General features: G+C 45.4%; 1 protein-coding gene across 1 annotated transcript; it reads left to right on the top strand.

Moving 5' to 3' along the window:
* The first annotated feature begins 13,823 nt into the window (after positions 1–13,823).
* LOC142570545 (arylsulfatase B-like) lies at positions 13,824–103,804 on the top strand. The gene is made up of 11 exons (XM_075678920.1): positions 13,824–14,182; positions 28,299–28,575; positions 36,116–36,275; positions 77,834–77,946; positions 80,581–80,691; positions 81,818–81,949; positions 86,377–86,503; positions 89,676–89,975; positions 94,943–95,214; positions 96,215–96,397; positions 103,664–103,804. The coding sequence occupies exons 1-11, from the start codon at positions 14,172–14,174 to the stop codon at positions 103,802–103,804; spliced, it is 1,827 nt and encodes a 608-aa protein (XP_075535035.1). The 5' UTR covers positions 13,824–14,171.
* The last annotated feature ends 24,384 nt before the right edge of the window (positions 103,805–128,188 follow it).

Raw genomic sequence — 128,188 nt, 5'->3', positions numbered from 1 at the left:
GTAGAAGATATAGTAAAAATACCGGAAGTGTTCTACTGACATGTAGAGTACCCACAGTAGCCACGCTGCCTTCATAAAAAGTAGTAATAAACAAGAAACAGAAGCTCCTTCTGTAACAACAACGAGGTTAGAATGGTCTTGTGAGACCGGACGCGAGGAAAAGCGGCAGGAGAAGATGGATTAAGAGTAAGTCAAATCAAAGATGAGTGATATATGATGCTTAAAAAGTTTGCGGCCATTTATACGCAATATCTCACGACTTCAAGTATTCCAGAGAAGAGGAAGAATGCCAATATTATGCTAATACCCAAAAAGGAATACGTTAAAGAATTGAAAAATTATAGGTCCATTCGCTTACTTTCAGTATTGTCCAAAATATTCATCAAGCTAATTTCCAATAAAATAAGGGCAACACCAGACTTGAAACAGCCAATCGAACAAGCTAGCTTCAGAAATGGACACTCTGCAATGGATCACATCCATGTCATCAATCGGGTAATTGAGAAATCTGTGGACTTCAATAAACCTCTCGATATGCCTTTTATAGAATACGAAAAAGCCTTTGATTCAGTAGAGGAACCAGCAGTCATACAGGGATTACGTTACCAAGCAGAATAGGAGGCATACGTGACTATCTTGGTAAATATCGACAGAGATTCCACTGCTACTATGTTTCTCCATAAGAAAAGTGGAGATATACCTATAAAGTAAAGGGTCAGACAACGAGACACTCTCTCTAATGATATTCACTGCGTGCTTAGAAATACCATTCAAGCTAATAGACTGGGAAGGCATAGGGGTGAGGATCAACGGCGAATAGCTCAACAACCTTCGGTTTGCAGATGGTTCCGTCCTGTTCAACAACTCTGTTAACGAGCTACAAGAAATAATTGAAAATGTAAAAATTGGGTTGAAAATTATTATGGAGAGAGAAGGATAATGATCAGTAGTGTGGCAAGGAAACAAGAGCTCAGGATCGCCACTCAGCCCCTGGAGTCTGCGAAGGAGTACGTTTACCTTGGTCAGTTACTCACAGGGGACCCTGATCATGAGAAAGAAAATTACAGTAGAATAAAAATGGATTGAAATGCATGCCGCGGAAATTGTCAGACGCTGACTGGAAGCTGACCACTATAAATGGAAAGAAAGGTGCAAAATGAATGCATTCTACCCGTGCTATGTTATGGGGCATAAACATGGAGATTGAAAAAGAAGCTCGAGAGCAAGCTAAGGACTGCGCAAAAAGCGATGCAACGAAGTAAGTTAGGCGTAACGTTAAGAGACAGGGAGAGAGCGATGTCGATCAGAGAGCGAACGGGGATAGCCGATATTCTATTCTACGTAAAGAGAAAAAAATGATACTGAGCAGGCCATGTAAAGCTTAGGTTAGGTAAACAGTGGACCCCTAGGGTTTTAGAATGGGTGCCAAGACAAGAAAGGCGCAGTCGAGGACGGCAGATGACTAGGTGGGGTCATGAAATTAGGAGATTCCCAGGCGCTAGCTGGAATCGGTTGACGCACGACAGGGGTAATTGGAGATCGTAGGGGGAGGCCTTCGTCCTGCCGTGGAAGTAAATTAAGCTGATGACGATGATGGTGATGAAGACGACAACTCACTGCGGTGCAGGGGGCACCTTTTTATTCCATTGCTTCTTATGTGCACATAGTTTCCCTAGTCAGCGGTGGGCCTGTCTCAATGGGGCGCTCACTAACGCCGTAACAACGCATTATTAACCGTTCTGCGGCCAATGAAGCAGCAGCTACCAAAGGTTTCATCCACATCCACGTAGGCAATGTAATTGGCCACATCTCTCTGCTTGGCAAAAGCTCTCCTTGTCAGGCGCGGTGGTGAAGCATTGGACAAAAGAACAAGTGCGGCGCAAACTAAACGAGAGAAATAATTCCACACTAGAAAAAATAAGGACGACGCGACTCGAACCCAGGACAGCATATTCATTGGCTCGACGTTTTTCCACGCAGCCACGAAGCCTTCTTTCTTCTTTATTGCCTGACTTTGACAAAGAACAGCAATACGCAAAACTAATAATACAGGATACAATGACCACGCCGTATTAACATAATAAGCCTGGCCAAGGGCTGGCTTCGTCACATTAAAATTCATTTAGTGCCATCAATGGCTTGACCCTTGACAGCCACTCAGGAGTACCCCCCTCGGCCTTCGAAAATCTCCACAAACCGATGCACAGTCTCACGGAAATAAATTCGCGCGGGTCGGGCGTCGGTATCGCAGCAGTATCCTGCCATTTGAGAGGGCTAAATACTGTGGCGGCGCATTAACATTATTAAATCAAATGAAACTCCGTGCTCTTTAGCAATGGGTAGAGACCGTATTCCATGAGGGTCGAGGGGAAATTGTTTCTTTATCGTTGTTTGTAGTATATGTCCCCAAAAAATAACCCTCCCCAACAATGAATAAAAACATGATCTATCGTTTCTTGTTGTTTGCAGATAAGGCAGTGAGATCCCCATGGAAGAAATAAGCCCTTTTCCTGTAAAAGCATTTTTGCTGGCAACGTTCTAGTGTGTAACCTAAAATAAAAAGGTTTTAACCCCTCGCGCAACCTGCATTTGCTTTACTCTCTTTAACACGTCCCTTTCATGGCCTCCATATGGGCTCCGGCAGAACAACGTCACACAAATCCTTCCACAACTTTTTCTTTTTGACAGTAGATAAACATTCATTTGAAAACGTCGTTGCAAGGAATCCAGCACTTGCGACAGCTTCTGTGAAATATTCAAAAATACCTCCCGTGAGAGTCTCGGTTGAAACAACAAAGTCTGTTAACGTACGCTCGAGCCTTACTCATTGGCATGCGGTGCGCAAAAAAGTATCGCTAACGTCACGAAGGAAGAAACATCCGAAACGGAATTGAAAAAGTCCACACTCGGCGAATAACATATAAAACGTAGAATGCGGGGGTGTTTTATCGGATGATAACGAACACACAAAACATGCGTTTTTTCTTTACTATCAGGCGTTGTTCGCTTTAGAACTTGCCCACACGAACACGTTTAAGAAAAGGTGTTTTGGGGCACTGCCGCGACTCAACGATGAGCAGAAAGATAGGGTAGAGCTGCCAATAATCGAATCAGAGGTAGAAACGGCGATATATAATTTAAACCCTGTAGAATCACCAGGACCAGATGGGTTAAGCGCGCGTTTTACAAAGCTTTTAAGCGCAGAATCGCGCCAGCATTGACGGTCGTGTTTGTAGAAGCTTTCGAAGCAGCCACGAAACCCCACGGGATGGCCTGCTATCATGGTATGGTGAAAGCGAAGGGCACCCTCCCTAAAGTCGGTTCCCATGCAGTTATCGCGGCATGCCTTCCAATGAGTGAGCCATAATGCTGGGAAATCTCCGTTACTACTTTGGCCTCGTCTTCTGTTATGATGGCATAAAGCTGAGACGTCATAAAAATGAAAAGCCCGAATACTCTAAAAATGTCTTCGCTAACGCTTGATTCGAAGTCTGTCTCCTCAATGTCCATTTTTGAGATGTATACCAACATCCTCTACAAGCTCTCTATATCGAGCGCATGAATACTATATTTGTCGGTCGGTCTCTTCGTGATGCGGGGGACACGCGTCTCTATTTCAAGCTGAGCCGCCAGTGCGACGGCCTGCTCGTAGAGAGGCATAAATAACTCTTCGAAGTTTTTTTATGCGAAAGCGTCAAGTGGTCCCTTTGAGCGAGAAGCGGGTGGCGTCTCTAGCAGCGAACTTCCCATTGGCTGCAACGCCTTATAACGAGCGCGTGAGGCCCGCTAGTGATGTGGCTCGCACTTGGTGGCTAGGGCCTCGACGGAGTAGAGTAATCGATAGAGAATCCCTGCTGCCACGATATTGCCTGATGGGAGAAGAAATTCCCGCGACGCCACGTCACCCTTGCTCTCGAAAACCAGTGCTATGCGCGTGATCCCTGTCCGCGCAAGGTCTCGCCTGCGTTCTACGGGCGCCTCGGTATAAGGCCAAATCAAAACACGACAATAATCTCGAGACGTTCACTTACCCGCGAAGAGTTCATAACTAGAAGGAAAGCACAGTGACATTCAATTGGACAGTAATGCTTTCTCACTAACAACTCATCACAAGTGGTTAAGTGCTCTCAGATTTTCTTTTTCTGAGCTGTTAAAACAGCTGGGGTGTCTGTCAACGTGCTCTTTGCTGTGTACACATATCGTCGCACTTCTTCTTGAGGCGACTCAATGGGCGTATAGGTGCCCTTTGGTCCGAGAGGAAAACTGTCACCATTATAACATAGCCATTGCCAACAGCAATGCGGAGCGTCCTCGCTTTTGCTGCGCTTTGCAGTTTTCTCCAGTTGACGACGGCGTTGGCAGCTTATAGGGACACTAAAGCCAAATACTCAGTGCACGCGGACGTTTTAAGTATCATGGCAGCAGCTTCAAAGCGCTTCTGTTGTGCCGAGAGAGGACTTAGTTTACGAGAAAATTGCATCTGGAGGGTCTGAATAGCTTTATCGCAATTCAAATCTCCCGCCTTTCAAGAGGGGAGTGATGACGTTGCATACGCCATCACCACCCTTTACTGCGGTCGGCGAGTAAAACGGTGCCCGACAGACGGCGCTACGGTTTTTCGCATCAAACACAGACGCGCGCCCACGGAGAAACCAATCCAAGACAAAGCGGTGGGTTCTCCGCTGCAGCTGCTATTGGTAATGTGGCGTGGACCGTTCGGGCATCCCGTGGCCTCTCATGGACGTCCAATTCTCTGCTACTTGCAGTTTGCGCGAGTTTCGCGAGCCAGCACGGCGCGATAACGAAATTACTGAAACAGGATAGCGTGGGCGGTGCGAAGTCGAGCGAAAACGTAACCTTTCGAACACCAGCATTGTTGTAGAAATTAATGTCGATGAGTTCTTATTTCTAAAAATGAAATAGAACTGGACAAGTAGCATTTTCTTTCGTCTTATAATGCAACACAATGATGTTTTCACAACGAGTGGCTGAATACTAGTGGCGGAATTTAATTGAGCAATGCCTTCGTCATCGGGCAAGGACTTGAATGTCCCGAGGGAGTCTCTAATCGTATCCTACATTTACCTAAATTTCTCGATTAGTAAGGCTCTGTTCGCGATAATATAGATACCTTATGGATTCTCGAGCACTGGTCCATCACTCTAACTTAACATTTGCCTTTAGTGACCCTTTAAGTCAGGGAGCCAAGTGAGTCTTCAAATTGGATGACATTGTCGTGTCATTCGACCTATCTCGTCTCGCGAAGGCTTTAAGTTGGTGAGAAAGTGTGTTTTTTTTTTCAGTACAAAAGTTTGTTTTAGTGAGGAGACGAAAAGGGGAAATTCTCCCCTTCAGAATCCCTGCGACGATCTGGAATGCTTCAACGCGCGATGGCTTCGATGAAGACAAGTTGAATGTTTTGTTAAAGAACGGGGACCGAGCTGCGTTTGGCGCACAACGCTTAATTTCGGACACAGCACCACGTAGCTCTGAGACCATAAGGACGCAGCCATCTGTCGCTATGCCAACGCACCTGCTGAGGTCGAGTTCTACGCCGTTCATCACTTTTAGAACCCATTCGGCGAGTACATTTCCTGTCAGGACGGGCTCAGTTACGCTGGGGTCGACAAAGTTGTTTTTATTGTACGGGTCTGCTAATTGGACGAAGCCTCCTCGTACTATGTGTTCCTCTACAAACTGCCGGACACGACTTAGTTGCGATGTGTGAGATACATTGATTGTTTCAACGAACATGGCCGTGTAGACGCGTCACTCGTGCAACCGCTAAGTAGGACGCTTGTCTACGTAGCACTTGACCAGTTCGTTCTGTGTCGTCTTGCTGATGTACGTTGCTTGGGATGATGTGCTGACAAAGTGCTTCTGAAGTTCAGTTTCGCCACTTGATATTCAATAGCGCAGTATCGCGCAGAAACTGCCCTAATTAAAAGTCAGTGAGGCTTCATGTGACCACTCAAGAAGTGTTCCGTAGACTCGGTGTCTAGAAAAATGTATATTTCTGAAGCCTAAAAAGATAATCGACTTTATGATTGCAAATAGCTGGTTTCTGTGGTCATTCATTTGGTGTGAACGCCCATTGCAAATTTGGTTGGCAGCATCTTTTTCAGGTGCGCAGACACATGCGAGGAAGTAGTTCGCGGCCTGCATTGCTTCTATGTGATATTTGTTTCCTTCAAGTAGAGGAAGATCATCTTTCTCCAGCAGAGACGTAAAGGCCGTGAGTGCCTTGGTTACCTGTTTTTTAAGGGGCACGTTTTTGTGGAAGCCTCCCATTGTACCTCTTCTGAACAAAGCGTGGTAGTTGCAGTAGAGGCGCCTGCGAGAATCGGAGAATACAGGCCACTTGCAATTCTTTTAGGTCGTCTGACTTAGCTATCGCTGCTCACATTTTGAGTTTTTATTGTGAACATAGTGTCAAAAAGCGTAGTTACCCAGATGGCACCAGTGCGTTTCCACCAAATGCCGCGAGTGCAATCGTCGACTTTACCGCTAAAAACTTTCCTATGTACCATTCAGCTGGCACTAACAAATTGACAGACGTCCTGTAGCAGGCGCTCGAGGATATCATGTACAATTCTGCGATTTGATATTCGGCATTTTTCTTACATGCAGAAGCAGGGTGCGAATATTCACCTAGAAGAGGTAGCGATGTGATACATGATGCCTACCTGGGAGGAACACAGGAGTTTGTGGTTTTCTGTTCCAATGGCAGCGTTGGGAAGATTGGTGATGAGGTAACTAGCCGGGTGCCTTCGGCGGCATTTTTCAGCAAAGCGCATATAGATAGCCGATTCGGTCGTCCGTCTGTCATGTGCACGCCAAAAACTGCTCCGGCGAATCCCCATGCACATGCGCGAAAAAAAAAGAGAAAGAGTGGTGCGTGATTGGCTACGCCAGCAGTGACTTCGTTGCTCTCCGTCGCAGCTGAGCGCGCGTGCAGCAGTTTCTCTCCGGCTCCTAAATGGGTAGGCCATGCGTCATGCGTAGTCCTAAGGAGCAGGCAGCTCTCCATGAGCAACGCCGCAAGCAGAACCGGGAACGAGCTCGTCTACGCCGGCATGACGCTGCAGCCCGGGTAAAAGAATAGGTTCGTACAGCCTAGCGCGACCGCCAACTGCGTACTGAGGATCCGACAGCCTGCCAAGCCGTCTTAAATGAACCGTCGGGATTAACCCAGTGATATACACCGCGGCCGCACGTGTCAGCTTCGCTGGCTAACCATCTCCACCGAGTACTTGGGCGGTGATTTTTGTAAGAATTTCACGGAAACAGCAGCGATGAACATTTCAATCTTTTTCAAATGTGATCTCTTCATTCTTCAGAGCAAACTTGAGGGCTACAAATAAAGAAAAGTTTGGTTGTCGAATACTTTTGATGTATAATCACGAGGCATAATTGGGCGCTTCATCTTTCAGAATGCACGTCACTCGAACGCAGGAGTACTCGTGATGTGGTAGCACAAAAATACTGGATCACGTGCGCCTCAACTGAAGTACGCATTAAGTGCCATAAAACACCGTGTTTGTATTTCACGCCTTTAAACAAGCACACGTTACAAATGTGAAGCAAATACACACAACCCCAGCCTATCAGCAGTTACATTAGCTTTTTACAACTGCAAGCTGTGAAGCTGACTGTTTCTTTAAGCCGTCGATAGCGTTTCGTGAGTAATTAGGGCCAAATTTAGTGTTGACTACTTGGACTCACGCCCCTTTCAGGAAGAAAAGATTTTAGGCGTGTGGAGAAGAGCTGGCCATGCCGAATGTACCATACAATCATTCTTGAACCCTCTTGGTCAGATAGGCTCAGATACTCATCTCTAGGACCTGTTTCCACAGGTCCTAGAGTCCGAGATCCCTGACTTTCCGCCCAGAAATTTCAGGAGATGTTTACAACGAAGGCGCCAAACAAAACAACGGACGAAGGAAGGAGACACGTGACAACCACGTACCCACGTGTCCACCAGCACGTGCTCAGTGAGGAAATGTATTATTGTCACTAACCTCCTCTTTACGTATGAAACGTGCGGGCTCCGTGGTACGTCCCGGTCGATAATTACTCCGAAAAACGGGGTTTCCGTGCGTTTGCAATCGCCTTCTCGTTGACACTTCGAGTGAGGCTTCAATGCTTTCCGAGTGAATCTAACAAGGCGGTATTTCTGCGAAGACAGTTCTGTTTTCGCAAGTACAGTGATGTTAACGCAGCTGCCTTTTGCAGCTTTACTCGTACCTGCAGTCGTCTTGCAGCAGACGCCCAGATGCAGATGCCGTCAGGATAGATTGATACTAGAGCTGTGTTGGGCATGCACATGAATAGGTCAACGAGCACTAGGTTGAATAGCGTCGGTATCAACACCCCGCCTTGCGGTACTTGACGGAACGTTTTGTGCTGAGTCCTGCCGCCATCCTCGGTCATCACGTAGAAATGCCTGTCGGTCAAATAACTGCACAGCCACCGAAAAGTGCTGCCACCGATTCCGGCTACAATCAGAGCCTCTATAATGGCATATTGTGCTGCATCATCATAGGCACCTTTTATATCAAAGATTAATGCCGCAGTGAGTCGTTTCAGATGTTTTTGATGTTGAACAAACGTAACCAAATCGATGACATTACATGATGAACGAACATGCCCGAAGCCAGCCATAGAATGTGGGTACACGTTGCAATTTTCCAGGTGCCATTCCGGGCGCGTCAAAATTATTATTTCGATTATTTTTCCGATGCATCTGGCCAGAACGATGGGGCGGTACGATGACAAATCGAACGGTAATTTACCAGTTTGGAGAAGTACTTGCAACCAAGCCACTTGCATTTCCATTCCTGCGGAACCAAACCATTGCGCTAAGACTCGATGTATTGGTTCAGCAGCATGAGTCGTGCTTTCTGCCCAAGATTGCCGAGCGCCGCATAGGTAACGCCGTCCGGCCCAAGTGTCGAAGAGTGCCTGCAAGTCGCCAGTGGTGCTTCAAGCTCCTCCTTCGAAAACCTTACATCCATGCGGTAATTTGGAGACACAGGAGTGGCACATGGTGTAAGTGCCCGTTGGGGCTCTAAGCTGGCAAGTCTTGAACAAAATTTTTCAGCAATATCAGTTTTTCTTTGGACTTTGTCCAAAGCGAGAGATTTGAAAGGAACACGCTGTTGCGGTGATACGCGGAGTCCACGCACGGTTCTCCATACCTGAGATAAGCGCTGACGTCGATCCAACGACTCACAGAACCGTTTCCATTATTTAGATTGTAGTGCATCAATGCGACGTTGAATCTTCTTTTGCATCCACATTGCCTATCTGAGATTGTGCATGGATTTATTGTCCTATATCTTCTTTGAATGCGCTGGCGAATCGCTCGTAGCCATTGCAGTTCGGCTGCAAATTCTTCGAAGGACCTCTACGAGCGCATTCAAAGGGCTGAAGCCCGCATGACACGAAAATCAACATATTTCTGTAGCTACACGCGCTATTACTCTTCCAAAAATAGCGTAGATGTATTTGTTGTTGGCTAAAATTGCGATTTTGTCAAACGTGTTTATGACTGCATTGACCTTTAAAAAGACATCTTTTCACTCCTAAGCTTCAGCTGAATTCATAAGTCACTCTTACATACTATGGTATTAGGTTTTACGCGGAAAACACGAGGTCACTAGCCATGGCGGCCGCATTTCTATGGGCGCGAAATGCGAACGAATCCGTGTACTTAGAATTAGGTGCACGTTAAAGAACCCCAGGTGGTCAAAATTTGCCCGGTGTCTCCCACTACGACGCACTTCATAAAGAGATCGTGGTTTTGGACCATAAAACCACATAATTTCATTTTTACGCAGGGAACACAACATGTGTAATTTCCATACACCCTTCGGTAGGCTGCAGTGTCCGTCGCTGAAGGTATTAAACAAGTTGGTGTGTACTTTGACAAAGTGCTAAGCTTCTCTTCACAGGTTTAATATGCAAAACAACATGGCCTTCGCGCTCTTGGAATTGTTTGCTCTATATCGCATGACTTCCACTCCCCTGCTGCCTTTCTGAATTTGTATTCTACTGTGTGCCTTCCAATACTAGTCTATGCCTCTGTAGATTGGGTCGGAACGTTCAAATTTTATTCTGACCTCACTGAACGCATTCAGAATAAATATGTATATATATATATATATATATATATATATATATATATATATATATATATATATATATATATATATATATATATATATATAAATTTATATGCACCACTATTTCTGTTCTGGCCACCGTAAGTGCAGTCCTCTCGAATATGCATGAACTCACGCCTATAAAATCAAGACGTAGAACCCCAGGTGGTCGAAACTTCCGTAGTCCTCCACTACGGCGTGCCTCATAATCAGAAAGTGGTTTTGGCACATAAAACCCCTTAATTTAATAAAATCAAGACGTAATCAATCAGACCTTTGTCCCTCTAATAGGTGGTCCATGGCATTATATATTGCCCAAAGCTTCTTGATCACGTGCAATTTTCCGTGACCCGACAATATACAAGACAACAATCCGCATGTTCTACCCCATGTTGATGCACTGAGGACTATCCTATGGCTCGACTTCAAAATGCATGTAATAACTACTTTGCCTATACTAACATATTTCAGAGTTCATTTACCTTGTTTTGTATGCATGCGGATAATCATGAGGGTTGCAATGTGGGCTTGTCGGCAATGCACCTTCAAGGGGAGTACGGTAGCGCGATTCAAAGACGGGACAAAAGAAGACAAAGGGACACACACAGCGCTGTGTGTGTCCCTTTGTCTTCTTTTGTCCCGTCTTTGAATCGTGCTACCGTACTCCCCTTGAAGAATGATAATCATGTTACATTGTTAACTCCCGTTTACGCTGGCCTCTACGTGTTCGCTTTCCCTACTTGTTTCTCTACCATTACATTGTTTTGTCTGCCACATATGTGTTCTTTGTACATTTTCCCTCGCGTATTACTTTCTATGTTCAATGTTCCTCAATATAATGTTGATAGCCTGCCAAGGAAACAAGAGTTCAGGATCGCCAGTCAGCATCTAGAGTCTTTGAAGAAGAACGTTTACCTAGGTCGATTATTTCCAAGGAATCCTGATCATGAGAAGGAAATTTACAGAAGAATAAGAATGGGTTGAGTGCATACGACAGGCATTGCCAGATCATGCGTGGAAGCTTACCACTATCACTGAAAATAAAGGTGCACAATCACTGCATTCTACCTGTGCTAACGTTTGGGGCAGAAACTTTGAGGTTGACAAAGAAGCTCGAGACCAAATTAAGCACCGCGCAAAGACTGATGGAATGAAAAAAAAACACGTAAGGCGTAACGTTAAGAGACAGGAAGAGAGCGGTAGGGATCAGAGAGCAAATGGGGATAGCCGATATTCTCATTGACATTATCATAAAAAATGGAGCTGGGGAGGCCATGTTATGCGAAGGATGGATAACCGGTGGACCATTAGAGTTACACATTGGGTGCCAAGAGAATGGAAGCGCAGTCGAGGGCGGCAGAAAACTAGGTGGGGTGGTGAAATAACGAAATTTGTAGCCGCAAGTTGGAACTGGTTGGCCCAGTACAACGTCAATCGGAGATTGCAGGGAGAGGCCGTCGTCCTGCAGTGGACATAAATAGGCGCTGCTGCTGATGATGATGATTACTTTTTAAGTGCACCAGTACGAGGGCTACGTAGCGTTCCTGAGCACTATCCTGTAAATATACGTCTGACTGTTTTTAACCCCATAACAATATTAAACATTTCATTGGTCCATTCATTCATGGAGTAGTTGATTGATTGACTGATTACATATACAACGACCACAGAGAGTATAAACGGTAGTTCTGCTGGCCAATGCCACAAAAAAGTCGTGCACACCTCCATGCTTTGCCAAGAACATGAAATACAGCAAATAGACGAGAAGAAAGTAAAAACTAACAATGCAATTTTCCCCAAGGGTGAAATAACGCAGGTTTCTTTCTGCAGCTGTAGTTCTTATCAGCTTGCACGCGGCCTTCACAACGCTGTTAAACGGGTCGTTGCACTATCTGGTCGAGCCGGCAAAAACTCGTCCACGATATGATGCCTGCAGCCTCCTTCTTCTTATGCGCACGTCCAAATGCCACCTTAACGCCTGGGCGAGAAACACCTCTTCATCATGTATGTATCAAAAAATTTCATGGGATCAAGAAATGCCACTTTAGTTTTGTTAAGTTTTCTAGTACCTTTACGACCAGAAGCTGCACATTAAGAAGCAATTCAATTCGTATTTTTTGGCAATGGGTTGGTGTTTAATATTCAGGGTACAACGCAGCTCAATAACGATTTTCTTTATAATTCAGCACAGCGAGAGCACTATCACATTTCGTCATTTTGTCCACAATCTAGTCACTGGATAAACACATGAGCATTGAAGCACTCATATGAGAAATGCTCTGTCAATAGACTAATCAGACCTTAAGTGCCGAAACCGGTACATACCACTGTCCTAGGTCATGTCGTCGACCAAGGGGCGATCGTCCAATTTTCAAGTGTTTTCCGAAATGTATTTGCAAGCGCCATATTGGAATTCCTCGTTGTACCCGATTGTACCGCCACTTCTATGCTTGATTTTGTTTTTCGACTTATCAGGAATATTACTGCATGACATGATTTAAATAGTATGCCAATCCGTTTCGCGAAAACTGTACCAAATGTTGGTCCGGTATATAGTAAGGCCTCGAAAACCAATGGCGTTCACATAAAAAAACGCGATGGGACCGAAATACAAAACCAACTCTGCACTTAAGATTTCGGTGCACGTTAAAGAGCCCCACATGGTTAAAATTAAGCCGTAGACCCCAAGTATGGCGTGCCTCATAATCAGGTCATCGTTTTACCACGTAGAGCCCCATAATTTAAATCAAAAAGCGTTCGTCCTGGATGTGCAAAAACTCAGAAACAATACACGTTTGGAAAATAAATGATGTCGTTTTTATGAGAGTTTTGATGGCCGAAGACGGCTTTCCAAGAAGAGCAGCGCTGCGATAATTCAACAGTTCCATTTAATTTTTATTTTTCGTTGTGGCTCTGCATAAATGGCGTGAGCTGCGACCTCCCAGTAGCTACGCCACTGGCTACATTATATTGGCCCGTATCACTGTTCATTGAATGTTGGCTTGACTAAGTGAAGTTTCTGTGTGACTGTATGCATTCATTCCAAGTTTACTGACACGCATTTGGGTTTGAGCAGGGCCTCTGCTCCATGTTGATCCTCAAGTGGTCATCCTCGAGGCTGTGCGCAGCCAGACGCGAATTCAACCTTGCGGGCACGCAGACAAAGGGCCCTTTATCGCCGCTTCGTTGCTTCCCAAGACTCCTGCAAAGATAAGAGGGTGACCCAGCCACAGAAGCTGTGGTGTTTGTCCGTGGAAAGCAGCTAATGTAGTCGCCTTTCGACAACAGATAAAGGAGCCGCTAAGATGTAGCGCCCGTATATTACAGTTTGGTCAAGATACGTAAACTCCCTATACGTCCCTTGGGACGATCGGTCGCACGCCGACAGGCGGCGACAGCGTTGCTTCCACCCCTAGCGGCTGCCGGGAATTCAATAGGAAATAACTCACAAACAAAACAACTCCTTCATGTCGTTACTGTTGATGTGAGAAGAGAGAGAGAGAGAGGGAGCGCATCCGCGATTACGAGATTTGCCGCGGAAGCCCTTCTTTTCCACTTCACATGCAAGTGGGATCTGTTTGTTAAGTCGGCGAGGAGGAATGAAGCCTCAAACCAGCGCGCCACGCCGCACTCCTCCTCGCAGTTGCACGTGCGGATTCCATTTTGTCCCAGCGGCAGCTTGCAAAGATGGCGGTTTAATTGCGAATTAGTGCGATTCTAACATGTTCTGTCTGGATTTTCTGCGATGTCAGATGACTCAACGTCGACGGGCTACCACTCTGCAGTATTCGGCTGCAAAAATAACGTGGGAAGCAAAGGTCAAGTGATCTTCAGCCGTGGCGACTTCGTGGGCACCGGCGCTGCGATAGCAGAGAAGCGTCCGCTTTGTATTGCCAGCATAAACAGAAAGGACTTGATGCCATCGCGTGTATGCTCGGCAGGTGTTATTCCCAGTAAGCGCTCGGCGACGAACTCGGAATTCGGCACCCATTATCAAACTGGGATATGAAAGAACGGTACGTATTCGAGTCCGTCAACTATTGCGAATGGATGAAGTTAACTATTTTCTAGTGTACTTATTCTGTTAAAACATGTTCTGAGATTCACATGCTTGGTAACCAACGTTCTGGTGGAGGGTGACCGAGGACGTATTATGAAAGCAGTACGTGCCAACTAAGAAATGAAGGTGTGTTCTTTTACATTCTGTGACCAAAAACATGCCTACCGTGTGCCGGCCGGCGCTAGTTCGCACATGCTCTGCCGTGCTTCCGAATGTCACCGGCAAGCTGCCAATGCCGCTCATTACACCCTGTATTACTGCAGAAAATAAAGTTTATGTTGGAAAGAGTAGTTCGTTTTTCAGCTCTCTCGAGTAGGCGACGTGCCCTTGCACGCACAAGCACCATTCGAGACCTAAGAGTGTGCATAATTTCTCAACGCGTCGCGTGCGTCTTGTTGATCGTGGCATATTCGCGGCCTTTATAGTAAGCTTTATTCATGTTAGCAGTCCTTACGATTGAGTGATCTTACAGTTCTTTATTTTGTAAGGCGTGATGCCTGAGTACCAGACAAACAATGTTTATAAAATCGTACCGCAAAAATGTTAGGAGCACGAAAGCTAGCAAAACGTGTTTCCTCGGAGCTTCGCAGTTACCTGGATTGGGATGTACGCTAGTGCGGCACACCGCATGACACGTCGAGACACCTGTGATCGTTGTCACCGGATCGAGCGAAACCTTAATAAAGTTACACGCTAGGAAATATTTATAGAGCAAACCGTCGTTAACTACCAATATACGATGTTAAAATCTTATGTTTCGTCATTTCACGACATCAGTCGCTTTGAAATTGCAAACTTGCGGTTAAGTTTAGTGCTACAGTTCAACTAGTCTACAGATATAGTGGGGGCTAGCATAAAGAAAACAACTTCCTGGCACCATAATTATTTAATTTTGTTCGTATGCTGAGAAGTGGATCGACTAAAGCTTGCCGATTTCTCAGTAAGCCAAAAACTCAACACAAGCAAAAGTTGAACGTCTCTGTTTTTATTCGCACATCTTGAAGCGGAAGAAGATTGACCTCCACGCAGTACGAAAGTGTCAATGTGCAGAAAAATTTAAAGAAAACAGACAGCTTGTAAGTTCTGTATTACGATCAGGGGTGCATGAAACCGCAACTAGGAATTAGGTGCGCGCATCATTTCGGCGTCGTTGCTCTTGAAGTTTGATAAAACATCAGGGGTTTTTCTTGTTAAAGTTAATCTGTGTATGGCTAGCCTATTTCTCCGTACGTCTGTCTCCTGTACGCCGAAAACTCATCCGGCGCAACCTACTGGCTGTGCCAGTAAGTTGCGACGTCAGTAGTGACGTCGTTGCTGTCCGTCGCAGCTGAGGGCTCGGGCAACAATTTGTCTCCGGCTCCGAAATCGGTAGGCCACGCGTCATGCGTACTCCACATAGTCCTCATACGTACTCCGGACTCCTCATAAGTAAGTACTTCGGCCGCAGTGCTCACTGAGCGGCGTATAACTGCCCGAAGAGTGCCTTGTCAGACGACCCCTAGACGGCGGATACCCCACATTACGTACGCACTACCCGATGCTTAGTTGAACGCTGCTAACCGCTGCAGGCGCTCCCTTGGTTATGGTTGCTCCACTCCAGTACTCCGCCGAGCGCTTCTGCCTAGTGTCACCGAGAGCCATAATTTGCTTCATTTCCTTTTCTGTTTTGTTTTAGTAGCATTCGCTGCGCCCAGTGGCATATCTTGCCTATAACAAGAACACGGTGGCGTTTGAGTCAATTTCGAATTGAAGGAAGACTGGCAATATGAAATGCATGGTACAAACCACTGCTTCTGCGATTTCTGAGCAATTGCTTCAGTACGGTGCGACGCAAAGGGCCTGGAATAGCGAGTGCATAGGTCTGGTGAAAACAAAAGCTGAGTATATGCAACTGATGGTCACAATAGCAAATGCGATATTGACGAAAGTTTCAGACTGTGATAAATTGCAGAGATGAGTATTCATTCGAACGACACGTGCATACATGAATATCCATCCGTCAAATGGCTAGATCATACTACCGACGTCTTGTTTATTCACTACTGGTTGAACGGGATCATTCCTGGAATGCTGGATAATTGGCCACACCGCTTTCCTAACTGATCGACAGTGGGTCTTCCGCACCGGAGTAGGCTTTTGTTCCACCGTAGTTTGTTGTGTGGGCCGATTTTAACTGAAAGACAGTGCGTTCCCTTCTTCAGTCCTCACACTCGTTGCAAAGTTTCTCCGGCAAAGCTCATTAATCTTTTCTTTCACCATCCAATCATTTTCATATCCATCATTAGCACATTCAGCCAAGATATTCCCCTCGTCGGCATTATTTTCACTGCAAATGTATCTGAAGAGTAGAATGGAGGAGATGGCAACGTACCCACTGCAACAAGGTTACGAGGCTGCATCTTAGCCGGTTCAGGGTTACGTGTACCCGGAACGCAAATGTTCTCAGAGGATAGAATTCTCGAAATAAATGTTTAATTTTATTGCAGGAGATTCATCCGCACTATAATGGAGCTATGAAATCCGCACTTGTCGGAGGAGGTGCCACATAGAAACTATAGAATCTATTATTGTACGTGTACAATGGGAGGGTATCTCATTGAAGGTTTCTCTACTTGTGGCACTTAGGCGCAATAACATACGTAACTAGTGGACGCACAGAAGACGCGTGGGAAGCAAACGGTCTGCAGACTGCCCTTCGCTTCGGCGTTGCCTTGCTCACTGGCGAAATAACACCTCTAGTGACCTTTTGTTATACTTAGCTGGGAAGTAATTCCCGCATCTGTACAACGCTACACTTGTTCAAGCTTCGCATTCTGTAAACGAGGGACATTGTAGTGAGAAAAATACTTCACCCTTAGTAGTTCAAAGTTTCAGTATGAAGAGTTCATCCTAGCATTCCATTGTGAGCAACATGCTCGAGGAAAATGCCATTATTGCTTTTTTAACTGCAATGGCAGCTCCAACTTCATTTACGCGCCCTTTACGCGCCCATTCTTGAAAATGCAGATGCATTTTCAAGAATGGGCGCGTAAGCTCGGGATGAGGGCAAGTATTAGTCTACAGCACGATACAGTTCTCTGTATGTGCTCATATATATTTACATAAGGCAAAGCGTTATAATCATCAATTTTTAACACTGTTGTCAATTTATCTGGCATTACGCCTCCACGATCAAAATTCCCGTTGCATAAAAAGAAACTATACACAACACCATTGCTTTAGTTTAAGCCGCGTAATAGCGTTCTCCATAGTTTAATGTATTCAATACAGAGCGCAAAAAAATGTGTTCATTTGTTGCTTTACTAGAGCACGGATTTCTTTGGCCATTGCAATTGTGAAGGAAAAACATAAGCATGTGGATTTATGACCCATATGTCACTTTGTAAAAGTAGTCTTTCCCTACAATATGTATTGCGAAGCCAGGCTAAATGCATCCCAAGTAATACGTTGAACTTCTGCATCTTATTTTTGTCTATTTCCAACCAAAGTAGCGTAGCTTCTGCGGGTACTCTACGGCTCAATAAAGCAGTCTCCTGCAGTCTTCACTATATGATCGGAATTGGTGATGACAGTGGCATGCTTATAATTGAGTGTCTACATCTTGCGCTTTCCTATGCAAAGCTTATTTTTCATACATTTCATGCTCCCCTAGCGAACTTGTAAATTAATGTCTATCATGAATCAATAATTCGAAACGCAGATGATCTCGGCCTACCACTTTAGGTTAAATAGAGTGAGTGAGTGAGTGAGTGAGTGAGTGAGTGAGTGAGTGAGTGAGTGAGTGAGTGAGTGAGTGAGTGAGTGAGTGAGTGAGTGAGTGAGTGAGTGAGTGAGTGAGTGAGTAAACTTTTATTTGGTCCAGCAAAGCGCGATGAAACGCGCACCCGGCTAATCCCACGACGGGACTGACAGATCTAGTCTGCCGGCCCGATCGCGGGCGCGCTGGACGGCCAAGATTTGGTCCTCAGAGACGGGACTTCGCAGGAGCGCGTCCCACTCTTCCTTGGTGAACATCGGGCCGAGCGACCCGCACTTCCAGAGCATATGAGGCAACGTAGCTACCTCACCACAGGCCACGCAAGAACAATTCGGATAAATCTCGGGATATATGCTATTAAGGGACGCCGGATTTGGGTAGGAGTTCGTTCACAGAAGTCTTAGTGTGACCGCCTGCGGCCTGCTTAGCTTGGAGGGAGGCGGGGGGAAAACCTTTTTTTCTAAGTAAAAGAATTTGGTGATTTCGTTGTGTGTGAGAGGAGCGTCTCTGTGTCCGGGTGGCGCACTCCATTTTCAGCTTAAAGACGTCTGCAGTATGTGTGATAAACCCTCGTGTTGGGCCCTTCCCGCCACGCCGCCGATTTGGAAAAGGCTCTAAGCTTGCGCAACTGCTGTTTGATATTCTCCTGATATCAGTTGCATGACCACTGGAAGAGATACAAATAATCTAATTTCTTCAATATGCACACCATGTGGTACTTTGACCCGCACGCAGGGACTTTAGTACTTAGTACACACCTTTCCAAATTTGTTGAGCACAGTGCAGCGCCTGAAGGAAACTTCTAATGCTTCACAAATTTACGAATATGTACGCTGGCCGCACAACATTTCTCAAGTAATTGCCAAAGTGCCCTAGACAAGACGGAATGGACCGAATGAGGTCAGCGATCTGGCGGACAGAAAAGCTCACTCTCGGGCAAGACAGCAAGTCCTCACGCCCTTTCCTCCAATATTCTAATATCGCAAAATAACGCATGCACTTTGCTCTATTCGTTCGCCTGCGCCCTTTCTAATAATCATGGTCAGGTGGAGAAAGTTTCCTTCAAGGAGCTCTCTGGAACGAAGCTCTCTGGAGCCTCTCGTGAGATGTTGGAACCGGCCTTGCTGCGTCCGTTCCGGCATTCAGAACGTGCTGTGTTCTGCAGTCTTTCAGGTGCGCCTAGCCAAGCAGGAAAGCCAGAACTTGCAAAACACCCCTTAAACGCTTTGGCTGTTATCGCCGAGTCCTTTACATACACTTTGAAAACCAAGAATCTAGGAGCCATTGAATCTTAATCACTCTCTGCAACATGTTGCAATAATTCTGTGCACTAGGCAGAACACTGTCGCGCTATCATTATCATGTTATCCTATCACAACACAAGCTATCACTCTGTCTAAATAAGGTCCCTAATAATAAATAATAAGCTTAGTTGATGCTGTTGTTCACAGCCTCAACTAAGCTTGGTAGCTTATGCCAAATTCAATCGAGAGACAGGTGCGAAAGGAATTTGCAAAGAAAAAGTGTTCAGTTTGTTCAGTACCGATGTAAATAGTAATGAATAGCTGTGAAGAGCAATGTGAATGGCTGGATTTCTTATTTTTATGCGTGCTTCTATGTCTGAAAAATGAGGCACTGTGTGAATGATAAGACTGAAATAAAGTCAGCAAGCAAGAGGCAGCTACCTGGCACTGCGTTGTGTCGAACGTTGCTCTGAACGACTAAAGATTGTAAGAGTGCATCAATTTACGATAGGAGTGTGCACGACTGATGTCGTAAGCCTTCGGAATCAAGGAAAGCCGCAAGCAACCGTAAGCTGCCCGTTCACTTCACTCCTTGCTCAAGAAATAATATTGCTATCGAATTGATTTCGGCACACCTATTTCCCTCATAATCCTCTTATGTTGTCTCTGTGCCCTTCAGACGCGGCATACACACATTGGGGCGCGAGTTGTTTTTTCTAGTTCTGGTCAGTGGCGGCAAAAAAGAAAACTAACATTCATTTTCAAGTGAAATAATGCTCTTGTCGTTATTGGGCTCTCATTTAGCTTCTATATGCTGCGTATATCTGCAGACGATCGCTCTGCTGAAGGTACTACAGTGTTCGACAACAGATAGTTTTAGTACTGCGTACATTTCGTATACGCAACGGCGTTGCATACATAAGATCGCTGCGTTCCGCAAAGCGCGCACGTGCAGAACGCAACACCAACGGTGCGTGATGCGTATACGCGGCCGCTACGTACGCACGCATCCGACTGTTGCCCGCGTACGTGTGGAACCTTGCGTGCTGCTCCCATGGTTCTCGCTTGTTCGGGAGAGCGCGAGACAAAAGAGTTTCTGACGAAAGATCGTCAGAGGCGACCAGTGGAAGGCTGTACTTTTCAATGGCCTGCGATTTGGCTTTGCTACCTCAAGTGAACTCGCAGAAGCCATTCCCGGATCCTGAACGGTGGGAATGCACAGCCAAAAATAGGAACCTTGTTTTTGAGAAAGTGCTCAGTGTGCGCTGTTTGTGCGAAACGCTCGACCTCCCGTTGGGGCAGTTCGTCTTAAATGACCATGCCAACCTCAGAAAGCGAGTGCTAAGCTTTTATTTTTATCGATGTGATTCCTGTATTGCATCTGTATTGAATGTAGAGTATCTTAAAGGCCTAAATATAGTTCGCCGTAGTGTGAACGCGCGCACGCGTTACATCACGTCGGCGAGATCAGTATTTGAGCGCGTAGTTCAAAGGTAATGCGTTGGTTGATTAATTGGACACTAGTGCACAGGGGATCGCATTTCAAATGTAAATATTGCAATGTGCTGAATAGTGGTGTTTTATAGATCCACGATAACTACAAGAATATTATACGACAAATATTGCAATTGTTTTGAGTACCTTTTTCCCTGATTCATGTGAAAAAAAAAAGTGTCTTGTGTTGCATACCAGTGCTGTTGCATGGCAGTTTTCTTTTGCTTTATATATTATTTGTTTTTCTTTCTTCCTGTTTTTCCCATGCTCGTGTGTATATTTTACAATCCACTTCCTGTTTGGGCCTGTGCAAAGGCCTACAGTATTGTTAAACAAAAAAAAAATAAACAGGGTCTGTAGTTCGACCGATGGTTCGATGCACTCGCGTACGCAGCCAACGCGCTCCGACGCGACCGGCGCCTGACAACGTTCGCCCGGTTACGTACGTAGGCATTTCCCAGTAATAAAAGCACTGATGTGACACGCGCTCCTACCATAGAGAAAGCTCCTACGTTCCGCAAAGCGGTTGCCTACTCTGTGCGTATCGTCATGCCGCAGTACTAAAACTGTCTAATGATTCCTACGTGTCGCGTTCGGGCAGAAAATGTAAGAAAATACTTGTTAATTTATTTCCTCGCAATGCGTGAAGTGAATATTTAAGTTATTTATTGATATTGAGCCTGAGATTTAATTGTTTTCGAGCGGAAACGCAGCAAATAGCAGAAAATCTCCCTGCACAGTCAATAGACAATTACTTTCATGAAGACTCACTAGAATATGCAAAAAGCAGCATTCTGCGATATTGTTTTCTTGCAATGCAGCATCGATTACCTTGCTATAAAGGTTTGTAAATTTGGTACAGTTATTGACATTCCATCGTTATTCCCGCCTGAAAGGGTTATTTTTGTTCTTCAGTGGAGCTACCACATAATGGTTCCCAAAAGAATAAACATTTCCTAGTTACAGAAACAGTCTGTGCCTGCTTAACGTGCGCTGCTTATAATGCTCAATTATTTAGCTAGTCGCGCGTTATGTAATCAAACGGCTGCCTTGAACTCTAGATGCCCTGTTAAAAGGGATATTCCAGCGCTTCTTAAGCGATACTAAGGCGAAAGAGCTTTCAACGGCTCATGGGACGAAAAACGTAATCTCCGGCGTTACGCCGCTAGACGTCCTCGCACTGAAATTTATATGGAGTCGAACCCGCTACCTGTGGTGTTGGTTAAGACGAATTTAAATAATAATTATTATTAGTAATATTTAAATTCGTCTTAAGTTGGAGATATGGGCGAACCGGCCATATCTCCAACTTAAATTTTAATTGACATCTTGCGATAAATGTAACGACACCATAGATCTTAGTCATATGCTCTTGCGTTTCTCCGTGTTACGCAGCGACAAACACAACACTGAAGAACGGTGGGGCGCAGCTCTGCGCAGTCTCACATTAGAAAACAGCTATGGGCAGTCCAACGGGCCCGCGAAGCGGCCGAATAGCTAGACCTTTCAGTCGCAACATGGGAGTGGACCGCTGGGCTAGGAAACTACCTCGACTTAATAGACCTCACTAAAGTTTTCCTGTCCATCCATCCATGGTGAAAGTCGAGAGTCGAACCCACTACCACCTATGGTGTTAATTATGGCGCAGTGAATTAATGCACAGTTAAATAGGATAGACTTAATACACTCTAACCCGCTACCTGTGGTGGAGTCGAACTTACCTGGAGCTTACTTGGAGATATGGGCGTACCGGCCAGATCTCCAAGCTGAATTCTAATTGACACTGTGAAAGTGGACAGCCGAACCACCTACCTGCGGTGTCAATTAAGGCAAAGTGAAATAATGCACACGTAAATAAGATACCGTGAAGAGACTCTAGCCCAGGACCTGTGGTAGGACTCGAAGCCACTTGGAGATATGGGCGAACCGGCCATACCGTTAAGTTAGATTCCAATTGACATCGGGAAGGTCGGGAGTTGAACCCACTACCATTGGTATTAATTAAGACCTAGTGAATTATTGCACAGTTAAATGGGATAGAGTTAAGGCACTTTAACCCACGACCTGTGGTGGGAGTCGAACCCCCTTGGTGATATGGGTGTACCGGCCATATCTCCAAATTGGATTCGAGTTCACACCGTGAAAGTGCATAGGCGAACCCCCTACTCATAGTGTTAAGGCGAAGTGAATTAATGCGCAGGTAAATAGGATAGCGTTAAAAGACTGTAACCTATGACCTGTGGTGGGAGTGGAATTCATTTGCCGCCCATATCTCCACGTGCCACTCTCGACCATCAAAGGCCGAGAATGGCACCCATGATATTTGATGGCAGTCGAACCCAGAACCTTTGGTGTTAATTAAGCGAATTGAGGTACATTTAATTATGATTGAGTTAATTAAGGCAGCCTAACCCGCGACCTATGGTTTTAAATAGGGTCATCTTAATTAATGCGTGATTAATTCAGGCATGGCTGTTTAAGATTTAGTTACGACACTCGAACCTACGACTTTGCTGTTAGATAAAGCGAAAACAATAAAGACAGCTAATTATGATCGAGTTAGGACACTCCAATCCAGAACATTCGGCGTTAATAAGGTCAACTTAATTAAGGCAAACGTAATTAGTGCACGGTTGATTTAGACTGAGTGAGAACAGTTGAACATATGGCCTTGTGTTAATTAGTACGAGCCTAATTAGGTAGATTAAATTAAGGCACTCGAACCTACGGCCTTTGGTCGCAGAAAAGTATTAGGGAGTAACAACGCTTTAGTATGAAAATGTCAAGTGATGCAATGAATGTCTCATGAGCGGGCAGGCTTTCTGTTAACTTCTTCGGTTAAACCCCTTAGTTGCCTTGAGCAATTCCGAAAAAATTTTAGAAGTACTATATTAGGAACTGAAAATTTTACGTCATATTTGTTTCAATTGTATGCAAGCTTCCCGGCAATTTTTGCAAGAATTTCCAGAATTCTACGAACTTGTCATTGGTGCCACAGTTGTGATTGCGAATTATCTCGTTATCAGCAGTTAAGGGGTTTTAAGATTGTAACGGTGAAGGCTCTGCAAAACTACTGCAGCACATATAAAGGAGAAAGCAAAAGACGGATTTGTATCTACATTTTATACGCCGTCTGTGCAAATTTTCAAAATGAATATAAATTATTCCGATACAAACGGAAGCGAACTTTCAGCTTTTTTAATAAAAACTTTTAATCTCATCCGTGTATGAATCTTTCCGCGACATCTAAGCACGTCAGAGTAGCACAATGGCTGTGTCTACAAAAAGCCGACGTCGCGAAAAGTCGCGGTTTTGGGGGTTTATCCTTGAACGCTTCTCGACTTCTGAAGTACATGGTGACACAAGTCCGTGGGTCTTATTTATTAACCTGGATGCGACAGCTTCCAACGGCAATGGCTACGTGAGATATAGGTAATGAAGAACACGAGGCAACGTCATAGCTGACGAAAGAATAATCACGACCGACATTATTGTGTTGCTGCAGCCACACGCATTTTCGTCTGCAAATGTGCGCAGGAGGGAATCACAGTCATTTCCGCTGTGCCTGGAAAGTAAAATCAAGGTTTTGTAAAAAGTTATTGCAGCTGAATTTTTTTTTGTACGATCGAGGTAGCAGAGCATTTACCAAGGTCCCGACAGGAAGCGTCGGTTCTCTTCCATTCTCGCATTAAGCGCGTATGCGTGGCTCGATGCGGCGGCGACCAAGCAGTAGGCGGCGTCAAGGGTGAGTAGACGCAAGTAAAATTAACTAGTAAACTTTTCGAGGATTGATTTAAAATGTTCAGCCAGTGCAAATAGATCAGTGTATAAATATTCACCTTCCAATGGTAGTGAGTTGCTAATCCACCAAGGTTTTATCATAGCGATCAGCAACCTCCGAGATTATTTTTAAATCCATGCAATTATCAATTCCCGAATGCACTTAGTTCCCTAATTCTCATCCCGTTCGCTGGCGATTCCGTTTCACTGATCGCTAAATATGAGCCTATAACTGTCTTAACGGTTATTTATGGTCTACCAGAATAACTAATATTTGTTAGCGTACCCTTTTGCAGCGCTTCACGCGCAAACACTGATTTTTCTTTTATGTGTGTGTCCGTTATCATGAGCTAAATGCCGGCTGAAGACTATTAGCGCCATAGAGCAGTCATTACTTATTCAATAATTATTTAGTCAATCGAAACTCACGAACTGGCGTCGAGAACTTTGTGTTAGTAGTAAAATTCAAACATTTCAATGAACCCTTCATGTTCATTGGCAACGCAAACATGTGCAGAGGAAAATTTTTGAAGCTTGACCTAACTCCCACGAACTCAACTGCAGAGCTGTGATGCTTCTTTCTGGTAACGAACTGCGCTTGAAGTCTAAATATTCACAAGAATGGAAATCGATCCTGCCTAACAGCACTCAACTTCAAACGAATGTGGTTGCTATAGGAGAGCGTCCTTTTTAATTGAAGTACTGAACACCGCAAACGCACCTGAAATGTTAGAAAAAGTAAGGTTGGACGCGTATTCATATATCAGACATGACTGGCGCTGGTATATCATTTCAGGACAAAAACCGGCGCAATAGCTTACTTCATAAGTTTGCACTAGGAATGTCACCGGAAACTGTCGAAATCGATCAGGACTTTAAAGGCTTTATTGTGTTTAAATATCGAGGTTTGTGGCCTTTGTCATAGCGTTTTTCAACACAACCACAACGCTCCAGAATTTCAATTTCTAAAAACCAAGCCCAGATTCAATCATGTCGACGTGGCAATCGCGTCGTCTTTTCACCGTGTGTTCGTCCCTTTTAGCGCTACCTTCAGTTTTAAAGAATGCATCACCAACTAGCCCAGCACCAAGTTTTATTTGTATTCGGGGGAAGAAACTTTGGTGTGGACGCGGCTGATTGCATACTGTTATCAAATATCAAATAGTAAGATAGCATACACGTAATGTGAATTAACTCATTAATTTACCACACAAAGCATTACATATTTTCTCTATATTTTTGAAGTGTTATATAATAGGATGTTCGCGCACGTGAGAAACATTGCTGGTAGTTTCGTGGAAGAAATTATAAAGTTTTATTGTTGTGACGCGCAATGTAACGATGGAGTCAGGCAATTTCATCTAAGGTCATCGGATTCCGCGTACGTGTTCCAAGTTTTGAAGGCACATGGTAGGTCTGTAATCAAAACGTTAGGTGTATAGCCATGGACACTATGCGGTGAGTCATCACACCGTAGATGACTCACCGTGTGCATCCCAATGAACTATTCTCAATATTGCTACATAACATACAAAGGCTTTGACATCGAAGATGTGACTCTGGTTGTGCCCCAACTATAAGCGCTACGTGAGATTGCGCGCTGCACAAGATAACAATGAAGACAGTCGCAAGCATCGCCATATAGATTTAATAGCATTTAACTACCCGCTACATGAAACCTTCGCATGTCATAGATTCAAATACGTAGTTTAAATCTGCAATGCTTTCTCTGAGGACTTGACCACGCGGAGCAGGGCATAGGTGCCTGGCTACGCCTACGCGTCAGCTTAGGCGGCTCCGACTCCACAGACGAGACGCGCACAAACCTGTAGCACACTGCTGCTATAAATCACCCTCAGCGGAAGCGTTATTGTTTGTGTTCGAGTAACGTTTATCCTGAACTTCAGTAATGCTACTTTATCTTATATTTCAATTATATAATATTATAAGTGCCACATTCTTTGCAAATTGAAAATACCTAATGTTCGTATGCACACTCCTTGAAAACCCAAGCCAACATCTTTTAGCACTGCTTCCGGAAAACGCATGCCGAGCAGAGAGGAAGACCAATACCACTTTATAGAAAAGTACTCATTTGGCTGGTCGGTTCATGATTACGAGCAGTAAAACAGCGCTAAACAACAGGACGAGGACAGGAACACAGACACCAGCGCTGACTAACAACCAAGGGTCTTTGTTCTTTCACTCAGCATATATACACTCCGCCGCTATCTGAAAGCACAGAATCAACAAAATTGAGCATGCGCAGGGGAGAAATGCAATAAATGCGATAGGAAGGCAATCTCCTTTGGAAGGAGGGAAATAGAGGGAAGGCTTACAACTGCTTCGCCACTAACTTTAATGCGGAAAGATTCGGAAATAAGACGTGCGCGGTCATCGCGGTATTTTGACAGGTAGGTCCCATTTTTAAAAGACAGCTTGCAGTCGCATTCATTGCAAAGAAGTGATAACTGACCCTCTCTGTCTCGTTCTTGTACTTTGTTTGAGTGTTCGCGCATGCGGCCATTGATGCACCGCCCCGTTTGACAGATATAGAAAGCGCTTGCATGAATGAGGGTTCTTATAAACCACACAGTGACAACCGTCACCAACAAACCTCTGTCTGTGCTGCTTTTTACAGCTTTTTTGATGTTGTTCTTGGTCACCCGATTGATTTGATGACACAGGCTACCTAACTTATTGCTGGCAGTGAACAGCGACCTAACGCCGGCCCTGCTGAGAACCTTTATGAGATTATGTGCAACCTGGTGCACATATGGGATAACCGCAACCATTTGCTATGAGGGATTCTCAGACTGAATAACTGCCGATTGCTTTCTTTTAAGGCTTGTTGCGAGGCTTTCGGCGATGCTAGTCAAAAGCGGTACCGGGAAACTTGCCAGCTTCAGCCTGGCTACTTGCTTTTTGAAGCTTGCATCCACTTGGTGGTCACAAGACCTGATGAGGGCCGCCTTCATGAAAGATCTTGCAATACCGCGCTTGACTATATTTAAGTGTGCGGAGAAAAAGGGAAGAAGATTCTTACGAGATCGAGGAGCGTAAGCCCAACATACATGATTGCTTGAGAACGATAGCTCCAAGTCTAAGAAACGCAGCTTGTTGTCTGACGCAAGCTCCGGGGTCAATTCAAAGGAATGTACAATTATGCGGAACAGGTCAAAATTATAGCAGCAGCAGGCTGCTTGCCAGTAATATTAGTATTGTAAAAAATTAAAAGTCATCAACATATCGCATCACTTTTACAGTGCTCGTCTGGCTGAGCTTAGTTCCAAGATAGCGGGCATAGCTGGCTAATAAATCATAGCTGGCCTCTTTCATGCGAACGTTTTTATATCCGTGACCGCATATGCAATGACCGCATGCGCTAACACTCAAAGAAAGTTTAAAAACGAGCCAGCGATAGTCACACTGCATTGCAATGAATGCGGCTAAAGATGTGACCTACCTGGCAAAATACCGCGATGACCACAAACGTCTTATTTCCGAAGCTTTCCACATTCATGTTAGCGGCGAAGCAAGTGTAAGCCGTCCCTCTATTTCCCTCCTTCCGTAAGAGATTGCTTTCCTATCGCATTAATTGTATTTTCTCCCCTGCGTATGCTGAATTCTGTTGATTGTGTGCTTTGAGATAGCGGCGGAGTGTATATATGCTTACTAAAAGGACAAAGACACTTGTTTGTTAGTCAGTCGTGGTGTCCGTGTCCCTCTCCTCATCCTGTTGTTTAGCGCTGTTTTACTGCTCGTAACCGCTTTGTACCCTCACTTTCGACTTGCAGGGAACATGCGGGATCAGAGGCTGATGCCAACGCAGAACCATGGCTTAAAGACGGTGGTGACAATGACGGCGTCGCAACTTCACCTGCGACGCCTACCGCAGCCGCCGTTCGAGAACACCGAAGAAGGCTACTGAAGTATGCCATAATCTTCACATTTCTGTTGGTAGGAGCAGCGCTGGTCGCGTTGATGCTGTGGCCGACAACGCACGATGGTTCGATGCAAGCCTCGTTGCACAAGCGGCCGCCTCACATCGTGTTTATACTTGCCGATGATTTGGTAAGCAGGTGTAAGCTGTTTGTAATGCTGTTTCTAATCTGTCTGTCTGTCTGTCTGTCTGTCTGTCTAACGTTATCATGTCTTGCCACTTTCTCTCTCATTGACTTTAGCAGACAAAAATATCCTTAGGAGAAAACGAAGGAACTTCACACGATTCTTTGTGCAACACGACATTGAAGCTACTACAACCCCTGTTCGGCCCTGTTCCTAGTCAAACAAGGTGTACATCGGCATCACAGATTTTTTGGGCTAAGTAGTAAAAGGTTGCATCTTCAACGAGCATCTCCGGAACCTTCAGCGGCAGGATGGCACAGCCCTTCTCCAGTACTTCAGCGCACGCTGGTAGAAAGGAGAGCTACCGGCTGCTCGAATTACTCGGAGGTCACCATAATCCCCTAACCAAATAAACACCGCAGCATCGAGAACTTGCGCCCTATTTTCCTTACATCGTGCGTTGGTAACCTATTCGAGCATATGATACACAACCGACTAACCTCATACTTCGAAGACAACGGATATTTCCCGAACACCATGTTTGGTTTCAAGCAGAACGTGTCAACGCAAGATATCTTGACACTAAAGGAAGACCTCATCGACCACCTCAGCACCAAAACGCAATCATCGATCTTAGCCCCCGACTTAAAGCGAGCTTTTGACAACGCCAATCACGACGCTATCCTCTGCAACCTCGAAGACTTAAGCTGCGGCTCTTCGACATACGACTGTCAGGAATTTCCTGATGGACTGCAAGGGCACAGTTGGAATATAAGACCTGCGGCACGACGGCATCCGACTACCGAGCAAAAGCACCCCGCAGGGTTAGGTCATATCACCGTTGCTATTCAACTTCACCGTGATCAAAATTACGCAGCCTCCTCGACGCCATAACAGATCTACGACACGTTTTTTTATGCAGATGATATGACGATATGAATAAGAGCCATAAACACCGGAACGCAAGAAACACGCCTACTGAAAGCACAAGATGCCATCGGGAACTACTTGCAAAAATACGGCCTCTGCTGTAAACCTGAGACGTCGGAACACCTGGTTCTCAAGTTGAGAACATCAGGCAAACTACCCGCCTACAATAAACTTAACCCAAACGTCACCCTCAATGGAACGCCCATCCCAAAAGTAGAAACCCTACGAGCTCTAGGGCATCCACAAAGGCAGGTCCGGGGGCAGCCACATTTCCCGCAACTGCAACGAATGCTATCGGAGCTCACGCATTTCGTCAAGAGAGCTACAAGTCATAGAAGCGGACTTAAAGAACCAGACATGCTACGTGTGATACAAGCACTTGTCACCAGTCGAATAACATACGATACGCCCTACCTCAAGCTGAAGAATGCAGAAGTAGAGAAACTTAACATACCAATATATAAAGCCATAAAAATCGTCCTAGGGCTAGCATGCAGTGCTGCTACTGCGAGACTTCTCAATCTGGACATATACAACACCTGCAAACAAGTATCTGAAGCTCACAAAGTCCGTCAGTTAGAAGCTCACGCCCACCGGACTATCAGCGCTACAACGGCTGAGCTACGGTGAGACCTTTATAGCGACCACGGACCGAAAAGAAAGGATTCTTCCAAATTACTTCCAATCCCTGCGCATGACACTAATTCCGCGCAACAAGCACCCCACGTACCAGAAGTGAAGAAGAAAAGCCCGAGTGGATGCCCTACGGTGAAGAGACAGGCAAGATCCGGACGCCAGACACACCGCCGCAGTCAAATACCCGCACAAAACGCCTACGCCATGAGCGCCATACAAACCCAGGACAGAAAGCTAGCATCTACCACAGTCGCGCGCACAAAACCTTAAGATTGCAGGAAAGACGGCGATCGCCCTATAAACCACGATGTGCATGGACGCTGCTGTCGCCTTTTCTGATTCTGAAGCCTTTGTCAGGAACTACAGTGAGGGTCACGTGTCGACAGAACAATAAAGATATTGAAACGCCGAAGGACAACCATACCGTACACCTGGGTGACATGGGTTCCTGAACACGAAGGGCTGGAGGGGAACAAAGCAGCACACGTCGCGGCCCGAGGCCATGCCTGCCGGGACAACCCTTCCTACTCTCGATATGCCTCGTCTTCATCAGTAGGGGCAGACCGTACTCATAACATACTCAGCGATCCTTCAATGTCACAGACTGTAAGACAGGTTATTCCCGCCACCTCGCCCAAACCTTAACAAAGAAGAAAACACCACACTCAGAAGACTACAAAGTAACACTTACACCGAGGGAATAATCATGCACAGACTCTACCCAACGCTGCAAGGATACTAATGCCCAATGTGTGAGGTACCCGACACCTTGGTGAACCTGATTCTCGAGTGCCCATCACATCTAGACACAGACGCATCGCCCTCACCGAAAGACTGGAACGCCAGATAAGAAATCGAAGACCTCATCGAAACGTGAGAGGCCAAGCTCGTCTTTGAGGACCTGGAACAAGAACGATGCTCTGTCGGCAGAGCCCAAAGGGGCAGTTCAGGCCAGAGGGTTCCTGGAATGGCGACACCTTCCACCGAGAGTAGAACAACGGCTTTCCCTGGGATACTGTTTCGAAAATAAACGTTTATTCTTCCTCCTCCAAATAGTAAATAGCTGGGAATATGGCCATCTCTGTAACTTGAGGATTGCTTGTAACACTCACGGTTGCTTGTAACGTCTCGCGCGAAGCATCGGAAACTAAAGTGCTCATTAGTAAACTAAAGTAAAATACGCATTAGATGACAATTCTCAGTATTTCTGTAGTTTTTCTTTCGGTACCTAAAGCGGATATTTTTGCGAGGTAACTGTAGTGCTGCCGCTTGTATTCTGTGCGTCAAACTTTGCGCGGAGGCTCCTCTATATCTACACTAAATCATAGGCAGTTATGCGGTCCAAAATTTCGTTGTTGTCGGCCATTACGCAAGATGACTTCTGGGCGCGGCATTGCACCGGTTCACGTTTGTTTATATCATATGAAGGTCGGTGCCCCATCCCGTACATTGTCATTACGATTCCGTTAACTCCATGAAAGCGAATACTTCCGGTGATTTTATCATTGTGTCTGTCCGGCATCGCTCTTTCGGGCCGTTTTATTGCGACAATAATAACTCAGACACTCAAAGCAACGTTGTGTTCTGATCAATGGGTCCTGCAGCGGAGCCCGGGCAGCATACTGCATGCGCTGCGCTGCCGGTATGACTGTTGTGTCCACACACACTAGTTTTCCTGTTGACTAGCTGCGTATATGCAGGGCTCTCAGCCCAATGGACGGTAAACTTCAAGCTAGTGTTATTAAATCCTTCCACAGGGCGCTGACCAACGCTGACAGTTTTTTGTTGGTCTCATCTCGTGCACCATAAAGGTGCAACTTGTCCAACGCCAGTGACGATGCTCCTCATCCCGTCAGCACTGTGAGATCTCTGGCGGCTGTCAGCAGTCGCCTGGCACGCAACGTAATGCCAGCACGTTGACCGTTCTGGCAAAGCACCGCCCGTATATCTTTTTCCTTTTAAGCGAGTCCTCTTTCGCGAGTTACTACCTCTCCCACTTTTCTTCGTATAGATTACGTGTGTTTCTAATGTCTTTCATTGGTAAATCCTAGAGGTAGTGAATATACGTGCCACTTCGCATGTGTCACAGGATATGTGCCCCAGGATTTACTGTGTATGTGCCAATGAATATGTGTTAACACTGTGTACTAGCGACTGGGGCCACTGTGCACATGATGACAGTGGGTATGTGTTGCTGCATATCTCGCCCTTGGGCTATGGGTTCGTGCTGCTGAGTCTGTGCAACGTGGCCACATCGTATGTGATGACTATGGCAATGATGATAACGGATGACAAAAATTTTCGAAGTCTATCCTATCTAAATACATGTAAAATGAGAATTCGTTTTTCTCGGCAACCACTGCACCACATTTGAAGAGGTTTGTTGCATTTAACAAAAAAAAACAACTTCAAATCTAGTGACTGTTGATGTTAAATTTTTGATTTAGGTTGTAAAGTTTTTATTAAAAATCTGCAAAAATAAAAAATTTTCTAATAACGAAACTACCAAGTTTACAACTCTTTCACTCAGCAACAAAAATGGATATCACAATTATGTGAATTGCGCCTAATAGTTTATCTAAAGCGGACAAAATTGACATATAACACATGAATCACAAAAAATTTGCTAATATGGAAATACAGCTCTTGCGCAGCCCTTGTAAACAACGTAACGAATTCACGCAAGCTATAAATTGACATAAAGAATTTGTCCGCTTTGAAAGATCTAATGTATATATATCGTTTACAGAACCGCGATATCTGTTCTTGATGCAGAGCTATTAATTTGTAAACTTCCGGCTTCTATTATTTTCAAACTGTCGAATATTTGAAAAATATTTAAAGAAAATTCAAGCTCTAAAACAAAATTTCCCTTTCAACAGTCACTACAATTTAACTTTCTCTCTCAAATGTAACAAATTTCATTAAAATCGGTCCACGGGTTATCTAAAAAAAACGTTCTTGCGTTTTACGTGTATTTGAATAGGCCGCGTCGGAGTTGGGCCCGAGCTGCAGCTTCCTCTTAAGAGCAAGCTTTAGCTCGGGCCCAACTCTAACGCATCCTAGGGCCGTATAACGTAAAACTATTTCAATATGTTTTTACTCCATTCTCCTTACGTCAAATTTGCGTAACCACCGACGCGAGCATCGGGTGGTTGCCCGCAGCGTTGTCTGATCAAAACAATCTAATGCTCCCCTCGTGCATAGGAGAACACTTTTGTTTGCTTGAAAAGCAAATAACATTGCCTGCACTGAGCAGCTTGTCTTATCTAATTGGCTCGCAAGAGGCGAGGAGCATGCTCAAGGGGAGAGAGATTCGATGGAGCCGAGCCACTGCACTAAATATCGATAAACGGATGAAGCAGGTGGTGCCGGCGCCTGCGATTTGTTCGCTTTCTCTTATTTAGCTTGCGGTGGCTCGTCGACAATCGTAGCAGCATGCAACGGAAGTTTAAGAATGACGCTAAAACGGAACCTCAGCAAAGAAGAGTTGGCAGAAAGGGGTTGTGAACGTGCCGAAAGTTCTCGAAAACTTTACACGGTCACGCAAAAAGTTTATTACACGCAAATAAACCCATGCTCTCCGATAGAGGCGAGTAGCCAGGGCGGGAGAGATCGGCGGCAGCCATCTTTTATTTCTTTAGAAACGGGGCACCCTGCGGCTTCTCAGAGGAAAATTCAGTTTTGTTCGGCATATGGATGCATCTTTAACGCGTACGCGTCACATTGACGCGAGAAGTTTTTGCGGTTTTGTGACGTCGCGTGAGAGGCAAGTGAACTGCGTGCCAATTTTGACCAATAGCCGAGGGCTAAAGACTAGAAGGCGTCAAATTAGAAATAACTATATTTGTTTTGTTCGGTCATTTATGCATGATCAGTGTGTACACGTCATATCAGATGCGGAGCTATCGCGGTTTTCGTGACGTCTCATGACGGACAGGTGAAGTTGGTGTGGTCCAAAAAAGTTTTTGACCAATCGCGGTGGGCTGATTGCAGAATCGGAACAGAAAAGTTGGGAATAGCTTTACGTTATAGCGCCCCTATTCAACTACATGTAAAACGCAAAAACATTTTTTCGAGATAATCTCTGGACCGATTTTAATAAAATTTGTTGCATTTTCGAGAGGAAATTTATTTCTAGTGACTGTTGGATGCGGAATTTTGATTCAGGGCCTGAATTTTGTTAAGAACATCTTCAAAAATTCCGCGGTTTCAAAGAAGAAAAAGAAAAGAGAATCACGAAGTTTAAAAGTTAATAGCTCTGCATCAAGAACAGATATCGCCGTTCTGTACACAGCCTCCATTAGATCATTCAAAGCGGACAAATTCTGCACTATTCTGCAAAAGCTGCATTTTTATACTAAACTTTTCTTTTCGATTCATGCGTGACATATCAATTTTGTCCTCTTTAGATGTACTTTTAAATGCAATTCACATAATTTTTATATTATTTGTCATTGCTGAGTTACAGGGTTGTAAACTTCATAGTTTCGTCTTCCGAAAATTTTTGATTTTTGCCAATTTTTTTATAAAATATTGATCACATAAATCGAAGATTCGAAACCAACAGTCGCTAGATTTCAAGTTTCTTTTAATGGAACAAACCTCGTCCAATCGGGTGCAGTGATTGCCTAGAAAAACCAATTCTCCTTTCACATGTATTTACACAGGAGCACCTGACCTATAGCTTCAAGAGACCTCCCAAGTTTTTTTTTAGAGTTTTTGCTATAGATGAAAAACACAGCGGTACATCCGCATGGGAGCCATGGCGCGACAGCGGAGGGAAGGGGAGGGAGGTCATCCGGGGACAGTTTGAAGATTATGTGACGCGCCGGCGTTTTTGTCTTTTTTTTTGCACACCACACTTAAAGAAAGTGTCAGAAGGTGCACATCCCGACGAGGCCCACCCATCAACTGTGAGAGTGTATTGTACTCTAATGTGGGTGACACAAATTTGATACCGGCGCAACAGGACGATAGATATATAGAGGCACAAATGCTTCAAACAGAGAAGTGCCTACGTACATCAATGCTTTGTGTGTTGTTAGGATTGGGGGCTCAATCCCACCGTTCGCAACCCGTTGTCAAGATTGGAGTCGGGCATGAATTATAAGGTAGCTGGCCCATGCCGTCGTCCAACTTATCCACGCTGAGGACGTTGATGAAAGGAAGTACTGCTTCTCATCGAGAGCGAGGAATATGGGTTTATTTACAGTATTTACATGCAGTTCATCAGTCTAGCATGACTGGGAGAGAAAGTGCGTCAGTCTAACACGACTACTTGAGAGAGTGTCTCAGTCTAACATGACTGCTTAAGAAAGTGTATCGAGCATCCGCACAACAGCCGTTTATAAACACTCGGTCCTCCCCCGATTCCAAGGTGGCGGAAACGTTCGTCCAGTCATCGTAAACACGCCGCCTCTTCGCGGGATGGTTTACACATACACACGCACACACACACACGCAGGTTCACGGTCCGAAACCGACATCACACGGATTTCGTAGAACTTGGAGCGGACCCTCGCAGTGCACCCGGGTAGCCATTGTCTTGCGTCTTGGTCGGCGCGTGGGAAGGGGTCTCCGACGACGTTCCCGCGGTAACTCCCCCACTCATAGCAGATCAGGTCCGCGTTGGTGGGTTCGGCAACAATAGTTGGCCCGCCGAACTCATTCAGTCACAATGACAATTTAGTGACGCCGTGGCTAGAGGTTTGCGGCGGCACTCTAGGAAACGTTGACGCCCGTTGTCGCAACTGGCTGGCAACACTTGCCCTTCAGCTGGGCCGTTCTTAACAGTGTCTATGTCATCCTTGTGTCGCTGCATTGTTCTGACTTTGGTCCCAAATATAAAACGACAGGCCTAAAACGAGCATTTGTATAGAAAAATTTGATACTTCCGCTCTTTAAAGCAATAAACGGTATTCTCAGCAATCTGAAGCCGGTGTTCTGATCACAGATATTGACTAACCTTTATCCACAGGGTTGGGCCGACGTCAGCTACAATGGGAACCCACAGATACGCACTCCAAATATCGATGCTCTGGCCTGGAACGGAGTCCGGCTCACAAGACTCTATCACCAGCACTTGTGCACACCGTCAAGAGCAGCGATCATGACTGGGCTCTATCCCATACACACAGGTGCGGCTATTCCGTGTTTCCTCCACATATTGCACCCCCCCCAACCAATTCCAATTTATGGAGTTTGACATTCACAAACTGCGCAGTTGGTGTTAGCAAACGTGTAGCACAGGACTCCAAAATATATTGTAGTAGCTGCGATATTTTTATTGTGCATACCATTGGCTGTACATGCACGACATTTTTGTATCCCTACACCTCCCCTCTATCTCCCGTCGCAATGCGGCCGCTGTGGCTGTGAATCCGACCCGTGACCTCACGCTCGGCTGCGAAACGCCATAGCCGCTGAGATACGGCGGCTGGCGGGCTCCTAATTCAGAGCAAGCCATTGTCAAGACGTTTACTGTACAATGCACTAATTTCGAGCGCAGAATCCCTGGTGCCATATCAGATTACCTGGTGAGTCTGTCTTGCGGAATGCAGGAGACACGATATGATGTATATAACGACAGTAATGGCTCTAACTCAATAATAACTCTAACCTCTACAGGGAACAACTAAATATATCAATGTTCCCACATTTCGTAAATTATTAGTTATACTAATGAAGCTGGAATAAACGCAAAAGAGACATTTTTTTATAATTTGATCAGTTGTTATGAGTCACTAATTCTGTGCCTATAGATTTTAGCTTCTGGGATCGATTATTTATATGTGTGTGACGCATTCCTCAAATGAGCATATTGCTTGTGTTAAATGCATAGTTCTTCGAGATGAATGCAGAGCCATTCTCCAGCACGGGCTAGTTATCGCGGTGTTTTCCTTACCATGTGTTTACAAGCACGTATCTTCATCATGAGATTTGTCGCTCATTGTGGGAATAAATATTTCAAAGATAGCTCTGATCAGAGCATCTACACATACGTAAAAATTCTGTGACTCAGTTGCCTCTCTGTGTTAATTGCTGTATCTGCTACAAAGAAAATGTTGAATAACCAAATTCAGTAATCTATAGCGAGCAGAAACAGACTTGTATCCATCAATTTCGTATGCCTGACAAGAAAATATCTCTTTTTCTTCTGCAGTAAAAGAGTGGGCGTGAATTACCAAAATTATTGCCGAGAGCCTCCAGTGTAACAGCTGTTATAACGCCATTACTTTCACTAGAAGGTCAAATTATATAAAAAATAATTTAGACACTGAATTTCCACAATGGACTAGAGGCACTAATCTTCCTTTTAAAATAAAACCACGGTATTAACCGACGATCATATTATTTATTCCCTTCACAGGCGTAGCAGATGTAGGTTAGGTGGTATACTCAAGTCTTTTTTTCGTTGCGTGAGTAATGCAAAGCAGCGATGTGGGTACTAAGGTCACGTGGCTAAATAACTGCGTAGATGGTTGTATGCAAACGCCACAATGAATGCACAATAATGTGCCATATAACTGTAACATTGCACCCACAGTTGAACGGTGCACCAAGACCACGCAGACGTTAACATACGAAAAAATTGAAGACCAAAACAACATTCCGATTACTGGTGTTTATGAAACCACTTTTTCGCATGTCGGCTCCACGATGTATTCTTGGGGCGACTTCGACCTGAGGAACCATGTGGCAGCTAATAGTGCACGCAACTGTACGCCTTGGTTATAGCGTATAAAAACTAAGGCTGCATGCAACTGCTTCAAACGACAGATAGACGTTCTCCGATCTTGAATGCAGTCGCATTGGTTATATACGAGGTGACAAGGTTAACGCAGGTATCCGGCAGAGCACTTCAATGGATGCACACGTCTCCTATAGACATTAGTCGGAGCTCTGCTTTCGGCTCAGTTCTTGGTGTTGTTGTGTCAAGGATGTTATTTGCTTTAACATCAGTGGTGTAATTACGATTTCAAGGAAATATTGCAATCATAAAAAGCCTCCAAGTAAACGATCGCTGACCGTGCGTGCACATTCAAGATGACAGGCTTCATACGTGGCTGCGCTGAGCCTTCATAAATGCGACAGCGACGGTGAAAAAACTTTCGAAAAACTCGAAAGACGGTTATGAGTCTATAACGCGAATGTTTGAGCGTTATTTCTTGTGTGTGCCTACGCGTTTTGGCTATCGCTTTCTACCTCTCCGTATCCCTTGAAGGTCAAAAGGTCTTCCTTCCTCCATGAAAATTCAGCGTAAAGAACGTTTCATAGCACTCTGCATTAAGCTAATAGGCTGCTCTGAGGGGCTGTAGTACAAGCCGGCTTTTCAAGCATAGACTGGAGCAATGGGGCGCACAGCAGCGAGCCCAACGAGCCACCACTGCAAGCGTTCCCGTAAATCCCATCTGTGTGACGCGACCCGTCGGCGAATCCCTTCCCCATCACCAGCTCACGAATGCAAAGGCGAAGTGGGGCCGCACCGTGGTAGAGCTTCCATGACAGTTAAGGTGCTAGCGGTGTGTCCTACTGCCCGTGATGTGTGATTCCAATCAATGATTAAAAGTAGCGCCATACCCGCCTCCCTCCCCCGCTTCGCGCTCGTCTCTCCTCGCGCCTCTCGCCCCTCGATGCAGCGTAGCAGACGACGCCACGCGTTATTGCAAGCGGGATGACAACTCTTTAACTTGGCGCTTTTGTTTTAGCTCCTACTTATTTCCAGACGCACTGAAATTACATCCGAAAGCCCTACTTCAACCATGGGAAATTTTAGGGGGAAACCATGTAAAAGAATGTATGCTTTGGAGTCACGACAGGGATAGGGTGGGCACACGCGTTCGCCTCTCTGTACAGGTTTGCTCTGAGTACGGTTTGTGAATCGTTGCAAGTAGCTGTGAAGCACGGCTGCCTGAAAGTGTTCATCAGAAATAGATGCCACGAATGACATCAGCCATTCGGGCATGATGGCTTCGCCTAGAGCCTTACAATAAACCGTAAAACGTGTTATGTTGGCAATGACTATGCGCTCTGGCTAACCTTAGGCATGCTGGGTACAATGTCCAGCTCAGGCTTCTTTTTGCCAAAATCGCGCACAATCAACGGCTTAAATTCTTCATCCGAATACTGAACCCAAATATTAAACAAAGGACAAAAAAACGTCCTACACGAATTGAATATCATCTGCCCAGAAAACAATTCGTTGCGGGCAAAGATTATTTAAAAACAAAGAAGCTCAGTAAGTATATCATAAACTTTGGTTGAACGAGCAGAGTTTCCTACGGTATATTTAAAGCTGAAACAACCTTCTTTATTTTTTTTCCTAAACTATTCACGCATGCAAGTCTGATTTCTTTCTGGAGTACTCTAACAGTTTATTTGACGCTGTATTTTTTTCCACCGCTAAAAACACCTGCTTAAAAACTCAAATTTAGTCCTTGAGTTTCGCTTTGTTTTTCTTAAATCAAAAAGCATGCAGGAACTGCACAGGAGTTATCGATGTATGCGTAAGCATATCTCCAAATTTAAATTGGTTCACCCCCAAACTTTAGGTTCGCACAACCGTAGTCTTTCTTCCCCATGCATTTTCTATGAGAGAGAGAGAGAGAGACAGAGGAAAGGGGAAAGGCAGGGAGGTTAACCAGAGCGGAAGATCCGATTTGCTACCCTACGCTGGGGAGAGAGGGTAGGGGGAGGTAAAGTGATAACAAAGTAGAGATAAAGAAAGAAAGGAGCGTAGACACACAATCACAGTCGGTCACTGTCACCGCGTACTGCCACGGCACAGCACAGTAGCAGTTGCAGGCTACAGCCGCTTGTCCAATTCTGTCGCCCTCAAAAATCGCAACCGTGCCCTCGTCGCCCTCTGCTGCGATGCCCCGCCCCCTTTTGATGGCGGCATTTTAAAATAAGTTCCTCTGTGAGAGGTCTTCGGTAAAAGCGGGCTGTCGCAATTGCGAGTGATCGTCTCTGTAAATTATAGCGAGGACAGTAACAAAGAAGGTGTCGAAGAGTCTCCTCTTTACCACAGTCATCACACGAGGCGTTGTCGGCCCATCAGATTCGGAAAGCAAAAAACTTGGTGAAAGCCACCCCTAGCCATATTCGACAAAGCAGGGTAGCTTCGCGACGACAGAGTCCAGCTGGAATGCAAAGGAGTAGAGAGGAGTCCATTTTCTATGCATGGATCCGTATCAGTGGCGTAGCCAGAAATTTTGTTCGGGGGAGGGGGGGGGGGGGCTCACGTTGCAGGTGGACCTCCTCCTTAAGAGGAAACATTAGGTCGTATGCTCCTATCTAAGTACATGTAGAAGGAGAATTCGTTTTTCTCGGCAATCACTGAACCAAATTTGATGAGGTTTGTCGCATTTAAAAGAAAAACTTAAATTCTAGTGACTGTTTGTTTGGAATTTTCGATTTAGGTCGTCAATATTTTATTGAAAAGTGGCAAAAATCGAAAATTTTCAGAAAACGAGACAATTAAGTCTACAACTCTGTAAATCAGCAATGAAAATTGATATCACAATTCTGTGAATTGCATATAATAGTACATCTGCAGTGGACACAATTGATATGTTACACATGAATCTCAAAAAAATTTTGCATTGTGAAAATACGGTTTTTGCAGAACCGTTGTACACAACGCAACCAATTCATTTATGATAGAAATTGATATATCGGATTTGTCCGCTTTGAATGGTGTAATGGATGCCGTTTAGAGAACAGCGATATCTGTTCTTGATGCAGAGCTATTAATATTTAAACTTCGTGCTTCTATTTTTTTTCGAACTTTCGAATTTTTCAAAATATTTTAAACAAAGTTCAGGCCCCAAATCGAAATTCCGCTTCCAACAGGCACTGGAATTTAAAATACTCTCTCAAATGCAACAAATTTCATTAAAAGCGATTCAGGAGTTATCTCAGAAAACCGTTTCTGCCTTTTACATGTATCTGAATAGGCCGCGTTGGATTTGGGCCCGAGCTAAACCTTCCTCTTAGACAGTTTGCCTAGGGATCAAATACATGAATAATAAGTGCATTGCTATTGCCAAAGATGCTGCAAACAAATTCTTCAAAGCTACGCACTGTCAATACAAGTAAAATATGTATTTTTTCATAAAGGAATATACTCGTATGTGCCAAGAATTGTGTCCAACATAACTGACGTCAATGCTTTCCGTGTGCTTTGTCTATTTCATAAGTAAAGAAAATATCACACGAAATTTAGGACTACATCAGTTCGAAGCCAGCAAAGCAGTGCATGCCGCTGATATGAAAAATATAAAGGCCATGAAATGAACAAGTTGAGGACAAAAATGGTAATGACACTTTGTCATTCAAGATCCCTGTTTACATCCTTGCACATATGCAACGGCCAGTGAAATATCTCAATGACGCTGCCATTTGATCCAATGTATTACGCAGCAGCGCTGTCACCGGTTGTGTATCGTGAGTAATTGCACTGAAATTATAGTCGCAACAGAGACCACGTATAAAAAGCAGGAGTTCTGCAGAATCTACGAGGGCGAGTCAAATGAAAGTGAGCCAATGCGAATATATAACAAACGGAGTACTTTAATTAAAGGTAGCCCCCGTGAGCATTTAGACATTTCTCCCATTGACTAAAGAGTCGCGCGATTCCCGTCTCATAAAGCTCCTTGGGTTGCTGCTTCAAAACGTCTGCAACTGATTTTCACGACATCGTCCGAGACAAATCTGGTTCCCTTGAGCTGTTTTTTCGGTTGCCCCAAAATGTGGAAGTCGCAAGGCGACAGGTCGGAGCTGTATGGCGGATGTTGCAGCGTTTCCCGTTTGAACTTTGCCAGCTTTGTATTAACCACAGCGGCGACATGGGGACGGGCATTGTGGAACAAGATGACCCCATTCGTCAATTTTCTACGTAGTTTGTTCTTGATTGCGGCACGCAGTCGATCCGGCCTTTCACAATATCGGAAACAACGGATAGTCTCTCAAGATTTAGCAAATTCTATCAGTAATGGCCTTTGACGATCGAAAAATAAAATTCAACAACACCTTTCTGGCGGAAATGGCGGCCTTTGCTTTCTTTGGAGAAGGTAAATTTGAATGTTTGCATTGTAAGCTTTGCCGTCGTGTTTCAGGCTCTTAGTAGTGGCACGATGGTTCGTCTCAGATCACAATTGCAGACAAGAAATCGTCACCTTTATTGCGATGCCGGATCAGATGAGTAAAGGCAGTGCTGATCTCCGTATTCTGGCGGTAGTTCAACATCTTGCGCATCGATTGCGCACACAAGAGCCGATAACCGAGATGTTCATGAATTATGGCGTGAACCAAACCGTCACTGATGTTCACACGTCTGCCAGTTCATCGATGCTTATCCTCCGTTCTTCTCTCATCAGCTCATCAACCTTTGCAATTTTGTTAGGGGTGATTGCACGATGGCTTTGGCCCGGTAAGGGATCGTCTTTGCAAATTTCACGTCCTTCTTTGAACCGTTTGTTCCAACGCTTCCCAGTGGCCAATGAAATGCAATGTTCCATGTACAAGGCAGCAATACGGCAACTAATTTCTTTTTGGGAAATACCTTCAGCTGTCAAAAACCGGACGGCACCACGCTGCTCAACTTCTGGAGAGTCCATTACGGCACGCAACCATGTTGAATCCAGTATATGATGGCATTAAAGAACATTTATCTTCACACCTGCGTGTCACTTTTGTAACTGAGAGATGCCTGTGTGCTAGGCGCAGGCCTTGCAGATAATGAACAGAACCATAATTGTGCGGGATGGGTAGGCTCACTTTTATTTGACTCGCCCTCGTACATTAGAATGCGAAGATACATCTTGATAAAGGGCAAAAAAGTGCCACTGGAAACGAAGTTCACTGCACGTATACACAAAATCTCGCAAGAAGATTTTTAAACATACGTATAAGTAAGTCTCCAATAAATCTACGTATCTAATAAAAAGTCATGGTATATAATGCGTCAAAGAAGGCAAATAAACATGTTGCACAATCACAGATTCACAGAATCCTAGATCCTGCCCCCATTCCATCCACTGCCCCCGATGTATCGCACGCGATGGAAGGCGACGCGCTTGCTCCTCACTTTTCTCCCTTGCGCACACAAGACTATGCCACTATCGTCGGCTCACCCATACCCCTCCCCACCTCCCACACGATTTCGCTCGCACATACAGCATGCAGCACGGGGTCACGATGTTATCGCACATGGGCTTTATGCGGAACATGAGGGCGACGGTGACGGCGACGGCAGGAATGCGCCTAGAGCATCCATATAATTGCTATCGCAATAAAATAAGAGTATCCGGCAGCTGAAGCGTCCCATGGCCCATTAATTTCCGCAAAAGAAGTAACAAAATAGCACTTTCACCATGCGACAATTCGCTGCACCGCAACGACGCTTCTTTTTTCCCTTTGTGGGGCGGGGGCACCGTAATGAAAAATAACGCAAAGAATGTTGGTCACAATAGAATGCCTACTTTGCGCAACTGATATGGCTAATAAAGGAATTCGAAGAAAACACGACACGCTTTGTCCACCAAGAACAATGCGCATACTGCTCGGTATCTTGCACCGGCGAGACAAGACATTCGGAGAGGTTGCGCTTAAGCGAACATGCTGCAATCCGTCGAGTCCGCACAATGATGGCGGCTAGCGACCATTGTTTCTTTTTCTCGTCTGCTAGCTTGAAAGCGTCCAAAGCTCTGCCATGCGAAAATGCACTCGGACAGGGAAAACCGAACGCGCACCGAAGTGCGCCGCGCGGTGGTCGGGGCAACACGAGAAAAACGCATGCGTTCTGGCTGGCTCTGACAGCGCGCGGGTAGGGGAGAGAGAACAAAAAAAATGAAGAGGCTTAATGAGGCCTCGCGATTAAAAGTCAAAGTAGAAGAAATTAATAAGAACGTAGTTGCCTTGGCTGGCTTTAGTGCCATCTCTGTATGCTTTGGCGCAGGTGAAAAAAGAAATGAAAGTTTTTTATGTGACATGACGGCACGAATGAGCAACCACAACGCTTCGTCTCATCGGGCCTCGCTGCAGGCTTTGTCAACTTGTCTGATACCGCGTTCATTTGGCTTGTCTCGTTTTAGGGCCCGATGTGCGACTTTGGAAAATTCAATGCACCTTTGGCATCAAATATTTATGGGAGCTTTAACCTTAGAAATTTCCGCAATTGAAAATCTAAAGCACACGTTTGGAAATGTCAATGCACCTTTCACATCAAAAGTTTATGAGCACTTTATACCCATAAAGTTTCGGAATTGATGTCCACGCGCTCCGTAAATTCCATGATAGAGTGTAGATTCCACGGCCACCGCGAAATGCCACGGCGAGCCCATTCGCCATGAAAACATCCTTGAAACTTTGTGGTCAGATGGGGCTGCTTGCGTTATGTGACTCCTGGTGCATGGGCGTTGCCGCAAATTCAGTCCGAGTTCGCAATTTTCGCGGTGAAATGGCTTTTCGAGAGTGAAAAAGATGCTCTAGACAAAATCCAGAATGATTTCCGGCGCCGGGGGTTGGTTTTGTCGGCGGTGCATGGACAGCACGAAAAAATTTCTGAGGGGGGAGCTGAAGCCCCATAAGCCTCACCCCCCCTGGCTACGCCCCTGATCCCTTTGTATCCTGGGGGCATTCTCTCTAATCATTCTATTTTTTTTCAATTGTGCCTTATCGTGTATAAAGCTACAAATCAGATCAATTCACACTATTGTAACGATTCAGTGTTTTCGCAAATTGCCCACCTATGCGCAGATACAAGGCATTAAACTTTCCTCGCGAGCGATTAATTTTCCTGTGATATTCGCCAAAGAATGCCGTGTCCTGTTTCATCTTCAAAGGCGAAAGAAACATTCTTCATGTTGTGTAATGCTTTCAACCAGATACGTGCGCTTCAAGCCAATGAGGCCATTCTTCTTGTAAATCAATGATAGAATATAAATCCTGGGGTGTCACGCGCCGAAGAACACATGATTATGAAACACGCTGTAGAGGGGAATCCGGATTAATCTTGAGTGCATGGAGTTCTTCAACGTGAACACAATGTGCGGTAAACAGAATTTGTTGCGTTTCGTCCTCACCAAAATTAGACCTGGATTCAATTCAGTGCCATCGCGTTTAGCAGCGCAAGTCCCATTCCACTACGCCACCACGCTGGTGGCGTAGTACCTAATCACTCTGTAACTATGATTTCTCACTTGAAAATGAACATATGTCATCCTACCTTCTTGACTTTTTTCCCAGGCAGTCTCCAGTACGTTGCACTATAGTGATGCAGCTTTGACGTATTTGTCAAGAGTGTGTAATGATTCATTGCTACAGGGGTTAATAAAGTACCAATCTCGAAAGATACAAAAGTATTGCATTCTGTAAAGCAGCATTTGAAGCACTGTGTTTTACGTTTTGAATTATATGGAACTTAATGCTTGCTTCTTGTCTACATTACCGATTCTCAACCTGTGATAAACACAGAAATGCAGAACACTCTTGAAGTTGATGCTTAGGTAAATCACCACCTACACAAACGGTTTTTTCTGAAAAAAATATAGGTTTTGTGCCGTTTACTACCTTAAACTCTTTGGTTATTCTAGAAAATTTGGCAAAAAGAATTATGTTTTCATCTGAAGCCGTTGAAAACTGATGGGCGTTTTTCCAACCCATCCTGCTTGCATCCGAAACAGAAACTGAACTGTTTTATTTCAAAACATGATAAATTTCATCAGGGATATCGCACGTTTTGACGTTACGAGGTGTAAACTTGTTTTAGCACGGTATAAAAGCTTTTAGAAGCGTTGTAGGGCACTTGCTGTTTTGGAATAAATAAAACACTTTCTCTGGAAGGCTTTCAATAGCTAGGCATTTGCTTATCCTCAAACGCTTTTTTCTCAAAATGCTTTTTCGAGAATTTTTAGCTACGCAAGCTGTGATCACTTTTTTAAATAAATATTTTTGCATGATATTGGCATGCTGTTTCTTTGCACATTAAGCTGTGCAATGAAGCAGAATAAGAAAAATATGGACAGGGATCTTTAATCCTATGGGCAATTGTTTCGGAGAAAAATCGGCCACGAGTCACATTTTGCACTCTTTCGATAACGCACATTTGCTCCCAGATACCGCTATCACTGTGGTTGGTTGCACAGTTTATTGTTCCCATTACGGCATTCGTTTCGTACCTACCATGTCATTGTTATGGCGATTGGCGAAACACTGACATCTTGGCAAATTTTAAATAAGGTAAATATGTTTTTTATATTTTTCGTAATTAAATCACCTGAAAGGTTACAAGTACATGGGCTTGAGAAGATAAAAATCTAACAGCAGCTTTGTGACTAAATTGTAAATTTTTTTTCTACAAGGTGGTGGTATAGCTTAAGTAGCGCTCGTTGGCGAGTAGTTTATCGAGGTTTTCTGCTGCCGCTTCACTTATAAATTCTTAACATCAGGCAACATAGTGACGAATGTACACGTATCTTTCCCTGATTCAGCATTTAGAGAAAATATGCTCGTTCAGTTAGCATAATGAACTTGTTCAGAACTTCCGTTTATCCATCACTAAAAACGCAGCTCTATTACTTCCTCGTCTACTGCCGCATACACTAGAGATTGCTAGTTTGTAAAACCATATGTATGTTAACCCTTCGCTCATTCTTAGTTGAAACGAGCATTTCGTGAAGTTGTGCCTATACCAGCTAGGAAAAGCTCTAGATATGTCATTAAGAAGTACGTGTTATTGGATAGAGCTCATATCTATAAAAGTATGCAGGAACTCCACTGGAGCAGTCTATGTATGCGTTAGCCTACCCCGAAATTTCAACTTGGCCCACCCCCAAGTATAAGTTGGCCCGAGCACAAATTTTATTTGGCCCACCCCTACTATAGGCTGCCCCATACATCTTCTATGGATCCCTTGTTACGACTTCGAGGGGGTCCCGTAGCGCTCGTCACCCGTTTCGTGACAGAGCGTTGGTAGCGAAGACTCCGAGTCAGGCGTCGGTGAGAATAACGAAAGGAATTTTATACACTATATACAGGTAATTATACAGGACAAGTTCGGATCGGCACGGGGGCCGAGAGCTAACAGCAAAGGCGGCTGTTCCCGCTCGGTGACGTCCGTTGAGACTCCAACGCGTGACACATCTCACTCCACTCGAGAGCGGCACTCGGCTCCCGGTGGGTCGGTGGATCCGTTCTCCCGGCGGCGGCGTCGGGGCTTATAAAGCCCCGAGAAACCATTGTCACTCAAACGGCCCAATACAAAGCCAGCCCTCGACAGTCGTCCGAGAGGTCCAACCAGCGACCGCGCTGGCCACCTGGTTCAAAGTTGCCGCGCGCGGTGACCTCCACGCAAAAGGAAATACGGCGCCGGGCTGTCTAGCACTTCGTTGCACGTTTGGACTTGTCGCTTGCCGATGCTTCTACTCAGGACGCCACTGCCTGACGGCTGAGCATCTTGACTTGTCAAGGGAGATTTTAGGGCGCTGTGCCTTTCGGCGCAGCCCCGGGTTTGTCCAAAGGGCGTTCGCAGGATAAATTCTGCATCTTGTAGATTCGGAATCCGAGCTGGTGGTAATGGCACAACAGCATCCCCGCCATCAGATAAGGCGCCGGGGAGACGAGCTGCCTCCACGTGGCTCGGATGCCAGGCGCGCACGTTCGTCAGGCTCGTCCAAGTTCACGTCCAGTGTCCGGACGCCAGGTAGCATCACGTGCCCAGGTCCCACACGCCAGGACAGGAGCTCTGCTGACCGCGTTATCGCCAAGACACCTCGACCAGCTCCGCTCGGGTAGTTCCTAAGCCCTTGCTTCTCGCCACTGGTCCCGGTTGGTCGTTCTGCAGCTTGCAAAACCGACCAGCAAAAGGCAACACCCAACACGAACAAGTGCCCTCTGTCTCCCGTCAAACACCAGACAAGGCCATAATTCAAATCAACCTAACTAAATTGCTATCCCCCTTTTTGCTCCCGCTGCAACAAGAGGCAGGTGTACGATCTGGTACACAAGGCTCAAACAACCATTTTTCAAATTAACGACACACCAAAATATCACGACCAATTAATAATCAGCATTAATAATGAAAATTAGAATGGTCCCCTTGAAATCACTTGGACCGAAAACATACCACTGAGGAAGCAAGTGAGGTCATTCATTTTTTCCGGTGATATTTTCGAGGAATCAGAAGCAGCTTATATTTGCGACCCTGCTTATCCGTGTAGCGGATGTACAATAAGCCAGATTCCTCGTATAATGAAACCCTCTTTTCTTCCGCTCCCCGTATGACGCTCTTCCTGAGATCGGCTATTGAACAGTCTTCCTGTTGGTCGCGAATCAGAGTTTCCCTTTCAACTGCAGCCAGCTCCGGCCAGCTGGCGGAATCCGTAGCGAGCGTGGAGCCCGCGTCGCCTAACTGCGGTGTCGCGTCCATATCGCGGCTAGCACTGCACGTGTCTGTCCCTCTCACTTCCAGGACACGCTCGCCCAGGCCAGCCTCCGAGCTCTGCCTCTCCCGTGCCTGCTAGCCACTCAAGTTACCTTGATCGGTCCGTGTGCCGCACCGCTGTTCGCTCACCGACGCAAAGTCAAGTTTCTTCGACAGCTAGCGCGCTTTGGATCGCGTGAGGGCCATGTACGCCACATCGGCAAAGAATGATTTGCCCTGATCCTTCAGCAGCTGCCCTGAGCTATTTGAGAAGAGGTAGGGAAAGTGCTCCGGGAGGGCGGCAGACACAGCGGCGTCTGTGTTAAGTTTCCCAAACTCTCCTTCAATGATAACCGTTGCGATCGGTAAACAGACACTCTCCTCCTCGGCCACTTGCCGTATCCTAGCGCACTCTCCCGTAAAATCACTCGAGGAGACGAAAGAGGGGTGGACAACGTCCATAGTTGCTGCAGAGTCCCGAAGTGCACGGCACTTCTTACCGTTTACCTTAATTTCCTGCACATATGGCTCCAATACTCGTATGTTTTTGTGAGTTTCCTGTATTATTGCAAAAGCAATTTTCTCTTCGCGGTTCGCAGCGATGTGCCCTAGCTTTTTGCAATTGTAGCAGGTTAACGGTTTCCGTTTTTCAAAAGAACGCGTCGTATCGTTTCGCTGTTTTGTTGCAAAAGCAATTTTCTCTGGGCAGTTCGCAGCGATGTGCCCTTGCTTTTTGCAATTGTAACAAGTTAATGGCTTCCGTTTTTCGGGCTTCCCGGAAAACCCATCTCTCCTATCTGCTTTTTCTACGCGCACTGCCTTGCTGTGCAAGCTGCGGCGGGTGTAATACTCTTCCGCTAACTCTGCTGCCTTGTTTAGCTTAACCTCCTTTGGCCTATCTTGCAGCCAGAGCCTGACACCCTCATCAATGCAACTGTAGAACTGCACCAACGCGATGCATTCGACGATTTTGTCGCGGTCCTCGTGAACCTCTTCGCCCTTCAGCCATTCCACCAGGTCGGCTTTTAGACGAAACGCGAAGTCAACGTTCGAGTCCCTGTCCTTTTTTGCATACCGGAACCTCTGCCGGAAAGCTTCGGGCGACAATTTGTACTTCCGCAGTAGCGCTTCCTTCACATCACTGTAGCTCTCAAACGCCTCTTTCGATAAGCAAGTTATTACGTCTGCTGCCTCCCCAGGAAACAAGGCTAACAGATTCTGTGCCCAGAGGGATCGCTCACTGCTATTCCGTTCGCACACGTGCTCAAATTTCACGAGGTATTTGGCCATATCCTCTCCGACGACAAAGGGTGGAAGTTGATCGCATATTCTTTGAACGTTAGAAGTGAGACTAGGCGCCGGCTAGCTATTTCGGGTCTCCAACTCTTTCATTTTAAGCTCGTGCTCACGACGCTCCTTCTCTTTCCTTTCCTCGCGACGTTCCTCTTCTCTCTTTTCCTCCTCGCAACGTTCCTTCTCCCTTTTTTCATCCTCGCGACGTTCCTTTTCTGCCTGCCGCTCCCGACGTTCATTGATATCCGCCCAGGCCTCTTCGGCTTCCTCAGCCGTTACGTCCCCAGTCCTCATGACCTTTAGGATCGCATTCTTTCTTTTTGTTGAGCCCCACTCAATGCCCAACTCCTCACAAATACGGTGAAGTTCCTTGACCTTGTCCTTCTCCATCGTTCACACTGTCCTCCTGCTGTTTACCATTTTGTATATACCTGCCGTACGCTACTATAATGCTACTAGTAAGACATCCACAAGTATTTCACACACTGCCCTGTTTACCCCCTCAGCATCCCCTGGTTTTCAAAACACTCTCACTAGGCTTGAAACACACAAGGTTAACACAATGCAGCACTAAATCCTTCCCTAAGCTACTATAACCTGTGTCAGAGAAAGTCTGGTGTTTGAGGTAAACTTCAGGCACTCACCGTGCCAAGGTAGCCGATGCCGGTCAATCCCATAGCTGCCATCCACTGTTACGACTTTGAGGTGGTCCCGTAGCGCTCGTCACCCGTTTCGTGACAGAGCGTTGGTAGCGAAGACTCCGAGTCAGGCGTCGGTGAGAATAACGAAAGGGATTTTATACACTATATACAGGTAATTATACAGGACAAGTTCGGATCGGCACGGGGGCCGAGAGCTAACAGCAAACGCGACTGTTCCCGCTCGGCGATGTCCGTTGAGACTCCAACCCGTGACACATCTCACTCCATTCGAGAGCGGCACTCGGCTACCGGTAGGTCGGTGGATCCGGTTCTCCCGGCGGCGGCGTCGGGGATTATAAAGTCCCGAGAAACCATTGTTACTCAAACGGCCCTATACAAAGCCAGCACTCGACGGTCGTCCGAGAGGTCCAACCAGCGACCGCGCTGGCCACCCGGTTCAAAGTTGCCGCGCGCGGTGACCTCCAGGCAAAAGGAAATACGGCGCCGGCCTGTCTAGCCCTTTGTTGCACGTTTGGACATGCCGCTTGCCGATGCTTCTCCTCAGGACGCCGCTGCCTGACCGCTCAGCATCTTGACTTGTCAAGGGAGAGTTAGGGCTCTGTGCCTTTCGGCGCAGCCCCGGGTTTGTCCAAAGGTCGTTCGCAGGATAAATTCTGCATCTTGTAGATTCGGAATCCGGGCTGGTGGTAATGGCACAACACCCTATGTATTCCTATAGGTATGCATAAATCTAACCATATGAGTATTCTCTTCAATATTTTTTTTCGTATCCAATGTTCCTTATCGCTTATAATGCTACCTATCATCTACATTTAGACTATTAAATTAGTAAATGTTATCGCAAATTGGGCATTTTTGTGGAGATACAAGGCTCCACACTGTTCGCCTCACAGACAGGTTTTTCCGAGGTGCTCTCCAAAGAATACTTATGCATTAAAATAAAGGTAACTATGAAAGATGAACCTCCGCATTCAGAAATATATCTTAACTTGAAGCCCATCGTTGACTTGATTAAGATGGTTCTTAAAGTAAACCGTAAAAGACGCTAATTGAAACTTATTCGGCACGTTTATGACATGTACGATTTAGATCAACTCAAGCATGGACTTTTATTTAATATAAGCTTCTCTACATGAGGGAAAGTTTTGCTTAGCGAGTTACCACCACTTTTCCGTGTCGGGTGTGCTTCTATTCTCTTAACGTGGGCCCATCACGGAGATAGCGCTATCCTCGAGAGACGCTGCTTCTGCGGAGAGTCCGTGCCCTGATCTAACGGTCGGTGTCACGCAACGGTGACCAATAAACGTTTTTGTAAGTGGTGGAGATTGCTTCGGCCTACAACCTGAACCCTAGCACTTGGATTCCGTACCGTACGCTCAAACATGTCTGAAGACGCTAGCCAGCAAACTTCTCCTATTCTATCCCGGCAAGCGCCTCCTCAGTCGGTCCTGTGCTCTGGTGTGCCTCGCCACAGGGACCCTGCTATATTCAGCGGCGCGGACGACATCGACGTCGAGGACTGGCTGACGATGTATGAAAGGGTAAGAGGCCACATCAAACGGGCGACCTCGCCAAACTGAGCAACGTGCTCTTCTGTCTCGCGGGTGTCGCCAGTCTCTGGTACAACCACCATGAGACAGACTTTCCGACGTAGTCCTCGTTCAAGACCGCTTTAGTGACTGCTGTGAGCAAGCTGCGAGTGGAACCACGTTTGCGAGAACGTGCACAGCAGCCAGGTGAATCATTTACTGGCTACATTAAAGATCTACTGGACTTGTGCAAAAAGTCAATGCGACGATGTCGAATCCGACAAAATAAGAAATGTTGTGAAAGGGATAGAGGGCGATGCTTTCAACATGCTACTTGGCAAGAATTGCCAAGTAGTAGAATTGCCAAGTGCCCTTGCCCACGCGACGACCTCATTGCTCGTTTGGCTATCATCTCTGACCAGTCAGCGCTGCTTGCTGAAGAGAAAGCGTTCGTTCGAGAGGAAGTAGCAAGCCAGCTTTCCTTGATGTACTTTACTCAGTCGCCGGATCTCCAATAGCCTGCATCGAATTTTATGCCTCCGCTCCGTTGCGCGATCGAGCAGGAAATCGTCGAGATCTTGCCAGACCAGAGCCAACATCTTACGGCTGCACCACTAAGCTACGTTGTCGTCGTTGCGCCACTCCAGCAGGTCCTGGCGGCTGCACCAGTCAGCTACGCTGAAGTCGTCGCGAGCACCCAGCCTACAAGGCGCAAAATTCTCTTCATCTCCAGATTGGAACTCAGGGTATAGGCAAGTACCCATGGTAGACCAGGATCGGGCGAAGACTGTGCTTGTCACACCCTACGGGTTATACGAATTTAACGTGATGCGTTTTGGACTTTGTAATGTTTCGGCAACGTTTGAGTGAATGATGGACCCAGTTCTGGGCGGCTTGAAGTGTCACACGTGCTTGTCTAATCTTGACGACATTGTTGTTTTTGCTCCTGACTTCACCGCGCACTTTCAACGGCTCCGGTCTATTTTAACATGTTTAACAAACGCAGGGCTACGCAGGGCTACAAGAAGTGCCAATTTGCTGCTCGGAAGCTGACAATTCTAGGCTACGTCTTATTCAATGATGGAATTCTGTCCGATCCAACCAAACTTCGGGACGTTGCCGAATTCTCTAAGCCAACGTACGTCAAAGAATTGCGCAGTTTCATCAATCTGTTTTCGTACTTCGGACGCTTCATTCGCAATTTCGCCTCCGTCATATCGCCCCTGACGAAGCTACGTAGAAGCAACGTAGTCGTTTCGTGGTCATCCAGTGCGACGAAGCCTTCAGAAAGCTCCGTCGTCTGCTAACGTCTCCGCCAATTTTGCGCCATTGGGCTGTCACGGATGCACACGGACGCCAGCGGTGTTGGCCTCGGCGCTATTCTTGCCAAGCGCAAAAAGGGTTTTCTGAATATGTAGTGGCTTACGCAAGTCGTACGCTTACGAAACCTGAGACCAATTGCACTGTCGCAGAAAAAGAATGCCTGACCGTCATCTGGCCTCTCACCAAGTTCAGGCTTTATTTGTACTGCTTTATTTGTATTTGTTTGATGTAGTCGCGGACCACAATGCACTATGTCGGCTGTCGACCTTGAAAGATCCCTTAGGCCGGCTTGCGCGATGGGTATTTCGCCTGCAGTACTACGATATCCGCGTGCTCTACCACATCGTACAGCAGAATTCTGACGCCGACGCCCTCTCGCGCCCCTTGCTTGATGACAATCACTGCAGCTTAGTATCCCACTTCACTGTTTCTTCGTCGACCAAAGCACCATCGCGTTTGAGGAGCACAAAGACCATTGGATAACCTTTCTTATACACTCGCTTTCTGTTCTATCAGCACCCCCAACCACTTGCACGCTGCGTTGTCAAGCTCACCATTTTGCCAATCGCGACAACCTGCTTCACCGACGCAAGTATAACCCCGGCGGGCGCCAGTGGTTATTAGTGGTGATGCGGGACACTAAAGGTGACCTTAGGGCCCGCATTACTAGGCCTCCAAAAACGCATTGTACATTCGCCACACAACGGCATCAGAAAAAAAAATGCACGAACAAAATAACGTTGTAAGCAGCAAATAACATAAAATACAGCTAAATATTGGAAAGGCAAAAGATGGATCACATCAAAAACACATATTAATTGAAAACAGATATACCTTAAGATATAGGAGAGCAAGACTAGATCAAGGTACCTTTGTTACAATGCACGCTATAAACGTGAGCATAAGCGAATAGGCACGCGTATCTACATACATTTCTACATACACTTGTCTACATGCACGTATATACAAATGAAATAACTAAGCACATGCAAGAAAGTATCTTTTTGATCGTTTTCTGAATGACCATTTGGGAGGAGATTGCTTTATTAAAGTCACTACTTGCGCATTAGTGCTTAGTGCATGAAGGATTTTTCATTTATGGCAAATCCTTGTTGTTCGATTTAGGTGCAACTTTACGTGCAGTTTGCAGAACTGTGTATCGTTTGTCTTTGCTGAGGTAGCGTCGGAAACTTCATACTGGTGCTTTTTGAAAGTTAATGATTTTGAAGAACCTTTTCAAAACACAAGGATGGCATTACTAAGTATTGGGATTCCTACAGTCTCTATGGTTTAACTTTTTTTTCTTTCAAGTGCTCTTTTAAATTCAGTGCAGTGATTGCCGAAATAACAGCTGGCAGTTTCGTTCGAAGGCGCTAACCTGTGACAAAGATAGCAAGGTTTGGCGCTGCGCTGAACTCTTCGAGCGGTCTTGTACGTATATACGGTTGTGAAGTGACTCAAAGCAGCACTCAAGGCAACTACTGTTTGGCAGAATGAAAAAGTGTCATGGCAGCTACCACTGACTACGTTTGAGAACGCTAGTGTCATGAGTACCACCAGTGGAGTTGCAGGCGTTCCACCTTGACGGGGCCCGAAATGAGTCCAATGAGAATATATATATAGCTATATGTATATAACCTCCTTCGATGGACACTGACGAAAAACCATCGACATTAGGCTGTACTCACTAATATTTTATTCATAAGAAGCTCAGGAGCGGATACTTGTAAAAGTGCATCACTTTTACTGTTTTTCAGCTTTTAACGATTTAATATAAAAGTCATCCACTGGGAAATGTTGTACTACTTTTCGCGCATTCATGTGAAATTTGCCAGAGTTTATTACGCTGGAATATGTCGTAGTTACACCAGAAAGGCGAAGCGTTGATTGTGATAGCAAAGTAGTAGGCAACTAACTATACGAAGTAAGGATAGTGCTTTCATCAGCCGTATAAACGTGCAGACATTCGCTTAGTAAGTAAATTAACAAGCATGATATCAGCGTGCACAGGCAAAGATGAACACGTAACACGCGATGACCGCAGACACTCGCTCGGAAAAACACTGGGGTGAGGAAGCCTGGTAACAACAGCGAATCAAGTGCCCTTCGTGTTGTCTATCGCTTGAACGCACACTGAGCAGCGAAAGCACAGCGCGCACAAAAGTATGAGCTGTCGGCGACTCTGCAAACGCTGATTGCTTTCAAGATAGGGAGCGGGCGAGACCGCGCGTGGCAGTTGCTGCCAGAGTGCAACGCCGCTCCTCCTTCCTGCCTTCCCCCAGGCGCCTCGCGCGTGACGAAAGACGGTGTGCTTCCTCGCCGCTTTCCTCCCTTGCGTGCGTGAGATCGAGCCGCGATCATCGGCTCCCCTGGCACGCTTTCACTCGCACATACAGCATACGGGGCGCGGCGACGCTATTATCGCCCTTAGACTTTATACGGAACATCACGGGGTCGCAGCCGGCAAAAATGCGCAAGGAGTACCCATATAAGTGCTATCGCGATAAAATTATTAGCGTCAACTTTCTGGATTTCTAGAAGCGCTTATTAGTTCATCGGAGGACACGCTCCAAGTCCTATATTGGGATACACCACGTAGCTCCTCTCGGTGAAAAATGTAAATAGGTTAAAATGATAATTATCTGTTTAGTGACTGAAAAAGTCATAATCAAATGTATTGACTGTTTTAATAGCAAACAAGGAAAATCACGCAATTATCGTATTTTCACTGTTTTAAGAAATTTCTAACGCATTTTGTCATAAGCCTGGGCCGCTATAACTTAAAGCTATTCTAATACATTTTTATTTTACTCTTCCGACGTCAATTTTGTGTAACCGCCGATGCATGCATCGAGCGGTGACCCGCAGCTTTGTTTGAACAGCTCAATCAAATTCGCTCCTCGTTTAAAGATCACTCTTGTTTGCTCACAAAACGAACAGCATTGCGTACCTTCACTGGTTCTTATATAATTGGTTGATAAGAGGCGACGAACATTCAGAAGTACAGAGGGTTTCGATGGGGCCAAGCTGCCGCAGTGAAAGCAGATAACCGAATAAGGAGGATGATACCGGCGGCCACGATTTGCCCGTTTCCCCTTAATTAGCTAGCGGTGGCTGCTTGTCAAAAATCTCGGTGGCATGTAACGGAAGGAAGAAAACGCTGCCTAAAACGGATGTTCAGGGAAACGATGTTGGCAAAGTGATTTCGTGTACGTGTAGAAAGGGTTCGACAATGTTATACTGTCATGCAAAAAATACGTACAAATAAATCCATTGCTCCCGGTAGCTCCAAGTAGACATTACCAGAGCGATCTCCTATTCGTTTAGGATCGGCCGCATTCTTCTTATTTAAAAAAAAAATGAATAGTTTTGTTCAGAATTTTAATGCATCTTTAACGCGTGCAAGTCATTTAGACGTCGTGAGATTTCCTTCTTTAAGGTTACGACGATGTGTGCGATGTGTGACGATGTGTGCGCAGCCCAAAATCTTTTGGCTAATAGCGGAAGGCTAATGGTGAAAAAGGCGTAGCCTAGGAAAGTATTTTTTGGGAGGCTAACCTCGCGAAAATAAAGACGATAAAAACCATGAAATTACGTGCACGTGTGTTTATTCAATCAATATAGCAATAACCATACTGGCCTCGAGCTCCACCACTGGAAAAGCTGGCGCCACCGTCGGCGTGACGTGCTAGGAGGGATCACGTGGACATAGCGGCCGCGTCGGCTGCTTCGGGAGCGCCGAAGCGAGCTGAAAACGAGTTTAAGTTCCCTCGTACGCTGCGGTCCTCATTTAGTGGCAAAATTTTCGCGCTTCGAGTGTCTCCTTTACAACGCTTGAAAGCACTACAATAGGTAGTGGCTGCCTTTGAAGGCGCGCAACATGGTAAGCTACTGCCCGGTGCCGCAGTGCCAGACGTACGCAACAGAGCCCGGTGTCAGCCTTATTCACACGCAGTCGCTGGACAAGAAGCTGCGTGAAGCTTGGCTCGCGAAACATAAAACCGGCAAACAGTCATCGGCTACAACTCGGGTATGCAGCAAGCACAGACTCGAGGAAGATTTCTGCTACGGCGCCCGGTCTGCGATGTTCTGAAAACGCGCACTGAGACGCTCGATCCAGTCCGCTGCCCGACTAATGTCATGATGGTTTAGTCTATGAACTTGTCGATGCTATAGATACTGGCAAGTTCAGTGGGGTGAAAAGGCAGCGGTAAGAAGCACATTTAAAAAAAGCATGGCATATGGTCATGTTTATGTTATGAATTAATGCACTGGATTACAAAAAAGGAGCAGCGGGAAATTGCACGCTGAGAACACCGATAAACATATAGTGCGACGCAACTCGAGAAATAATATTGAAAGTTCAAAGAATTTAGAAGAAAAAATATTGAATCGTCGCGACGGCACATCACAGTCCCTGTAGGCGTCGAAGTCTCTACAATGAAATTACTTTTGAACCGCTCCGATAGCGCCCACGCAACAATGGTTGCTTGTATACTGTCAAATTCTCATATTCTGCGGCCTAAAGCTCATGACACGGTGCGAAAACGCGCGCGCGGAGAAAGCGAAACAGTGCGCGGACAAGCACGCAGACGCGCATTCGGTCGCTGCGAATCTGCGCGATCGCTGCATTGATGCTTCGTTCTATTACGCTCCATTTAGTTATACAAACACTATAAGAACATATTTCACATAGTTTGCTCTCAGCGTTTACCTACCTTTCAGGCAAGAAGCCGGTTCGGGAGACTCCATCGCGGCGACCGCGCGCAGTGGCGTTCACTGTACGTATTCGGTAAACAGATAGAGTCTGTAAACGATTGTGTGCTTTCAGTTTGCCCAAGATTATTATTTAGACAGTAAAAAACTTCTCTCGTTCCTAAGTACTTACAGAAATGACCGGGAGAGCTCGCGCGTGGTGTTTTCAGTGAGCGCTGACAGCAAAACCTATGAGGAGCGCGCCACGTGGTCCCTCATACTACGCCAGTAAGGCGCTTCCGATAGATGGCGACTCCGTAACTCCTCGCCGCCAATACATGAATATAGTTGTGAATATCGTCGATATTGTCAAGATAGCAACTGTTAATATAGTCACTCTGTGAAAAAGGGTAACCAGCTTCACATGGTTATGCTTCTTCGCCGAGTCGCAGGGCACTAAATTTCTTTTCTCTCTTTTGTTTGGTCGAGTCATGAATAATTCCCGCGGTTTTCGTGACGTCGCATGACAGAGGTCAAATGGAAGTCGCCTGAAAACTTTTTGGCGAATCGTCAAGGACTAATTGCAGAAGCTATTAGAAACATTTGTAAGAGACTTATATTATAGCGCATCTGCTATATATATATATATATATATATATATATATATATATATATATATATATTGTTACGTGTAGAAAGATACAGACGGAGGAGGATATTTACACTCGACTGGAGCCAGAGCAAAAGGCCGAGATTTTCTCGCGCCAAGGGCACCGACCCAATTCGTCGTCGTTCTCGCGGCGGCTCGTCTCTCGAATATCTACCGATAATATCGTAATACTACCCCCCGGCGGCAAAAGCGCCGTCACGGTGCTTTTAAATATCGAAGGCACGTGGAGAGTTGTAGGGCTTGAGTCGGGTGACGTGGACACTGTCACTGGTTGTCACACCGGAGGACGTAGTGGGCGTGGCTAGAACAATTTCATAGGTGACATCGGTCACTTGGCGGAGCACGCGATATGGGCCAGTATAACAGGAAAACAGTTTCTCACAAAGGCCAACTTTACGCGATGTTGGCCAAAGCAACACGAGTGTGCCGGGCGCAAAATGGACATCACGGTGAGGGAGGTCGTAGCGTCGCTTCTCTTTGTCTTGAGAGACTTGTAGACGAACGCGCGCAAGTTGACGAACATGGTCAGCACGGGCGCTTGCATCACTGGCATAAGCGCTAGTTGAAGCTGTGGTGGACGGAAGCACGGCGTCTAGTAGTAGCGTCGGTTAGCGGCCATGCAAGAGGTAAAACGGGGAAAAGCCGGCAGTTTCGAGACGGGCAGAGTTGTATGCAAAGGTAATGTAGGGTAGAGCCAGGTCCCAGTCACGGTGGTCGTCTGAAACGTATTTGGATAGCATGTCTGTAAGGGTGCAGTTCAAACGCTCAGTGAGGTCGTTCGCGTCAGAGTGGTAGGAGGTAGTAAATTTATGCTGAATGGAGCAGGCCCGGAATGATGTCGTCAATGACTTTCGCGAAAAACGTACGGCCACGGTCTGCTAGCAATTGACGCGGAGCACCATGCATCAAAATAATATCATGTAGAAGGAAGTCCGTAACGTCAGTTGCCCAACTGGTCGGAAGAGCGCGGGTTACGGCGTAGCAAGTCGCGTAATCAGCCGCGACTGCAACCCACTTGTTTCCTGATGTAGATTCCGGAAATGGGCCGAGCAGGTGTAAGCCAACACGATGGAAGGGCTCGGCAGGGATGTCGAGCGGCTGCAGGTAACCAGAGGGGAGGGAGAAGCTTTTGCTTCATTGGCAAAGCTCACAAGTGGCGGCGTAACGTCGTACGGAACGGACAAGGCCCGGCCAGAAAAAACGGCGACGCACACGGTCATAGGTTCGAGATACGCCGAGGTGTCCTGCTGTTGGTGCGTCGTGGAGCTCTTCTAGAACGGTTGAGCGGAGGTGTTTAGGTATGACAAGTAGGAACTCAGAGTCATACGGATGAAGGTTACGACGGTACAGAGTACCGTCGCGGAGGACGAAGAGGCGTAGAGTGGCGTCGGCCGGAGAGTGTTCAAAATGCTCGATGAGTCCTCTGATGTTGGCGTCACGGCGTTGCTCGTCAGCGAAATGAAGCAGCTGTGACACAGAGAATACACAAGCAGCACTGCTAATATTGGAGGAGTCAGGGTCGTCAACAGGGTAACGCGACAGGCTGTAAGCGTCTTGGTGCAGGCGGCCAGACTTGTAGACCACAGAATACGAAATTTTTGTAGTCTCAAAGCCCATCGACCAAGCCGGCCTGTAGGATCTTTAAGGGATGAGAGCCAGCACAGAGCATGGTGGTCAGTGACCACGGAAAAAGGGCGACCGTAGAGGTAAGGACGGAACTTCGCAACCGCCCAGACTACAGCAAGGCATTCTCGTTCCGTAATGGAATAGTTGCGCTTGGATGGTGTGAGGAGGCGGCTTGCATAAGCAATAACGCGATCCTGGCCACGCTGACGCTGGGCTAAGATGGCACCTACGCCATGACCGCTGGCATCTGTAGGCAATTCTGTAGAGTCATCAGGGTTGAAGTGGGCTAGAGTGGGTGGTGAGGAGAGACGAGTGACGAGACGAGAGAAGGCGGCGGCTTCTGCAGTTCCCCACGAGAATGGTACCCCTTTCTTCAAAAGATTAGTGAGGGGTCTAGCAATTGCCGCAAAATCTTGAACAAAACGACGAAAGTACTAGCATAGCCCGACAAAACTTCGAACGTCTGCGGCTGTCTTCGGAACCGGAAAGTCTCGGACAGCTCGAGTTTTGTGGGGATCAGGCTGTACTCCGGAAGCATCAACGAAGTGGCCAAGAACATTAATTTGGCGGCGGCCGAAACGACATTTCGACGAGTTAAGTTGCAGCTTCGCCTTTCGAAATACATCAAGTATAGCTGTTAGACGCTCAAGGTGAGTGTCGAACATGGGCGAGAAGACGATGACGTGGTCGAGGTAGCAGAGACATGTGGACTATTTGAAACCACGGAGCAAGGAATCCATCATACGCTCAAAGGTGGCAAGGGCATTGCATAATGCAAACGGCATTACTTTAAATTGGTATAGGCCATCAGGTGTGATGAACGCGGTTTTCTCTTTGTCCATATCGTCAACAGCAATCTGCGAGCATCCAGAACGAAGATCGATAGAAGAGAAATAGCTGGAACCGTGGAGGCAGTCAAGGGCGTCGTCTATACGTGGGAGCGGGTAGACGTCCTTCTTAGTAATGTTGTTCAGATGGCGGTAGTCTACACAGAAGCGCCATGTGCCATGATTCGCCTTAACCAACACTACAGGTAGACGCCCAGGGATTCGAAGAAGGCTCAATGATGTTTTTGTTTAGCATTTTGTTGACTTCGCTTTGAATTACTCGGCGTTCCGACGCAGAAACTCGATAGGGTCGTCGGTGAATAGGAGTAGCATCGCCAGTAAGAATCCGATGCTTGACCGCGAGCGTCTGGCCTAAAGGGCGATCGTCGAAGTCGAAAATATCTCTGTAGGACGATAATACTTGGTAAAGGTCTTCAGCGTCCGCAGAAGACAGGTCCGTCGCAACCATTTTCTGTATCTTGGGATCGGCGGCCGAGGCTGGCGTGATGGGCCTGCTAAGCTCGCAAGAAGCATCGGTTGATAACGCTGCCACGTGATGGTCGCCGAGACAACGCTGGCAAGGCAAATACCTTGCGGTAGAATTTGCTTTGCCAATCCAAAGTTAAAGATAGGTATGCGAGTGCTGTTCGTAGTAATAGTAAGTGTAGTGTGAGGCACGGTAACATCATACTGTAGTGGAATGTCGGGCAGAGGAGTGACGAGATACTCGCCATCAGTGACGGGTGGGGAAGACAAGAGTTCAACATAGGCTATTGATTTTGGCGGCAGGCGAATAAAGCCTGTGGAGCGTAGGCGCCGCTGGGGTGCGTCAGAAGGTTCTGCGAGAATCGGCAACTCAAGGCGAAGGGTACTGGCAGAGCAGTCATTCAGGGCAGAATGCGCGGAGAGAAAGTCGAGGCCGAGAATTAGGTCGTGGGGGCAATGAACAATCACGGTGAAGAGGACAGGGGTGTGGCGGCCGGCAATGCTGCCTCGTGCCGTACACATGCCGATAGTAGGCACAGTACCGCCATCCGCAACGCGGACGACGCGTGCCGACGCTGGGGTGAGGAGCTTTTTGAATCGTCGTCGGAAGGTGGCACTCATAATGGAAAGATGTGCGCCTGTATCGATGAGTGCAGTGGCAGGATAGCCGTCAACGTCAACGTCAAGAAGGTTTTGGTTCGTTGGTAACGTGAGCAGAGGATTTGAGGGCAGGGTCGACAACGCAGCTTCGCCTCCAGAAGCTGCAGTGCCTAGTTTTCCGGCTGCGTCCGGGAGGCGATAGGCGGCGAAGAGAAGCGGCGGGGTTGGGGCGAATGAGACTGATGGCATCGAGGTGAGGGCGAGCGGCTGTAGCGAAGGTTCGGAGCAGGGGCATCAGCAACAGTGCGTTCATGGCGGGTGGCATAGGGAATAGGTTCGTGGCGGGTGGCATAGGTGGTGGTCATCGGTTTCGGCAGTGACGAGCGACGTGGCCGATGCGACAGCAGTGGAATCAGATCGGCCTGTCATCAGGGGTACGCCAGTCGGACGGGTTGCGGCGAGATATGACAGAAAAGGACTGTCGGGGACCAGGAGGGCCGGTAGAGAACTGGGGAACGTTGGGTTGAGATGTTGTACACACGGAGTTCACACCCATGTTCTCAAATTCCTGTCTGACTACGGCCTGAATCATCGCAATCGTGGTTGCTGGCGGATCGGGAGGCGTCGCGGCGAAAGCTGGCAGACAGGCGGCCTCGAGCTCGCGGCGAACAATACGGGTGACGTCGTCACAGGCGGTAGCCTGACGTGGTCGACCCTCACATGTCGACGTAGCAGCAGTGTTGGGTAGCCGCGTGATGTGGTGTGTGATACGGCGGCTCTTAGCCTGTTCAAGGCGACGGCATTCTTTAATGATGGCGTCGATTGTCGAGACGTTGCCGAAAACAAATTGGAAGCGTCGTCGGCGATGCCTTTTAGGACATGTGACACTTTATCAGCTTCAGACATAGCGTCGTCAGCTTTTCGGCATAGAGCCAAGACGTCGAGGATGGATGAAACGTACGGCTCTGTAGATGTCTGAACACGAGACGCAAGAGCCTTTCTCGCGGCAACCTTGTGGCCAATGGGGTCGCCGAACAGTTCCCTGAGCTTTTCTTTAAAATTGTCCCAACTGGTTATCTCGTCGTCACGCGTCTGGTGCCACACGCGTGGGGTGCCACCGAGATAAAAGATGACATTGGCGAGCATGATCGTTGGGTCCCACCTGTTATTAGCACTGGCGTGTTCATATTGCTTGATCCATTCGTCAACGTCCTGTCCCTCCAGGCCAGAGAACACACCAGGGTCGCGATGTTGGGCAACCGTGACGACGGGAGCAGTCGGAGAAGCCGAAGCCGTTGCAGATGTGGTCTGGTCACCGGGAGGCATGGTGACAAGCTCGATGTACCGACCACTCCGGAGTTCCGTGGAGAGTACGGGGATCGCTCACCTCCACCAGAATGTTACGTGTAGAAAGATACAGACGGAAGCGGCTATTTACAAGCTATTTACACTGGACTGGAGCCAGAGCGCCAGGCCGACATTTTGTCTTGTCTCGTCTTGTGTCCCAGACAGCGGCGCGTACCGACTATGGGGGATTGGCCAAGAAGCAGGCGGTTTTCCGTATATTTAGAAGTATAGAGAAACTAGATTTGTACAGTGGAGCGTGGGACGATAGTACTGTAATTTAGAAATGTAATTAAATATTGTTAGGAATTCCGATAAAATAAGTAAAGGTAAAGAAATGAAATAACTATGGATAATTTTAGAAATTCAGCAAGGTACTCTTTTCGTGTCTCTAATAAAATTGTAAACTGCTAGAAAAGCATACCTGTGGCTGGATCCCAGCGAAGTCGCCCCAAAAGAAAGAATGGTTGGCGAGATTAGGGAAAGGCCAAGTTTGGTAAAGGAGTATTCTAATAGTTTTCTTTGTCTTAGAAAGCGGCGGCACGAGAGAAAGTGATGATCGATAGTTTCAGGTTCACTGCAAAAAGAACATAGAGGGGACACTGCGAGACCAGACCTGTGTAAATTTAGAGGAGGTATACGACATCTCAATTTTGTAAAAGGTACTTCCAATTGCCTTGAAGGACACCAATTAATATTCCATGGGAAGCCAAGATGGTAGAAATCCGAAGACGGTGTTAGAATGGACATTGCAGAGTTTTGAGATATAGCGAAATTTATGTACCTAGCCGCGGTGACATAAGCTGATGTCGGCAAAACCGATATGATAGGGCCGCTCAGGGAAGTTCGTGCGAGTGAATCAGCCATTTCATTCAAGTGCAACCCATGATGTCCCGGTGCCCAAAACAAACGTACTTTTCGTAAGCACGGAGGCACCATCGAAGGAAATGTTATTTGAATTGCTGAATTTAAAGATGCAGTTAGTGCTGTGCACACAGATAGCGAATCGGTCACTATAACAGCTAATGGGTCATTTTAGGGCAGTTTTCGTAATGCTAACATAATCGCTAATAATTCTGCCTGAAATATAGGTGTGAAGTCGGGAAGGCGAAGGGAGTAAGACCACTGAAGAGATTCAGAGAAGATCCCCACTCCGGCCTTCTCATTGCACACAGAAGCGTCCGTAGCTATTACAATGTCAGTGCTTAGCTGGTGTAGGTGGCCGTTTAAGATATTAATTAAATATCGCCTTCGTAATAGTTTAGCATGATTTGGAAATATCTCATCGAACTGAATCTTGAAGTCTGGTAAGGCATCATTTGAATGGTAAACATGGTGTAGGGACTAGGGACACATCCAATTTTTGTAACTGTCCTTGTACGAATATTACCTGAGGACTGTGGAATCTCGACCACGATACTTGGAAGAACTCAGACGGTTCAGTGATAAATACATATTGCGTACGCCTTTTTAAATAGTCATAAATTTTTAAACATGTCTGAACCGTAGGTATGCGGAATCTGCAATCTAGGGTGGGTATATGAGCTTCCTGATAAAGAACAACTTTGGCAACAAATCTAGGTAGCCCAAGGCACGACCGTAAAGCTACTTTTTCTAAAAGTATCAGAGGTTCAATTTTGTAGGCGGGGCCACCGGAAAATATTATGCAGCCGAATTCTAATATGGGCCGAATATACATTTTATAGATCATCAGTAAGGTATCCCTGCGTAGTCCAGAGCGTCGGTGGCTGAGCCGGCGGAGCATAGCTACGGCTCGTTCTGCCTTTGTTTTAATATATTCAATGTGACTGCGCCAGGTGAGTTTGCCATCGTAAATGACACCAAGGCACTTGACTTCGTCAACTTGGGGAATGATTTCCTGTCGGTATTGTAAAGATATATGTACCTGTGCAGTTAATGGGAATACTAATACCGCACTTTTGCTAATATTTAACGACATACATAAGCCCTCTAGCCATGTCTCCAGCATTCCTAAGTAATTCTGCAACGACTGTTGTAGTGAACGTATATTATTTGCGGACGTAAAAAATGCGATATCGTCAGCATAAACCTAAACACGTACTTCCGGAGACAAAGGAATTGTGCTTAGCAACATGTTAAATAACATAGGGGAAAGAGCGGAACCCTGTGGTACACCTCTTGTCCGCTTGTGTTTGGAAGTCGAAATACCGCGTTGGTAACAATAAAACTCTCTATCTCTTATAAATTCATAGATCCAAGCGCTTATACATTTAGGGAAATTCGTAGACTGAAGTTTATCGAATAGAATACCATGTTCTACAGAGTCGTGTGCTTTTGATATATCTAGCGTCACCAAAGCTCCGTAGTCTCGTTTGCGGTGAGCAAGTTTAATACGGCTCTCTAAATCTACATGAGCGCCCCATGTGGAATGCCCGGGACGAAATCCAATCTGGCAAGGACTGAGAAGGGTATCACCCTGCATACAATTTGTTATGCGGCCGTGAATAACTCTTTCTATTAATTTGACGACATTGGAAGTAAGAGAAATCGGTCTTATGTTGTCTAAGTCAAGTCCAGCTGATTTTCCTTTAATAAAGGAATAATTTTAGCTATTCTCCACTCTCTTCGAATCCATCCGTTTTTGAGAGAGAAATTTATTATGTTTAGGAGCTGCTGAGGCACATAATCAAATAAAACTTTTAGCATTCCTGTTGTAATTCAATCTGGACCGGGTGCTGACGTCGGTAATGAACTAATAATGCCTTGAAGCTCTGTCGCTGTTAGTGTTTCAAAGTCGTCTCCCAAGGGAGGTTTCTGTACGTCTAACGGCAATTTATGTTTCAAACGTTGCGCAAGTCCTTCAGCAATTTTCTCAAGTGATTCCGATACTTCTTTTGTTGTTAAAACGACAGAATCGACATTCACGGGCGCCTGTATAACTTTACGAGATCGAAGAAGTTTAAACAGGGCCTTTTTATTGCAAGATTTCCAAAGGTATGCGTAGTGTTTGGAATCATAATCCTTCTTAGCCTTTGAGACTGTTTGTTTAAATGTAGTAGCTATATATGTATAATCAGCCCAATTAATAGGACTTTGGTTGTATAAAAGCTATTTCCACGCAGCTTTTCAGCGTCTAAAATCTCGCTCGCAGTCCGAATTCCACCAGGGACAATATGAACCATCCCTAGTAGATTGCACAATAAACTGAGCATTTTTAATGACTGTTTTAGAATTGAACATAGGCTCATTGCTTTAATATCCCTCTCCATGCCCTCCTGAGCGTGTAAAGCTGATTTTAACGCATTTCTAAATTTTTCATAATTAACAAAAGTGCACACATTACTATATAAACTAGTCAATGGTGTAAGCAGTTCAAAAATTATAGGGAGGTGATCACTGTTAGTTCCGGAGTCTACTGTCTTCCAAGAGGTGACAGACATGCTCGAGGTAGCGAACGTAAGATCTAGGGCAGATCGCGACTGACCCCGTACGAAAGCATGTGCTCTCGAATTTAGGCAGGAGAAATTATTCGTTAAGACCCAATACCACAAGCGTTTTCCAGAAGTGTCCGTTCGGAAACCCCACGACACATGATGAGAATTAAAATCTCCCGCCAGTATGATGTTCTTCTGACTGCAAGCAATACTGATATCCAGATAGCGGGTATCTTGCACTCCAGCGACGAAGTACGTGTTAATTACAGAAAAAGGTGTGCAGCCAGGAAGTATCATATCCAGTGCTAAGATATCGCAGTCTGGGGACATTATCTGGTATGCTATAGCAGCTATATAGCAGATTTTTGATGAGACGAACGAAACTAAACCATCGCCTCGGTATAGGCGATTCAATCGAAAACATCGGAAATTGAGATGAAAAGTGTGACCAACAACAAGTCAAGTTTCCTGTAAAATAATAATATCTAGAGAATATTTAGAAATAAGATATAATGAATCTTTTGCAGTGGAAAGTATGGAACGACAGTTCCACTGAATTACTGGTAAAGTTCCTATTGTGAATAAATCCGAGCAGCAGAGACTGCTTGGTCAAAAACGCTCTCTTTTAAGAAGTCCTTCTTAGTCGGAATCTCTCTAACGTACTTTTTTGCCTTGGAGTTGTTGGGAGAGCTAGGTTTTTTCTCTGTCGGTGACCTTGTTCGTTTAAGAGATCGGGGGTCCATATCTACATCGTGATTTTTTATCCCATTTGTGTCGGATAGACAGATTTCTCGCGCCAAGGGTGCCGACCCACTTCGTCGTCGTTCTCGCGGCGGCTCGTCTCTCGGGTATCTACCTATAATATCGTAATAATAATATATATAAGGCATTTTAAAAGCTACAGCTTTTAAACAGTTCGAGACTAGTTTGCATGCTTCTTATGAGATTTCATTATTGTAGAGATGAGTAAAAACGCTCTTTGACAAGTATATCTTCGGTTGTGAAGAGGCCTCGCATTCTGAGAAACCACAATGCGTTTTTCTTATTTACGAACGTGAATGTAATGTGAGTTTACTGGCAGGTTATTTATTTGTTTGCGCCGAATAGACATTTACGGTATTCAAGATGTCAAGTCATCGCTGTCCCAAACTTGAGAAGCAATGTCTCATTAACGTTTAGACGCGCTACGCATAACTTTCTTTAGTGCTTTGGAAACATTTTGCCACGTTCTTGCCACATTGTCTATTTATTTTCTGAAAGAAAGATTCTTGTTTCGTCAAAACTCTGTTTCGTTGTGAAATACTACAATCGTGAAATAGATCATAACCAGAGAACGCAGGAAATTTTAGAGCATCCGCTAATACAGTATTCCGCTTACAGATATTATTTCAGTGCTTCGCTAAAATCAAGAAATTATTTGTCATGCTAGGCCAGAACTGCATTATGCTGAAGAAACGCTTGTTCTTATACGGCAATAATGTTTCGAGCTCCACAATAGTTTGGAGAAGAAAGCATGTGTATAAGCTCATGTCATCCATAATCCCGTACTAATACATATATTTAGCGAAATGAATATATCCACAATTAAGCTTTGCTCTTTTGCTTATATTCCTGAATAATATTCATAGGCGCGAACAAAGACTCAGTCACTGTGCTTGATCGCGAGTTAAAACTTTGGCTCTGCATGTGAGATGAGAGTGCAAGCCGGATATCCTACCACGTTGCTAACACGTGCTCTTCCGCAATTCATCATCATCGTCATCAGCCTGGTTACGCCCACTGCAGGGCTAAGGCCTCTCCTATACTTCTCCAACTGCCCCAGTCATGTACTAATTGGGGCAATGTCCCCGCAGGGGCGTCTGCGTCAGCAGGCGTTTGGTGTGTTGCGACACCACGTACCCGAGCACACGAGGGTTGGACCCTCCCGCTTAGCCGTGTCCGGGGAAAGGGGGATCCTGGAGGTTGAGCCGATGCCGGGTGTTCGGACCTTTAAGGCCCCCCGGCGGAGGCAACACACCTCTTTGGCCTCTGCTTCACGTAGACGGCACCCCCGGACTGACCCACCCGGGGGAAATCGGCAGTCGCCTTTTCCTGTCTCTCTCTCCTGAAACCTTCGTCTTTCCCTTCCACTTTTAGTACTTTCCTGCCTCCTTCTCTCTTCTATTTACTTCCTTCTTCTTGGTGGCAAGGGTTAACCCTGTGTGGCTATCCAACCTTGGGTACACCATATTTGGTTATAGTGGCGGCGTACGACTGGCGTCGTGCAGACTTGTATGCAAGCTCTGCCGCGTCCCCGCGTTGGGCTCCGTGGTGGGCGGTCGGCGCTGTTGCCGAATTTTTATATATCTTCATGGAAACTGGTTTCCCCAAACTTCCTGATCGCCCTCAGAAACGAGGGCGCACCGAAGATGTCTTTAAGTTTTTTGGCAATCGTACACAGAACTTTCCCCGCTTTCATGTCATCCACTCCGATAAGCCTGAGAAGACTGTAAGAATGATCTCACCTTTCGTTGTCTCGAAATCTCTGACAGAAGTTTTTGGTCCCGGATAAAAAGCATCGAAAATGGCTAGCGGTGATCTTCTCCTAGAGCTCCGCGATCAGAAACAATTTGAAAAACTGTCCAAACTTGTATCTTTTGGGGGTGTTCCAGTCACAGTGACCCCACACCGTACCATGAATACTACCCGTGGCGTTGTATCGGATGCTGATCTGCTTGAATTGCCTGAAGCTGAACTTCTAGAGGGTTGGAATGATCAGAACGTGATCAATGTTAAGAGAATTAAAATAAGACGTGACGGAAAAGAAATCAATACCATGCACCTAATACTTACATTTGGCTCAAGCAACCTACCAGACACTATCGAGACAGGCTATGTGAAAATCCGAGTGAGACCGTACATTCCAAATCCCCTACGATGCTTTAAGTGCCAGCGAGTCGGCCACAGCTCACAGAACTGCCGAGGCCGCCAGACATGTGCAAAATGTAGTTCCCGTGACCATGCCTCTGAAACGTGCGAAAACGCTCCACACTGCGTGAACTGTGATGGTGAGCATGCCGCATACTCGCGGTCATGCCCGTCTTGGAAAAAAGAAAAAGAAATAGTGACTATCAAAGTAAAAGAAAGCATATCATTCAAAGAGGCACGCAGGCGGGTCGCATACCTTCCTAGGGCCAGCTTTGCCGAAGTGGCGCGTCAGGGGGCAGCATCACAACGGCCTCCGGCGGCTGTCCGACCCACAGGCAGTGAGTCGGCAGTCACGCCATCTGCCCCCGCGGCGGTTGCAGCTAGCGCTGCTCCGTCAACCGAGGAGTAGGGACCATCCACCCCGAAGGTGGGTGCAGCCGAGGCTGCCCCAACCTCCGAGGCCCCTTCCAGCGCTGGCAACGGCCAGCGCAGCCAAACCCCTCAGGGAGTCCCATCGACCTCCGGGCTGGTGGGCGCAGGGGTCTTGCCCTCCAAGGCGGGACTCCCTCTGAAAACCTCTCGCTCGCAAGAGCTCTTGTCCGGCGTCTCACACGAGGCAATGGACACTAAACCTATCCCCAAGGCGCACCAAACGCCTAAGGAGCGTCGAGAATCGCTTGAACGCTTCAACAAGAACAAAAGACCTATTACAGGGCCTCGAAAGGGCTCTGTAATCTAAGGTATCTTTCCGTTTCCGTACACACAGCACTAATTTACATTAAATATGGATACACAAATCATACAATGGAACGTCAGAGGTCTCGTTAGAAACCTTGATGATTTGCAAGAACTCATCCACACACATAATCCAAAAGTGCTGTGTTTACAGGAAACACACTTAAAATCAAAATACACAAGCTTTCTTCGACAATATGTTACTTTTCGGAAAGATCGCGATGATGCTGTCGCATCATCGGGCGGTGTCGCAATTATAATTCAAAAAAGCGTAGCGTGCCAACGTTTACAGCTACGAACGGCCCTTGAGGCAGTGGCGGTTCGACCTGTTTTCCTTAATAAACTCGTCACCATTTGCTCGCTTTACGTACCCCCACACTACAAATTAAACAAACATGAATTTCAGTCATGTATAGACGAATTGCCAGAACCTTATGTTGTTCTTGGCGATTTCAATGCGCACAGCTGCCTGTGGGGCGACTCTCGTACAGATGCGCGAGGTCGTCTTGTTGAACAGTTCCTTTTTTCTTCCGGAGCGTGCCTTCTCAATAAGAAAGAACCCACATATTACTCTCTTGCAAACCGATCCTTTTTGTCAATAGATCTTACTATAGTCTCCCCGTCTGTACTGCCTGAACTTGAATGGGAAGTTACCGACAACCCTTACGGTAGCGACCACTTCCCTATACTGCTAAGATCACATAAAGAAAACGAATATCCACCACACGCTCCTAGGTGGAAGATTGAGACAGCTGATTGGGAGAAATTTCGATCTCTAACTAGTATCCCATGGGCTGACCTGTCTTCGTTAGGAATTGACGCTGCAGTCGAGGTTTTTACAGCATTCATAATAGATGTCGCATTTAAATGCATATCAGAAGTAAAAGGCTTGGCCTGCAAACGGCGTGTCCCACGGTGGAACGACGATTGTAGGATCGCTCGTAAAAAACAGAACAGGGCGTGGGGGTTTCTACGCGCTTCTCCCACTGCAGAGAATCTAGTCAACTTTAAAAAAGTAAAATCCGAAGGTAGGCGAACCCGCCGACAGGCCAGACGAGAAAGTTGGCAGAAGTTTCTATCGAGTATTAACTCGTTCAGGGATGAGGCGAAAGCCTGGAACAGGGTCAATAGGATAAGAGGGCGACAAGCACATGCACTCCCTTTGGTAAACACAGAAGGCGATACCCTACAAGATCAGGCGGACTCACTTGGGGAGCACTTTGAGAGCGTGTCAAGTGCCAACCATTACTCGCAATCCTTTCTGAAATGTAAACAAATAGCAGAAAGTAAGCCACTCATGAGAAAATGTCAACAGAATGAACCATACAACTGTCCTTTTAGCATTGCCGAGTTGAGAGCTGCCTTGAGCGCATGCAAGAGCTCTGCACCGGGATCTGACAGAATCATGTATGAAATGATCAAAAACTTACACAATGACACGCAGGTTACACTACTCACACTTTTCAACACCATTTGGGACGCAGGGTACCTTCCAACCGCGTGGAAGGAAGCCATTGTGATCCCGGTTTTGAAACAAGGCAAAGATCCTTCCTCAGTGGCAAGTTACCGCCCGATAGCCCTGACAAGTTGCCTTTGTAAGGTATTCGAAAAAATGATTAATCGGCGACTCGTTCATTTCCTTGCACAGAGCAAAATGCTTGATCCTTATCAGTGTGGCTTCCGAAAAGGGCGCTCCACAACTGACCATCTCGTACGTGTAGAAGCAAATATCCGAGACGCATTTGTTCGCAAACAGTTTTTCTTATCCGTATTCCTTGATATGGAGAAGGCGTACGACACGACGTGGCGTTACGGAATCCTAACAGACTTGTCAGAAGTGGGCATCCATGGTAATATGCTAAACTTAATAGAAAGCTATCTGTCCAGTCGTACCTTCCGGGTAAAAGTCGGTAATGTACTTTCGCGTCCTTTTACGCAAGAAACGGGTGTACCCCAAGGAGGCGTGCTCAGCTGCACACTCTTCATCGTGAAGATGAGCACGCTTCGTGCTTCATTACCACCGGCAATCTTTTATTCTGTTTACGTGGACGACATACAAATAGCTTTCAAATCCTGTAACCTCGCTGTATGCGAGAGACAGGTACAGCATGGCCTGAACAAAGTGTCAATGTGGGCAGACCGGAATGGATTTAAGATCAATCCTAACAAAAGCTCTTGTGTCCTTTTTACAAGGAAGAGAGGAATGACCCCAGACCCTTGCTTAGAACTGGGCGGACAACAAATACCTGTAAACAAAGAGCACAAGTTCCTAGGTGTTATACTTGACTGCAGACTCACTTTCGTCCACCACATTAAACATCTTAAAGAAAAATGTCTGAAAACAATGAACATAATGAAACTTCTATCCCAGACTACATGGGGTAGTGAGAGGAAGTGTTTAATGAATCTCTATAAAAGCCTCATTCGATCGCGACTTGACTATGGTGCCGTGATTTATCACTCTGCCGCCCCGAGCGCACTAAAGATGCTAGACCCAGTGCACCATCTAGGAATCCGACTGGCCACTGGCGCTTTCAGAACGAGTCCCATACAAAGCTTATATGTAGAATCGAATGAGTGGTCACTTCATCTGCAGAGAACATACATCAGCCAAGCATATTTTTCTGAAAGTCCACTCAAATCCTCAACATCCGTGTTTTAATACCGTTAATGACACGACATATGCTACACTTTTTCGCAATCGTCCCTCAATAAGACAGCCTTTCTCGCTGCGTGTGAGGGAGCTTAGTGATGAAATGCATGTCCCACTCCTCGAGCTCCGCCTAATGCCTCCAGCTAAGCTGCTACCTCCTTGGGAGTGGCAGACGATAAAATACGATATATCTTTCATGCAGGTTACAAAACACGCTCCAGAGATTGAAATCCAGATGCATTTCCGGGAACTGCAATACAAACACTCCTGCACGGAGTTTTACACAGACGCATCGAAGTCACGCGAGGGGGTGTCATATGCAGCCATCGGTCCATCCTTCTCGAAATCCGATTTACTGCATCCCGAAACTAGTATCTTCACGGCTGAGGCCTACGCAATATTGTCGACCGTGAAGCATATAAGGAAATCAAAACTCAGAAAATCAGTTATATATACGGACTCCCTTAGTGTTGTGAAGTCTTTGATGTCGTTCTGTAAGCACAAAAATCCTACAATAATCGAACTCTATTCCGTCTTATGTAAAGCATATGTATCTAACCAGCATGTGATTATATGCTGGGTGCCTGGCCATAGCGGCATCCAGGGTAACGTTCTAGTGGATCAACTGCATCACACACTGTTAATTCTACCGCTGCAGTCCCTGTCACAGACCTGAAACCTTTCTTAAGAAGGAAACTGCGAAACTACTGGCAACGCTTGTGGGACCTGGAAAAAAATAATAAGCTGCATGTAATAAAGCCACAATTAGGTTTCTGGCCTCCTGTAACAAAATCATGCCGGACAGATGTCCTATTCTGTCGTCTAAGAATAGGACACACTTTTGGCACGCATAACTTTTTACTCACTGGAAATGAGCCTCCAACCTGCGGTAGATGCGGGGAGAGGCTGACCGTCCTCCACGTCCTCCTGGAGTGTCGGGAAGCCGAATATGACAGAAAGAAACATTTTCCCTTAGCATACCGGCAGCAGATCCCCCTTCATCCTGCAATGCTACTCGGCCCAGAACCGCTATTTGGCACCAATGCAGTCCTAAGTTTCCTGAAAGATGTTGTGTTGCATGTTGTTAGCCCCACATGTTCGTAGCGTCTCCTCTCTTCGGAGGATGGCGCTGTGATAGCTCTTTTGTATAGCACGTGCCTCTAGGCCCTTGTGTTTCAAGGGCTCCGGTGAGGCAACAGTGCTCCAGGTATTTTTATTATCTCATATATTTTCTATTCTGTGTCATTCTTTTACGATGGATGCTATTGTTCATATTATACGTCATTAGTCATCGCCATAATTTTATAGCAAGTAGATTTTACGCACTTTACAGCGACTATTTTTAGGCCACTTTACAGCCAAATCACATCCTCCATAATACATCGTCAACTTTACCACTTGTCATGGCGCTCTTTGGCCAAACCTGGCCCTTGCGCCACAAAACACTACACATCATCATCATCATCAATTGGGGCAATGTTGTCCCTGCAAACTTCTTAATCTCATCCGCCCAGCTAACTTTCTGCCGCCTTCTGCTATACGCTTCCCTTCCCTTGGAATCCATTCCGTAACTCTTAATGACCATCGGTTATCTTCCCTCCTCATTACATGTCCTGCCCATGCCCCATTTATTTTTCTTGATTTCAACTAAGATATCATTAACCCGTGTTTGTTCCCTCACCCAATCTGCTCTTTTCTTACGCCTTAACGTTACACCTATCATTCTTCTTTCCATAGCTCGTTGCGTCGTCCTCTATTTAAGTAGAACCCTTTTCGTAAGCCTCCAGGTTTCTGCCCCGTACGTGAGTACTGGTAAGACACAGCTGTTATAAACTTTACTCTTGAGCGATAATGGCAGCCTGCTGCTAATGATCTGAGAATGCCTGCCAAACGCACTCCAGCCCATTCTTATTCTTATGATTATTTTCGCCTCATGATCCGGATCCGCAGTCACTACCTGTCCTAAGTAGATGTATTTTCTTACCACTTCCAGTGCCTCACTACCTATCGTAAACTGCTGATCTCTTCCGGGACTGTTAAACAATACTTTAGTTTTCTGCAGTATAATTTTTAGGCCCATCTCCAGGTCAGTGAGCATGCATTGCAATTGGTCGCCTGAGTTACTAAGCAAGGCAATATCATCAGCCAATCGCAATTTATTAAGGTAATTCCGCAATTCAAATAGCAGTTATTGTGTCGCCGGTTACAATACCAAGTTACAAAATAGCCCCGGAGCGGAGTCGGCAAACTAAAATGCTACTTCAGTACTGGTGGACGTGCTAGTAAACTACTGTTTTTGCATACATGAAGATATATATCATGTATCACCTCCAACATAGATTTCTGTTCTGTTCTAAAAATGCCAAAATTTATTGTTCCTAGTTTTTATGATTCTCAGTGGCGATCGAATGAGCGCATTGCCTGCAGGTTTAGGTCTGCTGCGTGCGTTCACTTCTATCGCGGCCGAATTATGATTACAATGATGGCCACTGAATGTGCATTTTTCTTGGCACGCATGTAGTCCAAGAAAAGTCGCAGTTTTGCCTGCAAGGCGAAGCATAGATTGCGATAGGAAATTAGTGGACAGATATACGAAGTAAGGATAGAAGTTTCATCAGCTGTATAAACATGTCAACATAGGCTTAATAACTGAACTAAGAAGCATGGTGCCGCGTCCGCACTAGCCAACATGAACACATCATGATTGACCGCTGAAACTCGCTGTCAACACGCTGCAGTGAGGAAACGCGGCAGCAGTGGCTAGCGAATTGACCTTCGTGCAGCCCCTCGCATTTACGCGAAGTATGCCGCGAAAACGCGGCACTGTGCGACTCTGCACTCGTCGCAGACGGCTTTCAAGATACAGAGGCCCGGTAGGTACAGTAGGTACAGCGGGGCGTGGCGCTTTTGGCGGCGCTCGATGTTTCTGCGCAGGCGCGAGTAAGAGCGGGTGCGAGAGAAAATCTCGGGATATTTGCTCCTTGAATATGTGAGTCTGTTTAGGCACAAAGGAGGAGGTTTCTTAACGCGTGTTGTATGCGTTTGTCCCCTAGGCATGCCGGATTGTGTAGTGCGGTCCAGTTTGTTTACACTCCGCCGCTGGCTGCCAGCGCGGTGAGGCAGTGGGCACGGACGCCCCATTTGGTGATCGCTGCGTCTGAAGGGGCAAGGTTCTGACTAGTGTTCCACAAGTCGCGAGTCGCTTTTTTAGACGCGACGATAGATTGAATTTTTTACATGCATTGCTCCAGGAGGGCACGCGTAACCGACAAACGGAGGCCTCAGGAAAACACCTGATGTTATATTAAAGCAGGCGGCGCAGGATATCCGGGGCACCCAAGCGGTAGCGGGGGGGATCAAATCTGGTAGCAGGGCGGCCCGTGGGTTGCGGCCGCGGAGGCCAAAGCGTTGCAGGGCGTGTTCGCATAAAAAATTGGCTTTCCACGACAGCGGAGAGCCGGTCTTATACTCCCCTGGCACGCGCAGGCCTATGCGAACCAGAACCCTCGGACCGGTCCGGGTTCTATCTTTGATGTCCCCGTTGCCGCTTTGGTGTCCTGGAAATGCCGCCAATAATTGAAAAATTGACACATTGTTTTAATTAGTAAAAAAACACGATTGATTACGTATAATTACGTCGAGCCGCCAACTTGCGATGCTAATTTCAGCACTACGGCGCCCTGCGATTTCTGCCTGCACGCCTAGGGACAAACGCTTACAAGACGGGCTAAGAAACTCCTCCGTAGCGCCTAGACAGACTCGTATATTCAAGGAGCAAAAGTCCCCACATTTCCTCTCTCGCACCCGATCTTACTCGCGCATGTGCACAAACGCCCGTCGTCTCCGCAAGTGCCACGCCCCGCTGTACCTACTAGCAATTGGAAATACGCGACCGGGCACGCGCTCGCTCGGGCCGGCAGTAGTAGAACGCGCTGCCCTTCCCTACTCTCACCCCGAAGCCTTGCGCGCGACAGAAGATGGCGCGCTTCCTCCCCGCTTCTGTCCGTTTCGTGAGCGAGATTGAGCCACGACCGCCGGCTCATCCTCGCACGCTTTTACTTGCACATACAGCATACCTTACGTTGTGACGACTTTATCGCCTTTGGACTTTATACGGAACTTCACGGCGCCGCCGACCCTGACGGCAGGAATGCACCTGTAGTGTCCATATAATTGCTGCCGCAAAAAACCAAAGCAGTTGTTGCGAGGCTAACAGAATGACAGCGTCAGTTCCTGGCGCCTAAATTTTAGGTATAAACGCATCACTCATGCACCTTCAAGATTGAAATGAAGTTTAAATAGATCGCTGGTACCATTATTATAATCAATAACTCCTTGAATGTATCTGAAAGAACACAGTTGACACAAAGCACCGTAATTGATGTGCAGAATATCGGAAATGTTTATTGTAAAGCATTCATAGCATAAAAGTGCATGCGTTCACCATGGTGATAAAATTTGATCATACTGATCGTGCAACAAATGACACTTCAACATCTTTATAGGCATGCAGCACTTCGTTATCAAGATGTCCGAGCCGAGGGGACTGCCACTCAACCTGAAGCTCCTTCCGGAATGGCTCAATGACCTCGGATACACTTCTTACATGCTTGGCAAGGTATAATTTTCGTACGGGTGATGCTAGTCGACTGTTCCGCTGATTTGCAAGTACCAGTGCAGTAGAATCTGCAATGTTCACCTTCGTTTAGAACTAAGGCACAAGAGCATTTGGCAGAGAACTGCGATAGAATATTTACTAATTTTGCGTCCTTGTCAGACAGAACCATATCCACGCTTCAGTGAATAACAATCATGCAGCCAGAGGCATGGCATGGGTTCACTTAGTAAACTTCGTTGCTTCTTCATTAAGTGCTATTACCTTCCTTGCTCAGACAGCATAGGAAAAGAAAACAAATGTCGAATCGCACTGATAGAGAGTCCTTAGGAGGACGGAAGGTGGCCGAGTGCAGTGTGTCACCCTCTGAATTACAGCATTGTTGACGTCAAGACCAACCTGTGAGTAATATTTATCGTTTGTTAATTTTTTATTTGCGAAATCCTGAAGCCCGCTTTTGCATGACCCAAGCAAGAGTATGTGCAAATTAATAAAGTATGTTGCACTGCGAAATTTGTAAAGGTAATCATGAATACCTAACAACTACGTAATACTACAAAGAAGCACTCAATGAAAGCTTCCAAAATACGGTGCACGTTGGAAAAAGAACATTGCACGAAACGGACCTGCGATGACTACATCAAAACACAGTAAGCGAAATTAAATTGTTCTGCGGATACAAGCACATTTTGCATTAATATGCCAGGTGGTAAATAATTCCATTGTGTTATTGTTCTGGGAAAAATGAGTACCTCTGTTTGTTTGTTGATGCGAACAAAGGTGTTAAACTGTGTGGATAATGGCATCGAGTAGTTCTAGTTAAGAATGGTTGTAGATAAGGTGTGGGACCTAGCCGAAAACTACGATGCCATAGCTTGTATACTAATTACTGTCGGGCAAGGTTTCTGAGTGTTTCAAGAGTAAAACATAGTTGGATTTCCTCGGGTGATCAAGAGATGAACGCAGGTCATAAAAGTTGTACATGAAGTGAGCAGTGCCTGAAATTTTGGAAATTTTTCGACATCGTCCTTTTTGTAAAGGTCACAGGCAGCGCATGCATATTCTCGTCGTTATCTAATGAATGTAGTATGTGCTAGCAACTTAAAATTACCAGGCGAATTCCTAAGCTTTAAGTTTGTGCCTCGGGAGAGCAAGCTTGAGGCACGTGGATGCATAGGCTTGCCGTCTAGAAGTCTAAACTCTAATGTACTTACTACTGCTAGTTTCAGGAATTATAGGTGTGATCAATTGGTATTGGTGCTGAGTGTAAGCTTTCTGGTTCGCTATGCGTATAAAGCATTGTGTGTTATTAGGCCTTCCAGCCCAATACAGCTTTAGGACTATCACATAAGCAGTGTGATCGGTATATGGCTTCATTAAGAAGCAACCAAACGCTTGCAGCCGAATGAAAACGCCTTCTTTTATACATGGCGTAATGTTGTTTATGCAGATGGAGAATAAGAATGGCCCAAAAGATTTATTGCGATACACTGAGATTTAGTGCAAGCGTGCTTGAATAGTGACTACCTATACCCACGAGTTGTTTTCCAGGTGTAAGTTAGGAGCCAATCCAGTTAATTAAGGAAGAGGGAAAAGAAAGTTCATTTAATTTGAGAATAAGTCCGGAGTGTAACACCTTGTTAAAGGCTTTACGAAAATCGAGCCCTATTACATCAGTTTGATCAGATTTATCGATTACAGACGTTGTCGGGGTTTGGTCTACCTGATTAATATCATAAGGAAACATGGTTTAAAAAATGCGAATGATGCGAATGAAAGGCTATACAAATTGATGTTAGGTCAATTAATGTCATTAGTGAATATGAGACGGCCTCTGGACTAGCTTCTCATGGGATCGCGCAGCTTACTTAGGACATTGGTACCTCATGATGGTGGACGATAAACCGCGAACAAAGTCAACATGTTGGTATAGAAGCTTATTGAAAATCACAGGCTTTCATTGTTGTCTATTTGTTCCAAAAACGTACAAGATCAATAAAGTTTCCAAATAACAGCTACACCATCACCGTGAGGTGGCCTACCTCATTTGTATGTTTTTTAGGCAAAGGGAATAATATCCTTGCTTAAATTTATCGTGAAGCCACGTTTCTGTTTGCACCATGCAAACGGGCCGTGGCACAAACGAATTGCTTCAACTTCTGCGGATTTGTTAATCATTTTCTATGCATTGATATTCAAAAAGTGAAAGCGCTGTTGTAAAATGCCAGATGACTGTATTGTGCCGTTGGACGCACGATTTCCCGATGCAATATTTACAAGACCTTTTCTGCCTTCATTGCATGAAAATAGGTCATCATCATCACAGTGCATATTTTATACGTTATGGAAGTGCCCCTATTAAATATCCTCAATGCAGTCATCTGGCAACGCTTACCTCCTTACTTGAGTGCCCTGATTCTTATCGAAAATGTGATTGAAAGAGATGTGATTCGGGGGGGGGGGGGGCAATTGTAGCTGCAGCAATTGGATGCGCTTCTACGCGGTGAGAACCACTCGTTGAGACAAAATATTCCAGATTTTTTTGTGTTTGGGAAAACTGCGTAACACGACTATTTTGGCTCTTACAGCATCATCTGAAGTATTCCTCTATACTGCCGTACTAATTTCAATTTGTAGTGGCACCTTGGTTACCACAAGTCAGCGTATACACCGACGAACCGGGGCTTCCTGAGCCATGTGGGTAGCTGGGGCGGAGCCTGCGATTACACAACCCACCAGAGAGCAGCGGTAAGTCAATTATAATGGTATTATAAAGGGCAACATGGATATGTGGCGCTCAGTTAACGTCTTTACTCTCGTTAAAATACTCTATATGCTGCCGTAGATCATGAGCTGCAATTTTGAGGTACTATTTTCGCACTTCATCTTCCTGTAGCATAAGTTCTTTCATACTGATGGTAGCTATTAATGGTAGTGCGCAATGTCACTGCAGCTTTGATCTGCTTTCGTGTTAATTATCAAATGCTATGTTACTGATAGTGCTTCTTTATTTGGATAAGTTAAGGAATGTGGCTTGCCTCATGGTTCAGGAAAGTGTTAGCGAAACTCCACGGCGACAAATAATTATCAATGTACAACAAACCGAATTTTGTTCAACTGGATGACTTGCGTAACCGAGACCATGTCTATAGATATATAACGGTTTTAGAAGGCAAGTGCACGAAATGACAATGGCGCAGCTACTGACAGATAAAGAGGTTATACACATCGGGACGCACATGGTTCATTGTTGTCAATTTGTATGATCACTCCACACAGCTTCTTGAAACCATGTATCATATGGCAGGGATTCATATACTAAGACACAACAACACTCCTAAAGCAGTAGGATCAATCTGTTAGATGTCACTGAATTTCTGTGGGATGAATGCACTGTAATATTCGTTCGGCAACATTTTAGGGGGATGAATTCTGCCGATGTCCAGGATTGGATAACGAGCAATACACGCCAGAAAACACTGATGCACTCTTGAAGATTTCGTGTTAGCCTGATGTGATATTAAATGGTATGTTTTGACGCTTTTCTGCATATGGTAACATGAGATTATTAAATGACAAACATCACTTTGTTATCACTAATATATGGAAACGGCTGCCAACTTTCTTTACAACAAAGAAGAACATACTTTCTAGCGCAGGTACACCGTATAGTGTTCAGCGTGCAAGAAATTACCATAATATTAGGATTAAATACGAAGAAATTACCAAAATGCAGAGCTCCTATACCGGCGTTTAAGAGCTACAGTTGTACTGCAAGCAAAGCTATTGCTATTTTTTGTGACATGAAATTCTCAGTCATCAGGTGAATGGTGCCGTTTCTCGCAGGGTTCTAATTTTCCTATTTTTCAATTAGATTGGTTCCAACGACTACGGCCTAGACTTCAGACGAAACTTGACGCTGGCTCCTGAGGACAGTGGACGATACTACACTGAACTTGTCACGGAAGAGGCGATATCCCTCATTAAGAATCACCCGGTTGATAAGGTAAGTTTCAATCATTGATACCGACCAAATAAAAATACGTTTTATCGCCGGAAGAAAGGAGCTAACTTGCGTCCTTTTCTGAGTACAGTGTTATGTAAGAAGCCTTCGTCCTTCATACTTCATAATCTCAGTTGACTTGTAGATATTGGGAAGGGATTGAAGTTTGTACCTTTACTATCACACAATCGACAAAATATTTGGAGCGGACGACAGATACTCGGAAATAATGACTGCGTTGGGGCGATCTATTGTATGCGAAAAGTTCTAAGTGCAGTTTAACTAGGCAATGGCTAATCTCAATGTGAGTATGAATGTATCTGTAAATACATTTAGGGAAGAAAACATACACTGTCGGTAATCAGGGACAACGCAACTCAGTGATTGGCATGTGCAGCCATACACTAGATTATTATTACACAGCAGTATACTTCTTGCTCATTTCTGTCCTCACTTTTTTATTGCTGGTCCTGTCTTTGAAAGAAGTGAATCAAGAATGGGAAAAAGATTATTCAAAGGAGGTTTATTCAATAAACATGAATGTTTCCGTATCTGCAACAAAGCAAAATTAAAATCATTGCTGTGCAACGTATAAAGCTATATTATGCCTGGAAGCTATGTGTTTAAGAAACGATAGGTATGCAGGGTCTTAGGTATCGGTAGTTAAGCAGCGATAGTAGTATATGCACAGTGCAATGGTGAAACACTCTAGAAAATTTCGGAGTTCCTCATCTGTGAATTGAACGGCTTGGTTTGAAACAGTATGCATGCTGTTTATTACCTCACTTGCAAAGGGTATCCGCTGTCTTCTCGTCGCTGTCTTCTCGTCAGTCTAGGATCTTTTCTGGAAGTTTATCAAAGAGTTTTATTTTTTTGTTTCCAAGGGACGATATCCTCAATGACGATTTTGTCGCATGAATTGATAAAACGATTTGTTGTGATAGCGACAGACGGCCACATTGAGGAATTTTTAAAAATTTCCCTGCCTTCGTTAGACCCCCTAGATAAAGTGATTTGAACGAGTAACCGGACTCTAATATGACAGAGGCATACAAGTAACGTTGCCGGTATGTGTGCTCGACCACATTGATGTTTCCATCATCTGCCTGCAGCTTTCACATAGACTGTTTTTTAACGGGAGAAGTGCCCAAGTCTGAACGAATGGCGTCTCCGCCGCCGTGTTTTATGCTCTTCAAGTTTATTTAGCCATTAATAATAAACGAAATACCGTCCTTGCCGAGTGTATGCTCTTGTCTCTTTCCTTGTCATGAAAATGCCGCCCAGCAGGAATTTATTATTGTCTGGCGTGCGGTTCAAACTGACTACGTTACGTAATAAATGTGACCATCGGACCAATTGGTAAGAATTAATTTCTGTGGCCATCGGATGAATTGGTAAAAATTAATTTCTACACTCGTGTATTATACGCTTGTTTGTTCAATTTAGTTATTTCACTCGTCTATTGCGTCTTAAGCATTTATGACTTTCCCCTTGTAAGTGAGATGCTTTAAGTTTTTCCCTAAGGGAGTTATATTGAAGGGGCTCATTAGATAAAGCGCGTAAGGCATCTCCACGCACGTGCGGTGAGGCAGCCAAGCAGGCTACGTCTAAGAGGCAAATACGATGTGTCAAATTGTCAACGCATCTTGAACGCTATGCTCGACAACGATAACCAAGATTATCTGTGAACCAAGCCAGGTATCTTCTTCGATGTAACATGCAGAGGGACCGTGAGTGAATGAGCCCACGATAACGTAGAGTCAGCAGATCTGAGACGCCAAAAACATAGCGAGAAATAATTGTGTACACGCATTTGTTAAAGAAAACATGGGTTTCTCTCTGCCATCAACATTATTTATTTATTTATTTATTTATTTATTTATTTATTTATTTATTTATTTATTTATTTATTGTACCTTCAAGGCCCCGAGGCGTTACAGAAGGGAGTGGAACGAAATACAGAACATATACAGACGAGAGGTTATAATAATAAAAAATTTAAAATGCAGATTAGCAAAATTATTTTTCAATAGTAGTTCTAAAAGCAGATGTATCGGTTATGTTAACAACTGAGGCAGGCAGATGATTCCATTCATAGATAGTTTTAGGAATAAATGGATAAATATATAGGTTCGTTTGACAATGTGGAGCGCTCAATTATACCTTTCTTTCACTCACAAAAGCTAGAAGTATCGTAGTTGTTGTTCCATGGATTTCCAGCAAACACATGAGGCTAAAGCAATCAAGAAAAGCTATAGAAACGGTCCCTTTTCTCTTTCTTTTCTTTCATAGCTACTTGTCCTTCTCCAAGTACAAGGTAGGAAACTGGAAATATCATCTGGTTAACTTCTCTGTATTTCTTTTGCATTTGTCTCGCACTATGTAGAAGCAGGCCGTCTTGTATTACACAAGACGGCCTACTTCTACATAAGCGCTGTAACACATGCTGTAACACACACGCTGCTGTCCGTACAGTGTTATTGTCCGATAACCATCGCTGCGCTGTGGTCCGGGGCTCGACTCCCGTCCGCCTTTGGATCGGATAAATTCTTTAACGCTCGTGTACATGGAGTCAGGTGCATATTAAAAAAAACAATTGGTCAAAAATATATTGTTGAGTACCCAACTATGGCACACCTAATCACATCATGGTTGTGGCAGGAGATCCCCGATATTTTATCTTGGATACGAAAGCATGAAACGGTTCATTGCACGAAAACGCGACTCTTTGGTAGCGAATCGCCACCTAACTTCCCATTAGCTCTGCGCGTCACAAAACGAGCGTGCCTCGACAGAGGAAACGGAACACCTGCAGCAGCGATAGCGGGTGAGGGGCGGCGAGAGGGGGGAGGGCATTGCTGCGACGCCATGTCACCAACGCGCTTCGACGAAGCAGGTAGTCCAAGCGACGCCACGCGACCAGATCGCTCGTCGTATGGGAGGCGATACCGTGACGCGCACGCGCTAGTTCCACCGTCTCACTCTCGGAAGCCGGCGCGCGGTCCCTGTCTCTTTCAATCCCGCCGACTTTAGCTGCTGCGCGCGCCTGCCGACCTCGGTGGCCGCTGCTGCTTTCTCGGTCTCTCGTTGCGCAGGATGTCGGCGGCATGCGGAGTTAGCACCGCAGGCTGCTCTTGCTTGCTGGCACGAGCAGTACACGGCAGCGCAAAACTTGAATTATCGCTCAGCGGTGTTCATATGGAGATGATTGCTATCGCATTCACAACTCATAAGTGCGTAGAGAGAGGGAGAGAGATAGCAAAGACAGGAAAGGCAGGGAGATCGAATAGACGAGCGTCCGGTTTGCTGCCCTACACTTGGGGAAGGGAAAGGGGGAAAGAACGAGGAAAGCGGGATAGAGGGAGCACTATCTGCACGCAGCAAAGCGCCTTCAACTCACTCAAATCCAAGCAAGTGCCTCGTTGATACATTAGGCTACCGTTATTCTGCTGTCTGAAGCTAATCTTGGCGGTTCCCCATAGCTGGTGGGTGTCCAACCGGGCTGAGTACTGGTTAGCTTCCCTGCCTTCCATTTATGATTTTCTCTCTCCCCCTCTCTTCAAAAAACGGGTTCTGGTGAGTACGGATCGAGTTTGCGTTCCCTGAGTTCTGTTATTCCTCTCTCTCTTTCCTTTAATCCTGCTGGCCATGTAGTGCGGCGCACCGCCTGCGTAGCAAAATAATTCACCGATGATTACGATACACCCTAATGCGAAGTTTGAGCACGGCTCTATATGTGTTTTCATTTCGCGATATATTGGCTGGCGTGGACAATCTGTACCGTGCGGCACGTTGCAATCGGAGTGAAGTGTCGCGCGACTGGCTTGCTAATCTGGAGATAGCGAGGGCCAGCGCATGGGTGACGCGTGGGCCCGATTCACAGCAGCCGCTGCAGACAGACCTCCTAGACGATGCGCGCTACGCTGGCACCATCTCTTAACTATCGTCGCCCCACTACGCTTTTCGTCTCACGCTTGCGCGATGCCCTCCTAATCCGCGTTCCACCTCATGCTTCGGCAGCACTCTCCTCCTTCGTTTTCCTCCTTGCTTCTTGCTTCCTCCGCTGCGCTCTGCATTCGTTCTTTCATCCTTCGCTGCGCTCATTCGCTAGGTTACGCCGACGCTTGCCTCAGAGACGGGAGCCTAAGAGTTGCGCCCTGAAAAGCAATCTCTGCCATGCTTGCTGACGTCAGCATGGCTCGAACCCGATTTCGGACCGGCACTGCTATGATTTGCAAGAAAATTGTTTAGGTTCTGTTAAAAAGCTTAGAAATTATATAGTTAATTACAATGCAAGAGGAGCATAAAGCACACTAGGACTGATGTATGTAGGCTGATACCCGAACACACCCTCATTATTTTAAAAAAAAGGACTGATTTTATTTCTACCCGGCCGTGCAGCTGATGGAGTTCACTGATTGCCACTGCAGCCTATGTTCCTGTACGTTGCCCACCTGGCTCCACACTACGGCACCGTCCGAACGCCAGTAGAGGCTCCCGCTGCCTATCTTGAAGGCTACGATTTCATTACACAAATGAACCGCACCATTTACGCAGGTGAGTGTGCAGAATTATGGTGCCGTGAAGAGCAATATTGCACCTTTCGCGTTTACACTTCACCATTTGATATCCGTGTTCCTATCTTCCGGCGTCTATTGGCTAAGTGCAGCAGCACATGGTTTGAAGCTCATCAAGAAGGGGGCTACATTATTGGGTGATGGTTCTGAGGTGCTTTATAGGCCAGGAAAAGAAAAGCAATCGCGAGTCTTCTACCAAATACATTTCGGTTGATTTAAAACGGTCGTCACATCTTCCTTTTTGGTGTCTTGGTCGATAAGTAAGCTCATAAGCGTAAGTATGACAGGGATGATTATTTGTTAAATAAGATAAATATTAACAAAATAAATAAGGCTTGTAGCAATACACATTGCGCTGTGCTGTTTTTGTGCCATAACACAGTAGATTCTATTCTGGTATAGTCGTTGTTTAGTATTCATTAGAAAGCCGTCACTACAGAGTACATGTGAAGCAATATTACCCTTTCACGGGAACGCCGGTAAGGGTAGATTTGTTTTTTGGATCTGAATACGAAATTTTCGGATTCATTCATTGTAGCAGTGGTCATTATGTAACGTGAGTGCAACCCCCTGAGAGCCAGTAACCATATCGGTGGACAGGGACCTTCATACTTTCCATAGTAAAGCTGGATACGACAAGCTAATGTACCGGGTGTTTCATCGAACACTTTCAAATTACTTTAAACCTTACCTGTAGCAGACAGCACAATTCTACTCCATGAAGTAAAACAATGAAGGGGGCTAATTGGTGAAAGTTCATGGTTATATTGCGCTTAGTTTTACACTGACGATATTAAGTGAAGGACAGGACGTGGACGGACGTAGCCCAAACTACCAACTGTTTAATACTGTTAAAGAACGCGCTTATATACAAGGAGGTATGGCGTGGGGGGGATATAAAAAGATATGACAAGGTGACATGTGATTATAGTTCCGTCCAGGCATACATCGTTCACTTCCACCCGTTCGCCCTGGCAAACTCGACCTCAGCTTCCATAGGCGCGATGGACGGAGTGCTTATGCACATCTCTTTTTCTTTAGCTATCTCAAGCGCCTGCCATATTTCTCGCTCCGTTTTTGTTTTTGATGTGCCAGTGACTGTGGTGCTTTCTAGTAGCGGAGAGCATTTGCATTGTTTGCAATGTGCCGCCAAGTAGCTAGGTGCTGTCAGACGCTGGCACGTGTATTTGTGCTCCCGTAACCTATCATTTAGACAACGTCCAGTTTGCCCAATGTAAACTTTCCTGCAATCTCCTCCCCCCCTCCTCCTCCACGCCATATCTCCTTGTATATAAGCGCGTTCTTTAACAGTATTAAACAGTTTGTAGTTTGCGCTGCGTCCGTCCACGTCCTGCCCTTCGCTTAATATTGTCAGTGTAAAACTAAGCGCAATATAACCATGATCTACTCCATGAGCTTATCTTGCTGATGATTACTTGCAAAATATTTAAATGTATAATCCAATAATTAACACCTGTGCATCTCTGCGCAAACTTTGGGGAATGGATATCTTGAAACAGGAGCCATCGTGAAAATGCGTTCCAAGGGAATCCGTCTTGGGAACCCCACGGCTAGAGTTTCTAAATTGCAATATAAGGGTCATAAGGTAAATAACTACTCAATTAGTATATTCTTGTTAATTATTCGATTATACATTTAAGTTTTTGTGCAAGTAGTGTCCGCTACTTCGAGCAGAACACCACATGAATTAGAATTGTGCCATCTGTCACAGGCAACCTTTAAGAATTTTTGAAATTGTTCGCTGAAACACCTGTATTCTCGTGCAACCTAAATATAGATGTAGGAGGCAACATATGTCAAGTGCTTAGTCGCACTTTCTCACCAATTATCAAAAAGATTAAGGCCTGGTGTGAGATATTGCTACGTTGTGCGTGAGAGTAGAGCCACCAACAGTCACGGGTGCATTCGCGAATGAAGGAGTTCAGGAAGCATATGTGAATATCTTAGCGAATATCTATAAAGACTTCGCAGCTTCCATAGGTCCCCACAAGAAATCTGGAATAATTCTGACCATGAAATGGATCAGATGTAATTTCTCCAATGCTGTGCACTGCATGTTTATAAGAAATATTCGATATATTATACTGGGAATGAATAGGAGTGTGGATCAATGGCGAATATTGGAGCAACCTTTGGTTTGCAGAAAAGATTGCCCTGCTCAGCAATGCGGGTGATGGATTGCAGCAAGTGATTCATGACCTAATTAGCCGACAAAGTGTAAGAGGTTGAAGATTAATATACAGAAGACAAAATAAATGTTCCATAGCCTAGCATGAAAATAATTCATGATCGGTAGGCAGCCTCTAGAATCTGGGCAGAAGTACATTTATCTACATCAAAGACTCACAGGGGATTCTGATCATGAGAAACAAATTTGCAGAAGATTAAGAACTGGCTGAAGGGCATACGTTGGAACAACCAAATCATTACCGTGAGGTTACCCCTGTTCTTGAAGAGTGTACAGTCATTGCATTCACCTGGTACTAAAATATGTGGCAAAGACTCGGAGGTTAACAAAGAAGCTTTAGAAGACGCTAAGGACAGCGCAACGAGTGATACCGGGAAAAATGTTAGGCGTAGTGTTAAGAGTCCGAAAGGCAGTCCTGTAGGTCAGAGTATAAACGCAAATGGCCAATATTCTAGTTGAGATTAAAGGGGAAAAGTGGACCTGGGCGGGCGCCCATGTAATGCGTAAGCCCCGTAACCGGTGTACGATTAGTGTTACAGAACGGGTGCCACAGGAAGAGAAGAGCAGTTAAAGATGGAAGAAGATTAGATGGGGTGATGAGTTGAGGAAATTCGCAGTCTCAAGTTTGAACCAGCTAGTGAAGAGAGAGAGAATAAAGTTTTATTCTGAGCAAGCGCAGTCTGCGCCCTTTCCCGTCTTCGGAGAGAAGAAGAGAAAATATTTCAGAGGTCACCTTCGGTGTTCGCGCAATTCGAAAAGAGTTCACTACACAAAGAAACAGCATTACTATTCCTTTCGCCACCATAACCAGTAGTAGCATGTGACAAGACATGTAGAAAATTTGTTATTGTTTCTTAATTTTTTTAGGGAAGAGCAGGTGCGGTTTAATATCTGTAAAAAATTGACAGATAGAACCAACGCAATTTTGAACTGTCACGTGCAGGTATGGTTGCTGCCCTCGACACGTCTGTCGGGAGAATTTTTGATGCTCTGCACGAGAGAGAAATGCTGAACGACACGCTTCTGTCGTTCAGCTCAGACAACGGTGCTGCATCCACATTCTGGGGCACGGGCGCCTCATCGTCGTATCCTCTGCGAGGCGAAAAGTCTACTCTCTGGGAAGGCGGCGTACGAGTACCGGGGTTCTTGTGGACAACGAGGCCACTGTGGCGTGGACCCGGGTCTGAGTACGACCGCCTCTTTCACGCCACGGACTGGTTGCCAACTCTCTACGAGATGGCAGGTAAAAATATGAAACACAATTTGTCGCGCTTATTATGCTTGCCGAAACATAAATTTGGGAGCTTAGATGCATGGTTTCGTTATGTCATTCTGTTATGCACCCTAATATTGAGCAGTACTTTTGACCTGAGAAGATAGGCTTCTGCCAATCAACCAATTCACTCTTCAAAAATTGTGTTAATAAGTATAACGTTGAGCTTATACAATCGCTTAATGTGTCTTGTAGTATGAAATGCTTTTGAAGAACGGACTAGGCATCTATTCGATGTATTAAGTCACCGGCTATACTGAAGTCATATGAAATGGTTAAGCTGAGTAACTGTTGTACAGGCACGATAAAGATGCTCGGCTTTGCAGACGATTATATTAGATCCTAGAAAACGTATAACGTATTTAAAGCTTAAGGGGTCGGTGACCTTGCATGCCTGCAAATTTAATGATGCAGGTCTTCAATTTAGCTTCTTTATTTCTGGCCTGATTTGTTATGGCAGGTATTTTGCCCATGTACATGATGACGGTACCGTGCAAGTAGACACTTGCTTCTTGAACCGTTATTTTAGATATTGGTTAGTCCGAAGAGGGTAACGATCAATAAATATACTTTCCGTTCTCTGGGCTAGAGCCTTCTTTGGCACAAAACTGGAGGGCTGGGAGGGGGGGGGAGTGAGGCTATAAGGGGAAGCTATTCCAATCTGTTCCTATTTACTTTCTCCCAATGAAACTTCAAGATTGGTCAAAAATTCTTAGCGCAATGCTTATGTCTCCTGCTTGTCACGCGACCTCACTAGAACTACAAGAACAGCCCATCTCATATTTCAGGTACACACTGATTATTACCGGTTAGGCCTAATAAAAGAAGGAAAAAAACGTTCTTTCGTAAGCTACGCCTATTTGTTCTTAGCGCTCGACTTCGCCTTTCTGTCGTGCGACGTCACAAAGCCGCAAACGCTCACCACATCAAAGTAACGTGTACCCACTATATATTCATTAATATTCTGCACAAAACAGATGCTTTTTTCATTTCCGGATAACGGAAAATTGCTCCGTGTAAAAAAAGAACATAGGAAATTGCCCGCCAATCATTCTAGCACTGGTTACTTGGAGCTGCCGTTGGGAATCTATTTAATTGCATATAATAATTTTTTTTATTAAAGATATAGCACTGCCAAGCCCTTTCGGCACGCATACAACATGGCTCTGCCGACTCCTTTTCGTGGAGGACCCGTTCTTGAGGGGTTTTTAACACCCCGTCGCACACCGCCGCAAAGCGAAGCGGGTCGACCTGAGATGCCGGCACCACAGTTCTCATCCGGTTGTCTACTCGAAACAGAACAGCGCGGTTATCACGGGGACAAGCAGCGAGAAACGACATGGACGAGCGCAGACTTGCAACTGAAATTTATTGCTTGGAACGAAGAATATATAACAGCTCCAACCAACAGGAGAAACCAAATAAACCATACATATATTCACAATCAATCATACACGCTGCACTGAACATGGGTGATAACTGTAATCAGTTAACTATCCCCGTCCTTGTCCTCGTGAAAACCGCGCTGTTCTGTTTCGAATATGTCTTACCAACTCGCCCAAACGACTATTTTAACGGTTGTCTACTCCACCGAAACCTTCGCCACTACTGCACGGTCCTCGCCTTTCGTCAGATAATTAGATTAAAAAATCATGAGCCATTCCACTCTGTGAAAGTGGACGACCAGCGAAGCTGTTTTGCACACGACACAAAGGTGACGCGGAATTTTGAACAAAGGTATGAACTCATTTACTGTTTTGGTGGGTGGTCATCGTGACGAAATCTACGCACGCACATTTATTGTCTTCATCGGTGGGTCATTATATTTGGGTCGTGATGGCGGTGACGATGACTTTGTGGTGGCGGTGATACACACTGACCGCCTCGGGTACTTCATTGGACACGCACTTAGCGATAGTCAAATCTATGCACGAAGCTGCTCATGCTCAATGAAATGCGCTGCTCAAAAACTGCTAGTTTTATCAGCGTGCTTCGGCGTGGACGACTGCCCCTACCTCGGGGAGCTATAGTGAACTATTCACGCACGTAATTGGAGCGCTGCTGCCCCCGAACAGCCTAATGCAGCCGACAGAAAGGAAGCACGCGTGAAATTTCGACGGGACCACCCACTCGCGCAAAGTAGACACGTGCGACGTGCCCGCCACCCAAGGAGAGAGGAACAGCTTTCTGTGGCTTTGAAAGAAAAGCTACGAGCGCGTGCCTGCTGCACATGTGTGACTGTGCCAAGTAGTCCGGCAGCGTTTGACAGCGATTTTCGTTGCTCTCAACGGACGCTGAGTCGACGCAGCTTCCGTGTGCGCCGATTTCGCGGTTCCCCAAACGCTGAACGCAAAGCCGCAAAATAAGTAAACGCCCCCACTCCGTGGTGCGTCCTGTCTTATTTACCTGTTGCTAATAAATTGTTTTGTCTTCCTCAGCCTAAGCTAAGGTTTTTTAAAACGCACGGCACTTTTCAGAAAAAAAATGATGGGGTTTTACGTGCCAAAGCCACTTTCTGATTATGAGGCACGCCGTAGTGGAGGACTCCGGAAATTTCGACCAGCTGTCGTTCTTTAACGTGCACCTAAATCTAAGTACACGGGTGTTTTCGCCCCCATCGAGATGCGGCCGCCGTGGCTGGTTTTCGATCCCGCGACCTCGTGCTCAGCAGCCCAACACCATAGCGACTGAGCAACCACGACGGGTGATACTTTTCAGAGACTCTCTCACTTGTGCGAGCTTTGCCTCCGTCTATAGTTTTCCCTTCATAGCCACCGAAAGTTGTCAGCGAGTATAGGCACGCACGGGTTTGGAACGACAACAAAGAGAGGGCGCTGAGTTTTTATGGCGAACATGAGAATTTCACGGGAGAATAGCCATACACACCTTCGCTATAGAACAACCTGTCAAGGTAGGCACTGCTTGGGATACTAGTACGTGTTCGGGGTAATGATGCAGCCGTGGTCATTTATCGTGGCCATTCAAAGCTTTCCCATTCCACTCTCGTCATGCCATCATTATCACGCTATCGTCTTCCCACAGTTGTCGTCACGCTGTCGTTTTATCATTGTTGTCATTTTGAGTGACGGCATGCCGTTGACGTCGTGCCGTCATCGTCTACCGCCTTCGTCGTTATACCACCTTCATCGTTCCACTGACGACATCTTTCTTCTTGTTTATATTATGATCATAATGTCGTTATTCAATTGTGATTATGCCACCCTTGTCATGCCGTCTTCGTCAGACAGTCGTTATCGTGCCTCCATTGCAAGGCCATCGTCGTAATGCCGTAGTGATCGTGCCATTATCGTCGTGGCAGCTTCGTCATCCAACTCTCATTATGGGGTCTCCGTCACGCCATTACCATCATATACACGTAGTGATCCCATTGTCTTCATGCCATTCTCATGCCATTCTCATGCCATCGTCACCAGTGCATTGTTTCCATACAGTCATTACCATGTATTCGATGTGAAACCATCGACGGGATGCTGGCGTAGTCTTTTCATCGACATCATTGCAACTTCGACGCCCGACTCTCGCCATGCCGTTGTCGTGATGCCGTCGTCGTCACTGCATCGTACATCCATCACGGCATTTTTCCTGTTCGTCATTCTACCGTAATCATGCTGCCGTCAGTCAATAGTGATTGTGCCACCGTTGCCATCATGTCGTCATTACGTCATCACACTGGCGTTATCATGCATCCGTTGCCACACCGCCGTCGTCATGTCGTCTTGGTCGGGTTTCCGTTTCAGTTTCAGTTTATTTCTTTAATAAGGTCAGTGTTATGATCGCTATTCCCGTTTCTTCGTACGGTTGTCGTCATACCGTGTTCGTCACGCCGTAGTCGTCATACGGTCGTCGTCATTTCATTGTGCTCATGCCGTCGTCGTCGTCATCGCGTTCTCATCCTTACACCGCCTCATAATTTATTAATGCACATCATGCTCTCGTCGTTATATACGCCATTGTCTTGCTATCTATGTGATTTATACTTCGTCGTTCCATGGTCAGTTCGTCGGCTACGTAGAGTCATCATGTCTCAATGCTCATTGGTGACCTTAAGAAGCGAGCGCCGTAGAAAAGCGGGACGATGTCGAAGGAGCATGTTGCATATACGCGAAGCAAAGAAAATTTGAGCATTACCACTACACGTGTTAGATAATCGTGACTTCGGTAATACGGTGTCTCTAGAGTGCTATTTCTAGAGTGCTATTCGCAATACGTTCGGTAGTCATTGTGAAATGGGTTCTACGCTAATTTATTAAATACTTTTTTTATTTCTCCCACAAGTAAATTAATCATTTGTAAACCACGCAAACAAATAACAGTTTTTTTGTTTATACTCCCATATTTACCTTCTAGTAGAAACGAGACTCACGACGTCTCGTGCTGATGACACTTATTTAACATTCATCCTGAGACTAAGAGGAGATTGTTAGAACAGTTTCCAAATGCTGGTGCAAAGCTTGTTGTGTTCACGTTTAGTATTTTTGTGAAAATTCTTTACAGAAAACTTGTCGTGTGTCTGTATGTTGAACCACCGTTTGCACGCTGGAACGATAAATCTGGTGTTAGTCTGAGTGTCGCTAAATTACCATGTATCGGACGCTTTGCAATATGTCAACAAGAAAAATTAAGTGGCCACGCATTGTCGTTCATTTTGCTTGTGCATTTCTTCTTGTGATATATCTCAAGGGAAATATCAATGCTTGTCATGGTATAGAAATGAAATAGCGCTCAGTTTAATAAAAGTCCGCTATACATCCTTATGTTTCTATTGTAATTTTGGCCACGTGAAATCTCTGTGCTTCTTCTAACCCACCGGGTCGTATACCTATATCAATTTGGGTACATAGGTTGTCACTTTACCATACCGAAATACACCTGGTTGATTACAACTACAATGACAACAATTACAATGATGCACGCAGGTGGAGACGTTTCCAACCTTGCTGGAATTGACGGTGTCAGCCACATGCGATCCTTACGTGAGCCTTTCGCCGACAAACCAAGACGCGAGATACTCTTGAACATTGACCCCAAAGAGGGAAACGAGGCCATAATCCAAGATTCATATAAGCTTGTCCATGGAGCGTTCCCTGATGGCACGTCGCAATGGCTCGAGATACCCGGCAAGAGGCTACCAGCAGCAGAAGAAGCAGAGCTGGCACGTCAAAGCTGCATTAGTTGCACAACTTATCGGGTAAAATGAAAGATTTATTTTGCGTGAGAATTCAGTCTGTGTGCTGTGTAAATGTTTGTCTTGCAGTCCTTGTGGCTGTTGTATGCTAAAAAATTTAGTGTAGCGAAACAACAAAATACTCTACTACGTGTAGCGTAAACCAACGCATGAAGAGAGATGGGGGTTCAGGAGGGCAAAATGCAACTGTAATGACAAAGGCGTGCGTGGCAAAGGTTACAGGTGAAAGAGGGGGAGGTGCGCGCAGCAATAGAGCTAAGAGTTTGTAGGTCCTGGATTTCTTTTTAATTTAACATGCTTGGCTTTATACATAAGAAACTGGGCAGAGATATGTGCAAAGTAGCCGCTTCACTACCCACAAATTATGTCAAGCACGTCGTGTCAACTTTAACAGAGGCACGCGTCTCTCTCCATTGCTAGTAAATATGTGCACAGTTGCCCCATGGTAATCTGTATTGATAAAGTGCTGGCCAGAATTCAAATGCAGGCCATAGAGCTCGAAGGCGAGCTTAACCTTGTAATTATGGTGATGTCAGTGGACACGGGACAAAAATAGACTTTCCTTGAACTATAGATAGGTTTAGTTAATGTGGAGCACTAATGAATACTACAAGCACAATTTGTCGCTGGCTTCTCCGCAACGTTAAATTGGTAAATGAAAGAAACATGATGAATGCGAAGCGAAATGTTTCAGTGATTTAGCAGCTCACAGCCAAAAGCAGGGCGGCTAACCGCAATAGAAAGCGTATGTATTGAATAAGAGCAAAACAATAGCGCATTTCACTTTGCTTGTAGCGTGTCGCATATGAACGGCGGAAAAGCTTCTTCTAGCGTTCGCAGCCACTTTTAGGGAAACTTTAAAGACATTTACTTTAAACCATTAGTCTTACTTTTCTACTCGTTGCTACACGTGCATCGATCTAAGAAAAATTGCTGTTCTTTGTCTGACGTGCTCCTGTTCAGGCATCATTTAGGTACGCTAACTATTTATTCTTCACTACAGCTGCTTGACATTCGTGGCATGAGCCCGAGCTGTGGCGAAGCCGGAAGTGTCTACTCAACACCAGTGAAATGCGGAAAGCGAAACTCGAGCAAAGCTGTATGCGACTCCACTCTGGCACCCTGCCTCTACGACATTAACGCTGACCCGTGCGAGTACAACGACATCGCCAACGAAAACCCAAAGGTGACTATAACCCACTTATGTTCCAATGACGTGCGGTGCAAGCAACAGATATGAATATGCACCAAAATCACTGTGCAAGGAAAGCCAATGGTGAAACTCTTTCCGCAGCAAACTAGATCACGGTCATTGTAAAGGTTAACCCGAATGATTGTCAGCGTTGTTGATACCACTATCATTTTTTTTTCATGGCGCGACATGCATGATGAACAAATTCTAAGTTTTTTTTATACATAAAGTCCATGTAAGTATAAAAATAATAAAGGCCGGATACCAAACAGATAATAAAGAGAGTAAACTAGATTGTGACCGCACCAGCCCCATCGTAACCATTTGGTATGCGTATAAATAAGGTAGCCACAATAATTCAGTTTTCAGTTTATTCAGCAACATTGGTCATAGTTACGACATTGTGAAAGAACCTCATTCTTCAGAAATAACGTGCTTAGACACAATTTTGCATCGTAGGCCGGTAAAATACCCTAATCTCTAAGATCAGAGAGAGGGAGAGAAAGGCAAAAAAATACAGGGATGTTAACTAGAGATTAACTCTGGTTGGCGACGCTGTACTGGGGGAGGGGCACAGGGATGCATAGGCGAGAGAGATAAAAAAAGTAAAAAAAGAAACATACACACGCGTACAAACGATACATAGCTGTTTCTGAGGGCACTGACACGCACTATGCGAAGGCGTTCTTAGTGTTACGCAGTGTCACCGTCCAATTCTACGTCACACAGTGCACAGTCACAATTTTTCACAAAGTGCCGTGTCCTTTAGTAACGCAGCAGCGCCTTAATAGCGGATCGCGCTAATGTCCGCGTAGGCCAGTTTCCTAGGATGTCGTTCTCTGTTATTGGGCGCTTGGTATTTTATTGTTATTGTTATTGGGTGGCTGAGAGGGCTGCTCTTTGCGGTTTGAAACGAGGGCACTCACAAAGAAGTCACGGTTCTTGGTCATTCCGACAAGAAAGGAGTACGCAGTCACGTCGTGGAAGATCGGGTGGAATACGGAGCTGTAAATTATGGTCCAGGGTATGAAGGCGTGTACTTGTGAATTCGGATGAATTCCATTGAGCTAATGTTAGGTCACGCGCAAGTGCGGAAAGTTTTTTTGCTGCGTTGGCTCTCGAAAGAGGAATGGCAATGCAGTTGACGTCGTCATGGGCAGATCGGGCAACTGCGGCCGTTCGATCATTGCCATGTAGGCCACAGTGACTAGGCAATCGCTCATATATTATATCGTGCGCTTCGTCAACTATGTGATAGGGTACTTTTCTGATCTCTGCGACGAGCTGCTCAAGTGATCCATGGCGCAGTGCTGAGAGTACACTCTCTAGGACTCCTTTGGAATCACAGAATATTGACCATGCATGGGGCGGTTCCTCCTGAATGAAATGAAGAGCCGCACGCAAGGTTACCAGTTTAGCGGCTGTCGTGGATGATACATGTGACGTTATTAGTTGTATTTTGACAGATCTTGCTGGTATAACCACAGCGCAAGCTGAACTTGTAGGTGTGACTTAGCCATCGATGTAAACATGTACGATGTAAACATGCCACTGTGCACCTCATGTAATCGTCCTCCTGTGACCTGCTTCAGGACACACGACGGCAGGTTAGCTTTCTTCGCGATTCATGGGATGGTGAGGCGAATTTCAGGTTTGTGCAGACAACATAAATGTGAGAATATTCTTACTGCAGGCATGTAGTTCCATGGCAAGGAAGTATGAATGGAAGCCACTATATGACCAATAGTTGTATGCGGCATTTCTGCCGGTAAAAAAATAAGGCGGTGAGAAGGTAGTCGGGCAACGTGCCGAATATACGCCTTGAGGTCGTTGGTGTCCAAGTACGTTGATATTGGGTGATCTCGCGCTATGACAACTGTTGCCGCTGGAGACGCACACTTCGAAAGAGCGAAACCCATCTTTAGGGCTTGAGCTTGTAGTTCCTGGAGTACGTCAGGTTTGTATTGCAGGTGTTGCCTAGCACATGGAGGCTGTATCTGGCGAAACGGAGGATCAGGGCGTTATAAAGCTGCTGAATTGACAGCGCCGACGTGAACCATGATTTTTCGTCGAGAAATTTGAGGAGGTGTACTATTGTCGCTAACTTCCTCCTTAGGTATCGAACTTGCAGGCTCCATGATATGTCGCGGTTGATAATTACCCCTAAAGAGCGGTGTTTCTGTGCGTTTACGGCTTCTTGCCCATTGGTACTTACAGAGCAAGTCCTCATTGCCTTCCGAGTGACTATAACAAGGCAGCATTTCTCTGAAGACAGGTCTAAGTTCTGTTTTCGCAAGTACAAGATGTTAACGTAGCAGCCTTTTGCAGGCTTGCTCGTACCTGCAGGCGTGCCACAGCAGATGCTAAATGCAGATGTGGCCAGCGTAGTTTGATTCTTGAGCTGTGTTGGGCAAGCATCTGACTATGGCTACTAGCACTAGGTTGAATAGCATCGGGCCTTGCGGTACTCCACAGAATGTTTCTTGGTGAGTCGTGGCCCCATCCTCGGTAATCACGAAGAAATGCCTGTCGGTCAAATAACAGCACAGCCACTGAAAAGTTCGGCCGCCGATTACGGCTTCAATCGGTGCCTCTATAATGATATGATGTGCTACATTATCATAGGCGCCTTTTATGTCAAGGAATAATGCCGCAGTGAGTCGTTTTATACATTTTTGATGTTGAACAAGCGTGACCATATGGACGGCATTATCTATGGATGAGCATCCACGCCGGAATCCAGCCATAGCATCCAGGTACACGTTGTAATTTTGTACACGTTGTAACTCGGACCCAAGTTGCCTGAAAGCCTGGGCTACAAAATGCGTGTTATGGTCATGATGCTGTCGTGCTCGTTGCATCGTCTTCATTCCAACTTTGTCTACGACTCTCGTCATGCCGTCGCCATCATGCCATCGTCGTCACGCAGTCGTTGTCACACAATCGTTGTCATGCAGGTATCGTGATACAGTCATCGCCATGCCATTCTCCCCATATACTACTGGATTTTTTATTTTCTTCGTGCTGTTGTTATGCAATCGTCGTTATACAGTCTTCGTCATGTAAAGGTTCTCAAAGCGTCGTCACGATGCTATCGTGGTCGTTTCTCAACATTATTGCAACTTAGACATCTGACTAAAATCACGCCGTCGTCTTCGTACTGTTATCTTCATGCCATCGTCGCGAATTTTTCGTTTCAAGTATGTCGTCATACCACATTTGTTGATGCAGCAAGGTAATAATTTTTTCGTCGTTCTCTCATACTGATGCTGTGTTCGTTCGGTGGCGATTATGCTTCTTTTGTCATGCCATTGTCGTCATTCCGTAATTGCCACACAGATGCCTCCTTGGTTGTGTTATCATCTTTATTCCCAGTTCCTCATCCAGTTGCCGTCATAACATCGTTTTCACGCAATCGTCGCCATAATACAGTCATTGTCACTTCATTGTCCTCCCGTCGTCGTTACACCATCTTCATACTTTTAATAAGGATATCTGATTGTCATCACGTCGTTGTCATTATATGCCTTTGTCTGTAAATCGACGTAATTCTTTGTCACTCTACCGTCGCTGGGTTGGCGTCATACAACTATAGACATGCCTCCACGCTCATGATCCATCTAGGAAAGAGAGCGTCACAGCAGAGTGGGACGATATTGGAGTATGTGACATATAGCCGAAGCCACAAAAGTGTCATAATTACCACTTGATTTGTTCAATAAACGGGACTTAAAGAAAATCGCGTTGCATTGCTCAATTGCTATTCGCATTACCATCGACAGTCATCGTAAGTCATCGTGAGTTCTGCCTTAATTTTTTCCTAAGCACCGCTCTTAGGCTTCCCTTCCTGTGGCGAGCGTCGGCGTCGTACCTCGCAATCGAGCGAACGAGCAGAACGAAGGATGAAAGCGAACGCGGAGCGCACTGGGAGATGAAAGACGATGACAGAGAAGACAGTGCGAGGAGGAAAGCGGAGGAGAAAAGGGCAGAGAAACCATGAGGCGGAAAGCGGAGGAGGAGGGTATGGTGAAAGCGTGAGAAGAAAAGCATAGTGCCGGCAACACGAGCTGTTGCGGCGACGATGACTGCGAGATGGCACTAAAGTAGCGCGCGTCGTCTGCATGGAACAAAGCGCTACATGAGCGGAAGTTTGTCTACGGCGGCTGCTGTAAATCGAGACCACGCGTCACCCACGCGCTGCTTCTCGCCATCTCCGGATTAGCGAGGCTGTCGCGCCACACCTCGTTCCGTTTGTAACGTGTCGCACGAGACCTATTGTCCGCGCCAGACAATATATCTCGAAATGAAAACACATATAGAGCTTCACTCAAATTTCGCATTAGGGAGCATCGTAATCATCGGTGAAATTTCTAGAGTCCTTTTGTTAGGTCATAAAATTAGGCTTATCTAGATGAACCTGCTTGGTAAATTATGCGCCAATAGTTCAAAATATTCAGGAGCAAAATGTACACCGACAAAAACATCGTTTCATACTGAGGGAGTTTTGCGGTTGAACATTCCAAAGTACTTCCAAGGCTATCAAGAATGCCGCAGTAAGAAACTCGGAACTTATTTCGACTACGGTGGTTACACTTGCCGTTCTTTTTTATTTCTTCCCATTCGAATGAGACAATCATGGTCGAAATTCGTGCCCGTGACTCCCGGTTCAGCTGCACAACGCCACAGCTACTGGTCCGTCGCAGCAGGTCCCTGCATATTAAAATGTGTTCCACTTTGAGTTGTGAAAGCGCGTGATTTACAGATAAAACATCCTGAAGATATAGGAATTAACCATTTGTCAGAAATAATCGAGGACTAAATTATCTTTTGTTTCGTTCAAACTTCAACCTCAAAAAGTGGATATCAAAGAGTCGCTTTGAATTTTATGAGTCTATGCATAGCTCCGAACACGATTTAATGTAAACTTATTAGGCGGCAGACCTACAGGCGTCATTGCGCTCTTCGGCTTGTTGGTGAATCTAGTTGGACGCTATCCCAGCAGCGTGATAGACGCACATCGGTGTTAACCTACATCAAACATAGTGAGACACAAAACATTGTTCACAAAGTACACGGTGATGACGCATTATTGAGAAACTGTCCCTGAATGGCACGAGTGGTTTTGAGAGGGCAGAGATTCGGCGCAAGATGATCCCACAGTCGGCCGCCTATCAACGTTACCTACAAAAGAAATGAGGAAACCTATGTGGCAGTTGCTCCTTGAAATCAACTAACACTCTGAACGGGAACCTGGGGGTGCCTCCCTATATACCTCAATACAATTTAGGCAAATGATAATTGAAATAAAATTTGGACCCTCACATACCCGTGGACAACCCAGAGACGAGCAAGAAGAAGCCAGACGAACAATGGCTGCTGACCTTTCGGAAAAGGCTAGGTGAGCTCCCGTAATTTTGTTAAGCTTTATTGGTGGAAATAATATTTGGTGCTATCAGTAACACCTTAAAGTGAAGCGGTAAATTGTTCAACAGCGAGTTCGTTAGTTCACTCTCCCCCCTAATACTATAATCGACTACAATATAAAAGAACTACATTGTTTATTGCCACTTCGAAGCTAGAAGCTTGGTGCGCCATTAACGTCTGCGGAATAGCGGAACGATGAATCGATGCTTCTACACCAATACGTTAAAACGCTTGCGCCAAGTTATTTGGCGGCGCCTTCATAATTCATAGTCCTCTGGGCACTAGTTATTTATGCACGACAGTGCCAGGGGCCACACTGCTGTATCAGCCCGCCCCACAAATATCTGGCCAAACATTCATATTCCTTTTCTGGTACATCCCCCTTATTCACGGTGTTCGTCACTGTGTTGCTTTCTGTTTGTTTTCAAGTGTGAAATTACCACTGTCAAAGAAGCATCGTGAAAATATGGTAGCAGTTCAAAATTCTGAGACTCAATGAGTTGAATAGCTTCCCGAATCAAGCTTTTTCTACTCGCTTCTTTGACTTCAAGAATCGAGAGTACAAGCTAGACAAGCAGTTAGGTAATTAGTTTAAAAGTTAGATAAATAATGTTTTTGTATTTTAAGTACTAGAAATTTTTAGCACAGCATGTATAAACGCTATAACAGGCAAAAAACCAAATTATCTTATCAGCCGCCAGTTCAATTCTTATACAAGCCTGATCACTCTAGGATTACTAGGGCATAGGCGAAGCAAAGAAGGAAATGATATTTCTTTCCGTGGTAGCCATTCTAAAAAAAGACAGCAGCATTGCGGGCAAGTTGGTAATCCATTACTCAAACGATATTGCGCACCAACATTTGTTTGATCTGTCGTTAGCTATGTTCTCCTGTTTTCGCTACATGTTGTTTCTCTCACCACCCTTACGCAATACTCCAGTTGGAGCCTGTGAGGTATGTGTATAAACAAATAAATAAATAAACAAAAAACGACACGGACGTAAGAGAAGACGACACGCCAAGCGCAAACTTTCAACTAAGTTTATTGTATCACTGAATCATTTCATACATGTGAAGCAGTGTATACTGTGCATGCGCTTGCGTGAAAATAAACTGCGCATTCATATAGCATTCCTGTTAACATTCGTCTGATTATATGAACTGTGCATTCATATTGCATATATATGTGCGCATGCGCAGTCTACAGTGCTTCGCATGTATAAAATCGATAAACTGGTAAATAAACTTAGCTGAAAATTTGCGCTTGGTGTGTCGTCTTCTGTTACGTCCGCGTCGTTCTTCTGTTGCGCAATATCATTTGAGTAACAAAAAAGAATATTTGCCGTTTTAGCATCTTTATTTCCACGTGGTTAAATGTCTTGTCTGGAGCACCTGCAGCCTTCGAATTGCAAGCTTCGAAATATGCATATGAATGTACTCTGTACGCAATGGAGCTTGAAAAAGGAAAATGTGTTTGCATTATATATATATATATATATATATATATATATATATATATATATATATATATATATATATATATATATATATATATATATATATAATCACTTATTTCTCTGTAGACCACGCTGAAGTATTAGGTGTAATTAAGCAGCAATTTTGCTGTGCTGCTTCACGTTGTATTTCGCATTCATGGTTGATATATTTGAAATGAAACAAAGGTATCAAAATTCATATTTTCCAGACCCGACCCAACCCAACATAGATGTCGAGAACTTCACCTATAAGCAGTATTGCTATCATGTGAAATGTATTGTCCTATAAAATCGAAGACTTTTTTTTATAGTGCCTGTGTTTCTTTTTTTTTTCAAACAGATTGTGCGCCAAATGCAAACTCGGATTTCGGCCTACAAGAAGAGTGCATTAAATCCCACCAACCTTGACCAAGATGCCTCTTCATTCCCCCATAACCACGGTGGGGCCTGGGTCAGCTGGAAGGACAAGGTGCCGATATGAAGAATATCTGTTCTGCTAGACTCCAACTTTACAATTTAAAAAATAAACAATAGAAATAGCCCTAGTATAGCCGCGCCTACAAGGTGTTTATAGAATGCTGGTTGCTTAGACACGGGACACTAGGACAGGCTGAAAGGAAACATTTAAAAAAAACGTTGCGTATTAGCAAGCCAAATGCAGTATAGAAAACGGTACGCGCGCCACCAGAACGTTATCACAGCTTCATTTCGTTGGACTCAAGAGTCATACGATTTCACATAAGCGCCATGTGTCACAATGTCTAGCTACAATCTGACAGTGTACGATCCTTAAAACAAATTTGTTAATACAGACAAACAATAAACTAGCTTTAAAATAACCATGGACACGATAGGCATTGTACCTGCAAATAAAGTTCATTATAAGGTATACCCATGGCGCATTTGTTTCTGGGGAGTTTGCAGTACACCAACATAATATGGACGTCCGCGATGTCCAATTCCCGTCATACCACCATCGTTACGTAATCGTCGCCCTACAGTCATTGTAATGCAGTCATTCGATAGTTGTCATGTCATAATTGTGATGCTGCCGTCGTCATTATAGTGTTTTCATAATTTCAGAACCGCCTTCTCAATGTCGTCATGCCATTGTCATGATCCCGCCTTCGGCAGTAGCAGTGTATACCTAAAATATTTAATTCTAGCGCGATCCATGATGATTGCTGTCAAGGTTAATGTCATTAGCATTCCATAAATAAATGGCGTACCTTTTTGACCAGAAGAACTTTATGTTTAATCGTTGGTGGTCATTTTCAGATTTCCATTGACTCGGCTAAATGTGGGATACACTGTGTGTGAGATCCGCGCACTTTGCTATGGCATTCGCTCTGCAAGGTCGGCCGTGACCACGGCGGCATGACTACTGTGGGAACACAAAGCAGTAACAATGACAGCATGACGACAAGATGACAATGGAATCACGATGCTGAAATGATGAGAGTATAACGAGACAGCTTGACGGAGGCAGCATGAGGCCACTACAATGACGAGTGTATGATGACAATGGCGTCCCGACGACTGTATGATGACTATATGACAGCGATGGAATAACTACAACTATAATGTGAGTACTATGGCATGGGGAGACTCTGATGACGAAGCTCGAGTGTTGAAGGTGAAATCACTTCGACGAAATCTCGACAAAGCTATTACAGCGAATTCATCATGAAGACTGTATGATTATGACGCAGTGACAACGATGGTAGGACAATGGTAGTACAATCACGATTGAATAATAGCATCATAATAACAATAGAATGGCGTCGATGGAACGACGAAAGTGGTATGGCGAGACAACGTCAGGAAGATTGGACGACCTTTACGAAATCATGGCGATTGCACGACGAAACTATCACGACTGTATGACGGACTATGGCGTTATGACGACAAGCGTGGGAGGACGAAGTCGCAAAGACGACGAGGGAACGATCACGATTGCGTCATGACCACGAGTCCACACCTGGTGGTACAAGCTAATAGGCTTGGGTGTGACAGTATGCCGACGAGGAAGGTCAACATGAACTGCAGCAGAAATTGCGGCCATCAGGGAAGCACTTCAATTTCCCAGCAAAGAGACTCCTCTTGCACCCACGATATTACGCGATTCTGAGATATCTCTCCAAACCAGCCCCTATTATTCATTAGCCATAGAAATCAATAGCTTCTCGACATAGCAAATAGGAATGCCCGCAATATCATGTTACAGCGGATACCTGCACAGTGTGGCGTGATCGCGAAATAACGGGCAGACGCTGAAGCAAAAATGGCTTTAAATGATGCTTCTGAAGTAGGCACTGCGTTTTCACGAACAAGGAGAAAAGCACGGCTTCGTTGCGTAATATGCAACCATAGGTTGGAGCGCTAGTTGAAACATATCAACGACAGAGGTGATTGCATAAATGGGACACAGAAAGAAAACTTCACATGCTCTCACAATCGAAAGGAAGCCAAACTAGTATGTTCCACATGATTCGTTCTGGTGTCGCGTTCACCAGGTGTTACATACACCTAATATGTTTTAGTGACACTATCCCAAATAGTGAGATATGTCAGGTGGCAGAAAAAGTTTCCTCACATATGTTGCGTTTATGCCGCGTATGCGCAAGGACGACGTAGACTCGTCTCTTCCATCGCACACGTCAATAAGAGGTCACCATCAGACCAGAGGCGAAATTCAGCGCGCTAATATACGAACATATTTTGGCGTAACAAAAATCGTATGGAAAACGCGCATTCACAACGCTAAAACTGTTTGTAAGATAAGCAAGCACGCGTTGTCTGGTGTTGCGATGACGAGCGCTGTAAGCGACAAAGTGCGTGTATAGGATAGTAGCACATCTCCGAACTTCAGTACTTGCCCCAATAGTAAGTGTAAGTCAATTTGAAAAACTTAAATAGCCGTCGCAGTTCCCTACAAAAGAAGTAATTTCTACGGCACGGGGATAGCAGTCTAATGAACCTAATTGTGCCTACCTGCGCCATTCTACCTGACGCGGGTAAGCGTTGGGCCATGCCGTTTGTGTGGGTTGGCCGGAAGCTGCAACTGATAGCAAGCGTTGGGCCATGCCGTTTGTGTGGGTTGGCCGGAAGCTGCAACTGATAGCCGAGGATGGCCACGCTCTTATTTGTCCTCTTGAAGTGCATTCAGCAGTTTAGCACAACATTGTAGTGTGTTGGTGCTGTTGCGGAAGGCAGTCACATTAATACTGTGCTGCAAACTTCTGCGTAAATTCTGACACGCTATGTTTATTAAACGTAAGCAAGCTTAAGCAAACGTAGGCAAACGTAAGCACACTACTATCTGTCAAGACGGGTATTCCCCCTACCGCACCCCGCCTTATGCAGGGCGCGGGCGGTTACCCTTCAACTTCTACAAGCCCGTGCGTACCCTAACCTCGCGGTTCTTCATGTCATATACCCTGAAAGATATCCCAGTGCGGACTGCCCTGCCTGTGGACTAAGGGCAACATTGGACCATGTGTTGTGGGAGTGTGAAGCCATCGGCTCCTCCTTAAGCGAGGATAGGTGGGCTGAGCTCTTGGGCAGCCCCGAACTCAACGACCAACCACTGGCCGTCCAGAATGCCCGCGATCGGGCCGTCAAGCTCGGCTTGGCGGTCGGCAAAGCATTTCAAGTTGCTTCACGTGCCTCGGATACACCACAATGCAAGTGGTGCGTGCGCCTATCACGAAATCGGCGTCATTGCCCACTGCTGCATCGCGTTCAATGCGGCGGCGACCCAGCGTCGAAGCGTAAACAAACTTAAATCTCGGAGGCAACGTCGGAGGCCGTGGCCCTGGGTACCGCCATGCTAGCGGAAGTGGCCTGCGGCGAGAGCCATTAAGCACGCAGCTCTGAACGCCCGGCGCCTAGTGGAGATGTTTTCCTTATACGCGTCCCGGGCCAAATAACGTCACTGACGTCTTTCACTCGCTTCTTGCGATGGCCTTTCTATATTTACCTCCTCTCACCTAAACAAAGCTCTCATAGGCGTTCGTGAATTTTGTGCAAAATTTTTCTTACAGCCAACGACCGTCCTACGGTGTTTCCAGCCAGCGGAGCTGTAGTCAAGTCAACATGGCGGCCTGAAAATCCGACCACAGTGGGCCGGTTTCATGAAGCTAACAATGTGAAACGCGCATGGCGCTGAGTGCGTTCACTAAAACGCGACGTATCAGCACGATAAGCATTTACGTCACTCGAATTATGATGTCTCGTCTGCTCTTCCGGCGCCGCACTGTTCAATCGACAAATTCGGTTCGTTCTGACAAAGGTACGACATTTATGCCTTTAAGCAGTGTAAGTACATATCGTATGTAATGTACTGAAAGACTGAACAGACTTCGCATCCAGGCCGTTGTGCGTGTGGCATTCACCGCAGAAAAAATATTTTTCGTTTACGTAGAACTGCCATATTTACGTTCAACCACAGCCCACTTATTCGGAACTCATCTGATTCACTTCGACTATGGCTCTGTTATAGTTCCTGCTTCACATGCTTCAGTTCCACACTATACAGTTTTACATGTGCGTTTCGGAATTATTCCATGCGCTTCTAACGCCACGTGCACGACAAGCAATGCCGCATGAAGACGGCGTATTAAGTGCTCTTTTGCTTGGCTTCGGCTCATTGGCTCGTGCCTATTCCCAACTAAAGGCAAACGGCAAAGAAAAGGTGAAGAAGACGGCGCGGAAAAATGTAGAAGAGTTTGAATACACAACATTGCCTTTGTTATCTTCTTGATAATAAAAATCCGCAATTCCGCCCGAAAGATAAAGCACCGATTCCGATAGCAAATCAGTAGGCAGCTGTATGAAATAAGGAAAGTAGTTCTATCGACCGTAGAAACTTCCAAAGGTTCGCTTGCTAACTAAATGAACAAAGATAAAATATACAAAGCTTGACTCAACGAGAACGTGGAACGAAACAGACACACAGAGACAGCGCTGTCTTTGTGTGTCTGCTTCTTTCTACGTCCTTGTTCATCCGCGCTTACACATTCTACCATAAATTCAAACCAACTAGCCCACGAACGTGTCTTAACTAATTTAAACAGTATGGTGTCACGCGCACGAAAGTAAACATGAGCACGGGCGCTATAACGTAAAACTATTCCAAACTTTCCTATTCCAATTTTGCAACCAGCCCACCGCGATTGGTCAAATTTTTTTGGACCACTCCCACTTCACCTGTCTGTCATGCGACATCACGGAAACCGCGACAGCTCCACATCTGATATGACGTGTACACACTGATTACGCATAATTTGACCGAACAAAACAAAAATAGTTATTTCTGGTTCGACGCCTATTCGCCATTAGCCCTCGGCTTTTGGTCAAAAGTTCTCGAGCTGCACCCACTCCACCAGCCTGTCACGCGACGTCACAAAACCACAACTTACCGCGTTAAAGTGACGTACGCGTTAAAGATGCGTTAATATGCCGAACAAAAGTGAATTTTCTTCTGAATAGCCGCAGGCTGCCCCATTCCGAAAGGAATGAAAGGTGGCTGCTGATGATCGCTCCGGCACTAACTACTCGCCCTTGTCGGAAAGCATGGGTTTATTTGCGGGTAATAAAACTTGTTGCGTGGCCGTGTAACGTTTTTGAGAACTTTCGGCACGTTTACGACCTCGTTCTGCCAACGCTTCTTTGCTGAGGATCTGTTTTAGCGTCATTCTTAAGCTTCCGTTGCATGCCGCCGCGATTGTCGACGAGCCACTGCAAGCTGAGTAAGAGAAAGCGAACCAATCTCAGACGCCGGCACCGCCCTCTTCATCCGGTTACCGATATTCAGTGCAGCAACTCGGCCCCATCGAATCCCTCTCCACTTGAGCATGCTCCTGGCCTCTTGTGATCCACTTAGATAAGAGAAGCCGCGGCTCACTGCAGGCAATGTTATTCGGTTTTCAAGCAAAGAAAAGTGAACTCCTATGATCGAGGGGAGCATATGATTGGTTTGTTCAGACAACCCTGCGGGTGACCGCCCGATGCTTGCGTCGGCGATTACGCAAATTTGACGTCAAAAGATTGGAATAAAAACATATTGGAATAGTTTCACGTTATACGGCCCCACATCTCGCTCGATGAGTGCGGAAACTTGGTGCCAAACTTCTGGAGTGAGGAATCGCGGCAGAAGCAAGCGAACTGACCTTCATGCATCTCTTGCTTCGATGCGAACGAAACGTCGAATGCACAGCGCACACAAAGCTACCGCCACTACATGCACTCTGTAAACAACGCAGATCGCTTTGGAAAGGAGGCTCCAGCGGGAGTGCACTTTGGCCACGTCGCAGATCGCTTTCAAGACACACAAGCGCCGGCAACGCGTCCCTACGACATGATGATGATAGTGATCTAAAGAAAGGAAAGATGCTTGGTTCTGCAACCCTTGAGGCAGCACGGCGAAGCGTCGTCAGGGGAGAGGGAGCTGGAAGTGAAAGATGATAAAGAGACAGGATGTGGCATAATAGAGTCCACTATGCGCGACAGGTGGCAGTCCTCAGTAATGTGGCCAGCATTATAGCGGGCGCTCAGAGGGTGACGATTCCCGTGGAATTTATCTAAACTCCAGCAGGCTTCGCAGCGCAGGGAGCAGGGGATATACCGGGAGCAGCAGGTTAGTCTCTGTGGCCTCTGGAAGGCCGTGACATCTGTAAGTGCTGATCACTATGGAGCGTTCCTGCGCCAAAAATGGACAGGCACACAGAAGATGCTCCAGCCTCTTCAGTGGGCAGGTCTCGAATACTGTTCACAATGTCGCTAGAAAAATTACATTATTTTCAGGGTTGCGCTATTGTTTGGAATTTTTTTGTTTAGTTCTGAAATGATATTACATAGAAGTCATGCGCAGTCGGTGTTTCATTTCATGAGATTTGTTTGATGGCTGTTGTTCTCATAGTTCCGAGGAATAAGTTTGTCAAGAATGGAAGACAAGGGAGTCGTTCTTTTTTTCGCAACGACGCCAAAGCGTGACTGGGGGATTAAATGAGTGGGGTTTGGGCGCTGAAAATGCACCCTATACTGTAGATTTCTTCCGCGTTTTGGTTGTATAAAGTCTGTTCGCGTGCTTTAATTTTCCGCAAGAAAAGCAGCAAAAATACTTATCAAGATACGGGTCAGGCGAGGAGACAAAATATCTCCGATGATATCCACTGCATGCTTTGAAATATGGAAGCTGTTAGGTTAGGAAGAATGAGGAGTGAAGTAAGCTGCGAATATCTCGACAAATTTCAGCTTTCAGGGGACACTGTCCCGCTCAGCAACTCTGATGCTTGAGTACACTAACCTAGAAAATGTAAGAGTAGGGTTGAGGATTATTGCGCGAAAGATAAAGGTAATGTTGAATAGCCTGTCAAGCCAACACGAATTCATGAGCGGCAGTCAGCCACTAGAATTTCTGCACGAGTACGTTATCTAGGTCAATTACTCACAGGGTATCCTGATCATGAGAAGGAAATTTACAGGAGAGTAATAGTGAGTTGGAGTGCATGCGGCAGGCATTACCAAATGCTACATCGCAGATTGCCACTCTCGTTGAACTAAAGAGTGGGCACTCACTGCATTCTGCCAGTGCTAACATACCTGGCAAACTTTCGGCGTTTATCAACGAAGATCGAGAACAAGGGCGATGGAACGAAAATGTTAGGCTTAACGTTAAAATGTTGGAACAGAGTAGTGTAGGTCAGAGAGCAAACGAGGATAACCAATATTCCAGTTGACATTAGGGGAAGAGGATGCAGCTCGGCAGTCCATGTGATGCGTAGTGTAGATAACCAGTGGACCATTAGCACTACAGAATGGGTGCGAACGGAAGGATAACGCAGTCGAGGACGGCCGAAAATTAAGTGAGGTGATGTAAATAGGAAATTTGCAGTTACCAGTTGGAATGACCAAGCGCCAAGGAAGGGTAATCGGAGATCGCTGAAAAGGCTTTCGTCCTTAAGTGGGCACAAATATAGGCTGATGGTGATGACGATGATGATCACTGCGGTCTCTGCAATAAATTACAAATGAAACTGTTCTTTAGCTGGTTTAGGTTGTCTTACGAGCGGCGCAAGCTTTAGCCCGCTGCCTTGGTATACCCAAATTTTCCACCAAGATCCTATTTAGCGGGAAAGGGGTGAAACTATTGCAAGTCCCTGCGAAGATAGCTCATCGTGTAAAATGCAGCCTCCTAAACAAAATACTTCTTTTCAGGACGTGGATGAAACAACTGCACGGCCATTTTACTCGTTGTCTGCCAGTGTCCCGAAGGCACTTAACATTACACCAAGTTACACAGAGAGGGGCAGGCACGTCAGGTCACGCAACGGCATCCAGACAATATAAATGCATACATATATTACATGAACACAATAACAATACAAAGAAATGATAACGCAACAAATAGTACTAAAACAAACGTAAGCATATCTAAATGAGGTGCAATGATATCAGTTATGTATAAAACCGCAGTAATAATAAATAAATCCTACTACCACAGTAATGCCGATTAGTGTAAAGAAAGGTACATTACTTCTGCTCGTGGTAGCCATGGTGGTGGTAACAACTTTATTGAAATAGACTCTGCTCAGTTATGACCTGGCAGGCCCGAGTCCTAGAATGGCCCCTCACGAGGAGCGACCCTTTCGGCCCAGGCAACGAGGGCTTTTTGTACTTTTTCTTCCGGCGTTCTGAGCAGCTCTTCCCACGTCGCTTGTGAGGGAATGATTCAACTGAAACATTCATTCAATATTAATGTGAAACACTTCTCCTTCTGTATTCATTAATGATATTTTCCTAGAGTGGTTACTCCTGACCGTGTTCCGCCACCGTTTAGTGTTACCTTTCAGCATTGCTGGAAGATATTGTTCGAGAAGTAGAATTTCCATTATTTTAAATTTCTCCGATAATTAGAATGCGCTGTGTCAGGTTGCTGATGGGCCTAATTGTTCAACGAGCTTACTTTTTTTCCCTGCCGTAGTGACGTGTCTTGTAAACAGATTCTAAAGGAGCGTAAAACTGCTCAGAGACAATAAGCAGCCACGTTTATTTGTGCATATATACTTGACTCAGTGCTCGCGTTGTGGCGGATTGAGACAGAGGAATCGATCCGCTTAATGGAAGCGTAATTATGAGCGCAGACATCCTTTTAATTTCTTAGCATGTTCTATGCGGGCACTTGACTGTTTTCGTTTTGTCCCAATCTGCTGTGAGCAATAAATACATAACGGCCACAGATGTTGGACTAGCTTACTATAAAAGGCCAGTAAGCGTTGAACAACTGCTGAGCCTTTGTCCGTTAGATGACGCTAGCATGGATAACAAGTGTGAGAATTGTGACGTCGACTTTACCCTCAATTACCGTGGAAACTATACGCTTCACCGGCCCGACGCATTGTTTTTTCATTCGCCATTTATTCCGCCCACAAATATTTCAAACACTTCTGCCGCCGTGAAGCCGTAAGAGACGGTTGATGACTGCTAAAACGTTCCAGTGAACAGTTCCGCGCACTGTTATGCAATCTCCCGCTTCAGCAAGACTCATGCGCTGACCCAACGTTGCCACCCGGGGAACGCCATTGTGCACAGCCTTGCACCTCTGTGTAACCGAGCGTTCACCTACGCACGCTGTCCCAACTGCAATAGCGGCCGCGAGCCGTCGCACGCCTACATTAGAGCAGGCGGATATGGAACGCTCTGCACATCAGTGAGTGGTCCCGCACATATTTTCTACTCATTTTGCCTTTGATTCTTACGCCTAGTGTATCCAGCGTAGTTTACACAATGCCTAAAGCTGGAACCGCATGGCGCGTTTCCCGCGAGTGAAAAACGTAAGGCGCGGCGAACGCCCGCGTTGCCGCCGACGCGCTAGCACGGGAGCGGCGCTTTGGCGTCGCGTTTTCCGGGTTGCCAGACAACATAACTCCTGACGACATGACTTGTCTCTGTTACCGCATATATAATATGCCCTTAAACTTACAGAACACTACAATAAAAATAATCTTAGCGTAATTAGACAGCGACATTTTTGTCCGAAGTGTATTTATCAAGCTTACTTTCAAGCAGCAACATTGTGTGCGAAACTGCGACTATGTGCCTTCCGCATGCTGAGAGGCCGCGACTTGTTTACAACTTCACATGCAAAATATAGTGTCGGCCGCTTACTACCGAGAAGAAGAGGCGATTGCTACTATTAAGGGGGATGCTGAGGGCATCTGCTATACCGTCTACGCTGAGGGTATCTGCTATAGCTCGCCAAGCCTGGTCACATTTGATGTTGCCCTTGTAATTGCGGTCGCGTACGTCCCACAGGACGCGACGCTTCTCCACTTCAGTTATTAGGACCTCGTTGAAGGTTGCTTTGTCCATTTTAGGTGAACACGATGCGTGAACGAAATCACGGTAGCACGTGCTTTCTGTGACGCACGCGCGAGTTCTGCCGAGAAAAAAAATGCGCCAGAGAGGTTCCGTCGAGCATGGATGGATTGATGGATGGATGTTATGAGCGTCCCCTTTGAAACGGGGCGGTGGGTCGCGCCACCATGCTCTTCCTATTATACTGCCTAATGTCCTGCCTAGGTTAAACAATAAAAAAATGAAAAAACACCGAACTACCATGCTTAAATTTTCTGATCCTCTATTGCGAACTGTGCTTTTTTACGTCTCCGTCCTTTGTCGTTTCCGTAATTTTCTTCCACCAATCCTCCCATCGCCTCTTACTAATGCCTATTGCGGAAATGTTTGCTTTACCACTGCTCCCGCTGAACCCAAGGGCTTCAAGGAGGCCAGTGGCGCCTAAATCTACCACTGGGTAGACGTGTTCACATTCTAATAAAACATGCTCCGTCGTTTCCCTAGCTTTACCGCAGCAAGCACATGCTTCTTCTTCCTTCTTATATCTCGCTTTATAGGTGCGTGTTCTAAGGTATGCCGATCTCGCTTCGAAAAGTAATGAGCTTCCCTTTGAGTTATGATAAATGGTTTCTTTCCTGATTTCGTTTTTTCCTCTTAAGTGGTTACTTATGGCAGGCTTCTTTTCCATTGCCGTCACCCATGAGATCATTTCAGCCTCTCTGACTTCCCGCTTGACCTTCTTTGTTGCTGTGTTGCCCGCCCTACAGGCCGCATGCTTGCTGGTAAGCTTCCTAGTTCTTTTCCTCCACTGTGAATCCATGTTTTTCCTCTACAGATAGTTGAACACTCGAGATGCGCATAGAGCAGGGTCATCTGGTGGCAAAACCAAAAACCAAAATGCCACATGACTTATCTGAACTCTGATTGGCGGACACACCTCGCGACGAGTTCTTTTTCTACTCCGAGCAGCAGCACGCGGCGGCGCGATTTCGTGACGTATCATGCTGGGCACGCGTCAAAATGACGCGCGCGTCCCACCATCCGCGCGTCAATCGCGCCATGCGGTTCCGTTTTAATGGCAATGTGGCCACTTTAATATGGCACCACTGTTTTGCGATACCAGTTCCTGGTAATTAAATAGTAGTGTCGAACGTCCCGAAAGAGCACCACAGCTTATTAAAAAAAAAACGCTATAGTGGAGGGCTCCCTACACTTCCTGACCACGTGGCGGTCCTGTAATCTGTGCCTATATATAAATAGAAGGGAGAGTTCTTGGATTTCTCGCCTACGAAAATGTCATCGTCAAGACCAGCAGTAATGCACGCCCCTTCTTTCTGAGCAGTGGGGCGCCTAGTGAACCGTCGTTCTCCCTATTTCTCGGCAAATTAAAGGCATAGAGTGTTCCAGAACAGTTGCAAAAAGCAGGAAAACAACAATGACACCGTCTGGATGTCTTGTTCGGTACAAATTACCTGAAAACTACGATTACAAGATTGTAACTACCGGGATTGTGAACGTATAGACCTCCATGTGGCATGCATTGAAACGACCGCCCTTCCTTAATTAAAGGTACGTTGTTCCTACCTCGTGCATTTGAGTTAGCTTGCTGACCATACTGACATGTCCTTCGTCTCCCTGCAAGGGTCTTTTCTTTGTCGGGGCTAATTTGAGCAGCTAGAAATTGAAGCTTCACGAAGATTGCCACGGACTCCGAGGGCTTCAACACAGCCGTGAACAATACACAATTGAAAATGGGAAATGGGACGAAATCTGCGTGAATGGCTAACCGTATTTTACTATCACTGCAGCTGCAATAAAAGTTCGTGTGACTCATCATGCTCTAGTCCTCACTGCGCAATGTGTGCTTTCCACGTGCCACAGTTTCGTTACCGTACTCATTGTCTGTTCACGTTTGTTCCTTTTATGCTGTTATCATGCCTGCATTCTTATCATATTTCGCATTTACGTTTCAGTATCTACGAGTCCCGATTTTAACAGCTCTCTCCAATTTTAAAATCCAGCTCTTTGTCGAGCAGTTCCGGGGGTAAACACTTCTAGTTAGTTCTTCCACGGCTGACTTGGCAATCAGACTGTTATAAAGGAGCTAGAAAGTTCATACCATTGTGGTAAATGCGCAATTATGCTCCTCCGCCTCGTTGGAATTCTCCCAGCCATCCTTTCCTTTGTGAATTAGCTGCTGTTGCAAGATAGCTTCTTTGGAATTGTATGTGGGCGTGGAAATTATTGAATATCTCCCTAATGAAAGATGTACAACTCACTCTTCACGAAATCAAATGCCTCCGCGGGCGCGAAATAAAATCCCTTGCAATGACCAGCGATTCTATTACGCTGCTTGCAAACTTCCCTCTTACACCGTTTACGAGCGGCAAAAATATTATTGGTATGTGTTGTTCAAGGCGACAGATGAACGCCTACAGGGGGAGTAGATGGAAAATCACATTTTTATCAACCTAATCATCTAAGCTCTACTATATGACTGTCTTCACCTCTCCTTAATCCCCCGTTACCGAACGTCGCTAAGTGCACGTTTCTAATACACCCTGAGTTGTTGCAGCGTCACATATCGCAACATAGGGAAGAAACTCCGCCCCGAGCGCTTTCTTTATCATCGCCTGTCGCGCACCTTAACGTCTAATAGGCAGCTTTAGAAGAGAGCGAGGGGATAATTTAGTGAGGATAGGCCGAGAGACAAATAAGGGCGTGAGGACCAGGGCTGCCAACTTCAGAAAACGTGGTTTCGCAATATCGAATAAACAATCTTCTTAGATTTTCCTAAATTTTTGCAAATAGTTGTTGTTCAGTTTGTGAAAATAACTTCTGTATTAAAGCTGCGTATTATGCAAGGAGACCAAAGATTTTGTAGTTTAAAATTTGTAAGCTCATTTGAAAATGAATAATTAATTCACCGCACTCAAACTGAAATGATGTGGAGATGCAAGCTGTTGCGTTAACAACGCAGTCTCCCGCTTGAAGCCATATTCGCAGGAGCAGACGTCATCACGTGCGCACTTTGTTTTTCACAGAATGGTATTTCATGAGGTTTGGCGAGTACATAAATTTAACACGGAATTTTATTCGAAATTGTAAGAACGGTGAGCCACAGACCTCCCACACAGAGTGTAACAACGTCAAAATAGAACGCCACTTCACGGCTCCAATGTATATGTTGCGGATATCTTTTTTAATGTCATGCGCTGACGTAGCACCACGACGCTTGCGCGTCGACGTCTCATTTGCAGCCATACACGCATACCCGGCTATATTTTTCTCTTTCCTCCAAAGCAAAACTCGCCCAAGCTGATGAACACTGAGACGCTATTTCAGGTTGCTCTGATTATGGGCGATTCTCGGTAAATTTTAACACACGCGTGTGCATTTGGCTCTTTAGCTCCACGACCACATTGTCGAGCTCTTCGCTAGATATGCGTCCGCTAACGCCCAGGTTTGGCCACGTCCATATGTATGGTGCTCCAGGCTACGTAGTTCGGCCGGGTAGATAAATACTTCATTCAGAGGGCATAGACATCGGCAGCCCAGCAAGGCCTATGAGCGGTAAAATCGCAGTAGCAGTACTTCGTTCAGTGCCCAGAGCACCCACACATTGTCGTTTACTGTGTGCCGCGGTACAATCAAAAGTGATAGTTCGGATGCTAATGCGAAGGCAATTTGTTAGTGAGCGACATCAATACACGCAGTTACGTCAGAAGCTCCACTATATCAATGTCCTAGCACGAGGTTTCTCTACATTTGGTTAAACTACTTTATTTCACTAAACAACGCCTAAATCCCGTAGGTCTGAGAAAATTTGTGTAAAGCTGGCCACACTGACGAGTCCTGATGATGATGACAGCCAGTGTCATGCCACTGTGTTCAATGTTTCTATTGCGCGATCAAGACTTTCAATTTTAACCGGTGTAAAATGCAAATTTTATTGCAGCCTCAATGCCTCGTTTTCATGATCTCATGCCTGACGAATGTTTTAGTAACATTGTTAGATTGGACGGCCTGTCGGTAATCGGCAAAAATGGAAGTGGCAATATTTGCTGTTTACAGCTGTGCTGGGGTCAAGCAATAGGCATGTACTTTACTGCCTCAGTTCCTTTGTACATGTCACAGTCTGGCAAGTCAACGTCTTGAATGCGATGCAAATATTCGCACTTAAAGGCAACCATTAATCGTTACCTGCGCATGACGCTCGTACAGACACCCATTAGATGCTACACAGAACCTGAAGTGCTGTACAGCGATTGAGCCTCGCTTTATAGATGTTTGTCGAGGTTTTTTTTTTTTTTTTGGTTGCACCCAGTGTCTTGCTGTCGCTTTTTGCATGGCTTCTGGGACAAGAAAGAATTGCAGTCTGGTCTTCGAAATGAGATTACTATAAAATTGCTATAATTTGAGGCCATTTTTGGTTTTGCGCAAGCAATAGCGTCGGCATGCAATCAGCAGTGTCCAGGCATTGTCTGGCTCCAATGCGGTCTCTTTTATGTTAGGGGTACGGAAAGCTACAGGATGTTCTTAGAGAATAGCGTCTGGCTACTTACTGCACATGCACTCAGCGCGAGCCGCTCCTTTGTGTTTGGGTTCGCACTGTCCCCTAACCGAAAATTTTTGAGACAACTTGACGGGCACTGATAACGACATTGGCGGCATTGACAGAACTAATGGCACTCGCCTAGCGTCACGTTGAAGCTTACTTTTGAGTAACATGTAATGCTCCTAACATAGGCTGGTGTGGAATACCAAGTTCCCGCACTTTACGTAAATCCAAAATAATTAATATTGCATCACTGCTTTTTTTTACATCAGTGGTCGATGCGACATCTCTTAGGTCATAACAAGGAGGATTTCAGCTGGCTTACCCTGGTATCTATTGCCGTGGCTGATGACGACAGCTGGGTCTAGTCGATCTGGCTTCCTTCCTATTGACATCTTTTTCTTTTCGCTTACAGTTCTAAACGTATAACTGGTGCATCAAAGTGCAATAATTTAGGATTTTGTTCCTCAACTGGCATTATAGAGTCCTCTTTTGCAGCCGCACGGTTGCCGCAACTGGTAGCGCGAACGCAAGCCGGGACCCATATGCTAAAGACGTTACCGCCAGGCACTTTTGGGGGCCACTGTGACGCCCAATATTGAGGGTCCTATTCTAAAACTCTCAATTGCAACCATACAAAAGAATCTGAAATGGGAACATTACATGTTATGAAATTTCGGATGAAATTGACGGCCTCAGATGTTAATGTACTGAATTGAATTTTATTTCTCGTTCATTCAAACGAGGGTACACTCTTAGCACGGTACCTTCTATGGTAACCTGTAATCACAAGTAACTTATAAAATAAAGGTTAGATGCAAAATATGTTGATGTTTTAATTAAATGTTGTTACGTATATATATATCTATAGGTTACAAGAGTCAAAATTGACGTATTTAAAGGTTAATTCAGCGCAAAGTGCCTTGTAACCTTTAGATTTTAACCTCTAAAGAACACTTCAGGGCATCAGTGAGGAGACCTACATCATGGATTGGACGTTTGTTGATAAATGTATCCTAATGTGTTCGTGTTCTGCATTTATGATCTGGTTATTACAAACGTAGTACTTCGGCAGTTCGGGCTGCATTCGGTCTTAATTTCTGTCAGCCAAGCAGTTACATTTTTCACGATATAAAAACAAAAAAGAAATCTTGCACGATCGCACTTGCGTGTTCATCCGCGCGCTGTTCTTTGACGACCCTCCATACTTGGCGCACAGCCTTATTTGAAATATCAGCAACGAAGACTGTGTCATCGAATGATGTGGCGTGCACTGCCTGCCGAAACCCAGCGGTCGAACGTCGCGGAAGCCCCCTGCTCTCGCACGCATTCTAGCCACCATGAGACAGGCATGGAACATCGGCATTTCAACACGAGAAACAAAAGTGGGCGAGTTTCTTTAGAACAATGAATATTTTTTAACAAATTTCATGTACGAGGCGAGAAAGAACAGTTGAAGAAAAGCACACGAACGCGATGGGTCTTTCAGTAAAAGGTTGTTGAAAACATTGGATGGTTCTATCACATATCAATATAATTCAACTTGTCTACTAAAATGTCCCTGTGCAGAACCTTTCAGTTTTCTGCATACATTTTCTGCCTTTGACCGGGTTCGTTTCATTCCCTGCACTGCCTTGATGCTGTCAACCAAAAATTTCCCATGCTTCAACCATAAGCGCTCAAGATGAGGTTAATAGTTAGTGTGCAAGAAGTGTGTGCCTAAGAAAACCATGCCGACACGTGGTACCAGCTAGGCAGAGTGCGTACATAAGTATAAACGCGCGGCGAGCGAACTGTGGATGCGGTACGCGCTAGGCGACCGGCGTAACTGCTTTGAAATGGACAACAATCTACATGTCGGCGAACCATTCTGCATTGCACTTAGAATGTTTTCTAATAAAAATTGTGCCAACTGATTCCACTGCCAGATTTATTTGTGCATTTTAAGCTGTGCCGAAGATTGGCACTGCAACGACAGCAAATTTAAGTTACAGCAGACCCGAAACGCGCCAATCGTTCAGTGAAATCAACAGGATGCCGCTACACTCACATAAAAGCGAGCGCCGTCCGCTCCGTTGTCTTTTTAGGAGACATAGACAGATGAAAAGAGCGTTAAATGTGTGAAGCCGCCAACTGAGAAATGAAATCTTTGCCACTGTCCAAACACGAAATGCTTCCACCATCACACCGATAACATCACTGGCACCTTTGACATTTATTTCTGTAATTCATTGCTTGTTTTCATTTTTGTTTTCATTTTTGCTTGTGCCTCTAAGTGCCTCTTTCTAACATGGCGGAAGCGAGCAGGCATCAGCCACACTGGAGTGCGGCCATCCACGGTGCTATCATCTCTCCTCCTCGGTCCAATCGAGATGACTCGAGTTGCACGCTGGGAAGATTTTAAGCTGGAGCGGGAGGCTCGGAGCCGGCGGGAGTGGTTAGCGCGCTGTCGTCCTGTCGTTGTAGTAGTTGTCGTTCTGAGACGGCCATTATATTTGACTTGTTTGGATACCATCCGATCGCCATTGTCTGCTGCCACCACTTGTAGCCTGCAGTAGTTATTACCGCTTCTAAAGGGAACTTGCGCCATCCGCTGCACCCTCATGCCTTCGTGCAGCAGAGACCTTTTCGGTGTGTTGCGCGGTCGCTGCAACGAGCCGGGTTGTGAGTGCAAGCGATACACTATTCTGCGCCTGTCGGAAAGTGACAACCTGGTGAGGTGTGAATATTGTGACCACGTCCCAAATGCACACGGAAAAATATGTGATCTCGGTAAGCAGAATTTTTGCTTTTAATTATTTTTCGGTGGATAGTACGTGAATTCTTTATAGTTCGCAATTCAACATTTGACATGGTGCATGCTCTCGCTGTGCGTAAGTGTTTCTGAAAAAAGTTATTGTTGACATATTTGCTTCTTTATGCTCTTCGATTTACATTGAGCTAAATCTGATGTCATTTTGTGCAAGTATTGGATTAGACCTTTCTAAAATATTGAGCTTGTCGGCGGGATGAGTTGTGTCAGGGCAACTAAATGACCTTAACAATACGTTTCTTGTACTGGCACCGTGCTTTGGGCTGACGTAGTTGACAGAAATCGTTCAGTATTGTAGAACTTGCCTCGCGCACCCTCCGTTAGCCATGCTGTGGTGGTGCGTGACTGCCCGCGCCCTGGCCTGGAGGTAATCTCCGGTGTGTGCAGAGGTCGGGCAAGCCGAGGCGGCTCGTGGTTGCATTTCCGCTTTCTTTCGGTGCGCGTAGTGCTGGAGGTCGCGTAATCTCAAAAGTTCGGAGACGCGTTGAAGGGAGCAACAAAACAAACGTTCGCTCCCCTCTGCGTTCTTCAAGCCAACTTGACAGCGATTGTTCGCGGTCGTCAAATGAGATATGTTCATTTATGCCTGTGCTCCCGTGACATCATGGTTATTAGTAAGCTAATGATTACTGTTACGGCATGTAAAACCACGTACCTTAGTTTGAGTAGTGGCCTAATGCTTTGCTATCGCTATTAGTGCTTCGCTTTTTGGGTGAAAATGCGTGTTTTTTCTATTTTCTTTTAGTCAAACGGGCCAATAATTTAACATGGGAATTGGTGGTTAGCATTGACTAACTTCGAAGAATACACAATTCTCTTTTTACCGCAATGTCACCCCTTCTCTTACATCTTGCATTCAAATTTCGCACAATGATGTATAATTATATACAGCGTTATTTCGGAGAATCCATGTTGTATAGCTTTAGCACGAATTTTGCTTATGTACGCGTTTTTTTTTTTAGCCTAGAGCTCTGCAATGCGCTCTGCATTACTTTGTGAACACTAATGATGTTCTTTCGTTGCGTCTATCATTTCAGAAACGAAAAATGCAGCCGAGGCAAAGGCGCAATGCAATGTGCCAGGCACCGTGTTCGAGGACTCAGTGGCAGATGAAACTGTCGAAGCTTGCACATCTAGTCTGTCCTCGGTGCAATATGGTTAGTATAATGTGGAATGTTAGCCAAAGCTTTTTTGATTGCCTAGTGTATCAAATATTTTAAAGCGAAGCTTTCTTTGCCACTTCCCTCGACTTTTCCACTGCTGCTGCTGTCGCTGACCTGCACGCGGCGCCAGGGAGTGGTTGAGTACGTAATGTATATAATGTACGCAATGTACGAGAAATTGCATTGTACGTGTACATAGTTGGGACGCAGGAGTGGCGTCTGTGAGCCCTTTCCAGCAAGAACTTATAAAAACCTCCAGGAGCGTTCCTATTATCCTTTAGTGAGATTTCAGTTCTATATAGTTCAGCAAACAAACGAAAATTAGTATTATACTGATTACTTTTAGTAAAATAACATTTCATTGCTTTTTCCTGCATGCTTACTATAATGAGAGCTAAAGGTGAGCCAGTTCTAATTTTCCTTGATGTAGAATGGTTGGGCTCTTTGGGGTTGAGTTGTGCTCTGCAGTACTGCACGTTTTTTATAAATTTTACTTCGTCAGTTCACATTATACTGTGCATATTTAATGTTTGATAGGCGAATGTTTATAGGCTCTAACTGTCTTTGTAGGCTCCACTGCCCAATGGTGATATCCACATTGCAGCTCCCCACTTCTACACATGCAGCGAGCATACGTGTGTTTATGCTGGCAGCAGGCAAGAAATAATCTGGGTCTCGAACGGCAGCCTGGAGCTAACTGTAATTTATTGTATTTTAACCTACTACATCAAGAACCTCGATCATCCATATGCATTTGCACAACTCCTGGCGTTGATGCAGAAACTTGTGCTTCCCAGCAATGTTGTACCTAGAGGCCTCATAAATGACAGATTGAAGTGTTTCTTTGCCCTTCTGAAGAAAAAGAATGTGATTTGACTCAACCTCTAGTTAAAAATTTTCACCTTGCATTAATGTTCACTTGTTGCCAGGAGGTGGTGAATAGATGCATCATTTTGTGCATTACATTTGCATGCCTTTTTTATAACTGTTTTATTGAAAATTACTGAGGTAATACATCCATTCATGCAAGTGGCACTTACTCTTGTGTACAAGTATTTTATTTAGCTGCTCAAAATTCTTAAATTCGTGCAATGTGAATTATGGCGGCCTTGCTTTGTCACTGAGTTATTCTAACTGCTAGCCTCTAGATGATAGAGTAATTGTGCAGTACTATGCATAGTAGTGTCCTAATGACCTTTTTCAATATTGATTTTAAATAGGTAGTGCATTCAAAAAGTTAGAATCCCATCCTTGACATTGTTAGCTAGACAGTAAAATGTGTCTTGTAGTAATTTTAATTAAAAAAATTTCATGTTTGTATTGTCATCACCACTTCCAGCCTTTTTTCATTTGGCCCTACAAGCCAGCACTTTGCACATCTCCTGGTTAAGCTTTGTCTGATGTTTGTAAGAGCAACAAGTTGTGTTTTTATGCCAGTGGTGGCCAATGCAAACACTAAGGAAACGTTGCTCAGGTATAAATGGGCTGCATGCATGCATGGCCGTGTGGTCCAGTCTTCTTTTTTAGGTTCACCTATAGCCAATACTTTGTATATTTTTTGCATTGGCTACATTGCATTGGAAGCGTCTTTATTGACCTGCTCTAATGCTGCACAGGATGTGTAAAGCTTTTTTTATGTAGTGTCCAATGTGGACCTGAACACAAGTGTCCAGTTTTTGTGCCTGCAATCACATGTATTAATCATTGCCTCGTTTTCTTGCTTCCTGACAGCAGTACAAGTTTTTACATGGACAGTCAACACGAATTTATTGACGACATGCATGGCTGAAACACGGTGATATGATATTTAAAATTCCTGTGATATGATGCTAGTGATAGTATTGTCTTAAATTTCCAGATCTAGTCATGTGCCAGCAAGGCCTGCTGTATTTGTGGTGTATTCTATGTTGTATTTTCAAATAAAGATGTTGCATTGTGAAGTTAACCTTATACTGCCTGTGGAACTGTCAATTTATACTTAAATTATTTATACAAGCTAACGGTGCCTCCTACTCAGGCGTTCAAATTGTGTTTTGAACTGTATTTTTGGGAACATTACCGTTACATATTTGCTCAAAATGTGTCGCACGGGGAGTTTCATTTTGTCAGAAATCCCAAGGGATACTAGTATACTAGTATCATAGTAGCCCTTTGTTGGCTGAAGTATTACGATTTAAGTGATTTAAATGAAAGTAAACTTTTGATACCACATTTAGTTGAGCGTTTCTTTTTTTTTTCACTGAATTTCATGTGGGCCCCGCTCTTTACATGGTCCGACGAGCAGGGTGCGGCCTAGCAACGGGGAGGCGCCACCTTGGGTTTTGTTCCAGAAAGGCCAAATGTCCGCATGGTACACCGAGCCGGCTGCCACCAAACAACAGAGGTACGTTATTTCCTTCTTTTGCGGTTCTCTCTGCTTGCGCCTCTTCTTTCTTGCGCGCTTCTTTTCGCGGTCGGATTAAGCAGCCGACAACCATGCACGGAGAAACGTGGGCCCTCGCGGAGGACGCCACTCGGCCAGTCCTTTTTGGACACTGTCTTTACACGTGGTTGCGCTTCGAAATAGTTCACCTGTCCACCTCGTGTGGTTTCCACAGGAAAGGGTGACCCTGTGTCTCTCTCAGTCTAAGCAAAAAAAAAAAAAGAAACTGCGTTTTGCTGGCAAATTAACTTACGCAAGCCGTAACATCTCTTCGACTGCGATGATATCTAGTCAAAAAATTCTCTAGCTATCAAAAAGCACAACAAGGAGGAGCGCGGGAGTACAGATCTCTACTTACGAATGGCATAGTAAGTGACAGACGCATACTGTTTTTGAGTATAATTGTGTAGCTGTTTAGCAATAAATGCAGCAAATTTTTTGCTTTGCTTATGAAAAACGGCAAGTGTTCAGGCCCTTTACCCGTGCTGTTGCTGTTTGTCTCCTGCGCATGCATTTACGTTTACTGTGTGGATTGTACCAAGGGTATCATTCAGCATGCAAAAATCAAAAAGGAAAATCAGCCAGCTGAAATTCATTTTTTTTTTCATTTTCGCATGCTAAATGATACCTTAGGAACAATCCACCGAGTAAACAAACGCATGTGCAGGAGGATAAAAACCGCAACAGCGTGAGCCACAGGTCTGAACACTTGTAGTTGGCAAAGCGAAAACTTGCCTCATTTATTGATTAGCAGCTACAGAACTGTAGCCCAAAAGAGTATGAGTCTGTCACTTACAATATACTATTCGAAAGTAAAGAAATTTCTCTAGCTCCCGCGCTCACTTTTGTTGTACTTTTTGGGGTAGTAGGCTGCATTTTGTCTTAATATCTTTTAGGTCAAACAAGAGATGTTGCGGTATGCGTAAGGTCTAGGTTGCCTGCAAAACCAATGTTTCTTTTCTTTTTTCACTTAGGTTGAGAGAGACACAGGGTCACCCTTTGTACCGAAAACCGCACGAGGTGGACACGTGAACAGTTCGAAGCGCAAGCGTATGTAAAGGCAGCGTCCGGAAAGGACTGGCCGAGGGGCTTCCTCTGCGACGGCTCACATTTCTCCGCGCACGGTTGTAGTCTGCTTAATCCGGCCCCGGAAAGAAGCGCGCAAGAAAGAAGAGGCGCAAACAGAAAGAAGCGCGAAAGAAGGAAGAGACGCGCCTGTGTTGCTAGGCGACAACTGCCTGGGCGGAGCATGCGCAGAGCAACGGGCTTTTATGAAGCATACCGCAGAAAGAAGCCCGAAAGAAAGAAGAGCCGCGTCCCCGTTGCTAGGCGACACCGGCTCTATATACGGAGCATGCGCAGCACGCTGTCCATCTGGGACCTCCTGCAAGCCGCTTTGTGTAAACATTTTAATCGTTCAACCGGTATATTGTAAATGTAACCTTTATATTTAGGCAAAGGCACTCAATACTGTATGCCTATACTAGAGGTTAAAGTGTTGTAACCTCCAGTTGAGGTGCACGCTTTCTTACCTTTAATAGAAGTTAAATTTGTAAAGGTTAATGTGTAACTTGTAAGTTAAAGGTGCACAAATCTGTGAGAATATACCCCTCTAATAAACGTTACCGTGCTAAGAGTGTAGACTGAGACACAAGGCATAAAGCCTGACAAAGGTCTCAGGCCCCGCGAACGACAGGTTTTACAGTAGATCACACACATATGCACAATTTTGCGCTTTACAACAGCGTTGTAAAGTAACGTCAAGTAACGTCAAGTGATACAGCGTTGGTTACTGTGAAAATTCATGGTAGCAATGTCCATGTACAATATACAATGTACAATGTAGTACAATGTAGAGCGATGGCTAAGAATAACTAAGCATTTCAGATTGTAATGGTGTGCTATAATTGTACAATTATACACAAAATAAACGTCAGCGAATTTATAGAGCAATATAGAGAAACATAATGTGCAAAAAAAAACAACCTGCTTGTGTGCCAAAAATAATAAACAAGTGGTACGGCCGATGCCACAGCCGAAAGAGATGCCACAGCCGGAGGCGATACCGCAGCCGATGCCACTACCGGAGGTGATGCCGCAGCTGATGCCACAACCCGAGCCGGAGCCACGTCAAGTGATACAGCGTTGGTTACTGTGAAAATTCATGGTAGCAATGTCCACGTACAATGTACAATGTACAATGTAGTACAATGTAGAGCGATGGCTAAGAATAACTAAGCATTTCAGATTGTAATGGTGTGCTATAATTGTACAATTATACACAAAATAAACGTCAGCGAATTTATAGAGCAATATAGAGAAACATAATGTGCAAAAAAAAAACAACCTGCTTGTGTGCCAAAAATAATAAACAAGTGGCAACAGGTCGTGGATGCAAACATATTTGTGGTAACACAAAACGCAAAAAAGAACATTAAATGAAATCATATCATGTGAATCCTGAAAAGAAAAAATATGTCATTCGTGGCATAAACATTTTTCGTTTTAATACACTCATTTATTCAATTTTAAAAGATATATCTTCCCTATCTGATCAATCTCTTATTTCTTTTTTAAATGCCTGTAAATAAGTATTTAAGGATACAGGTGCACTGTATCTGTTCATTATTTTTGTGGACTGATAGAGAAATGTTTGTTTCCCGTAATTGGTCCTTGCTTTTGGTGCGTGTCGTATGCTGTGACGCAAGAAGTATCCGGAGAAGTTACGTTCACTACATTGTGCGATTGGGTTTCTCTTTTGTATTTCTAGAAGAATTTGCATATAATATATCCTGTCCACACGCAGCATATCATATTTTTGAAATAGTGGACCGGTTCTTACATCTGAAAAACAGCCATAGTAATTTGCATATAAGCGAATAACGCTTTTTTGTAAAGTAGTCAATTTCATGTAATTTCTTCTGGTGGTTGTACCGCAATCTAATATTCACGTACGCACCCTGCCCATTTCAGCGTGATCTATTTCTCCGTCGTATGATAAAGCACTCTAGCCTACGCTTCCAAATTCTATGAGAAAAGTTAATTAATATTTGCCTCAATGATGTTTCTACTAACAACTTTCGTCGGTTCCTCTAAAAATGTGGGCGTGCGCGCTCACGCATGCTTATGCGATAATGTGGAAGGCTGCTGCGCATTTTCACACATGCGTAATTACAACGCACAGCCATGTGTTAGGGGACCAAATAAACACATGTGCTTAAATAGGGACAACACGGGTGAGAAACACAGGATGAAGATGCACTCTATAAGCGGTGCATAATTTACCTGGAAACAAATTCGGAACCATTTCCCCTTCAAACAATGGGTCCACAACTAAGTGAAATATGCATTGATCTTACGAACATGTTTTTCACCACTCTTTTGTTGACAGTATGACATGTTAGCGCTTGCACAATATTGAACGTGGAGCACACATGAACTTGTTATCTACGCGGTGGCTTATATCACGAGTTACCCCAATGCGCTGGCACTTCCAAGGATAGGCACGTTGTTTATTTCTCTTATCTGCTTCGCGTGGGAAGCGCATTCCC

This window comes from Dermacentor variabilis, chromosome 2 (assembly GCF_050947875.1).
Source record: "Dermacentor variabilis isolate Ectoservices chromosome 2, ASM5094787v1, whole genome shotgun sequence".
Classification (NCBI taxonomy): Eukaryota; Metazoa; Arthropoda; class Arachnida; order Ixodida; family Ixodidae; genus Dermacentor; species Dermacentor variabilis.
Note: the sequence above shows the minus strand (reverse complement) of the source record. Positions and strands in the feature narration are given on the sequence as shown.

Coding starts and splice junctions, on each gene's coding strand:
- LOC142570545 (XM_075678920.1), top strand. Junction 89,976..94,942: donor AACTCTCTACGAGATGGCAG/GTAAAAATATGA, acceptor TGATGCACGCAG/GTGGAGACGTTTCCAACCTT. Junction 95,215..96,214: donor TTAGTTGCACAACTTATCGG/GTAAAATGAAAG, acceptor TCTTCACTACAG/CTGCTTGACATTCGTGGCAT.